Source organism: Callorhinchus milii, unplaced genomic scaffold (genome assembly GCF_018977255.1).
Source record: "Callorhinchus milii isolate IMCB2004 unplaced genomic scaffold, IMCB_Cmil_1.0 Scaffold4, whole genome shotgun sequence".
NCBI classification, from domain to species: Eukaryota; Metazoa; Chordata; class Chondrichthyes; order Chimaeriformes; family Callorhinchidae; genus Callorhinchus; species Callorhinchus milii.
In genome coordinates, this window is record NW_024704745.1 from 897,740 (window position 1) to 1,041,918 (window position 144,179).

Consider the following 144,179-nt stretch of genomic DNA (forward strand, 5'->3'; position numbering starts at 1 on the left):
TTCGGATGTCCTCCCAAAGTGAAAGGGGCTGTAAGGTTTAAATTGTAAGGATTACAATTTTTTCTACACACTAATTGATGACTTTGATCAGTTGAAATGCAAATTGAGTGCCAGCCATGTGAGATTATCTTAAATGTTGATGGCAATAGGTCTGAGGTCCACTGAGATCAGAGCTTTCCTTTCCTCCATAAAACAACAACAACTTGCATTTATACAGGGCCCTTCGCTCGGGTAACATCCTGGAGCTCTTGACAGTGGCGGAGTCTGACCCCGAGCTGGTGGGGAGAGGGAGAGGAGTGGGGAGGTGACTGTAAACATGATCATAAAGGAAGGTCTTTTGGTGGGATCTGAAGGTGAGGAGGGAGGGGGCAAGGCAGAGGGATTGAGGGAGAGAGTTCCAGAGTTTTGGGGCGTAATGGCTGAAAGCACGGCCTCTGATTGTGGAGCGGAGGAGGGGACGAGGGACAAACAGGAGGCCAGAGCCAGCTGAGCGGAGCTAGTGGGTGGTTGTGGGTGTGTGAGTAAGTCGGAAAGGTAGGGAGGGAGGGAAGTGTGAAGGCATGAAGGGATTTGAAAACGGTCACAAAGCCTCCTCTCCCCCCACTTTCCACCTCTGCCCCTACCCCTTTAATCCTTGGTCACTTTAACTCAATGAGCATTGGGGATGAGCATTTTGAATTTGAACACCCCAAGTGTAGCATCAGCCACAGACCAAAGTACAGCTGTGCGGTGGTGGGGAACTGAGTGAGTGAGCGAGTCGCTTAACTCGCTGCAGCTTGCTTCCAGTTGCTTGCTCTGCATTGCCTTGCAGTGACTCGTTTCAGCTGCGGTTGTGGGTCAGTGGGAGCCGGAAGTCATCCCCTTGTGTGTTTTGGTAAGAGCGCCATACAATCATAGTCGACAGGAATGTTATCCAAACAGGTCGTGGCCTTTGACAGCAATTGTAACGTTTCTCCAACGGCTCAGACTATAAAGCCGCTGATTAACTGCTACACGCAAGTCTAACACAACCGATGGGTTAATAACAATGGCTCAGGAGGTGAAACAAATATCCCCTTGTCTTAAAGCACTTATTTTTTTCAACACACAAGCCATCATTTGCATGATATTCTCTCCAGTGCAGTAACCATGCGGTTATTATTTTTTCTTCGAACGGGTCATGTGTAAGCGACATTAACCCGTTCCAGGCCCCCCCTTTTTCCATCGCCTCTCCAGCCAGAAATGCTGACCCAGAAATTAAATCTTCAACGCCAACAAAAATCGAACCGAAAGTTGTTTACTCAGCCGTAAAGCACAAAACGAAGGGTTATAAATCTTTGTTCAATTTTTTGTAAAGGGTTGTTATTTGAACAGCCACAAATTAAACTTGTGCAGAGCCCTTCACATCAGAAAGACATCCCAGGGCGCTGAGCGGGTCACGGTTTTTTTGGACCCGAGCTAGGAGTTGGGGTTAGGAGGGGTGGAGGGCAGTGGGGGTGGGAGGGTAGCCGAAGGCATGGTCAAAGGAGAAGGTTTTTAGACTGGACTTGAAGGAGGCAAGAGAGGGGTGAGGCGGAGGGATTGCGGTTGGTGGAGTGATGTAGCTTAGCGGTTAGAGGTCTCACCTCGCAAGCATGAGGACCTGGTTTCGATTCCCGGCAGGGAGAAACGTTGAGCAAGTTTCCTTACTCCACACGCCTCTGTTTACCTAGCAGTAAGTAGGAACCTGGTTGTTAGTCGATTGGCAGATCGCTTTTCCAGGGGTAATAATTCCTTCAAAAAATAATAATAATTTAGTCAAACAATCAATCCATGACTGTTTGTGGGACGCTGCTATGTGCAATTGGTATGTTGCCCACAAAATATAAAGTCAATTCATTTTACAGCATATCCTGTGAAGGCTTTGAGACCTCCCAAGGCACTGGACAGTCAGAGTTTCAGACTGGAGCTGGGGGTCAGGGTGGGGGAGGGTGGAGGGCAGGGGGGAAGCAGGGAGATCGAAAGCACGATCGAAGAGGAGGATCTTGAGATAGGTTTTGAATGAGGCAAGGGAGGGGGCGAGGTGGAGGACTGTGGAATAGAGTTCCAGAGGATGTGGGCAGAGTGGCAGAAGGTGGTGGGGTGGACGAGGCAGGGCACGTGAAGCAGGCTGGAGCCTGCCCAGTGGAGCAAGCGGACAGGAGGGTGGAGATTAGGAGGTCACAGATGTAGGGGGGAGCAAGGCCATGGAGTGCTTTGAAAGCGAGAATTTTGAACTGTATCCTCTGTGTGATGGGAAGCCAGTGGAGTCGGGCAAGGATGGAGTGATAGGGTCATGAAGCCTGGTGTGGGTGGATGTTATGAAGGCGTGTGTGAAGGTTACAATGGCCTGAGGTGTGAGACAGTGACGGAGTCAGGTATTATTGTGGAGATGGAGAAGGCAGAGCGGGTCATGGAATGGATGTGGGGCAGAAAGGATAGTTGAGGGTCAAATAAGATGCCAAAGTTCCCGATTGGCTTAGTAAGGTGGATGGTGATGTTATCAGTGCCTGAGGTGAGGAGGCGCTGACGGGAGCCAATCAGTAGAGTCTTGGTCTTGTTGACGTTAAACTGTAGAAAGTTAGCTCTCATCCAGGACTTGATATCTGACAGACATTCTGTCAGGACAGCAGTGGGTCCTGGAGTCGAGGGTGGAGACAGAGAGGTAGAGTTGGGTGTCATCTGCAGACATGATGTCTGCAGATGATGTCACTACAGGGGGAGCATATTGATATTGAAGAGGAGGGAACCAAGGACAGAGCCCTGAGGAATGTCGCATGAGACAGTGCAGGAGCTAGAGGAGAAGCCACTTGTGGAGATTGAGGTGAGAGTGGCAGTGGATGAGGATAAAATGGTCAACGGTGTCAAAGGAAGCAGAGCGGTCAAGGAGGACGAGGAGGCAGAGGGAGCCCTGGTCACAGATGGACAGAATGTCATTTTTCACTTTGACCAGGGCTGTTTCTGTGCTGTGGGTGGCACGGAAACCAGATTGGAGGGGTTCGAAAAGAGAATTGCGGGAGCTGAAGGAGCGAAGTTGGGAAGCAACGACTCGTTCCAGGACATTGGATAGGAAAGGGAGGTTGGAGATGGGACAGTAGTTTGAGAGCAGGAATGGGTCCAAGGAGGGTTTTACAGTATATTCTGTGAAGCTCTTTGAGACGTCGCGAAGATGTGATAAAGCACTATATCAAATGCCAGGATTATTATTGCGGGATAGAGTTGGGGGGCAGAGATGCTGAATGCCCAACCGCTAATGGTGGGTCAGGAAGTGTGGGGGGACATGAAGGACAGGCTGATACGGGGTTGGGAGGTCAGAAGTACAGTAATAAAAAATAATGACTCGCGTTTGATACAGTATCTTTCAAATTGTTGGGGTGTCCCGGTGAGCTTCACAGGATTCACTGTAAAGTGGAGTAATTGTATACTCCAGGCCAATTTGCACACAGCAATGTCCCACAGACACCTGAAAAGTGAGTGTCCAATTTTATCTGCAGGTTTATTGAATACCAGGACAAACTCCCATCTCTTTTCAAATAGTGTCATGAGATCTTTAACCTGAACAGTCAGACAGGACCTCAGTTTTATGCCTCATCCATTTGTTCGTAATTAACCCTAACTCTAAGCATTTTATGGAAAAATAAACCCCATTAAAGGCTGAATGAGATCACCCAGGAACTTGGATGTTTATAGCACTTCATCACATACAAAAAAACAACTTTGACTGACTTTAATAATAATAAAGCCGTTGGTATTGGAGCTTATCACGTCTTTGAGAAGTTTCAAAGCGCTTCACATGATATACTGCAAAGTGAATTGACTGTATATTTTGTGGGGCAGCCAATTGCACACAGCAGCGTCCCCACAAATAGTTGTGGATTGAGAGACCAAATTATTAGTATTTTGTCAATGTCATCTTAAAAAACACCCGTTAAAGATAATACTAATTCTTGTATTTGACACAGCGCCTTTCAGATCGAGAGGAAATCTCAAAGTGCTTCGCAAGATTTACTGTATCGTGTAGGGACTTTTGCAGGCAAACATTTAATCCAAAATGTGGGAAGCAGCTTCAGACTTGACCACTGTACCAAAGTTTGTGTGTGTGGCGGGGTGGGGGAGAAAGAGAGTCAAAGAGAAAGGGAAGAGTGGGTGGCTGGGGAGGAGAGAGAGAGAGAGAGAAAGAATAAGGGGATTGATGCCAGCTACCATGCTTTCAGAATTGTTGGGGAAAATAAAGTGCTAATTGTTAATAACATTTGATAACCGTCAAAGCTTATTTGAATTCTGCAGCCGAAAACTTACGCAGCAAACTTAAGAACGGAGCGCTTAAGGCGCACTTCAACCAGTTACTTTTTTTCCGCGAATGAGAGGTCGATGGGAAATCAGCTTATCTTTGATTTCAGACCTTAAAGAGACAAAGTCCCTCTGTAACATCAATTTGCAAACGAAAGAAAAGGTTAATTATTCATGTTGAGAATGCTGGTACTCCTTAGCACTTAATTGTCGATCCCTGGTGAGTGCACTGCAGAGTAAACAGGAAATCTGTTGTATGATTTATTATTAAGGAGCAGTGGGAAAGCTACTAGTTAAATATTCGTCATGTTATTGCCACACTCTTGTGACCAGGAGGTCACTTGCTCTTATCAAAGTGGAGAATCCATTTGGATCTCAAACACAGTCACACACACAAACACATATACAGACAGACAGCAGCAGCACAGCTGAAAGAAACAAAGATCACATTTTCTTTCGCACGTCTCATTTTTTGGAAAAAAAAGCAAAAAAAAATCCCCCCAAAGAAATAGCTGCTGTGTGGGCGGGCGCTGGATTCCTGAAATAAAAATGAAGGAATTTCTGAAAATCTTCGGAATGTCTCGCAGGCTTAAGATGCACCCAGACATTTTCGAGTGTGTCTTAAGTTAACATATTTGGAACAGCATTGGAGATGTGACGGGGAGGGGGGAGGAGTGGTGGAGTGGTGGCTGGAGTTCATTGTAATGGGTGAGTATAACTTATAGCGAGACAGTCCTCGTTCCTCGACGAAGCAGCTGTTTGTCTGAAAGAGACAGAATGTTGGCCGTACAAGGCTGATCCCCAGTGTTTCGAGAATGGCCTGCTAGGAAGAACTAGATAAGGAAAGACTCTTCAGGCTGTAGAGAGGGATTACATGTTTGGACCTGGGTTCGATTCCCGGGCAGGGCTAAACCTTGGGCAAGCTTCCTTACTCCACAAACACACACACACCTCTGTTTACCTAGCAGTAAGTTGGAACCCGGCTGTTAGTCGATTGCCGGATCACTTTTCGGGGGGTAATAATTCCTTCACAAAAAAATTGGCCGTTTCAATCCATGACTGTTTGTGGGACGCTGCTGTGCGCAATTGGCTGCTGAGTTTCGCCTACAAAATATACAATCGATTCACTTTACAGTGAAGCGTTTTGATACAACTCAAAGATGTGATAAGGCGCTGTATCAACTGCAAGGATTATTATTATTATTGTGAAATGCATGATTGAACGGACAAAGGTTCCGCCTGATTACAGATGCGCAAAGGCAGCAGTACAACAGGAAGAGTTTCAGGATTGTGAAGGATAAGCTCAGGACAAGCACCAGGAAGGTAGAAGGGTTTATCAAGCAGAGTGATTCAGGCCTGGACACTGGAGTCATTTAGAAAATGGCTCAATCCTCAATGGGAATTGTCAGGCTGGTCAGACGGTTGTAGGTTAAAGTTTCATATCAGTACTTTTCAGCTTGCAGTCTAGACCAATACTCTAGTGAAGTGCTTGGAAGGTTTGCTGCATTGTCAGAGATACCGTCCTTCAGATATGATGTTAAAACCGAGGTTAAAGATCCTACGGCTACTAACTCAATAAGAGATGGGAATTTCTCTCAGTGTCCTGGCCAACAATCCCCCCCCCATAAGATAGTTTGTTCATTTCATGGCTGTTTGTGGGTCATTACTGTGCGCAAATTGGCTATCGCTTTCACCTACAAATGACAAAGTCACCTCACTTTACAGTTAATCGCGTGAGGCTCTTTGAGATGACTTGACAAAGTGCGGAGGAGCTATGGCAAATGCAAGGACACGTTGTTTTATTCTCATGTGCGTTTGCTGTGAACAACACGGCTGCTGAGTTTGCCTGCAAAGGAAAAAAAACCTACCATCAACAATAATTGCAATGAAATACTTTTGGTGCGATCAGGCATAAGGAAAATGCAAGTCCTTACTTACTACGAAAGAGTGTTTGGTCGCTTCATGACAGTTTGCGAGAAGGGAGGAGGGGAGGGGGAAAGAAATACTAACTGAACCGTACGCCCTTCAAGCAAAGCTTTTTTTAACGCACATTATTTCTCAACAGGAACGTTTGAATTCATTCTCAATTGATGCCACCGTCCAGATGTCAGCCAGTCAGTTTGAGGAAGGAATAGATGTCCTCTGAACAAAATCAATTTCAGCCGGTGGGGGGGGGGGGAGAGAGAGGGACAGACCCATATCTTTGTCAGACAGATATAAAGATTGCTTGCGCAAAATTTTCAAACAGGAAAGACGGCAGTCATGCCTAAACTGAGATAGGAACAGCATATGTATTGCACATCCCTGGGAACGCTGATTATCAGTCTATCTTTGTGAGAAACCCTGTCATCAGCTCAAGCCCTTATGTTTCCTGAGGTGCAGTGCCGTTTCTCAGAAGATAGAAGTCAGGTGGTTTGCTTAAGTGTGTGTGTGTAACTTCACCCTTTGTTCGTTGGTGTGCGTGAGTGTGTGTGAGGCGTGGAAGCATTGTCAAAACTGTCCATTTGTATTGCTGGCAGTATCTCGGGCGCTGTTACTGGAAAGCAAGTGTGTTTTAACATCAAATATGTTTGTTCTGAGTGACAGACAGTAGCATCCCCCGAGCAGGTCTGGAAGGTGTAGTCAATAATCCACATTAATATTGAGATAGATTAGATTAGAGAGAGAGAGAGAGAGAAGGAATCCTTACATTTAATTTAATAATATAATAATAATCCTTGGATTTTGTACACCGCCTTATCACATCTTCGAGACATCTCAAAGCGCATCAAGGAATGTACTGTAAAGTGAATTGACTGTATATTTTGGGGCGAATTGCAGCAAAATGTTTTTTTTTCAAGGGATTATTAACCACCGGTAAAGCGATCCGCCAATCGACTAACATCCAGGTTGCAGTTTACTGCTGGGTAAACTGAGGCGTATGGAATAAGCAAACAGGAAGTATGATCAGGCTTCCACTCTGCACCACTGTTATGCTGGGAGCAGGGCAGCATTTCAGACACAAAAAAATGATAATTTGGTCACTCAATCCACAACTGTTTGTGGACACGCTGCTGTGTGCAATTGGCCACCGTGTTTCGCCCACAAAACATACAGCCAATTCACTTTACGGTATAACCTGCGAGATGTCTCAAAGACATGATAAGCCACTATATCAAATGTAAGAATTATTATTACTATTATTAGAGTCCATCAAACTTGGTACTCCATCCAACAAGCACAACCTAGACTGCACAGAGAGGAATTTGTCTTTACAAAGTTTTTTTAAAAAAAAGTCATTTGGTGTCTGTCTGACACATTTGCAAACCCATCACCGTCCGGAAGATTATACAACACAGAGCCAACTTCTACATATGTATGGAAATTCCCTTTTGTGTGGATTAGATGGCTTGTTTTCTGGAGGGGTGCTCCCTGACCACTTAATCCTGGTAAAGTATTAGTATTAGCCGCAGTTTGGCAAGAGCCCAGGTTTAAGGCTCTTGGAGCATGAGTTTGGGGATAACTGCTGGAGTTAAACTGCCAATGCTTTCCTGTTGCAAACACTGTGTAGCTTGCTTCATGCTACTTGTTCAGCTAAGACCACTTTTTGGGGGTCAGCCAGGTGTCTAACACGTACGGAAACCCATCACCGTGTTTAAACATCTCCAAACCAAGCTGAGAATTCCACACATCCCAACTGCACATGGAAATCCCAGGGATAGGTTGTTGGAATGGAATGCGCACTCTCTATCTCTCTCTCTCTCCCTGGCGGGTCGCATCCTGCTCATCTAATTCCGGAAAGTATTGGGCGCAGATTGGCAAGAGCCAAGGCTTGGGGGAACCCCAGTGTGTGCGTTGGGGTAACTGCTGGGGTACTAATAATCCCTTCAAAAAATTAAAATAAGATAATAATAAGTTGGTCACTTCAATCCACGACTGTTTGTGGGACGCTGCTGTGAGCAATTGGCTGCCGCGTTTCACCCACAATATATACAGTCAATTCACTTTACAGTATATTCTGTGAAGCGCTTTGAGACTTCTCAACGATGTGATGAGGTGCTAAATCGAATGCAAGGATTATTATTATTATTAATTCCAGCCTTAATTTTTGATGCTGTTTCTCTGTAAATTCTTTTAAGAAGCTACAGAGAACCCAGAGTGGAGAATGAATCCAACAAACTGCCAATTTGTTAGCCACAGAAACAGAGTAAATCAGGTGGAATTTCTGCTCAAACATTCTTAATAATAATAATCCTTGCATTTGATATTTTGATATAGCACCTTATCAAAAGTCTGTTGAACATTGCAACTTTGACCCCCGATGGTATTAGAGCGAATCTTGCCTGAAAATTCTATGAAGTTTCTCGGTTGTTTTAGAAGATTTTCGTTCCAGATTGTATCAGAATCAAAACGCAACCGGTTTTGTGACTGTACAACCTGAATATAGACATGAGGTAACAGAAACAGCTCTGTGCGTTGTGTTAGGTGCTGGTCTGATAAATTGTCTGGTGGAGAAAGAGAAGAGAGAATGAGACAAATGCTTTAACCTAGTTCACGTTTTCAGCAACCCAACCCTTATTAGAAATATTCTTAGGACGTGAGAAATTAGCGTAGAATTCGATCAACCTTCTCCTCTGAAATGAACAAATAATAATCCTTGAGTTTGGGACAGCGTCCGGAATGGCAAATTATCTTAAAGTGCTTCACAGGGAATTGCTTTAAAGTTTAACGACTGTGTGGATTGAGGACTGACATGGCAGCTGATTTACATGTTGCAATGTTTCATAAGGAGTCCTGTGGCTCAGTGGCTAGAGTGCTCGCCTCACAAGCGAGGGGATCCGGGTGCGATTCCCGGGCAGGACGAAACGATGGGCAAGTTTCCTTACTCCACACGCTTCTGTTTACCCAGCAGTAAGTAGGAACCAATTGTTAATCAATTGGCGGATTGATTTTTCAGGGTTAATAATTCCTTCAAACTAACAAAATTGGTCACTGGGACGCTGCTGTGCGTAGTTGGCTGCTGCGTTTTGCCCACAAAATTTACAGTCAATTCACTTTACAGTGAAGCGCTTTGAGACGTCTCGAAGATGTGGTGAGGCGCTGTATCAAATGCAAGAATTATTAATATTGTTATTATCGTTATTATTATGCCTCACGTTTCCGCAACAAGATAAACGGTGGCAACGTTAAGAAATAGAAAAACTCTGACACCATAAGGGGTGACACGAGCAACTTGACCCAGAGTTAGTCGACAGAGAAAAAACAATCTGGACCTGGAGGCAAGGCTCTCAGGTCAACCACATTCCTCCTCGATGACACTGAAGGCGAGTTCAACAAACCCCCTCCTCTTACACTTTTCTAAATTCTCCCCATTCCAATGTATTACTTGATGCCTTTTCCCTCCATTTCCAATCTCTTCCCCATCCAATGTATCAGTAAGTTCCCGCTCCAGGACACCCCGTGACTCTTTTCCGCCTCTTCTGTTGCGACACTCACCCAGTTCACAGACTTTGTGTTGTCAAGGCTGTAGCGCATTAAGATTATATTCCAGCTGCGAGACCATAATTGCGCTTGAAGTGAAAGAGTCTTATTCTACACAAACTCTATGTACACAGACATCATTGGGAAGAGGTAGAGCATTAATTAAAACAAGGCGACGTGGCATTGTCCAGCTAGGACCGCTCTACCCATCAGGGCTTTGGCTTGTTGAGGTTAACAGGAACTGAGTGGGAGGATTCCCTGCCCCCAATGACTGGTCGGCTCTTCCAGGTCCTGCCGATGGGCCGGGCTGTGCTGCCATCAGCAGTGAGTGCCCTGGTATACTGCGGATCCAACTGGCTCAGGAACCAGACTAGAGACCGGCGCAGAGGGCTGGCTCCATTCCGATATCCCATTGCCAAACATGTCACCTTGGAGCCAGTTCAGTTCGAGGGGTGGGGTTTGGTAGGGGTTGTTGGTGGGGGCCCACTTTACCCCTCCCCCTCCTCTCCCCACCCCCAAGGAGGATCTCTCCTCTGAATCAGTAATTAACTCTTCCGTCAATCTCCCAAATGGGCCACAAGTCTGATCCCAAGTGCAGGAAAAAAAATCCATCCAGCCAGTTTGAAAAATTGCCCGAGGTTTCGAATTGTTAAGAGAAGTGTTTTGTTTTAAACTGTTAAATACCGCAAATCGGATTCACATGACAAGTGTGCACAAGGGGCTGTCAGGTGTTGAGCTAATATTTCAGTGGAAGGTTTCCGAGGCTGTATTGGTGGTACAGGAGTAAAAGCACTGTTTGCTTTTACGTTTAAAAGCGAGACTGTGTTGGGGACGCTGCTGTGCGCAATTGGCTGCATCGTTTCCCCCCCACAAAATAGACGGTTAATTCACTTTACAGTGTATCCTGCGAGGCACTTCAAGATGTCTCGAAGGCGTGATAAGGCGCTGCATCAAATGCGAGGATCATTATTATTATAAATAGGTTAAAGGAAAAAAAGACATCGGATATTGGCCTGAAAATCGCATTCAAATATCCAACGCCTACATTTCCAATAACCAGAAAACAACCTTTAACAAAATACGTCAGTAAAGCTTGCATAATAGATGTAGATTTATGAGGCATTGTTGAAAGCCCGGCGGGATAAAGATTGGTGACTTCTGGGTGAAGGTGGGAGTGGGATGGGGAAAATGATCATCAGCAAATAGCATTGATTAATTCAATTTGTCCTTCGATTTGCTTACGGTTCTAGTTCGCGACCTTTACCAGGAAATGCTTTGTGTACAAACTGAAGCCAGAGAGTAACGTGAAACTGATGTGAGAGTTTCTGGTGCTGCTACCACTCCAGCTTTAGCTTTCATTTTGTATGTGTCAGTCTGGCTCAGTTGTTAGCGCTCTCGCCTCTGAGTCCCAAGGTTATCAGTTCGAACCCTACTCCAGAACTTCGAATTCACGGCTCTCGGCTGACGCTCCAGTTTAATCCTGTAGGTGCACCGCACTGTTGGGCATGCTGTCCTTCGGATAAGATGTTCAACCGAGGTCCCGTCTGCCTGTTCAGATGGAGGAGAGACCTGGGTTTGATTCCCGGGCTCCACGCACAGCCCTCTGTTTACCTAACAGCAAGTGGGAACCCCGGTTGTTACTTGATTGGCGGATCACTTTTCTGGGGGTAACAATTCCTTCCAAAAAATAATAATGATAAATTGGTCACTTCAATCCATGACTGTTTGTGGGACGCTGCTGTGCGCAATTGGTGCCGCGTTTCGCCCACAAAATACACAGTCAATTCATTTTACAGTATATGCTGTGAAGCGCTTTGAGACGTCTCGAAGACCTGATAAGGCGCTGTATCAAAAGCAAGGATTATTATTATGTTAAAGATTCCATGGCGCTATTCGGGAAGGAAATTGGGCAACAATCCTCCAGATAATTAAATTGGTCATTCACTTTATGGCCGTTTGCGGGACATTGCTATGGGCAAATTGGCTGCCGTGTTCACCCACAAAACACAATGCTTCACAGTAAAATTTTATGAAGCACTTTGAGATGTGATGGCAAAATAAGATTCTATATCAACTGTTCTAGCTCCCCCCACCCTCTCTCTCTTTCTAAGTGTTTTAATGTCGCACAAGTTAATAACTCTGTCAATCAGTACAGATAATAATGATAATATTACTTGCATTTGATACAGCGCCTTATCATGTCTTCGAAACGTCTCAAAGTGCTTCATAATATACTGTAAAGTGAAGTGACTGTGTATTTTGTGGCCGAAACACGGCAGCCAATTGCGCACAGACTTGTCCCCACAAACAGTTGTGGATTGAGTGACCAAATTATTCTTATTATTTTGGAGGGATTATTACCCCCCAAAAACATGATCCGCCAATCAACTAACAACTGGGTTCCTACTTACTACAAGGTAAACAGAGGCGCGTGGAGTAAGAAAACACACTTAAGGTTTCCCTGCCCGGTAATTGAACCCAGGGCCTTTCGTTTGCATGGCTTGTGCTCTAACCACTACGCAATAGGACTTGTTTATGACTCAATGCATTGTGTATATCCGTACTGTAAGGTCTGTGGTATAAGCCACATTTTGCGATTTGCAGCTTAAGTCTTGATCTCTTCACTGCCAATTCTGAAGTACAGAAGCCAGTGATGTAACACTTACCATTGTATGTTCAATATACCCATTTTTACTAAGACTAAGACCTCATGGATTAATCAAATGACGCTCCTTCTCGAAACGTCATTCTCTTCCCAGACTAACGCAACCACGGCAAGTACTGTAAAGTCTGGAGAGTCATCCGTTTTTCTGCTTAAACCTCCTTCCTCATCATCATTTCGAGAGCTTGCCAGGCTGTGCTCTCAATGTCAACCTATGCAGTTTTAGCTGGTCAAACTCCAGCAGTTACCCCAACGCACACTTTGGGTTTCCTAAGCCTTGGCTTGCTAACGTTTACCTACCACAACTACTTCTACTAACGCTTGCATTCGATACAGCACCTTATCATGTCTTCGAGACGTCTCAAAGTGCTTCACACGATGCACTGTATACTTTGCAGGCGAAACCTGGCAGCCAATTGCGCACAGCGGCGACCCACAAACAGTCGTGGATCGAGAGTCCAAATTATTAATTATTTATTTATTGTGAAGCGATTGTTACTATATTTGCTGCTGTTGAGGCTAAGTGTAGATACCGTGGTCCCCACCTAATGGCAGCGATGAGCGGCCTGAAAGATAGCTCGCTCATCAGATCGGTTTTGTATCCCTGACTTTAATGTAAGCACAAACAGAAGCGCTCACTCACTGGGACATAAAGGTCCCCACGCGGGTCACACTGACTCGTTAGAACTCAACTCTGAGGCACTTTTCAGTCACATTGAGTGTGAGGTGAGACACACAGCACGGTGTACAGCCGGGCTGTTAGCTTAGGAGCACTCTTGCCTCGGATTCAGAAGGTCGTGGGTTCAACCCCACGTCAGGACTTTGAACTGGCTTTCTTGGCCGACAGTCCAACACAGCGAGGGGCTGCATTGTCGCAGGTGTCGGCTGAATGTGGGCAAGATGGAAGCTATACTCTTTGGCTCCCATCGACGTTCTTCTCTCTTGCGGGCCTGAACTCTTCAACCTCCCCGGGCTCTCTCTCTCTGTCTCTCCGAACCCGTGAGCAATTTAGGCATCAGGTTCGATCCCCAGCTTTCCTTTCTACCCCACATCTGTTCCTTGATCAGGACGGCTTTTTTCCTCCCTCACTACATTGCCCACTTTCTTTAGCTCAACCTGCATAAAACTGAGGCCCCTAGGCTCACCCCCTAGGCTCTGGAACTCTATCCCCCAGTGCCTTCGCCTTGCCTCCTCCCTTTCCTGCTTCAATGCCGGTCTCAAGACCTTTCTCTTCAACCGTGCTTTCACCTCCCCTCTTGACTCTCTACACCCTCCTTACTCCCTCCCTTCCCTCCCCTCACCCTGACCATTTCCCCCCTGCTCGGGTCCTGACCCAACAAAAGCAGCCGAAACCCTCATCCACGCCTTCATCACTTCCCGGCTGGACTATTCCAATGCCTTCCTCGCTGATCTCCCCAGCTCCACCATACATAAAATCCTATCAGTTCAAAACTCACTCGCACGAACCTCAGTACCTCCATCACACCAGCCCTCGCCAACCTCCACTGGCTCCCAATTACTGAATGGATCGACTTCAAGATCCTCTAACTCAAACCATTTAATTCCCTCGCACTTCCCTACCTGTCCGACCTGCTCACCCCCACACTCGACCACCCGTTGCCTCCGCTCGGCTGGCTCCAGCTTCCTGTTCATCCCTCACTCCCTCCGCTCCACCATCGGCGGATGTGCTTTCAGCTACTACGCCCCAAAACTCTGAAACTCTCTCCCTCAATCCCTCCGCCTTTCCCCTTCCCTTCCCAGCTTCTAAAGCCCTTCCTTTTTGATCGTGCTTACGGTCACCTCCGCCCTTCCTCTCCCCCCGGCTCGGGGTCAGACTCCGCCAATGTCAAGCGCTCCGGGACGCTACCCCACGTGAGGGGTGCTGTGTAAACGCAAGTTTGTAAACCCAACTCTACCTTTCCTCCTCTACCTTCAACTCCACGACCACCGATGTCCTGACAGCCTGCCTGTCCGACATAGAGTCCTGGATGAGAGACAACTTTCTTTAGCTCAACCTGCGTAACACTGAGGCCCCTAGGCTCACCCCTAGGCTCTATCCCCCAGTGCCTTCACCTTGCCTCCTCCCTTTCTTCCTTCAAGGCCGGTCTCAAGACCTTTCTCTTCAACCGTGCCTTCACCTCCCCTCTCGACTCTCTACACCTTCCTTACTCCCTCCCTTCCCTCCCCCTGACCATTTCCCCCCTGCTCGGGTCCTGACCCAACTGTCCAGTGCCTTGGGACGTCCTCCCGACGTGAAAGGCGCTCTATAAATGAAATCTTGTTGTTGTTGTTTGTTGTTGCGTTGTCATTCAGATGAGATGCGAAAACAAGGCCTAGTCTGCCTGTTCAGGTGGATAGTAACATAATAATAATAATACTTGCGCTTAATATAGTCCCTTATCACGTCTTCGAGACATCTCAAAGCGCTTCACAGAATATACTGTAAAGTGAATTGACTGTATATTTTGTGGGGGAAATACGGCAGCCAATTGCATACATCAGCGTCCCACAAACAGTCGTGGATTGAGAGACCAAATTTTTTTAAGAGATTATTACCTGCGGAAAGCAATCCGCCAATCGACTAACAACAGGATTCCTACTCGCAGCTAGGTAAACAGAGGTGTGTGGAGTAAGGCAACTTGCCTAAGGTTCCTAAGGTTGCCCAAGGTTCCTGCCCGGGAATCGAACCCAGGTCCTCTCACCTGCGAGGCGAGTGCTCTGACCAGTACGTTACAGAATTCCACTCCGGGATTAGATTAGCAGGGTGTGAACCTCAAAGTAGAGAGCGTTCATTCCATTCCAGATGTAAGGAAAGTTCTGTGTGCATGTGGCATTCGTGGAACTGTGTCTGCTTAGGATACTGTTAAACAGAGTGAGGCATTTCCGCATGTGTCAGACACCCGGCTGACCAACCAAAAATCTGGAGAGCAAGCTTTCGTCTTGCATCCCATAACCGGAAAAGGGTTAATTTCAGATTAGAACGTGGGATGAAAGGCAACAGTCTAAAGTTTCCATAAATATAGCGTTTCCATCAGTCAATGGAGTATTCATCATATTTCCATTACGCTATTTTTTTTTCTTCTCTGCAAATCCCTTTTAATTAAAAACAGCTTCAGCTGTAGCTCTGCCAGTGACACTGAATACCTTCCCAGCAGAAGCAAAGAGAAAATCTCCCGTCGAGTTCTGATTATCTTGATTATCTTCCTGGAAGCCTTTTTGTGTGTGTGTGTGTGTTTAATGCAAACGCCAACAAAAAATCACATTGATAGGGTTGATTTTTAATCATCTTCAAAAAAATCCGGCTGTAATGTTTGAGAACCCGTTCCTGTTGTTAATTAACACACCCGCTATGAAAGGTCGCAAACTTAAGCCACTGTTGGAGCTTCGTAGGGGATACACGGATTTAACAAAAAGTCACGTTACCTTCTCACCATGTTCTCTGTGGGATGTCTTAAAAATTCCTGCACAACTCCAGACGAACATGTCAGCTCCGTGGTAAACAATGTATGGGGAGTTATCGGGACAAAGAGGGACTTCCAAGATGGTTTCTAATCGCTGATTGTTTTTGGTAGCTTCCTGAATTCTGTAAAAGATTTCAATGTGCGTCTTGTAAAAATTAAAATGAGAGCGTTCATTACTTCAGGACCACCTAAAGCGTACACTGTGAAATGTCCTGCCAATTGTCGTATGCTTTGATGAGGCCATGGGGGTGCTGGAGATGTGAGGATATGTTGATTTCACTCCCCTCTCCATAGAACATACTGTAACAGCAACTGTCAACAATTACTTCACGTTGACATTGTGGAGTCCTGTAGCTCAGTGGTTGGTTTCCTTACTCGACATACATGCCTCGGTTCACTTAGCTGCAAGTAGGAACCCGGCTGTTAGTCGATTGAAGGATCGCTTTTCTGGGGTAATAATTCCCTCAAAAAAAACAAATAAATAATAAATTGGTCTCTTCAGTCCACGAAGATTGAAGATTTGTGGGGCGCTGCTGTACGCAATTGGCTGCTGCGTTTCGCTCACAAATATACAGTCAATTCACTTTACAGTATATTCTATGAAGCGCTTTGAGATGTCTCGAAGATGTGATAAGGCGCTAGATCAAATGCAAGGATTATTATCATTCTTATTATTTTATTATTATCTTCTCCCAAATTCAAAACCCAGCTCAGGTTCAAAACTTTGATTGTCCAACGGCTTGGGATGTCCTGCCAACGTGAAGGACATCATAAATTCAAAGTGATGTTGATGTTGATGAAGATGGTGCCTTTTTTATATTGGGATGCTGTTCCATGATAGTAACAGTTATTGTAAACATTGAAAGTACAAACTGCGGGTCATCATCACAATAGACCTTACAATGTTCAGGAGCAGGTCCATAGCATTACTGAAGCCAGTTCTAGCATCCTCAATCTCTCCTCCACCCTTACTGCGATCGGTTAATTCAATGCACATCAGCAATTGTACTTGGTTCAACACGTTCACTCCGTACCCACACCTCACCCCTTGCACCCTCCGCCCCACCATCAGAGGTCGTGCTTTCAGCTATTACACCCCAAAACTCTGGAACACTCTCCCTCAATCCCTCTGCCTTGCACCCCCTCTCCCCTCTTTCTAGTCCCACCTGAAAACCTTCCTTTTCGACCGTGCTTAGTTACCTGGGAGCCCCTCCCACCGGCTCGGAGTCAGGCTTCCGCCACTGTTAAGCGCTGCCCTGTGTGGAAGGTGCTCTGCCAGTTGCTGTTAAATCTCATCGTTCTGGTGGTGGAGGAAGGTAATGACTAGCAGTCCCTCAACGCACACTCTGGCTCCCCAAGATTTGGCTCTCGCCAACCCGCACCTAATACTTTGCAGGATGAGGTGATCAGGGTGTGTTGTTCCACAGTGGGGTGGGGGAGAGTGTGCACTCCATTCTAGACACAGGGAAATTTTCATGCGTTCTCAGTGGTTGATCTTGGTGACGGGTTTCCATGCATGTCAGACACCTGACTAAAATTAAAAATCTCCGTCCACAGGTTAAATGAGGCGTAAATGCGTAGTGATGGATAACCGTGTTAGTTCTCTCCTGAGATCTGAAATTCCACCTGGTTTGCTTTAAACGTTAGCTTTAAGATCGTGCAGAACTATGGAAAATTCTTCACATTCAGTCTCAAATTGGAAGCTGTTTTTCCGCAGTTCATAATAAGAAACGGACTATCCGAATTAAGACCTGAATTGAAGAATTTTCCACAAATCTGCAATCATCTTTGATTCGAACACAAAACCTCCTTAACAGGCTAAGACTCGGTGGAATCTCAAGCCTTTCGAGCTCGTGGCTAAATATGTGAGTACATTTGAACTGAAACGTCTTTGACAGGTCTTGTTCCCGTTGCTTGTCATAGGATACACTGGAAAAACTCATGACTTAGGGTAATATGTGCTAAGAATATTGTGGGCAAGAGCCAGCTACAGGGACCAGCCAAGCTTTGATCAGAAATGAGTTTGTACTTTTGGCAAATGGGGTAGACTAGGTTCCTCGCTATAAATGGATCCAAAGTGTTGTAATGATACAAATGGCACGGGATCCTTTGCAACGTTCACTTGTGCCAAAAAAATGGTGCGTCACTGAGAAAATATGGCATCGAGCAAATGTGAAGATATTGGCATGAAACTCAGACCCACAGCTGATCGCAGGAGATTATTATCAGCCATCATGATATTTTAATAATAATAATCCTTGCATTTGATTTAGCTCCTTATCACATCTTCGAGCCGTCTCAAATCGCTTCACAGAATATACAGGAAAATTAATTGCCAGTGTATTTTGTGGGAGAATCTCAGCAGCCAGTTGCGTACAGCAGCATCCCACAAACAGCCGTGGATTGAGTGACCAAGTTATTATTATTTTTTTAGGGGATTATTATCCCCAGGAAAGCGATCCGTCAATTCACTAACAACCGGGTACTTTCTTACTGCTGGGTAAACAGAGTAAGGAAACTTGCCCAATGTTGTGCCCTGTGCAAGTCGTCTCGCTTGCGAGGCAAGTGCTCTAACCAATATGCTACAGGACTCCACTAATTTGGGGTTAATTATATTAAAGTTTTGGGGTAACATTATCAAATGAGAAATTAGTGTGTGTATGTGTGTAGGGATGGTGGGGGGTGTAGGTCTTCAATTGCATATCCAAAACGTACATTAGTGAAATGTGTGGACAAAGGCTTAATAATCTTCGAAGCATAAGGTTATGCAGAAATTCAGGGCTTCACCAAATGTCAGTCTGGCTCAGTTGATAGCATTTAGACCCGAGCTGGGGGTCAGGATCGGGGAGGGCAAGGTAGGTAGAAGGGTAGGCCGAAGGCTCGGTCGAAGAGGAGGTTTTGGAGACTCGCGAGCCTTGAAGGAGGTAAGGAAGCTCCTCTGTGTGACCTTGCCAAACAATCCTCCAGATAAAAATTAGACATGCGCTCCATGGATGTTTATGTGACATTGCTGTGTGCAAGTTGGCTATTATATCCACCTACCAAACACAATCACTAAACGTTACAGTTAATCCTGTCAAGTGCTTTGAGATGTTTTGACCAAGTGATAAAGCGTTGCATTCAAATCCAAGGATTATTAAGATTATAAATCTAGGCTGAAATTTCAGGCAGTGGCTGCTTATAATAGATATAACTTGGAACTAGAGAGCACCTGCCTCTGGGCTGAAGTAATACTAGGATCCCATTTGGACGTGATGAGATTCCCATGGTAACTGCATTCCCTCAGCTTGCAGGTGAAGCTTCAGCAAATGTTAACAGAAAATCTTACCTCAACAACAGAAACTTGCATTTATATAGCACCAATGGCTGTTTGTGGGACAATTCTGGGTGCAAATTGGCTGCCCTGTTTGTCTACATAATCAATAACAGATGTATTATTATTAATATTTATTGGAGTCCTATAGCGTAGTGGTTAGAGCACTCACATCACGAATGAGAGGAGCTGGGTTTGATACCCTGGGCGGGGCAAAACATTAGGCGTACATTTCCTTACTCCACATGCCTTATTACCCAGCAATAAGTAGGAACCTGTTGGTTAGTCACTTTTCTGGGGGTAATAATCCCTTTAAGAAAAATTAATAATAATGATGCGGTTGCTCAATCCACGACTGCTTGTAGAGTGAATTGACTGCTGTGCGCAATTGGCTGCGAAAATTCACAAAATACACCGTCAATTCACTCTACAGTATATTCCGTCAGGCGCTTTGATACGTCTCGAAGACATGATAAGGCGCTGTATCAAATGCAAGGATTATTATTATTACAAGATCGTCACTAGTTTACAGCGAATCTTGTTGAGGTGTTCTCCCGACTTGAAAGGTGCCATTTCAAATGCCACAATTAACAGCTAGCTTCAGTCATCAGCTTCTGGTACAGTTCAGTGTATTAGTATAAAACTACTTGTTTTTTTGAATTCCAACAGATGCCATCCCACCTGTAGTCCTTTCTAATCTACATATCTCAACAAGTTATGTAATAGAGATGAACCAAGGGGCTAATGATAGGGAGCAACTTAGGGAAATTTACATCAGCAAAAGATTGGTGCTGGGGAAATTGTTGGCATTAAAAAGTGACAAGTCCCCTGGACCTGATGCTTTGCATCCTAGGGCCTTAAAAGAGGCAGCTCATGAGATAGTGGAGGCCTTGTGTCTTTGGATTCTGGAACGGTTCCCATTGATTGGAAGATCGCAAACGTCACACCACTATTTAGGAAGGATGAGAAAGAAAAGATGGGGAACTATAGACCAGTTAGTCTGACATCGGTGGTAGGGAAAATTCTAGAATTCTTAATTAAGGATGTCATAGTGGGATACTTAGAAGATCACAATATGATTAGATAGAGTCAACATGGTTTTACAAAAGGGAAGTCATGCTTAACAAATCTTTCAGATCTTTTTGAAGACATATCAAGTAGATTAGATAGGGGGAATCAGTGGATGTAGTGTATTTAAATTTCCAAAAGGCATTTGATAAGGTGTCGCATAAAAGGTTGATCCACAAGATTAGGACCCATGGAATTAAGAGCAATATATTAGCATATATTGAAGAATGGCTAACGGGAAGAAAACAAAGAGTAGGGATAAACGGGTCCTTCTCAGATTGGCGGGATGTGACAAGTGGAGTGCCACAAGGATCAACGACAACAACAACAAGATTCCATTTATTGAGCGCCTTTCACGTTGGGAGGATGTCCCAAGGCGCTGTACAGTTGGGTCAGGACCCGAGCAAGGGGGAAATGGTCAGGGTGAGGGGAGGGAAGGGAGGGAGCGAGGAGGGGGTAGAGAGTCGAGAGGGGAGCTGAAGGCACGGTCAAAGAGAAGTGCTTGGGCCTCAACGATCTAGATGAGGACAACGAACTTAATATATCCAAATTCGCAAATGACACTAAACTAGGAGGGAGAGTAAACACCGAGGATGACATTAAAAAATAATAATATAATAATAATCGTTGCATTTGATATAGCGCTTTTCACGTCGGGAGGACGTCCCAAAGCGCTTCACAGAACACACTGTAAAGTGAATTGACTGTATATTTGTGGGCGAACGCGGCAGCCAATAGTGCACAACAATGTCCCACAAACAGTCATGGATTGAAAATGACCAATTTATTATTGTTTTTGGTTTTGGAGGGATTATTATTAGGCTCTGTGTGGAGTAAGGAAACTTGCCCAAGGTTTCACCCTCTGCCTGGAATTGAACTCAGGTCTCTCACTTGCAAAGCGAGTGCTCTAACCACTGAGCTACAGGACTCCAAGTTAAAATGCAACAAGATATAGATAGGCTAGGGGAGTGGGCAAATAGGTGGCAGATGAAGTACAATGTAGGGAAGTGTGAAGTCATCCACCTAGGTGGCAAAAACAGTAGAGCAGATTATTTTTTAGAAGGGGAGAGACTAGATAGTGTTGCCGTTCAGAGGAACTTGGAACTTGTACACCAGTCACAAAAAGTTAGTTTGCAGGTACAACAAGCAATTAGGAAGCTAACAGTATGTTGGCATTTGTTACAAAATGGTTAGAATATAAGAGTAGGAAAGTCTTGCTGCAACTGTATAGGGCCCTGGTGAGACCACACCTAGAGTATTGCGTGCATTTGGTCTCCTTATTTAAGAAAGGATGTACTCACCTTGGAGGGGGTACAATATAGATTCACTAGGTTGGTACCTGGGATGAGGGGGTGAGTTATGAGGATAGGTTGAGCAATTTAGGCCTATATTCTCTAGAATAAAGAAGAATGAAAGGTGATTTTATAGAAACCTATAAGATTATTAAGGGGCATGACAGAATAGGATAGTGGGAGACTTTTTCCCCTGGTTGGAGAAACTATAACCAGGGGTCACAGTCTTAAAATTATGGGTAAGCTCTTTCGCACTGAGTTGAGGAAAAATTTCTTCATTCAGAGGGTAGTGATTTATGGAATTCTCTACCCCAAAGGGTTGTAGATGCTCAGTCCTTGAACATGGTCAAGACTGAGATTGATAGATTTCTTGTGGATAAAGGGATTAAGCGATATGGGGATACGGCGGGTAGGTGGAGTTAGAATAGATCAGCCATGATTTTATTGAATAGCAGGGCGGGCTCGAGGGGCCGAATGGCCTACTCCTGCTGCTAATTCTTATGTTCTTATAATCATTTGCTGTTTGACATATTGTGATATACAGATATTTTATACAATACAATATCACATTTGTAAAGAGTCTTTCACGTCAGGAGGATGTCTCAAGCTGCTGAACAGTCAGATTAGGACCCTAGTATTGAGGAGGGGGTGGTTTGGATCAGGGAGGGTAGAGGGCGGCAAGGGTGGGGGTGGCCGAAGGCACGTTGAAGAGAAAGGTCTTGAGGCTTGCCTTGAAGGAGACAATGGAGGGAACGAGGCGATGGTAATGTTGGATGGAGTTCCAGAAGGAGGGGGCAGAGAGGTTGAAGGTCTGACCATCATTGGTGGGGCGGGCTGGGCGTGGGGAGGACATGGAGCAGGTTGGAGAGGATAGGAGGGGCAAGACCATGGAGGGCCTTGAAGGTGAGTCCGAATGTTCAGTAACCAAGTCGTATAATTTACCAGAGTTGCATCTGATCTTTTACCGAGTTCAGACCCATTTGTACTTAACGCAGTGCAAATCTAATGGGGTATTGAAGGCATTTCGGATTTCTTCCCCACAGTTATGGAACTTAACAGTCTTTATTAAACGCAGACCAAAAATGTTGTTAAAATCCATGGTACCAGTGACCCAAGCTCTCCTGATGCGAAAGCTGCTGTATAAATGCAATTTGTTGTTGTTGTTGTGAAAAGCACTATATCAAAAATAAGGATTGGTTAGTGGTTGAATTCCCGGGCAGAGTGAAACCTTAAGCATGTTTCCTTACCCCACACACATGCTCACCTCAACAAGAAATAAGTAGGAACCTGGTTGTTAGTCGATTGCAGATCGCTTTCTGGTGGTAATAATCCCTTCAAAAATAATAATAATAATAATTTAGTCATTATCCACGACTGTCTGTGGGACACTGCTGTGCACGATTGGCTGCTGTATTTCACCAACAAAAATACTCACTTTACAGTATATTTTGTGAAGCGCTTTGAGATGTCTCGAAGACGTGAAAAGGCGATATATCAAATGCAAGGCTTATTATTATTATTATTATTATGGTCTTTGCATCCCAGAAGCCATTTTTCTTCTTCTTGATCCACGTTCTGCTGGAACTTTCATTGTTTAGAAGCCATTTCCTGCGATCTCTGGAGAGATGTGATCAGTTGTCAGCACTTAACACATCAATCTGGAGCGTTGGAATCGCTGCCAAAGACTTTAGCCAACATGAAGCCCAGGTTTTGTCTCTGATTTTCCATCTTCTGAGTCTGCTGTTTACATTACAACTGAGGAGCTCTGAATCCCTTTAGAGCCTTTAGTCATATGATTCCACCTCCCTGTCTGGACATCTATGTAGGAGGGAAAGGGGAGACTTGTCAAAGCAATCTGCTGGATGTACCTTCAGTCCTGTTCTGTAGCTGTCTTGCCGTCATGACCGAGCTCATCAGGGAGTTCTCCTCGCTCAACAAAACTCTGCCCTTTGAGACTCCTTAAGAGGCTGGAAAGTGTCTGTTGAACGTATAAAGCGCATTCTGTGGCGTCCCGTAGCATGTTGGTTAGAGCACTCGCATTCGCCTCACGAACGAGAAGACCCGGGTTCAATTCCCGGGTGGGACGAAACCTCAGGCAAGTTTGCTTATTACACGCACACACGTACACACATGCCTCTGTTTAGCTAGCAATAAGTAGGAACGGAACCCGGTTGCTAGTCGATTGGCGGATTGCTTTTCCGGGGGGGAGGTAATAATTCCTTCAAAATAAATTTTTAAAAAAGATAATAATAATTTGGCCGCTCAATCCACAACTGCTTATGGGACGCTGCTGTACGCAATTGACTGCCGCGTTTCACCCTAAAAATACAGAAAATCCACTTTACAGAATATTCTGTGAAGCGTTTTGAGACGTGTCAAAGACGTGATAAGATGCTATATCAAATGCAAGGATTATTATTATCAATGTTATTATTATTATGAACATCCAGGCTGGCACCAGAAGAACGACTCATATTTGCTGCTGTTAAGGTTAAGTGCTTGGTCGATGCTGCGATCAAATGGCAGCGATGAGCGGCTTGAAAGATAGCTCGCTAATCAGATCGGTTTTGTATCCCTGGCTTTAATGTAACCACAAACAGAAGCGCTCACTCACTGGGGCATAAAGGTCCCCACGCGGGTCACACTGACTCGTTAGAACTCAACTCTGAGGCACTTTTCAGTCACAGCTGAGTGTGAGGTGAGACACACAGCACGGTGTACAGACGGGCTGTTAGCTTAGGAGCACTCTTGCCTCGGAGTCAGAAGGTCGTGGGTTCAACCCCACGTCAGGACTTTGAACTGGCTTTCTTGGCCGACAGTCCAACACAGCGAGGGGCTCGTGCTGCATTTGGATGAGAAGCTAAAACAAGCCCTGGTCTGCCTGTTCAGATGGATAATAATAAGAATAATTCTTGCATTTGATATAGCACCCTATCACGTCTTTGAGACAACAACAACAACAAATTGCATTTGTATAGCGCCCTTCACGTTGAAAAGACATCCCAGGGCCCTGGACAATCTGGGGTTTTTGGACTCTTGCTGGGAGTTGGGGTCAGGAGAGGTGGAGGGCGGGGGGAGTGTGGGGGTTGGAGGGTGGCCGAAGGCACTATCCAAGAGGAAGGTCTTCAGATGGGACTTGGAGGAGGCAAGAGAGGGGGTGAGGTGGAGGGATTGCGGGATACAGTTATACAGTTTCAGAGTGTGGGGGCGGAGATGCTGAATCCCCAACCATCAATGTAGGCGGGCAGTTTGGGGGACCTGAAACAGGCTGGTGTCCGCCGAGTGGAGAGAGCGGATGGGCTGATATGGGGTTAGGAGGTCACGAGCGCTCAAAACGCTCAGAGTATACTGTAAAGCGCAATGACTGTGTATTTTGTGGGCGAAATGCTAGTGTGACACTGGAGGCCATGGAGTGAGTGACCAATTTTTTAATAATCAAGAATAATTTGACATTTGGATTACCGTTTAGAAATAATTTCGTAGGGTTTCATTGGACAGGACTCCACAGGACTTTGCACTCACCCAGTCTAGGCTGTTGCTTCAATGCTAGTATCGCTGCATCGTCCTGAGGATGAGATGTTAATTTGAGTGGTTTGATCATCTGTTCAGATGGAAATGAAATGAAAGAACCCAAGATGAGTAAAAAGGGGAAAAAAAGAAAGAAATAACACGCCAAATAATAATAATAATAATCCTTGCATTTGATATAGCGCCTTATCATGTCTCCGAGACGTTCCAAAGCGCTTCACAGAATACACTGTAAAGTGAATTAACTGTAGATTTTGTGGGTGAAACGTGGCAGCCAATTGCACAGCAGCGTCCCACAAACAGTCATGAATGCTGCACTCAGGAAGTGACCTCCATAGTGACCTGACGACCTGGAAGTTGGCCATAAAATTGCTTTAAAAGCCTTAAAAACAAAATCCAAAAAGTTAAAATGTCGATATTAACCATCAAAATGAAAAAGAAATTTCAAAAGCAACAACGCCACAAGGTACAAGACTGGAATGGTTACTAGTGTAACTCAACGCATGGAGTTCAGTGAAAGACAGGTTTCATTTTGTCTCTCTCCACAAGACCTTTCAATTTATCCACAAACAAATTGCTGAAATTGCCAGAGTGGTTGAAGTTACATTTTAAAGGGTTGGCAGGAGATCAAAAGTGGCAAATGTTGTTTCTGGCTATTTATGATCGAATCGCAAACATAACCCACACAAAAATATCGAGATGGATATCGAAAAACATGTGACAAGAGCAAAACGAGGCTTTTAAGAATTGCTTTTCAATGATGGGCAAGGGTGGAAGGATTTCTGCTTTCTGCCCCGGCCCTTTGGAACGCCATCCAACATTCCCTTCACCTTAGTCCCTCTCTTGCCTCCTTCAAAGCTCGTCTCAAAACCCTCCTCTTCGACCTAAGAAAGTGCAGTACTGCCCCAGCGCTGTGTCAGGCTATGGTCTGATCTCAAAACCCTCATGTGGAGTGAGAACTCACAGCCTTCTGACATGGAGGTGAGAGTGCTATCGCCTGAGACAGGCTGACACCTGATAAGGTTAAAGCGAGACCCAGCTATGCACTGGTAAATCTCATAGCAGGAGGAACAATGGAGGGGTTTCCAGTGGGTACATCACGTATATCTTCCTACATCGGTTGCACAGCCTGGTTATATTTAACCCTCCAATTACACAGGGGATCCAAATTGCCGCCATAAAACTGCATCCAGATGGGTCACTGAAACATATCAGCCTGTCCGCTCCCTCCTCTCGGCGGACACCAGCCTGCTTCAGGTCCCCCGCACTTCCCGCCCCCACCATTGGCGGTCGGGCATTCAGCATCTCCGCCCCACACTCTGGCACTGATGTGCCAGAGGCGAAACTCCTGCAATCCCTCCGCCTCACCCCCTCTCTTTCCTCCTTCAAATCCTGTCTAAAGACCTTCCTCTTCGACTAAGCCTTCGGCTGCCCTCCCACCCCGACTCCGCCCTGCCCTCTACCCTTCCTGACCCCAACTCGGGTCAAAAAAATCCTGTCCGTCCAGGGCCCTGGGATGTCTTTCCAATGTGAAGGGCACTATACAAGTGTAATTTGTTGTTGTTGAAAGGAATTGACAGGTTAGATTGAGAATGACCCTTCCCTTTGGTAGAACAACGGAATCCACTACAAGGTGGCAAAGCCTTAAACTCAGAGAATATACTGTAAAGTGAATCGACTGTATATTTTTGTGGACGAAACGCGACAGCCCATTGGTCACAGCAGTGTTCCACAAACAGTTGTGGATTGAATGATTACTTATTATATATTTTTTAAAGGATTATTGCTCCCAGAAAGCAATCCGCCAATCGACTAACCTCCCCCTTACTGCTAGGTAAACAAAGGCGCGGAGAGTAAGAAAACTTGCCTTAGGTTTCGCCCTGCTCGGGAATCAAACCCGGGCCCTCTCGCTCGCCAGGCGAGCGCTCTAACCAATACACTACAGGACTCCACTATCTATGCCTGATCGTGTACAGAGCGCACTGTCTCTAGATACAAAAATCAAGATCAATTTCCCTTGGCAATTGTTGACAAGCCTTTTTCTATTAGACACACAAAAAAAATGAACTGACAAGTTGGTAATTGCCAGATATAATGTAAACGGTCGGGCCTGCGAATGATTCACATCACAGTGTCCTTTGTTAAATTACAGGCAGAACATTTTTTTGGGTGGTGGGGGGGGGGGGGTGGTGGGTTGGGGAAGGAATGCATCTGCTAGGTATTAACAAATGATAAAATCCTGTCTAACATTTCACTGAGTTGACATAATGTTTCCATCTGCCCAGTGGTGTCTTAATACTGTTCTCTAACCTCGGCTCCGCTCCCGTTGGTTGCTTAGGTTAAACGGCGAAAAGTAAGGGGTGGTAAGGGGGTGGGTGGACTTATTCAGTGCAGACATACAGGAGACACTCAAGGTTTTGGACGGGAGACCTAAAGCATTTATGCGGTGCCTCTGCATCTGCTGCATAAAATGAACAGTGACTCTTGCAACGCTGGTTTATTTGGCTGGCCCTACTTTCGAATGCAGAATTGATTCCTCTTCTCCAGTGGCCGGTATGAATGAACGTCCCTGTTAGTGGGATTTACACGTTAAAAGGAATAGATCGCCAGCCATGCACGTACCAGTCCGATTTGCACAGTCAGCTGTTACTTTGCAAAAGACGCCATTTTCCGTGCTGGGTTTTGCTCAAAGCCGGGGTGATTTTTCATTCGTGATCACGGGTGCTTTCCCCCTCCCAACCCCGCCAGTCACCCGGAACCAACTGCAAACAGATTATTAATAATAATAATAATCCTTACACTTTATATATCGCCTTGATAATGAGACATCTCAAAAGTGCTCAGAATATACTGTGAAGTGAATTGACTGTATAAGAGCTCTGGGACATTACCATGCGTAAAGGGCCCTATATAAATGCAAGTTGTTGTTGTTGTAGTACCAAGGTTCATCATATTTTGTAGCCGAAACTCAGCAGCCAATTGCGCACAGCGGCGTCCCAACAACAGTCGCGGATTGAGTGACCAAATTATTATTTTTTTGATGGGATTACTGCCCTCGGAAATGCGATCCTCCAATCAACTAACAACCAGTTTCCCACTTACTGCTAGATATACAGAGGCGTGTGGAGTAAGGAAACTTGCCTAACATTTCCCTCTGCCCGCCCGGGAGTTGAACCCGGGTCCTCTCGCTTGCGAGGCGAGCGCTCTAACCAACAACACGCTACAGATTAACGCAGGAATTGTGGCAATTTGGAAATTGTTCGAATTTCTGAATGAAACCTCACCGCAACTTGTATAAACCCTCATTACTCGGCAGCGAGAGCAAAAAGCCCAGACATTCTGAGACATTTCACTTATAAACACTGTTGGAGGTTTTCCTCTCTTCAGACATCTTGTGAGATTCCCCAAAGTGTTTCAGACCTGCATCGCCCCCACATCTCAGAAAGCTAGACAGTGACTCACCAATGGAGCCATTTCCATTCAGTGTTTGCTTGCGGGTGGGAAATGGAAATGCACTCAGGAGAATCATGGCAAGCAAGAATTTGGACACCATCCCTGGGATATCTTAACTTGAAATCTCTCCTCGGTGTGATAGACATGACAAAGCTTCAACAAATCTCAGATACCATCAGCCCCTTTCACCAGCTCAGGAAGTGCCCCTGACAGAGAAGACGAGATATGGACTTTATTTAGCCTTCCAAAGCACCTTTTAATCAGACCTCGTCAAACAATGGATCTTTAAACTGGTTGATAAAAGAATGGGAACTCTCTGAAGATGCCTACTCGTGATCTTGGCATTTCATTGTGTCAGACTGCAAACCTCGAGATTAATGTAGGATAATCCGTGATAGACTAGAGAACCTAGGATTGTTCTCCTTGGAGCAAAGAAGGTTAAGGGGATATTTAATAGAGATGTTCAAAATTATGAGGGGACTCGATAGGGTGAACAGGGAGAAACTGTTTCCACTGGCGGGTGGATCGGTAACCTGAGAACAACAGATTTAAGATAGTTGTCAAAGGTACCAGAATGGAGGTGAGGAGAAATATTTTTACACAGCGAGTTGTTGGGATCTGGAATGCATTGCTTGAAAGGCTGGTGGAAGCCGATTCAATAACAACTTCCAAGAGAGAAGTGGATCGATATTTGGGGAGGACAAGTTTGCAGGGCTATGGGGAGAGCGTGGGAGAGTGGGATTAATTTGGGAAGCTCTTTCATTGAGCCGCACGGACACGATGGACCAAATGGCCTCTTTCTGTGCTGTATAATTAATTCTATGATTCTGTGTGTGGACCTCTCTTGTGGGTTCTTGTTGAGCGTGTGCGAGGATACGATTTGAGGTTGATCTTAGGATCAAAGTCGCAGCTTCTGTACTTCGGCAAATTTATATCGACTGGGACCATAGGAGAAACTTCCTTATCTTCATGAATAGTGCTGGTGTTTTTATAACACTCATCTCAGACAGGACACAGATGCCACCATCGTTTAACGTCTCATCTCAAGAATGATAGCACTCAACACTGCACTAAGAATGTGCTTAGACTTTGAGCTCAAATGCCAACATGGTGCTTTAACCCATAACCTGTAAACCCCTTCCTGTTAAATACAAAATTATAATAATAATCCTCATCACCACATCTTCGAGACGTCTTAAAGTGCTTCACAGAATATACTGTAAAGTGAATTGACTGCACGTTTTGTGGGTGAAACGTGGCAGCCAATTGCGCACAGCAGCGTCCCACAAACAGTTGCGGATTGAACGACCAATTTATTATTTTTTTTACAAAAAGGGATTTTTTTTTGAGGGGATTGTTACCCCAGAAAAGCGATCTGTCAATCGACTAAGAAATGGGTTCATGCTTACTGCTTGGTAAACACAGGTGTGTGGAGTAAAGAAACTTGCCTGAGGTTTTGCCCTATAAGAGCGAAATTCTCAATCCTTTCCTCTCTCACACAAACACACACACTTCTCCAGTCTTGCCAGTTAGTGAATCATGGCCTGGTCCAGTAACACTGTTTTATAAATAAATGCTTCGGACACGTTAAACAGTTGATTCCAAAACAATGAATTACTCTTTACTCTAACATATGTCTATGTCTGTTGGATAGGCAAATAGCCATAGCACTCAAACCACATTTGCTGGATGGAGATTCACACCGCAATAAGATTTGCATTACCACGTGATAAAATGGTCAAAAGCCAAGTCGGACACATTAAAAAGCTTCGGCATTTGAAATAATTAGTAAACTAAGAACATCATCTAACCTGAGGCTCAGAGAAGCTCATCAATTATTAAGAAATATGTGAACTGTACAGAAATTAAATACTGCATTGCCTCTTTTTTTTGTTTCACTTGCTTCTTACAAAACAGAAACTGTGTATTTTGCTTCTCTTCTTGTTCAGAATGTTTTAACAGGAGCTGTTTATCTAAAAGATCTCTTCGGAACAAATCAGCTTGTGTTGGGTCCCGTCTCTGACAACCAAATTAGTTGCAGACCTGAAAACCTACCCTACTGTGAATGGCTCACTCTATACACATGCACCCACGTCTCTCGGGTGTCATTAAAAACAGAAGTCGCTTGGAACACGTAGCAGGTCAGGCAGCATCTATGGAGAGAGGAAAATTAATTAACATTTCATGTCTATAATCCTTGCATTTGATACAGTGCCTTATCTCATCTTTGTGACGTCTCAAAGCGCTTCACAGGATATATTGTAAAGTGACTTGACTGTATATTTGTGGGCAAAAAACAGCAGCCAATTGCGCACAGGAGCGTCCCACAAACAGTCGTGGATTGAAGTGACCAATTTACTATTTTTTTTCTTGAGGGGTTATTATCAGGCGTGTTGAGTAAGGAAACTTGTCAAAGGTTTTGCCCTACCGGGGGCTTGTGAGGCGAGTGCTCTAATCACTGAGCTACAGGACTCCGTTCTGACCAAAGGTCATCGACCTGAAACGTTAACTCACTTTCCTCTCTGCATAGATGCTGCCTGACCTGCTGCGTCTTCCCAGCCACTTCTGTTTTTATTTCAGATTTTTGTTTTTTCTCTCGAGTATCAGCCTGGCTCAGCTTCAAATAGCTCAGCAGGATATTTAATGTCCCTCCAGAAAGAACTGTAGTTTTGTTCTCCCCCAAAGTGTTTCATTGGAGTGTCGGTCTCGACGTTGTGAAAATCAAAGTCCCATTGGAGAGGGAGATTAAGCCCATGTCCATCTGACTCAGAAAGTGAGAGTGCTTCTACAGCTCATGATCCCTGAACTGGAGACATGATGTAACATACCTGGGGGTTATATATCAAGTCAACGAGATCAACCAGCAAAACCTGTAGAAGAAAAAAAACTAATAAAATAATAATAAATCAGTCACTTCAATCTCCGACTGTTTGTGGGACGTTTCTGTGTGCAATTGGCTGCCGTTTTTTGCCCACAAATATACAGTCAATTCTCTTTGCAGCGCTTTGAGCGTGGAGTCCTGTAGCTCAGTGGTTAGAGCACTCACTTTGCAAGCGAGAGATCTGAGTTCAATTCCAGGCAGAGGGCGAAACCTTGGGCAAGTTTCCTTACTCCATACGCCTAATAATAATCCCTCCAAAACCAAAATCAATAATAAATTGGTCATTTTCAATCTATGATTGTTTGTGGGACATTGCTGTGCGTAATTGGCTGCCGCGTTTGCCCACAAATATAGTCAATTCACTTTACAGTGTGTTCTGTGAAGCGTTTTGGGCCGTCCTCCCGACGTGAAAAGCGCAGAAAAATGCAAGGATTATTATTATTATTATTTGAGACATTGCGGAGATGTGATAAGGCGTTGTATCAGATGCAAGGATTATTATTATTAGATGGCAGACACCTTGGGTAGTTGTGGATAATTGCTTGTTGGAGCTCAGGGGATGGCACAAATGTTTACTGGCGGCAGCCAATTGTCCTACAAACAGTCATGGATTGAGCGACCAAATTATTTTTTTTGAAGGAATTATTACCCTCGGAAAAGCGATCTGCCAATCGACTAACAACCTACTTACTGCTGGGTAAACGGGGGCGGGTGTGTTGGTTTTTAAGGAAACGTTTAAGGCAACGTTTCACCCTGCCCGGGAATTTTGAGTTTAAATTGCACCCGTATCTGCGAGCTTAATTCTTTTCCTCGACCCTTGGTATTCTGTTAGCCTGTTTGCTCCTGAAAAAAAGATGGAACTGAGGAGAGAGAGTCTGTGAAAGCAAACAAGGCCCACTGAAGCAGAAACGTGTAGGCAGAGTGCCACGGAAAATGTGACAAACAGAGGGCCGCTGCATAGCTGCAGCATGCAGTAATATCATCAAATGTCTAGACAACGGGAACAATTAGCATCGAGACATAACTTGCTTAAACATATCTTCAGGAATTATAATATGTCCAGCCATGACTGCCTCATCAGTCACGTCTCCCCTCTCCTCACATCTACACACGATATATTGTTCTGGTATTTTCTTTTGTATGTGTAGTTTTTAGCAATCTGCTGGGTGGGGGCAGTGGTGGGGTGGGGGTAGGAGTTTTTCGTCATTGTTTCAGTGTTGTTAAAGTCTGTATTAGTTGAGGTGTCCGGGGAATACTGTCTGAGGGATGGATTTGAATGCAGAAGATACCAGTCGCTTTCGTCTATCCTCTACCCCCCACACCCCCACACACACACCCCCACACCTCCCCCTCTCTCGCTCTCTCCACCCCACCCCCATCACAACTGAGTCTCGCCCACTCAATGAATCTCTGCAATGGATTGTAGGTGGGTGGAATGATTACCACAGCTGCTGTGTCTAATGTAGGGCCAAACAGCCTTGCCACGCATTCCTGCACAATGATCAACAGCCTATATCCTGATACCTGCCTTGTAAAGCAGCCCCTCTGCCTTTTTTTGTACGAACACAAAAGCCACCTTTCAAGCAACTTTGCTCTTAAATAATTACAAAAGTGACTGGCTTCTTCACTGTCCTTAAGGCAAAGATTATCCACATGCTTAGGGTGTTTGTAAAATAGGTCTGGATAAACTGCCTCATGGGGCCACGGCCTGTGACCACTCATGAGGGATTTTACAAGGAAATCAAACCAACAACTTTATGCTTGTGAAGTCCTGCAGAGCATGGATTAAAGCACTCGCCTCGCAAGTGAGAGGACCTGGGCTCAATACTCCAGACACCTCTGTTTACCTACTAGTAAGTAGGAACCCGGTTGTTAGTCGATTGACGCATCACTTTTTGGGAATAATAATCCCTTTAAAAAAAATGTTGTCACTTGATTCACGACTATTTGTGGGACGCTGCTGTGCACAATTGGCTGCCGCAGTTTCACCCACACAATACACAGTCAATTCACTTTACAGTATATTCTGTGAATCCCTTTGAGATGTCTCAAAGATATGATAAGGCGCTATATCAAAAGCAAAGATTATTATTATTATTATGACAGAATTTGAAAAGAGAGAGAGTTTCTACCTATTTTCCCAATACACAATACTCCGGGTAATATTGTTCATTCATTTCATATGCTGTACGACCGCACATTATTATGTCCCTTACAAATGGGTCACGGACTGCGATCCTTTCAGTCCCACTTTATCCAAAGCTATTTTTACCGCTTCCCGTAACGTTGTAATAGCACAGATAATTGCTGACTGTGTATTTGCAGTAAGAGGCAGCACAAGTTCCCACAAACAGCAATCAAGTAGTTTGGAGTACTATTGACCAGTGCACCCTCTTCAGATAGTACCAGAGGATTATTGACATTCACCTGCAATGCAAGGATTACTGTTAACGTGGACAGGCAGACAGGAGCACGGTTTAATGTCTCATTCTAAAGGATTTTGTCCCTGAAATTCCAGTGCCTCCCCCCAGTAACGCACTGGAACGTTAGCCTACAGCAAAAATATAATAATCCCTACATTTGATGCAGCAACTTTCACATCAGGAGGATGTCTCAAAGCTTTCTGTAGGATCTACTGTAAAGTGGAGTGACTATGCATTTTGTGAGCTCGTCATACCATGAGCTCAAAGTTCCCAACGTGGGCAAGACTGAGGCTCCCCTCAGCTCCGGCCAGCACCTCTTCACATCAAGCTCGAACAAAATCTCACCATCTCTTGTCTTTGTAAAGTATTTTTGAGATGTTCTGTGAACGTGAAATGTGCAAATTCCTAACTCCGTGGTTGTTTGTGGTAAGCTTCTGTGTGCAACTGGCTGCTGGGTTTCACCCACAAAATACTGACAGTCAAGTCAATCCACTTAACAGTATATTCTGTAAAACATTTCAATGACATGAATATAATAATAATAATCCTTGCATTTAATACAGCACCTTATAATGTCTTCGAGACATCTCAACGCGCTTCACAGACTATACTCTAAAGTGAATTGACTGTATATTTGGTGGGCGAAACGCAGCAGACAATAGCGCACAGCAGCGTCCCACAAACAGTCGTGGATTGAGTCACCAAATTATTATTTTTTAAGGAATTATTACCCTCGGCAAAGCGATCTGCCAATTGACTAACAACCGGGTTCCTGGGTGAATAGACGCTACATCAAATGCAAGTATTATTATTATTATTATTGTTATTACTGCAGGAAATATGCAAATCGTTGGAGTCGTGGGACCACCGTGTAACCGACAGACAAGAGTGTTACCAGCTGAGGCGCACTGATCATTGTGTGGGGGTGGAAAAAAGTCAAGTGCAATAGATGAATAAGATACATATGAAGGAAGCAGCTTGCAGATAAGATAAAAGAAGGATATCAGGGCTCAGCATTCATACGATTGACAAGAGAATAGATAACACAAGGACTGCAACGGATAACAGACCAGACTCTGAAAGGCTTCTTCTCGCATGGACTTGGCATCTGATTTGGCTTTGAAGAAACCTTTCATTGGTTTGCATGGATTATGGGGCTGGTAACAATGACACCACAACAGATAATCCACCCACCGCTCAGTGTGAAACTGAACCACACAGAGCCGTAGGCTCCCTGGGTCCTATTATAACTAATAATATTAATAATAACAATAATAATCCTTGCATTTGATATACCACCTGACCACATCTTTGAGAAGTCCCAAAGCACTTCACACAATAAACTAAACTGCCGATGTGCGTTCAGTTAGTTATGTGGAGTACTGCAGCATATTGATTAGAGCGCTCGCCTCACAAGCGAGAGGACCCGGGTTTGATTCCCGAGGCAGGGCAAAATCTCAGGCAGGTTTCCTTACCCCACACGCCTCTGTTTACGTAGCAGTAAATAGGAACCCTGTTGTTTGTTGATTGGCGGATCACTTTCCCATGGGTAATAATCCTTTTTTTAAAAAATAGTAATTATAATAATTTGGTCACTTACTCCACAACTATTTGTGGGCCACTGCTATGGACAATTGGCTACCTTGGCGGGAAGATGTCTCAAAGCACTTCACAGGATTTACTGCAAAGTGTAGTGGCTGTGTATTTGTAGGCAATTTGCGCATAGCAATGCACCACAAAGTGAATGAGCAATTTTATCTGAAGGTGATTGTTGGTCCAGACACCGACAGAAACTTCCTTCTTTTTTCAAACAGTGCCATGGGATTTTTTTAACGTCCACCTGAACCAGCGGATGGGGTTTCTTGGTTTAACGTCTCATCCGAAGGACGGCCACTCTGATTACGCAGGAAACGCCAGCCCTGCATCAGGCTAGATGTTTGACTTTTGACACAGAACCAAGTAGTGTTTTTTTCTCTCTGTCTGTTTCTCTTGATTAGTTTAGACAGTCAAATGCTAATGATATTATGGGACGAATTGAATGGCGATGGGGGATGTTGGTGAACTGATGGGCAGTGAGTGCCCTGTGGATTGAGCTAAATTATAATAATAATAATCCTTGCATTTGATATGTAGTGTTGTTGCTGTATTCCTTTTCCATTCTGGAGGAGCAGAGGGCGTGAAAACAAATTGCATCTGTAAATGTAAGTGACATGTGATACGCTCTGCCCACAGAACACACAGTCATTTCACTCTACAGTATATTCTTTGAGACGTCTCAAAGATGCGATAAGGAGCTGCATCAAATGCAAGGATTATTGTTATTACGATGTAAAAGGTGTGCATATGATCTGAAAAGACACGCGCACACATCCATGAATGCAGATACAGCCACCATTACCACTTGCTTATTCGTTCCTTACTTTTTTATTCCATCTAAGGTTTCTTCACGTTCAGAAAGGAGGATCATCAATACAAGTTGTTGTTCCTCAGACTATTTCTTCACTCCCTCTTGTTCTCTTTCATTCTCTCTTTGCCAGACTTGCTGCTCTTGAGGTTATGTTATCCTGGCCGCGCTTTCAGCCGCTACACCCCGAAACACTTTTCCTCTATCCCTCCACCTCGCCACTTCCTTCCCCATCTTCAGGTCGTGCCTGAAGACCCTCCTATTTGACTGTGCCTACGGTCACCTCCCCTACTTCCCCCCGTCTCGGAGTCATGCTCAGCCACTGTCAAGCAAGTCCTCTGGGACTCTATCCTGTGTGAGGGGCGCTGTGTAAATGCAGGTTGTGCTTATTATCTCTTTCTCTGCATTTGGGATTTTCTGCCTGTGTGTGTGTATGTGTGTGTCTCTCTCTCTCTCTCTCTCTCTCTCTCACTCTCTGATTTTCCAATGACTTCAGGCCATCCCCATGCAATTTGTGCCAACCAGCAACATAATCTCTGTGGCGCAAGGAACATCAGTCCCTAACCTCAGTCTCCAAGACCACTACCGTTAGCTTAGACGAACATTTCTTGGTTTTCTTCCAACAGCAGAATAAACAGTGCAATCAAATTGCTTTGTGTCCTGCTCCCCCAAGTACGGAGCTGGTTATTCCATTGCAAAGCTCTTTCAATGTCAATCCACATCAACTCCCACCATGAGTCAGTTGCACTCTCGGGTGAAATTTTGAATCAAACTCACCAAAGACCCTGGCTTGATTCCTCAGGCCTGAAATTCCACCTCGTCTTCGCCTATAAGACCGTTCAATTTAATAAGATTGTGCAGAATTGTGGAAAATTTTTCAATTCGTTCTTCCTTTGGGAGCAGAACCAATTTCCAAATGAATGGATTTTCCGCAATTACTTTGTTGGGATGTCTAACAGTGTCCCAACAAACAGGACTTTACTGTGATCGCCCTTCTCTTTTCAAGTAGCGCTACCCGAACAGGTAGGACAGGACCTCGGATTAGAGTCTTTTCGGAGGATTAGCACCTCTGACAATGTAATGCTTCCCCCAGCAATGCACTGGAGTGGCAGCCTAGACTATGAGCTCAAAATCCTGACATGGGGCTAGAACCACAATCTTCTGATTCATAGGAACAGAGGAATAGGAGGAGACCATTCAGCCATTTAAGCCTGTTCCACCATTTAAATTGATCACGGCTGATCTGTACCTCAACTAAGCCTTTCAGTTCCAATTTCCCACTTTCTCCCCATATCCCTTTAATCCCTTGACCTGCCAAAAATCTATCAACCTCACTCTTGAAAGTGCGGATGGATCCAGCATCCAAGGCCTTTTGGGGCAGAGAATTCCAGATTTCTACCACCTTTTGTATTCAGATCCAAGAGTATTAACGACTGAGCCATGCTAACAACTTCAGAGCAAGAGCACAAATATTTCAGGACAATACCACATCTCTATGGACGTCCGGACATGTTATGCCTGGTACAATGAACTAGTCCTGTACAATACACATATCTGGTAGAACAATGGGCTGAGAAACATGCTGAAAAGCTGCCAGCTGTATCTTGTAGTAAGACATAAATCTTGTTCCTAGTATCCCAATGATAATATAACAATAATCCTTCATCTCGTTATAACACCTTTCAAAGGATTTACTGTAAAGTTTAATAACTGTATTTGTCGGTGATCATGGCAACACAGCAATGTCCCATAAATAGCTATAATGATAATCCTTGCATTTGATTTGGCGCCTTATCAGGTCTTCTAGACGTCTCAAAGCTCTTCACAGAATATACTGTGTGTTTCGTATGCGAAACGCGGAAGCCGTTTGCACACCAACAGTTGTGGATTGAGTGACCAAATTATTATTACTATTTATTTTTTATTATTTTTTTCGGTGAAGGGACCCTGGAAAAGCGATCCGCCAATCGACTAACTATTAGGTTCCTACTTACTGCTAAGTAAACAGAGGAATGTGGAGTAGGGAAACTTGCCCAGCGTTTCGCCCTGCCCGGGAATCGAACCCAGGTCCTCCCGTTTGCGAGTCGAATGCTCTAACCACTGAGTTACAGGCCTCCACTGGAGTGAATGACCAATTTGATCTGCAGGAATGTTGGCTTGGATACTGTGAGAAACTCCCTTTAATGTCCACCTGAACAGGCAACAGATGGGACCTTGGCTTCAGGTCTCAACCGAATTTAGGCACCTCCGACAATGCAGCTCTCTCCAAAAAGCTCCCCTGGAATAAAAGATCAAAGCCCACAACCTTCTGATCCAGAGGTGAGAGTGCTACCAACTGAGCCAGGCTGACGCCCACATCTTGAAGAATTTGAATAATTTAATACCCATTGCCAGAGCGAATGCAACTCGCAAAACAAACACATGTGCGTTGCTTTGAGGTGCCGGGTTCAGCAGTTTTTATTTTGTTCTAACGATGAAAGATTCGAGTGTTATTTTATTGCAGGAGGCAACTCATTCCAAAATCCCAAAGAATGTGTCTCTTGGCCAAGAATAATGAAAGGCAGATGATAGTTACCATAATAATCCTCTCATTTGATATGAAGCCTATATCATGAAAATGTCTTAAATCGCTTTGCAGTTAATTGCTGTCCAGTGCAAGAGACTGTTGTTTTCCAGGCAAACATGGCAAACATTTACACAACACCAACTTGCATTTGTATTGCGCCCTTTACACAGGATAGTGTCTCGGAGCGCTGAACAATGGCGGGATTGAGCCACTGGTGATGTCCCACAAATTTCCATGATGTGAATGACTGATTTAAACTAGAAGGATTGTTGGCCAGGGTGCTGGTGGGACAAACGCCTCTTAATGAATTGGTGTCATAGGATCTTTAATGTCCATCTGAAAAAGCAGGACCTTGGCTTAATGTTGAATCCAAAGAACAGCATCAAAGTGCTTCCTAATTACTGTACTTGCATCCTGTAGCGTAGTGGTTAGAGCACTCACCTTGCAAATGAGAAGACCTGGGTTCAATTCCTGGGCAGCGTGAAACGTTAGGCAAAAAAAAAGGTTCCTTACTCCATGCGCCTCTGTTTACTCAGCCGTGAGTAGGAACCCGGTTGTTAGTCGATTGGCAGATTGCTTTTGCAGTGGTAATATTCCCTTAAAAAAATAACAATAATTTGGACACACAATCCACGAGTGTTTGTGGGACACTGCTGTCCCTTTTCGCCCACAAAACATACAATCACTACACTTTACAGTGTATCGTGTGAAGCGCTTTGAAATGTCTAGAAGACATGAAAAGCACTATATCAAATGCAAGGATTATTATTATTATATCAAATGCAAGGATTATTATTATTATTACTGTGCTCCATTGGAGTATCAGATTAGATGGGCGTCTTCAAAGACATGATAAGACATGATAAGGCGCTATATATTGTGAAGTCCTGTAGCTCAGTGGTTAGAGCACTCACTTTGCAAGCGAGAGACCTGAGTTCAATTCCAGGCAGAGGGCGAAACCTTGGGCAAGTTTCCTTACTCCACACAGAGCCTAATAATAATCCCTCCAAAACCAAAAACAATAATAAATTGGTCATTTTCAATCTACGACTGCTTGTGGGACATTGCTGTGCTCAATTGGCTGCCGCGTTCGCCCACAAATATACAGTCAATTCACTTTACAGTGTGTTCTGTGAAGCGCTTTGGGACGTCCTCCCGACGTGAAAAGCGCTATATCAAATGCAAGGATTATTATATTAAATGCAAGGATTATTATTATTATTACTGTGCTCCATTGGAGTATCAGATCAGATGGGCGTCTTCAAAGTTGATGTAATCAGAGGCTTTTAAAATTGGCTGATTAAGTGCATTGAGACGTCATCCCGATGAGAGAGCACTGCATAAATGTAAACCGTACTGCAAGTGTTAGCAAATCCAACAGGAAGCAATAACACATTTTATGTAAGAAAATTACAGTACCCTGGAGGAGTGTACAATATCCAACAAGGTATGTTGGTAGGATTTCTTTAAAGCCAAGTGTTATGCATGTAATTGTGATTTATAATTTTGGTGGAGTGGGGTGAAGGGGAAGAAATGTTTTGCCCTCATCAATGGGAGGAATACCACTGGTGGGAAACAGAACACTTTTGCGCTCTTGATACGTACCCAGTGTTAACATCAACACGCTAAAAAGTAAGGTACAGCACACAGCAGGGTCAGGTGTGGCTGAAAGCTCTCTTTGTTCCAACTTTGTTCCTTAATCTCAAATGCAGTAAAATAACCCCCTTACTCCATTTTCTACACAACCCAATTTCTCCAAGTCTGACTCCAGCTGTTCTGGTGACCTCCCTCACTGACGATGCCAATTTAGTATCAAATCCTGGCCAGCTTTGTGCTGATGTCTGGCACACTCCAGATATTGGTTAGGAAAAGTCCCTGACCCATTCAACACAGCGATTAAGACTGGCCACCTTTCAACACGCCAATCTGAGCTTCGATGGAAAACAGATCCCATTAGGTGAACTAACAATGTGTTAATCAAAAATTTAACCTCGCAACCCAATCCAAGGGATTTAAGACCTTTTATTTCCCAGGGTTGGAGGGGAGAGGGAGTTGATATTTGGATAATATTTGCAACACATAACTATAATAATAATAATCTTTGTATTAGAATAGCAAAACGTCTTCGAGACGTCTCAAAGCACTTCACAGAATATACCGTAAAGTGAATTGACACTATATTTTGTGGGTGAAACGCGGCAGCCAATTGTGCACTGCAGTATCCCACAAACAGTCGTGGATTGAAGTGACCAATTTATTATTTTTTTGAAGGAATTATTACCCCCGGAAAAGCAATCCTTTCATATTTAATATATCAAATGAAGATGGGGTTTGAGTTTGGTAGATCATAACACACAAATTCCCCGAGCAGTTGAGTTTAAGAGATGTATCAAAATTCTAAATTGGATTTAAAAGTAAACACAAAACAATACGTTAAGATTAGTAGAACTAGAGGACATCGATTTGAAGATCCTCACACTCATCTTCAAATCCCTGCGTGCCCTGGCACCTCCCTCCCTCGCCAACCCGCTTATTCCCCAACCTGCTATATAAATGTAATTTTGTTGTTGTTTTTGCTACCCGTTACCTCCGCTCGACTAGCTCCAGCTTCATGCTTGTCCCTCGTGCCCTCCGTTCCACCATCGGTGGCCGCACATTCAGCTGCTACGCCCCGAAACTCTGGATCACTCTCCCTCTATCCCTCCGCCTTGCCTCCTCCTTCCCCATTTTCAGGTCGGGCCTGAAGACCTTCCTCTTTGACCGTGCCTACGGTCACACCTCTCTCTCCCCCCTCGGCTCAGAATCATGTTCCGCCACTGTCGAGCCCTCTAGGACACTACACTGTGTAAATGCAAATTATTGTTGTTATTGATGTAGGTATAGAGGTGCAAAGAGAAATTTCAGGACAGATACCAGGAGGGTAATTAACAACTGTAACTGGTTGCCAGGGAGGATGGTTGAGGCCAGGACACTGGACTCATTAAAATAAAATTGTACTTTTTGTCGTGCTTTCAGTCATCGCATCGCAAAGCTTTAATGCTTTCACCCCCAATCCTTCCACTTTGCCCCAGCTTTATAGGTCACAACTGAAGACTTTCCTCTGTGACCGTGCTTACAGTCACCTCCTCCCTCCACCCGGCTTGGTGTCAGGCTCCGTCATTGGCACATTCATAAGTGCAAGTTGTTGTGGTGGTTGTTGTTGTTGTGATAACACAGTGATGTGAAATCATTCTCAACAGAGATTGGCAAAAGTCTCAAATATGGCCTTCATTAAAAGGCTTTGGTAAGAACTGCAGGGAACTGCCTTCAAATTTGAGGCTGAATTGAACAAATTGTCAAATTCTGGACGGTCTGAAATAATACTCCAGACAAGCACAGTTGCTCTCCAGTTAGCAGACACAGCGTGGGATGCATAAAGAGAGCTCCTTTCAATGCTATATCTGCAGGTAAATAGAGCGTTTTTTAAATTTGTTTTTTCTTGACTAAATAAATCCGTCAACCTCTCAAATGCAAGATCGCTTTTCATTAAAAAGGAAAAACAAGTTAAAGTGTTTTCTTTTTGCTTCCTAAATGGGCGTAGAGGGACCGGTCAGGGGACTGTGGGTTGTGGAAATCAGCCACAGCTAATAATAATAATGATAATAATAATCCTTGCATTTGATATAGCGTCTTATCACGTCTTCGAGACGTCTCAAAGCTCTTCACAGAATAGATTGTAAAGTGAATTAACTGTATATTTTATGGGCGAAACCCAGTAGCCAATTGCACACAGCAGCGTCCCACAAACAGTCGTTGATTGAGTCGATTGGTGGATCGCTTTTCCAAGGGGTGATAATCCCAACAAAAAAATAATAATAATTTTGTCGTTCCATGACTGTTTGTGGGACGCCGCTGTGTGCAATTGGCTGCCTCATTTCGTCCACACAATATACAGTCAATTCACTTTACAGTATATTCTGTGAAGCACTTTCAGACGTCTCAAAGACGTGATAAGGCACTACATCAAATGTAAGGATTATTATTATTATTTATCTTGAGCCAGGGGGAGAGGGAGGGAGGGGGGAGGTGACTGTAAGGATGATCAAAAAGGAAGGTGGTATTTGAAGGTGGGGAGGGAGGGGGCGAGGCGGAGGGATTGAGGGAGAGAGTTCCAGAGTTTCAGGGCGCAGTGGCTGAAAGCACGACCTCCGATGGTGGAGTGGAGGAGTGAGCGAGGGATGAACAGGAGGCCAGAGCCAGCCTGAGCGGAGGCAACAGGTGTAAGCAAATCGGAGAGGTAGGGAGGTGCAAGGGCATGATGGAGGGGCTCCTGTTAGTGCCTCTGGACGATATGCTGTCTCAAAGAGGTGGCCTGGCTTTAATCAATTCCACTATTTGACCCCGGCAACCATTCTTAATTCTCATGCGATTTGGAGAAGCCGTTGAAAGAAATATGTTCGAGAGTGTCATGTTTCTGACTGTCCCTTTAAATCATTGATCCACCATAATTCCTGCGACGGGTTGTGTGAGATCCAGATACCGTGGCCTATACTCAAGGAGCCTCTCTTGTCGTTGCGTCATGCCTTTACATGTGAATAATCGTAATATAAATCTAAAGAGTGATTACGATTAAAGTAATCTTTCAAGAGTGATTACGATTTAAGAGGCAGAAGTTTTAATCAGGGATTTTTCCAGCAGGGTGGAGGTGTTGTGGTGACTGCAGTGTCTGCTCCTCAGTCTGTCCAGTCCTCATCGGTTGTATCGAAATGCGCAGTCAATTCACTTTGCTGCGTGTTCTGTGAAGCACTTTGAGACGTCTCGAAGACGCGATCAGGCGCTGTGTCAAACGCAAGGATTATTATTGATCATTAACACAGCATTCGCATTGTTAAGCCTGGACGTGATGAAGGAGTGAATGAGGGTCTCGGCAGACTGGGGGGAGGGGGAGGGTGTGTGGGAGTGCGGGAACACCAGAGGCAGGAGATGTTACGGAGGTGAGAGAAAGCTGAGTGCGTTGAGAGACTGGAAGGGTAGGGCTTAAAAACCCAGCGTTCGTTCCAGTCACTCAAAGTCTCAAAGTGCTTCACAGACCGACTACACGGTATACTGACCATATCTTTGGTAGGTGAACATTGGTACCCAGATGCGGCACAGAGTTCTGCCGAGAAAATACTCAGCGGTGAATTCCAAGTTACGGCCCGTTATGCTGATGTTGTCAAATTGGGACTAACACTGACTAGTTAAGAGGTCGTTATGCAGAGAATCCATCAGAGGTGACCTTAGTTGGGTATGTGACAAGCCAGGTAATCGCTTAATGAAACCATTATTAACGGTTAGCAGATGTTTGGATTAAAATGTAGCTTTCTAATTTAATTGTCTGGCTGTCCACACTTCTGATAGTGACTTCTCCTTCTGAAGAGATCTTAAGCCATCAGAAACCTTAAGTAACCAGGAACGTGCAAAATCTTCTCAAGTTTTCCTCACAGAATCATCGAATCGTACAGTACAAAAAGAGGCCATTCGGCCCATCGAGTCGGTGCTGGCTCCTTGCCAGCTCACTGCAGGTCTGATTCCAGGTGGAGCCCTGTGGCTCAGTGGTTAGAGCACTCGCCTTGCAAGCGAGAGGACCTGGGTTTGATTCTCGGCCAGGGCGAAACCTTAGGCAGGTTTCCTTCCTCCATACCCTCTATTTACCCAGCAGTAAGTGGGTACCCAGTTGTTAGTCAATTGGCAGATAACTTTTCTGGGAGTAATAATCACTTCAAAAATAAAATAATAATTTGGTCACTCAATCCTAATAATTGTGGGACGCCGCTGTGCGCAATTGGCTGCCGTGTTTCATCCACAAAATATACAGTCAATTCACTTTTACAGTATATCCTGTGAAGCTCTTTGAGACGTCTCGAAAACATATCAAATGCAAGGATTATTATTATTATTACTCTCTGTTTTCTCTCTTTAACTCTTTAATATTGAAGCTTGGCCTCAAGACTCCCAAGTCTCTTCCACGCTTCAAACACCTGCGCTCAAAGTATTTTTAACCTGCAGAATTCGGTCACTACACTTCACAGTAAATCCTCACGCTGGGTAGCGTCCCAGAGTGCTTGACAGTGGAGAGCACAATGACAAGCTGGGGAGGCAACTGTAAGCACAGTCGAAGAGGAAGGTATCTTCAGGCGCGACCTGAAGATGGGGATGAAGGTGGTGAGGTGAAGAGGAAGAGCTGAAAGCGCGATGGTGGGACGGAAGGCACGAGGGTCAAGCTGGAGGCAGGATTAGGCTTGAATCCACATCATCTGTCGTTGAATAAGCATTTGGGGCAATGAGCTGTGACCCGAGGGAAACCAGAAACCTCGACTGATCAACAAGTTGATTGAATGCACCCCGACCACACAATAAAAGCCAACCGTTGGCACCTGGTAACTGAGATAATCGCCTTGCAGCCTCCGCACCTACAATAGACGCCTTATTTGGGGTCTGGATGTGGGTGGGGGGGTGGTCTGTCCTGCCTCTTTAACTGCCTTCCAACCGGAGGCTGTGCGATGTATAAAGGTATTGTGCAGGGAGTGCGCTTTGATGTGGTTCTTGGCCTCAGACCGCATAAAGAAGAGGGAGAGAAAGAAAGAGAGAGAGGAAGGAGGGAGGGAGGGAGGGAGGGTGTTAGAATGTAATATGACTTTACCTGCAAGGGTAATTTGCTTACCTCATAAATCCCCATCAAGTGAACCAAAACCAAACCTCATACATCTGTCATTGGATTAAAGCGCAGAATCAAAGTGGTCTTTGAAGTCATTTCGGCAACATGGCTCATGCCAGAGACAGAGACAGCGAGAGAGAGAGAGAAAGAGAAAAACACACACACACAGATCGAATAACTTCAGATCAAAATTATTTCAGGATCAAAAAAAAGTCCTGTGGTATTCATTACTCATCTAATCTGGCCATTCATTTGCCAAACACATGTTAAAGATACCCATCTCGGTGGTAATAGAGGGTATGCAGAGTCAACCGACAGACTAGCAGCTGTTATCAAATCAAACCTGCTGAAACACTTCCCTTTTCAGTAGGCAGGTACAGGACAGATCGTTCAAAGCTAGTTCCCGTTTATCTCATACAAAAAGCCTGTGCTGATGAATTATAATGGCGCAACAAGGCTATATTTTCAGTGAAACATGTAGAATTGAATTATTCACCTGCAAAATACAGGGCGATACCTTGGGCAAGTTTCCTTACTCCACACCCCCTCTGTTTACCCAGCAGTAAGCAGGAACCTGGTTTGTTAGTAGATTGGAGGTTGGCGGATCACTTTTCCGGGATAATAATCTCTCCCCCCAAAAAATAATAATTTGGTCACTTCAATCCACGGCTGTTTGTGGGACGCTGCTGTGCCCAATTGGCTGCCGCGTTTCGCCCACAAAATATGCAGTAAATTCACTTTACAGTATATTCTGTGAAGCGCTTTGAGACGTCTCGACGACGTGATAAGGTGCTGTATCAAATGCAAGGATAGTTATATTATATATAAGACTGGAAATGCTATTTTTGGAGAGCTGAGGTAGTATGGAAATACTGTGGAGTCCTGTAGGGGATTGGTTAGAGCGCTTGCCTCGCAAGCTTGAGGACCTGGGTTCGATTCCCAGGCGGGGAAAACTTTTGGCAAGTTTCCTTGCTCCACACGCCTCTGTTTACCAAGCAATAGGTAGGAAGCCTGTTGTCAGTCGATTGGCGGATCGCTTTTCCGGGGGTTATATTTGCTTCAAAAATAAATAACTAATAATAATTTGGTCACTTGAATCCACGATTGCTTGTGGGACGCTGCTGTGCGCAATTGGCTGCTGGATATCACCAACAAAATATAGTCAATTCACTTTACGACGACAACAACTTGCATTTATATAGTGTCCCTGTGGTGGAGTCTGACAACGAGCCCGTGGGAGAGAGGGAGCGGGAGAGGGAGGTGACCTTGAGCACAATCAAAAAGGAAGGTCTTTAGGTGGGATTTGAAAGCGAGGAGGAAGGGAGGGGGAAAAACGTTGGGATTGAGGGAGGGAGTTCCAGAGATTCGGGGCGTAGCGGTTGGGCAGAGGGGGCCGAGGAACATGAGGCTGGAGCCAACCTTCACAGTATATTCTGTGAAACACATCCCAGCCGGGAACCATATCCTCTGACTTGCGAAGCAAGTGCTCTCTCAACAATACGCTACAGTACTCCACTTGTTGACCTGCAGCTCAGCTATATTTGGCTTGGGCTGTGCAGACGGTTTGGGAGTTATGTTTTAATGACAGTTGTTATCACAAGCCTAAGAGACTGTCCCTGTGTCTCGTGTGAAACTGCTTTTCTGATGATAAGTACTTTGTCTACTTTGTCTACTGCAACGTTCACTGTTGCAGGCAATGATATGACAAATTGCTTGTCATATCACTGGTCTGAACAATGTGGGGGGGGGAGAGATAGCACTAAATAACGAGGCTCTTCATCTTCAGTCAAGTGCATTTTATGAGTGTATAAATAATTATTTCTTTTGATGCAGCGCCTGTTACCTCAGGAGTACGTCTCACAGAGCTTCACAGGATTTGCTGTGAAACGAATTGACTGTATATTCCTTGAGTGAAATGTGTAAACGTGCAGTGATTGTATCTTAGAGACGTTTGTCCCACAAACAGCCATGAAGTAAAATGACTGATTCTCTCTGGGTGGGTGGGTGGGTGAGGGGGAGAAATGTTGGCCAGGACACCGGTAGAAACTTCCTTCTCTTTGAGTTCTGCTATGGGATCTTTAACAGTGACCTGAATAAGCTGGGGAAACTGTTTAACATCTCATCCAAAGGACACAACCTCCAAAAATGCAATGCTTTCTCGCAGCATTAATGGAGTGTCAACCAAGATCTTGACTTCAAAGTCCTGATATGTCCCCACAAACTTCTGACTTGGGTGCAAAGGCCCAAGTGACTGAACCAGGCTGACACACACAAACAGCGACTGAGCTAGGCTGACACACACACACACACAGTGACTGAGCCAGGCTGACACACACACACAGTGACTGAGCCAGGCTGACACACGCACAGTGACTGAGCCAGGCTGACACACGCACAGTGACTGAGCCAGGTTGACACACGCACAGTGACTGAGCCAGGCTGACACACACACACAGCGACTGAGCCAGGCTGACACACACACCCAGCGACTCAGCGAGGCTGACACACACACACACACACAGCGACTGAGCCAGGCTGACACACACACACAGTGACTTAGCCAGGCTGACACACACACACACACAGTGACTGAGCCAGGCTGACACACACACACACAGTGACTGAGCCAGGCTGACACACACACACACAGTGACTGAGCCAGGCTGACACACACACACACACAGTGACTGAGCCAGGCTGACACACACAGTGACTGAGCCAGGCTGACACACACACACACACAGTGACTGAGCCAGGCTGACACACACAGTGACTGAGCCAGGCTGACACACGCACAGTGACTGAGCCAGGCTGTTAAAAAAGCATACAGGTTACTAGGCTTTATAAATGGTGGCATAGAATACAAAAGTCAGGAAGTTATGATGAACCTTCATAAAACACTGATTAGGCCTCAGCTAGAAACTGTGTTCAGTTCTGGGCACCACATTTTAAGAAGAATGTCAAGGCATTGGAGAGGGTGGAAAGGAGATTTACCGAGATGATACCAGGAATGAAGGACTTCAGTTATCGGGAGAGGCTGGAGAAGCTGGGATTATTCTAGGGTGAACAATGAGAAACTATTTCCACTGGTGGGTGGGTAACCTGAGGGCACCTATATACAATAGTTGTTAAAAGAAACAGAGGGGAGGTGAGGAGAAATTTGTTCACACAGCGAGTTGTTGGGATCTGGAATGCGTTGCCTGAAAGGGCAGTGGAAGCAACAACTTTTCAGAGAGAAGTAGATAATTGTTTGGGGAGGACACGTTTGCAGGGCTATGGGGAGAGTGCGGGGGAGTGGGATTGAATTGGACAGCACTTTTCAAAGAGCCGGCACAGACACGATGGGCTGAATGGCCTCCTTCTGCGCTGTGTAACTCTATGATTCTATGATTCTAGGACACCTTCTGCTCAGGGATTTCTTGAGGAAAAGTAACGCTGAATCCTCCACTTGGTAGAAAAATCTCCAAATCTTTGTCAACACCCCACTTTTATAGTAGACAATGAGTAGAGGCTTAGGCAGTGGGTGGAGTGAGTGAGTGAGTGAGATGAAAGGGGCTGTCAGCTGGTGATAAGTACAATGATTATGACTGCTTGAAGTGGCTACTCCGTTTGACTGGGAGTTAGAGGCACCAGTTCACCTGAAGCAATTACGAGATTCGGACACAAAGCATTGTGCGTCTGGTGAGGATTATTACACTATAGGGGTGGACACTGTATGTGTAGGTGTGTGTGTGCCCTAGCATCAGAGGTCGCGCTTTCAGCCACTATGCCCCAAATCTCTGGAACGCACTCCCTCAATCCCTCCGCCTTGCCCCCCTCTCTCTCCCCTTTATCAAGTCCTGCCTGAAAACCTTCCTCTTTGACCGTGGCTTACGATCATCTCCCCCACACTCACCGGCTCGGAGTCAGGCTCTGAGAAGCTACCCTGTGTGGAGAGCACTATATAAGTGCAAGTTGTTGTGGTTGTGTGTGTGTCAGACAGATTCCCGTTTAAAATGTGAAACGAGGAACTGAAAAGACCTTTTTTCGCATTATTACTGTTGGGTGTTTTTGAAACAAACAGAAAGCCGCCTGCAAAAGAGATTATTACAGCTGGCATCATTCTCACTGGAGGACAGAAGTCATGGAGCACTTATAATAATAATAATCTTTGCATTTGATTTAGCGCCTTATCATCTTATTGTGACGTCTCAAAGCGCTTCACGGAATACACTGTAAAGTATGCTGCCAATTGGGCACAACAGGGTCCCATAAACAGTCTTAGATTGACTGACCTAAATTTTTTTGGGGGAAGGAATTATTTTCCTGGGAAAGTGATCTGCCAATTGACTAACAACAGGGTTCCTACTTACTGCTAGGTAATCATCAGAGGCTTTAAAAGTTCCAGATAAGGTGAATCCCAATAATATGGTAACAAAAATTAGAATACTTGCATCTGGTAGGCACTTTTCATGTCAGGACGACACCTCAAAGCCCTTTACAAATTATTATACTGTGAAGTGTAGTGACTGCATATTTATAGGCAAACACAGCAGATAACTTGTGCACAGCAATGTCTCACAAACAATGCTATGAATGATTATTAATGCAGTTGCTGCATTTGACAGAAAGTACCCATGAAATTTTTTAGGATGTTATTAATGTCACCAGTCGCCAGTAAATTAGTAATGAGTATTCAAAAAGTATATATTAAAATATATTCCTCGTAAAATATATGAAATAATGAAATATTATTAGTTACACTCAGACTTTCACTTGCAATTGCTTGAGAGCTTCTCGGGTAGACAACAGGTGAAACAGATGAGTGAAGCCCATGGTCAGAAGCTAAACAAGGCACCAAAAACTTGCTCTTGCTTTAGTCCCTCATCCTGTGGGATTTGAGTTTGGGTTGGGCGAAATGCAGGACGGGGGTGGATGCTGAAGGGCCTCTGTGCCTTGCCAGCTGTTAAAAGTCAAGTACACCGAGTGCTGGCTGTCTTGGCCTGTTCTGTAATGAATATCAAACCGCCAGACAAAATTACTCACCGAGCTCAGCAATCCAGAGCTGGCAAATAACTCAGGCCCTTGAGTCCGCGAGACAGACACGTGGGATTGAAGTGCAATTTGAGGGCAATGGGAGATGGGAGCTCCGTGTTCCTCTGGCCTTGTGCTATACGCATTTGCTTGACCCAAAAACGCAATATGTTCCATAGGCTCCTGACTGAGCAAACACACACACACCGCTCCATCTGCTGACTGTAGGAAAACAGTAACACCTTGATGTGACAGAAATAATAATAATAATAATATTCCTGGCATTTGATGGAGTTTTAGCTGGGTAGGCTCCAGCAATTTTTCCAATGCTCAGGTCCCCGAAGCCTTGGCTCTTGCCAACCTGCCCCGAATACGTTTTTTTCCTTTTCAACGATCTATCTTTGGGGTATCCACGTGTCGGTGTGGTGCATGGAATTCTCAGCTGGGTTTGAATAGTTTTCTGTGTGTCTCAGACAGCCGGCTGACCAAAAGAAGAACGTAACATCTTATCACTCGGCCGTCAACTGTTAAATGCGGTATTTTGTAAACAGACGCGACAGACGATTTGCATACGGTAATACAGCCGTAAGCAAATGTGAAGCAAATGTGGGATTTGTTGACCAGAGACACGGGGAGAGAGAGAGAGAAACACCCCCACCATTCCGAATAACGCCGCGGGATCTTTAACGTCCACCTGAACAGACAGACGAGAGCTTGGTTCACCAGACTCAGTTGGTAACCCTCCCTCTCGCCTTCTGTATTAAACGTTCAGTGTTGTGCAGGCAGTAGAGTTTACACAGGGCTGAGACTCTGCTCCCAATTTAAGGCTTTATTTCCACCCACACACAAAAAAAAATTTGCGCACACTTCAAAATTCGTAGGTCATGGTCTCAAGCCTAAGAACAGGATAAGAATATAAAAATCCTCGCATTCGATGCAGCGCCTTGTAACGTTGGTAAGACGTCTCAAACATCCTGTAAATGTTATGTTTTGTGGGCGAAACACGGCAGCCAATTGCGCACAGCGGTGTCCCACAAACAGTCGTGGATTAAGTGGCCAAATTATTATTTTTTTNCGAAGGGTTTATTACCCCCGGAAACGCGATCCGCCAACCGACTAACAAAGCAAGTTCCTGCTTACTGCTGGGTAAACGGAGGCCTGTGGAGTGAGGAAACTTGCCTAAGGTTTCACCCTGACCGCCCGGGAATCAAACCCAGACTCCAGGATGAATTTTAGTTTCCCCGACTTCCTCTTTAAACTGTCTTTGTAAAGTTTAGGTGGGCAAAGGGGTGGTGGTGGTAGTGCTGTGCGGAGGGGAGGGGAAAGAGTAAAAGTATCTCAGGTAGTATTATTCGCGCGTCTGTTTGATTTTCAGAATGGGGAGAAATGACAGTGGAGGCAGAGTGAGAGAAACTCCCTATTGTGGGAGCTCAACGATGCAGGAGCAATTAAACCAAACAAGCCAGCTCGCTTTTGTGGCCTAACGCTAAGCATTCCCAATTCACAATGAAGCCACGGATAAGAAGCAGCTGTATATGGAGACAGATAGACAGAGAGAGAGAGAGAGAGAGAGAGAGAGGGAGACAGCGAGGGAGACCGCACCTGCCCACTAACAATGTAGTGCACAATGCAGTCCCAAAAGCGAACACCCTTGTTCCTCCCTGGTGACCACCTGTCCAAGAGGAGTGTGGAGTGCATCCACAGGATTGCTGTTGGATTGAAGTTCACCTCATGTAAACTCACCTGCCAGAGGCCACCACCACTGGCCCGTTTCCGCCCTCAAAGGCAATCGCTGGAGGTTGGCTCGTGAGAACGCACTTGCAATTCACCTCAAAAGGAAAAAAAATTCTCCTTCTTTGCTTGCTCTCTGTCTGTCTGTCTGTCTTTTCTTTCTTTCTTTTTTTCTTTATTTTTTTCTTTTTTTCTTTCGTTCTTTCGTTCTTTCTCTTTCTTTCTTTCCTTCCTTCCTTAGCTGCACAACCACACACCCCCCCCCCCACCAATTATACACAAGGTGCAGTGAGCAGCACCTCACACAAACATAGCACCACCACAAGCTGATAAGGTTACACCTGAGGATCAGGGGAAACAGTCGTAACTTCCGTAAAAGCGAGGCCGCTTTTATAATAATAACACTAATCCTTGCATTTGATATAGTGCCTTTATCACATGGTTAAGACGGTCTCAAAGCGCTTCTCAGAACATACATATGGTGTAGTGACTGTGGGTGAACCGCGGCAGCCAATTGCGTACAGCAACGTCCCACAAATAGTCGTGGATTGAGTGACGAAATTATTTTTAAAACAATTTTTTGAAGAGATTACTACCCCCGGAAAACCAATCCGACAATCGACTAACAACTGGGTTCCTACTCACTGCTGCGTAAACAGAGACGTGTACGTGGATTAAGGAAACTTGCCCAACGTGTCGCCCTGCCCGGGAATCGGACCCAGGTCCTCTCGCTTGCGAGGCGAGCGCTCTAACCACTGAGCTACAGGATTCTTTTGCTGTAATGTGTAGTGACTGTATGACAGTTCTTCACAAAGTGCTGTGTGACAGGTTTTCACAAAGTGCTGTTAATCCCATGTTTTTTATCCCACCATGTACTGACCAACAATGGAAACGTGTAGAGGAATGATGATAATTGAATGTAGAAGTACTTAATTGTGTGCAATGCTCAAAAGCTTAACTGTATTTAGACATCCAGAGGATCAGCGCGTGTGAGTGAGAGCCGTCATTTCGGGGCAGATAAAGATCCGTGGCCGTGTTCAGTGCCCAATCCTCCATTACACAATGAGTAGGCCGAATGCATCTCTGACACCTTGCCTCAGCTTCTCGGTAGTCGCACGCCACTGTTTCTGTAACAAGCGGTTAAGGGGAGGAGTTTGTGGATGTATGTGGCAGACATGTTTAAGAAATAAAGATTGGAATTTGAATTAGCGCCCGTGATGATTATCACATCACGCGCTGCATTTTTGTGCCTGTTGTCTCGGTTCAGATATCGAGGGTTTGGATAGGACGTAAGAGGAACCTAGCAAGAAACTCACCAGGTACGATCAAGGCATTACAAGATCGTTTCGGATGAAGCCCTTCAGATCTAAACTCATCCCTCCACAATATTCCTCCTACTGTCCCCACATCACAGCATCAAGTTGCTTAGCAAGTGATTCCAATTTGCTGTGAGCTGCTTCAGGACATGTGTCAATCGGTCTCAGTTGGTTTTATCCCTGCCTAGGAGTCAGAAGGTTGTGGGTTCAAGCCCCGCATTGGATCTTGAAATCACGTTGTCTAAACTGACGCTCCAATGCAGCGGTGAGGGGTGGGGATGGGGGCAGGATGCGGGGGTGGGGTGTTTACATTGTCGGAGTGGCCGTCCTTCGGGTGAGACGTTAAACCGAGATCCTCTCTGCCTGTTCAGGTGGATGTTAAAGATCCCACGGTGCTATTCGAAAAGAGAAGGGAGTTTCTCTCTCTCTCCCGGTGTCCTGGTCGACAATTCCCCCCGAATAAAATTGGTCACTCGCTCCACGGCTGTTTGACGCTGCTGTGCGCAATTAGCTGCCATGTTTTGCCCACAAAAATACAGTCAATCCACTTTACAGTATAATCTGTGAAGCGCTTTGAGACGCTTCGACCACGTGATCAGGCGCTGTGTCGAATCCAAGGATTATTACTATTGTAATAGTAGGTTTGGATGCTTACGTGGAGTATAAACACCGGCAGGGATGGCTGCTTTCCAAGCTGTAACATTCTGTGTAATTCTGCACTGTTTTTAAGGCCTCTGATATTTGTAACACTTACCTGAGATTGCCTCTCAGTGTGAAATCCTTGCAGGTCAGTGTGGCATTATGTGTGTCAGCCTGGCTCTGAGTCAGAAGGTACTGAGTTCAAGCCTCATGTCGGGACTTGGACATGGTGTCGTCTGGCACTCTGTTGCAGCACTGGGGGAAAAGAGCTGTGAGCAATTGGTTACTGAGTTTCTCCCACAAAATATACAGTCAATTCACTTTAGAGTATATTTTGCGATAAGGTGCTATATCAAATCCAAGGATTATTATTATTATTATTATTGTCAGTGGGGAGAGGCCTCAGAATAGATCAACACCTCTCCTTTTATGTTTCACTTCACTGTGAAGTGCTTTGAGAAGTCTCGAAGACATGATAAGGCGCTGTATCAAATGTGAAAATTAAATTATCATCAATTTTTTTTGCCTTAAAGGCTATGACCTCTTTCACGCCGGCTCCAAGAATTATTTCTGGGTTGTTGCCTCGCTCTCTGTCTCTCTCTCTGTACCTCTCTCTCCATAAGTTGGAGTCTGACTTCTCCTGAACCAGCTAACTTCGCAAAACATTCGAGCTGCTCCTGTGAGATTGCAACCGATCTGGCAATAACAGTTACCTCTGCCCAGTCGCCCTGTGGTCATTATCCAACAATGATGCATTCCAGTATTACTCCTCCAGCAGTTTTCAAGCAGCGGCAAAAACATTGCTAGCTTTTCTGCTACTATTAATCTTGAATTCTGCCGGAGCTGAGCTGTAAATAGTCTATTTATAGGACTTGTCTGTGATGCCGCGGGAGGTTTGAGCGCAAGGCTATCGGCTGCCAAATCCGCTCCTTTTAAAATAAAATATATCGCTTTCAAATTCCGCGCGGCTCGCAGTCATTTGTAAAGTGACAGGAACTTCCTGCGTGTTGCTTCCTATTTGCGAACCGAGTGGCTTCCTAGTTGCGAACGGCGCCTTGAGAAAATAATCATAATAATCCTTGCGTTCGATGCAGCGCCTCATCGCATCTTCGAGACGCCTCAAAGAGCTTCACGGAGAAGTGAACTTGACTGTGTACTTTGTTTGCGAAAGGAGGCGGCCAATTGCGCACGGCAGCATCCCCCGCCAACAGCTGTGGATTGAGTGACCGAATTTTTTAAAAAAAAACAATTTTTGAAGGGATAAGTTACCCCCACGATATAATATAATAATAATAGTAATTTGCGCTTTGAGACGACCCGAAGACGTGGTAAGGCGCTGTATCAAATGCAAGGATTATTATTACTATCATTATTATCTCCCTCTGTCTTCGTCTCTTTCTTCGTCTCCTCTTCACCCCCCCCCCCAAAAAAAAATCCAGCACCACGAGATAGCGGTGAGGTCGCTGCAGTTCGCCGGACTTCACGCATTTTTTCTTTCCCGACTCGGAAATTATCTTAACTGTCAGCTGAAAAGACTACGTACTCCCACCCCCCCACTCCCACACGAGACCAATTACTCCGCTCGCTCCAACACAAACTGCCGCAGATGCCCCGAGAGGAAACCTCCTGAGGATATTGCTGAGAGTTACTCGTCTTCCCCTCCCGCCCCCCAACACGCAATTTGTTCTAATATCACTGCCACGATAATTGCGGGGAATTAACTCACGATTTCCTGCCCAACAGAATCCTAATTAAGTGAGCAACTTGCAACTGAGGAGAAGCCCTTGTTTTTTGTCGGCAAATTAAACGTTACGTTAATTTCTTTTGAAGAAGAAGAAGAAGACGGGGCCGTGTCGTGGCGGCGGCAACGACTGGAAATGACGGGAAGTTCATAAAAAATTAAATAAGTAAATATTTTTAAAAATTCCTGCCGAAAATTTTTATCCGTCTGCTTAATTAATTGAAAGAAGTGACTCAGTCTCTCAGGGCACATCACCTGACATCAGGAAGCTATCAGTGAGCGTTTTGCTCATAATAATCCCTCAGAGGCAACCTGTGCTTATAAAGCCACTTCAACTTGTCTAAACATACAGACAACGATTTTTTTTCCCATACACACACACCTCCCTTTCCCTCCCCCTCCCACAATTGTTTTGCAACAATTATAATAATAATAATAATAATCACTGCATTTGATTCAGCGCCTTATCACGTCTTCGCAACGTCTCAAAGCGCCTTCATCATAGAATATACTGTAAAGTGTAGTGACTGTGTATTTTGTGGCCAAACGCGGCAGCCAATTCGAAACATAGAAACAGGAGGTGGCCATTTAGCCCATCGAGCTATTCTGCCATTCTATTAGATCATGGCTGATCTGTACCTCAAGTCCAGTTACCAGCCCTAAACCCCACATTCCCTCGATCCCTGACCTAACAAACATCTACCCACCTCAGACGTGAAAATGTGGGTGGATCCAGCCATAACCCACAGCCTTTTTGGGGGAAAGGGCTGTACGCAGCAGTGTCTCCCACAAACAGTGATGGATTGAGTGACCACTTTTTTTTAAAACCTTTTTTTTTAAAAAAGGGTTATTACTCCCAGAAAAGTGATCCGCCAATCGACTAACAACTGGGTTCCTACTGACCGCTAGGTAAACAGAGGCGTGTGGAGTAGGGAAACTTGCTCAACGTTTCGCCCTGCCTGAGAATCTTACCCAGGTCCTCTCGCTTGCGAGGTGAGTGCTCCAACCAATAATCTACAGGACTCCTAATAGGACACTTTCTCTCAGGCAAGTATCTAACTGGGTTTTAAAAAGAGCCTACGGCCTTTTTCTTCCACAATGTCTTTTCAAAAGATTTCCATTTTCTGGGCTGACCGGCCCACAATGAAGCTGTGGTTCTGAATCCAAGACCGCAACGAGAAGGTTTATATTTAGGCCTGTGAGGTGTGACTGTTTAGGGGCAGGATGTGGGATTGTCATGGTTCCACTTGACTGTTCAGGCAGCAAACAGTTCCCGTAGATCATGATGGACATCCGTTCAAGTGACTGTTTCTGTATTTATATAAAAAAAAGTTAATATTTTTTTTTCAAAAAAAATTGACGGTGTTCTTAAACTTTTGACTGTCGTTTAAGAACTGCATTTGTCGACCATAGAACTTTAACAGCACGGCGCAATTAGAATCCCTCTTAAACTAATGTTCTTAAATTACTCAGAGATTCTCATTGCAACTATGGTGTTAAAGTCGTATGATTCATCTCAGTCTGGCTCAGAGAGTGGAGAAACACATCTGTCCCCATCTATTTGAGGCATTGAGATGGTGGCAGAAATCATGACGCTGTCACTATAATATGTTGTTATGTAGTTACAGTACTCGCCTCGCAAGTGAGAGGACCTGGGTTCGATTCCCGGCAGGGCCAAATGTTAGGCAAGTTTCCCTACTCCACACACCTCTGTTTTCCTAGCAGTAAGTTGTTGGTGGAACCCAGTGAGCAGGAACTGGTTCTGGGACGCTACCCTGCATGAGGAGCACTATATAAATGCACATTGTTGTTGTTGTTAGTCAATTGGTGGATCGCTTTTCAGGGCATAACAATCCCTTCAAATTTTTTTTCAAATAATAATAATAGTTTGGTCACTCAATGTTTGTGAGACACTGTGCAGTATATTCTGTGAAGCGCTTCGAGACTGCAAACATGTGATAAGGCAATGTATCAAATGCAAAGATTATTAAGGATTATTACAACAATAATTGTAATTGCTATCTAGAAATACAGTGTCGCAAAGACAGTGGTTTCCTGGCTCTCCTGGCCAACAATTCCCCCAGATAAAACCGGTCCTTCACTCCACGGCTGTTTGTGAGACATCACTGTGCGCAAACTGGGTGCTGGGTTTCGGGCACAATCACTCTACTGTACAGTATATCCTGTGAAGCGCTTTGAGACGTCTCAACAACGTGATAAGGCGCTGTATCAAATGCAAGGGCTATTATTATTATTATTACTTTCAATTCTATATGGGACCAAATTGAAGGCACGGATTATTAAGACGCGTATTATTTTGATTAATGATGAACTTTGTGTTTGAGACGGCACCAAACTTCTCAGACATCGCTTTCATCCCATTCAATGAAAAAAGACTATCAGATTGTTTTCACGTTCTTGAACCAGCCTCGCCAGTCCCGCTTATTTGCCCAGGCTATTTTGGATTCGTAGAATTCAGGCACTTAAACTCAGGGGCAGACAGAACGAATCACAAGATCTTGCCTCAATGAACGGGCTTGTTGTTCGCGGAGTGAGCTGGGTCTGTTCAACCTCTCTGCGCTCAAGTCAGCTGCCTCACCCGCCACAGTGAGTGACAGCAACACACCCACCCCCCTCCCAGTCTGCTCTGGGCAACTACCGGTCTTCACTGCAGCCCTTGTACTGCGCCAACCTACTATCTGCTTACTTTCCCTGCAGGATGCGTTTATCTGCAATCTCGCCTCGTCCTCGTTCGATCAACTTCTTTTTGGTATATTTTTAAAAAAACTATATGAGTTAACTCGTTAGGTACTGATTATTTACCCGCCTCCCTCCCTCCCTCCCTCCCTCACTCCCTCACTCGAATTACAACAACTACAAATTGCATTTATATAGCGAACCCCCCCCACCTCCCCCCGCCCCATGCAGGGTAGCGTCCCAGAGGGCTTTGCAGTGGCGGAGCATGACTCCAGAAGTTATTCGATTGGTGGATCGGTTTTCCGGGGGTAATAATGAATGAATGAATGAATGAATGAAAATTATATTAGCCTGTGAAACACATGGTCACTACACTCTACAGTCTATCCCTTCAAGAATAAATAAGTCAATAAAATAATAATGGTTTTGGCACTTCAAATCCCCGACTGTTTGTGGGACGCTGCTGTGCGCAATTGGCTGCTGTGTTTCGCCCACAAAACACAGTCAAAATACACTTTACAGCATATTCTGTGAAGCGCTTTGAGACGTCTCGAAGATGTGTAAGGCACTGTATCAAATACAAGGATTATTTTTAGTAGTATTACTATTCCCAGATCATCGCTGTTATGGTTGCATCATTGGTTTAGGTTCCTCCTGCCTTAGAATCAAGTGGATGTTACACAATGTGCCCTGATCTTCTCTCTTCCCCACCCTCAACCACCTTCCACCCATCACAACAAGGCACAAGGTCACTACTCTTTACGGTAAATTCCATGAAGCCCTTTGAGATTTTTTGGTGTCAGCCGGGTGTCTGACACTTATGGAAACCCATCACCTTTGCTTAAGAGTTTCCAAACCAAGCTGAGAATTCTATGACATCCCACCTACACACGGAAATCTCTCTCTCTCTCTCCCTGGAGTGAGACATCCTGCTTACCTAATTCCGGAAAGTATTAGGCGCAGGTTGGCAAGAGCCAAGGCTTGGTGTGCATTGGGATACTGCTGGAGTCTAAGTAGCTAAAACTGCATCAAATTCAGGAGATATTATTTTAAAGCAACGTTGAGTTTTCTTTTCCTCCCTGTTTTGACCCGGTCAAAACTTATCCTTAAAAGCACAGAGACCACTTTGCACTGCTTCGACATCCACAACCAGATGGTTCCAGTGAGGGTCAATACCCCAACAGGTATTATTCTGGGGGTAATCATTCCTTCAAAAAAGGAAGGAATTTGGTCACTCAATCCACGACTGTTTGTGGGACGCTGCTGTGCGCAATTGGCTGCTGCGTTTTGCCCTCAAAATATACAGTCAATTCACTTTACGGTGTGAAGCCCCTTGAGACATCTCGAAGATAAGGCCTATATCAAATGCAAGGATTATTTGTTAGTATTATTACTTCATGTGCTAATTATCGCAATCATGCACCACAATATTTCTCTCTCTCCTGGCCCTGCCAGCCTCACGCTACGTGTTACTTACTACCTGTCTGTCTCTTTTTGTTTCGTTTCTCAGACACGTTGCACATCCTTCCTAGAAGCAGTGATCAATGTAACGCATTTCAAAAATAGTAACATTACGTAAGTCCTGTACAGGTTTCAGTCAGTATTTCAGGGTGACACCTGCTGTGTGCATCTCAGTTCCCCTTTTGCTGTACGCTAACCTTTATATTTGTTACTTGCTTAACTTGCGTGCCGACCCCTTTGTCTTTTTATCTTCAAGCCGCATTTGAAAATCTACCTCTTCGCGCCTGTGATCCTTTTCCCCGTTCCACCCACCCCTCACCCCACCCCCCTCAACCCTCTGCTCTGTGTCTGTCCCGACTTGACGTTGTCTATGCGACGGAAGCAAAGTTCTTGTTGTTATCCGAAGGTGCGCTAAAAGAGTACAAGGAGACTTCACAGAGAAAGCGCGACATTTGTCATTTAATTCGCCACTTGTTGTTGTCTTTAAATTCCTTCATTCCCTGGCACTTCCCTCCCTCCCCAACCCACAACCCTCTGCCGCCCCTCGCCCCGCGCTTTGTGCTCCACCACTGTCAGGCGCTCTGGGATGCTACCCTGTGTGAGTGAGAGGGGCGCTGTGTAAATGCAAGTTGTTGTTGTTTATTGTGAAAGGTTATTGGTGCAAAATAGCTGTGGGGTTTGTTGCCTTATCACTGTTAATTTCTGACTCATCTCATTCTGTAAAACACGTTGAGATGGTTGGTTGACGCGTTCTGTAAACACAAGGTGTATCAACAACTGAAAGATAATGGGGGCGGGGCAAGGGGCACTAAAGTATTTCCTGGACTAGACCACCTTGAGTTTCTTGCACAGTAATCAAACCTAATATATACAGTAAACACAACCACAACAACAAACTACACTGTATAGCACCCATCACATCGGAAAGACATCCAGGGTGCTGAACAATCAGGGGTTTCTGAGACCACTACAGCCCAGTAAGGAGAAGAAGCCATCATTTTCATAGGATTTGCATGTTCTACTTGCTTGGAAATTCCCACCTTATCTTCCTCCCCACCATGCCTTTTGTGAAACAGTAGAGCCACTGTATGATTCTTTGCAGTTCCCTTGATTAACTGCAGGAGTTCTGTAGCTCAGTGGTTGGACCACTCGCCTTGCAAGCGAGAGGGCCTGGGTTCGATTTTGGGCAGGGCGAAATATTGGGCAAGTGCCTTTACTCCACACGCCTCTGTTTATCTAGCTGTAATTGGGAACGTGGTTGTTAGTCAATTGGCTTTGCTGGGGGTAATAATTCCTTCAAAAAAAAGCAAATAAATTGGTCACTTGGATCCTCGGATGTTTGTGGGGACGCTGCTGTGTGCAATTGGCTGCTGCGCTTCTCCCACAAAATACACAGTCAATTCACTTTACAGTAATTCACTTTACACTTTACTATGAAGAGCTTTGAGACGTCACGAAGACGTGATAAGTCGCTGTATCAAATGCAAGGATTATTATTATTAAACCATCTGTCCCTCTCATTTGAAGTGGTGTTTTTCACACCGTTATATCGACTGCTTTATGGGTGGGTGTGTTTTGTACTACAATAATAATCCTTACACTTGATATAGCGCCTTTCTCACAGCGCTTTACAGGAGGTATCCCTGTGTATTTGTGGCCAATGAGGCAGACAATTTGCATCCAGCAATGTCCCACAACCATGAAGTGAATGACCAATTTATTCTGGGGGAAATGATCGGCCCGGACACTGGAAGAAACAACAACAACTTGCACTTATACAGCGCCCCCTCATCCCGGGTAGGGTCCCAGAGCGCTTGACAGTGGCAGAGCACGACTCCGAGCCGGGGGGAGTGGGGGAGGTGACCTTAGGCACAGTTGAATAGGAAGGTCTTCAGGTGGGACCTGAAGAGGGAGAAGGAAGTGACGAGGTGGAGGAATAGAGGGAGAGTGTTCCAGAGTTTTGGGGCATAGTGGCTGAAAGCGTGGCCACCAATGGTGGAACGAAGGGCACGTGGGACATGCAAGAGGCCAGAGCCAATCAAGTGGAGGCAGCGGGTTGTGGGTTGGGGGTTAAGCAGATCGTAGAAGTAGGGAGGTGCCAGGGCATGAAGGGGATTAGAAACTTCCTTCTCTTTTTGAATAGTCTTAAAATTGTTTTTCAACATTGACTTAACGTTTGAAGTACGTGTGGAAATTTTAGAAAAACAGCCTCAACTTCTGACTTATCTTGAAAACCAATTTTCCAGACTGGGAGGCAGAGAGGCATGGAGAATCCACTTCTAAATTAAGACCAAATTTGTGATCATTTTATCAACATTTCAGACAGTTACACCATTCAAGACAATGGTGAGAAATTCCAGTAAGTCGGAATCCGATTGTTAGTTGATTGGCGGATCGCTTTTCCGGGGGTAATGATTCCTTTTTTTAAAAAAAATGTGGTCACTCAATTCACGACTGTTTGTGGGGACGCTGCTGTGCGCAACTGGCTGCTGCGTTTCGCCCACAAAATATACAGTCACTGCACTTTGCAGCACATTCTGTGAAACACTTTTTGTGATATCTCGAGTGCAAGACAGCCCTGAGTGGGGGCCGGGGTGGGGCGAGGGGTGGGGTCTGGGGGGGGGGAATGGGGTGGTGGGTGGGAAAGTTTGGTGGAGCCATCTTTTGAATCCAATAAATTCAATTTCAGCATTTATAATCTCATTTCGAGGCTATTTTTGTTCTGTTTGATCCAGGCCCTATACTCAGCTAATTAGAAACATCACAAATCTGATGAGCGGCATAAGCCACTGAGAAATGTGTACCTCCCTAGGAGTGAGAGGGTGAATGGGAGGATGCTCAGTTGATATTTTTGCCTCTCTGGCTCTCATCAGTAGTCACATGCATTGCGTTTATTGCTGCATGGTGTGCCTCACGCAAACACAAGAGGAATCTTGATCTGTACAGCAGTTTTAGTGCTTCAGTCACGTGTTGTTGTGTCTTTTAATATAAGATCACAAGAGAAATTTCGATGAAGAAGACCTTTTGGGCCTATTTGATCTCGTCTTTCCCTGAATACCCAAACTACTGTCCTATTATTCCACCAAGCTGTTCCATGAATGAGTCCAGCTTCCTAGCCTCAATGACCTTTCCTGGTAATTCTGTACCAGTTGTTAATTAATAATAATATAATAATCCTTGCATTTGATATAACGAGTTACCATGACTTTGAGACGTTTCCAAACTCTTCACAGAATATTCACTTAGTGAACTGACTTTTTTTGTGGGCGAAACATGGCAGCCAATTGTGCACAGCAGCGTCCCACAAACAGCCATGGAGTGAAGTGACCGATTACTTATTATCATATTTATTTAATTTTTTTTTAAGAAACTATTATCCCGGAAAAGCGATCCACCTATTGACTAACAACCGGATTCCTACTAACTGCTGGGTAAACAGAAGTGTATGGAGTAAGGAAACTTGCTCAACGTTTCGCCCTGCCCGGGAATCAAGCCCAGGTCCTCTCGCTTGCAAGGCGAGTGCTCTAACCACTGAGCTACAGGACTCCCTCTGGGTAAAGGAATATTTCCTGGTGACTGTCCTGAAATTACGCTTGCAACACTGAACCTTTCGTCCTGGTGTCTTGGCATATCTGAAAGTATTTTCTGAGTTTACTTTAAGTGATCCGAGATGCTGCATGAAGGGCACTATATAAATACAACTTGTTATTATTTTCTCAATTCTATTTTGCATGGTCCGTAGTGTACCTGTTTAACATCCCTTCTGAGTTGTCTCCTTTTTAAGGCTGAAGAGCTCTAGCTCATCAATTCGTTCTTTGCAGTTCATTCCTGTAACACATCCTCTTTAACAGAATAAATCCTGCGAAGAGCTTTGAGATGCTCTCCCACCGTGAAAAGGCACTATATCAAATACCAGGTTCAGTATCATTTGTTACAAAAACAACCAGCCAATGGCTCCTGATCCTCATCACACTGCAGTGCCCCCCGCTATAGGTGTATGTGGGCATCAGGTAAGACCGTGTTTGGGGTTGACTGTGATTGCTCATGTCCCCAACCCATTGCTTGCCAACACTCACCTAGTTAGAAAGCCATCGATGGCAAGCTCCCTTCACGCAAGATCGCGTGTCGGAGGACATAGAGTGATGATAATAATAATAATCCTTGCATTTGATATAGTGCACCACCACGTCTTCGAGACGTCTCAAAGCGCTTCACAGAATATATTGTAAAGTGAATTGACTGTATATTTTGTGGGTGAAACGCATGGAAACAGGCCTTTCGTCTTTTGGCCAACTAGTCAGTGTCTGGATTTATTCACCACACCTCTTGTTTACCACCCCTATGCCCCTCTGTCACGTATACAATTTATTGTGACGTGTAGTGACTATATGTTGTAGGTGAATTGTCAGCCAATTGCACACGGCAATATCCTACAAACAGCCATAAAGATACTAAGTTAGGTAGAGGAGAAAATGGTGAGGAGGATAGTAGCAGACTGCAAGAGGACACAGACAAACTGGTAAAATGGGCAGACACGTGGCAGATGAAGTTTAATGTGGAGAAATGTGCAGTGATACATTCTGGGAGGAAGAACTGAGGAGAGGCAATATAAGCTGATGGTATAATCTTAAAGGGGGTGAAGGAACAGAGAGACCTGGGGGTCATATAAGTTAATCTTTGAAGATGCAGGACAGGGAGATAAAGCTGTTAAAAAAGCATCCGGGATACAAGGCTTTATAAATAGGGGCAGAGAATATAAAAGTCAGGAAGTTATGATGAACCTTTATAAAATGCTTTAGGCCTCAGCTAGAGACTGTGTTTAGTTCTGGGCAATACACTTTAAGAAGGATGTCAAGGCATTGGAGAGGGTGCAAAGGAGATTTACCAGGATGGTAACAGGAATGAGAGACTTCAGTTATGAGGAGAAACTAGAGAAGTTAGGATTATTCTCCTTGGAGCTGAGAATGTTAAGAGGAGACTTAATGGAAGTTTTCAAAATGATGAGGGGCTTCGATAGGGTGAACAAGGAGAAACTACTCCCACTGGCGGGTGAATCGGTAACCTGAGGACACCGATTTAAAATAGTTGTTGAAAGAAACAGAGGGGAGGTGAGGAGAAATGTTTTCACACAGAAAGTTGTTGGGATCTGGAATGCATTGCCTGAAAGGGCGGTAGAAGCCGATTCGATAACAACTTTTCAGAGAGAAGTAGATAATTATTTGGGGAGGAACAAGTTTGCAGGGCTATGGGGAGATAGCGGGGAGTGGGATTGAATTGGAAGCTCTTTTCAAAAAGCTGACCCAGACACAATGGGCTGAATGGCTTCCGTCTGTGCTGTATAATTCTATAATTCTATGAAAGGCGGTGATCTATTTTAGCTGGGGGCATATTGGCCAGAATACAGGAACAACTTGCCTTCTCTTTTTGAATAATTCCATAGGATTGTTGAGCATCTGTCCATCTGAACAGGCAAAATGGATGTTGGTTTAATGTTTCATCAGAAATACACCACCTCTGATCATGGAACAATCGCCCAATGCTGTATTGGAATAACAGCTCCAAGTGTGGATATGGGTTTTGAACCCACAACCTTCTGACTTGGAGGCAAGGGTGCTGCTGACTGAGCTAGACTGACACTACCACCGCCTTAAGCAGTCCTTTGTAACGTCAACTTGGATTTCTGGCCTAGATTTTCCAACATCTCATTGCTTGAGTAAAATCACCCGCATGTCAGCCTGGCTCAGTGGCAGCACTCTCACCTCTGAGTCAGAAGGTTGTGGGTTCAAGCCCCAGGTGGGACTTGGAATCACATAGAACTGATGTTCTAATACAGCGCTGGGGGTATGCATGTCGGAGGTGCCATCCTTTGGATGAGACATTAAACCAAGGTCCCATCTGCCAGTTTAGGTGGACGTTAAAGATCCCAACGCTGAGTTTCGAAAAGAGAAGGGAGTTTCTCCTGGAGTCCTGACCAGCAATCCTGCAAAATGAAAAAGAAATCGTCATTTACTCCACGGCTGTTTGTGGGACTGCTGTGCGCAATTGGTTGCCGCGTTTCGCCCACAAAATACAAAGTCAATCACTTTACAATACACTTTATATTCTCTGAAGCACTTTGAGACATCTCAATGATGTGATAAATAAAAATTCTTGCATTTTTGATATAGCCCTTTTCAATCTCCCAGAGCTGTATTAGAACATCAGTTCTGTGTGATTTTCATGTCTTTGAGACGTTTCAAAGCGCTTCATGTATGTAAAGTGAATTGACTATGTATTTGTGGGTGTAACGTGGCAGCCAGCAGTGCCCCACAAACAGGGATTTTGAGAGATTATTATCAGGCATGTGGAGTAAGGAAACTTGCCCAAGATTTCGCCCTGTCAGGTCTCTTGCTTGCGAGGTGAGTGCTCTAACCACTGAGCTACAGAACTCCACAAAGTGATAAGGCACTATATCGAATGCAAGGATTATTATTAGTAGTAATGCTTCAGAACCCAAGATCATATGCCGTAGCTCTTGTGCAATTTCCAGAATCCGAAAAGGGGAACTTATTTTGGAAAATATAAACCATTTCCGTTGGAGGCTACATATTGTACAACGGATTACTTGGGTGTTTATAAAATACAGGATTCTGCCCCGCACTTTACTGGATCTGAAACAAAACTTCCTCCAGGCACTGAAACCATTTCTTTTTTTAGATAGTTTGCAAGATTTTTATTGTAAGAGGAAGAAATATCTCGTAAACACTGTTTGGATTGTATTTTTTTTCGACCTCTTCCTCTTTACTTCTTCATTCTTAGACCGATTGTCTAAGTAATTATAATCAATTGATAGTACTTGCTGTTTATTAGTTATTTTTGACAATTATTGTGAATTATATTATTTTATACAGGGTGGCTAAAAAGTCGTGATACCTGACAGTCATGTCCCACAAACGGCAATGAAGCGAATGACCAATCTAATCCTAGTGAGGTTTGTTTGCCCAGATCTGGCCCAAGGGGTTCACAGAAACATAGGAACAGGAGTAGGCCTTACAGCCTCTCGAGCCTGTTCCGCCATTCTATGAGATCACAGCTGATCTATACCTCCACTCCAATTACCCGCCCTTGCCCTGTATCCCCTGATACCCTGACCTAACAGAAATCCATCCGCCTCAGTCTTGAATAGGAATCGTAAGAGCTCTCTCAGTAGGACTGCTTTTACTCTCTGCTTCCAGCAGGTGTTCACAAGGGTCGCTGCAAGCAATCGTCAAGCCACTCTCGGTTTAACTGCGAGCCCCTAAATAAGTTAGAAAAATAATCCTTTATTGCTTAATCGAATCACTTTATGAGTCGTATGGTTTTTGAACCGAAAGGCAAGTATGTGAATGGCAGAGAAGGCAAAAGGAATCAAAAACTTCCGTCCTACCCAACCCACCCACCCACTCCTCAAAATAAGTTTCCTCTTTACCCGTCGCTTTGTTTGAAGTGCTTGGTCGAAAATGCTTCTAATATAAGGCATGTGGTCATTGCATAATGCGTGCCTATCTGTCTGTATGCAGCTGCAGGCTCCCATAACATCACAGCCATGGCTCGCTGCCCAGAGAAGAAAGGAGCACTCGAACAATAACATTGCCAGCATGCTGTCTTACAGCGGAAGGAAGTCAGAGCTACAGCTCACAGCTACAGAACTGCAAGCAGATGATCTATCTGCAAGATGACTGCCCCACCTCCCACCCCACCACCCTCCCCCTGCAACTCAAATGGAATCTGGCAGGTGACTGATCTACTTGTATCCTGCATGGTTGCATGCATTACTGTCTGTCTGGCCCGCATGTCGTATTCGTTTCCTCCTCCTGCTCCTACCGTTGCCGCTCAGCCAGCTTTGTGCTCAGGGCTTGCCCCTTGTTAACAGCCTGTCAAACAACTCGATCCAGACGCAATCTGCAAACTCGGGCTATCGTGATACATGCTCGGCACATGGACTGAATTAGTGAAAGCAGCGAAGAAAAGCCTCGTTCAGGGCTCTTTTGGATATAAATATTGGTGGCTGGCTGACTGGCTAAGGTAGCACTGGCTTGGGTTTGCAAGGAAGCAATAATAATCCTTGCATTGTTGAGAGGTCTCAAAGCCGCTTCACAGAATATATTGTAAAGTGGATTGACTTTGCATTTTGGAGGTGAAACACAGCAGCCAATTGCGCCGGCAGTGTCCCACAAACAGTCATTGAGTGGATTTGAGTGACGGAATATTTTTGTGAAGGGATTCTTACCCCCGGAATAGCGATTCACCAATCGACTGGCAACCGGGTTCCTACTTACTGACTGCTAGGTAAACAGAGGTGTGTGGAGTAAGCAAACCTGCCCAACGTTTTGCCCTGCCCGGGAAATGAACCCGGGTCCTCTAACTTGCACTTAGTCCACTAACCACCAATGCACCGATGGCACAGACAGGCTGCAGTTTTCACCATGGGATAATTAAGACCTGTCAGAATACAGATTGCAATGTGTATTTGGGTTTGGATGGACAACATGTCATCGAAAACCAAATTAGATTCAGCCAGCCGAATCCATGTAAATGTGTTAGATTCTGATCACTGTCACTGACATCCAAAGTAGCATTTGATATTCACCGCTACTCTCATTTCCATTTTACAGTGGAAAGACTTTCCAGCCAGCTGACAAGGGCTGCATTCTCTCTGGGTTTTTTTCATCGGAACCCATTTTGGTTCGCAAATCCAATTTCACCTTTGTCCATTTTTCTCGGTAAGTTTCGTAGTCGGATCGTAAATCTGGAGTTGGTTCATTTCAATTCATGCGCAATTAAGTCATGCCAGTTGCAGATAATTCATTTGGAAACCAATGAACCGCAGGGAGGGGAGGGATGCATAATAATCCTTATAATAATCATGGAGTCCTGTAGCTCAGTGGTTAGAGCACTCGCTTTGCAAGTGAGAGACCTGAGTTCAATTCCAGGCAGAGGGCGAAACCTTGGGCAAGTTTCCTTACTCCACACAGAGCCTAATAATAATCCCTCCAAAACTAAAAATAATAATAAATTGGTCATTTTCAATCTACGACTGTTTGTGGGACATTGCTGTGCGCAATTGGCTGCCGCGTTCGCCCACAAATATACAGTCAATTCACTTTACAGTGTGTTCTGTGAAGCGCTTTGGGACGTCCTCCCGACGTGAAAAGCGCTATATCAAATGCAAGGATTATTATTATTATTATTATTATAGAGCACACGCCTCGCAAGCGAGATGACCTGGGTTTGATTCCTGGGAACAGCGAAAAGTAGGGCAAGTTTCCTTCCACCACATTCCTCTGTTTACCAAACAGTAAGAAGGAACCGCGTTGATAAATTTCGTACAGTTACACGTTTCAAGACAATAATTTTAAGACTAAAACCATGAGAAATTCCAGGAAGTAGAAACCCGGTTGCTAGTCAAGTGGCGGATCGCTTTTCCAGGGTAATAATCCAATAAAAAATAATAATGATAATAATTTGCTCACTCAATCCACGACTGTTTGTGCACAATTGGCTGCTGCGTTTTGGCCACAAAACATACTGTCAATTCACTTTACAGTATATTCTGTGACGTGAGAAGGCATTATATGCAAGAATTATTAATATTATTAATGCAAGGATTATTATTATTGTTAGAGTGGGGCAAAGCTGGAGTCCAGGTGTTTGTAGTGCCCTCAATTGTCTTTGAGTCTCACACCTATACATTTTTATTCCCTCTAACCTTCCCGGTCCGAATTACGTCTAGAGCACATCCATTAAAATCGATACAGAGCATTCATTTTCTCTCTCTCTCTCTAGATCAAAAACGCTGGAGTGCTCTGGCTGTTCTCACATTACATTAAAGACGCTAAAGCTTAGATCTTTTAGTTATTTCCAGTAAAGTGCCTCTGGGAAATTGGATGCACTACTGAGAGTCCCAAATAGTTTAACATCTGCATTGTGGAGACGTCAGCACAGCCACAGGGCTGGCTGCTGTAGGTAAAGAGAAAGTGAGCACCTGTTGTCTTTTACCGGTGGTCTACAGACTGCTGGAGGTACAGAGATCGCTTTGTGCGCCGACACTAAAAAGCTGTCAGGAGCAATAAAGAAAGTGTTCGTCGGCTTTAATACAACACAGATTCCAAAGGAAGGTCAAACGCAAAATACTGCAGATGCTGGAAATCTGAAACAACGACAGAAGTAGCTGGGAACACATCTTAGGTCAGGCAGAATCTAGGGAGAAAGGAAAGCGAGTCAAAGTTTCGGGTCCACAAGAGAGGCTTTTAAGGACTAACAGAGATTGGGGGGAGGTGGGAGGCAAGGAAACCAAAGGACAAAATGAGGTAGACGACAAAGGGTTTAAGGGGGGTGTTAATGATGCAAAATGATGCAAAACAAGGGAGAAGGTGAGCTGTTATAGTCTGAAATCAATATTGAAGCCAGAGGGCTGTGAGAAAGGTGGTTGAGTCAAAGATTCCTGTTCATGCAAAACATTCATCGCCAGGCCATTTTGAACAAAAGTGTCACTGGATTCCAATGACATGTTTTTTTAAGGCAAAAAGCTTATTAGATCGTGCTTTGTCGCAACTGTCTATTCGAGCAGAGTGTGGCAACTCTTTGGAGGACTCTTTTTAAGAATCTTTATAGGCATTCTTTCCATCCTCCCTCCCTCTCCCCACCTTTCTCCCTCTTTCTCTCCTTTCCTCTTTGAAGTAAAGTTTCACCCACAAAATATACAGTCGATTCACTCTACAGTGTGAAAAGTCCTTTGAGACGTCTCGAAGACGTGATGAGGTGCTGTATTAAATGCAAAGATTATTTTTTTTATTCACCAACTGTTGGAGATATTTGCAGGAGCTGACATCGCTTCCTGCACATCCGCGCAGCTTACAGGAAGTGATAATATCAGCAGCGATCTGATAAGCCAGAGAGTTGACTGGTGGCCATTTCATAACCGGAGCCTAACACGGAATGTGATTTTCATGGAACCAAATCTCCCTGGGGGAGTCTGATTATATTAAAACATTGTTTAATTTACCATTTATTTGCAAAAGGGCTCGATTCGCGAAGTACCACTGAAACCTTACTGATAAAGTTCATCTCAACTTAAGAGTCCTGTAGATCAGTGGTTAGAGCGCTCGCCACGCAAGCGAGAGGACCTGGGTTCATTTCCCAGGCGGGCAAAACCTTAGGCAAGTTTTCTTCCTCCAGGCGCCTGTTTACCCAGCAGTAAGTAGGAAGCCGGTTGTTAGTCAATTGGTGGATCACTTTTCCGGGGGTAATAATCCCTTCAAAAAAATAAAAAAAAATTTTTTAAAAAAACAATAATAATTCAGTCACTCGATCCACGACTGTTTGTGGGGATGCTGCTGTGCGCAATTGGCTGCCGCGTTTCGCCCACAAAATATACAGTCAGTTCACTTTACAGTATATTGTGTGAAGTGCTTTGAGACGTCTTGACAATGTGATAAGATGTGGTATCAAATGCAAGGATCGTTATTATTATTATTATTGTTATTTTATTAATTCCTAGATAGTCAGCCCTCTACCCTCCTCTGTAACCGGTATCCAGATCAATGGGCAGAAATCTTGGGACATGGAGCTTCAAAGCTCTATTATCCCAGCTTCCTCTCCCTTCCTTTGCTCCCATCCCCACTCCTACCTAAATCTCACAGATTTATAGGAAGACAGTGACAGGCACAGTGTTTGTTGGCCTGAGATGCAGCCAGGAATGGGCTGGCTATGGCTATGAGTCATGCCAGGGAGCCAGTCCCAACACTGACTCGGCCTCAGACACTTGTCTGCCCAGCTCAGACATACCAGACTGGATGGCACCTAGGATTGCTCCCGTCCAGCCTACGTTGCCTCCTGCACCTGTTGCACTCACGTCTGAAGGGTGATTGGGTTATGTTGGGTTTGCGTGGGGGGGGGGCGGGGGGTGGGGGGATGGGTTCGGGTGGAGGGAGGTCAATGTATGGTCATGAGTCATTACGGGCACCCACATCAGAAGGGCTCACTAGAGGGCAGTGGAGGAGAGATACGCTGATGTTATCTCACTTAAGGGAATGCAATGAACACTTAAAGAAGGAAGGATTACTAGAGAGTAATGCAACAATTATACTTGCATTTGATGTAACCCCTCATCGTGTCATCGAGGTGTCTCAAAGTGCCTCACAGAACTTATTGCAAAGTGCAGAGGTTGTGTATCTTGTAGGTGAAAGCAGCCAACATCTCACAAACAGCCATGATGTGAATGTTCAATTTTATCTAGGGGAATTGTTGTCCTGTCAATGTCTTCTATCCCGTGGTTCTGACCTCCTCAACCCTCCACTCCCTCAACTATCCCTCAGACTTACCTAGGCGTCAGGTTCGACTAACTGCTGCCCTTCCTTCCCCACATTTGGTCCCTGACCAGGACCGCCTTCCTCCATCTCCGCCACATTGCCTGGCTCTGACCGTACCTTACCCCGGACGCAGTTGAAAGACTCGTCAATGTGTTCCTCACCTCCCGACTCGACTTCTCAAATGCTGCCTCCGCCCGACCGGCTCCAGTCCCTCTTGCCCTCCGTTTCACTATCGGTGGCAGTATTTCAGCTAATATGCCCCGAAGCTCTGGAACACTCTCCCTCTATCCCTCCGCCTCACCCCTTCCTTCCCCATCTTCAGGTCGCATGAAGACCGTCCTCTTCCACCGTGCCTGCGGTCAACCCCCACCCACTCTGTATCATGCTTTGCCACTGTCAAGCACTCTGGCACACTACTCCGCTTGAGAGGCGCTGTATAAATACAAGCTGTTGTTACTGTTGTTCTTTCTCTTGGTGACATGGGATCTTATGTAGGATATTATCCTCCTGAATTGACAGTAGGGAGCTCAGTTTAACCTCTTGTTCAATGGTTAAACGACATTCCTCGGCACTGCTTTAGGGAGTCAGCATGGTACATGAGTTTACAACCCCTGACACAGGAGTTGAACCCACAGCCTTCTGACCCAAATTAACACGTTGACATTGTGGGGGGGGGGGGTTCCATATCGTAGGTTGGCTAACAGTCTGTGGATTATATAATGTGACGCACCATACTCATAATTTTGTTATGAAATTCATTTTGTTAACCTCTAAAGAAAAAAATCATCTAGAAGTTTTACCGACATCCCTTAAATGGGTAATTAACTTAACCTGCGACAGTGTATTTGTAGACGAACGGTGATTATTTGAAGGGAAACAATCTGAACAGGGTAAAGGAAAAGGGAGAGTTGGTGGCTCAAGTTGGGATGTTGGCATCAGGTAAATTCAGATGGACTAAAAAATAAAAATAATAATAATAATAATAATCGTTGCATTTGATATAGTGCCTTATTACATCTTCGAGAAGTCTCAAAGCGCTTCACAGAATATACTGTAAAATTAATCGACTGAATATTTTGTGGGTGAAATGCGGCAGCCAATTGAGCACAGCAGCGTCCCACAAACAGTAATGGATTGCGTGACCAATTTATAAATTTTTTTAAGGGATTATTATAACCAGAAAAGTGATCCGCCAATCGACCAACAACCAGGTTCCTACTTAATGCTAGGTAAATAGAGGCATGTGGAGTAAGGAAACTTGCACAACATTTCGCTCTGTCCGGGAATGGTTTACTTCTGTTACATACAGGATGTCAATTACCTGCTTCTGATCCAATTTGAATGGATCGGATGTTTGGAACCACTGTGAGAGACATTTGCTGTGTAAAGTAATGTTACGGACTCCACTTCAACAACTATTTGCGATCAAGGCGCTCCACATTCCAACAATCCTCTGTGTATAAAAACAGAAGCGTAACCTGATGTTCCCCGTCTTTATGGATATACATATAGAAGAAGGCCATTCAGCCTTCTGCCAGTTCACTAGATCGCACAATCCATGACTGTTTGTGGGATACTGCTGCGTGCAATTCGCTGCCACGTTTCGCTCACAAAATAGACAGTCACTACATTCTGTGAAGGATTATTATCATTATTATTATTTCGAATAATCGGTCACAGAGATTATTGCTGTTGCTTTCATATTATTACTTAACATGCCAATCAGATTTCCTCTCTGTGGTCTGAAGACCAGGGGCAATTTATTACAGGAATGTAAGCTAAGTGAAGGGAAACATCATCATCATCATAATAATAATCCTTGCATTTGATATAGCGCCTTATCACGTCTTCAAGACGTCTGAAAGTGCTTCACAGGATTAATTGACTGTATATTTTGTGGGCGAAACGCGGAGGCCAATTGCGCACAGTAGGATCCCACAAACAGTCGTGAATTGATGTGACCTATTTATTATTTTTTTTAAGAAAAAATTGCATGCAGTCCTGGGATCATGTAACATCCAAGGACTGTGTCCTTGACTCCAGCTAACAAAATTCAGCCAAGCATTAAATTTTGAGAGTGCTCGCAAAGTGTACCAACAGCCTCGTACACGCTAACAAAGCACTCGCTTTGCAAGTGAGAGACCTGAGTTCAATTCCAGGCAGAGGGCGAAACCTTGGGCAAGTTTCCTTACTCCACACAGAGCCTAATAATAATCCCTCCAAAACCAAAAACAATAATAAATTGGTCATTTTCAATCTGCGACTGTCTGTGGGACATTGTTGTGCACAATTGGCTGCCGCGTTCGCCCACAAATATACAGTCAATTCACTTTACAGTGTGTTCTGTGAAGCGCTTTGGGACGTCCTCCCGACGTGAAAAGCGCTATATCAAATACAAGGATTATTATTATTATTATTATTATTTGAGACATCTCGAAGACGTGATAAGGCGCTGTATCAAATGCAAGGATTATTATTATTATTATTATTATAATAAAACAGTGTGGACTATGTGTGTGCAGTCACAGTGCTGGCAACATATAATTCCGGGTAACCGTCAGCTATCAAATCTATCACGCATTTGCAGGACAGAACTTTAAAGGGGTACACGAGGGTTGGAGGGTCTTTAAAGAGCCAACGTTCTGAGACAGTCTGCTCACAAAGGGAGAAATAGGTCATGTCAACGTGACAGATTGTTTTTGATTAACATTAATCCTTACATTTGACATAGCGCCTTTTCATGTCTTCGAGGCAAAAAGCGCTTCACAGGATTCGCTGTCGAGTGGATTAACTGTGTATTTTGTGGGGCGAAATGCAGCAACGAATTATGCGCAGTGTAAACAGTCGTGGATTGAGTGACCAATAAAGTGTTACTGTTGAACAGACAGATAGAACCTGAGGTTGTTAAGGATGTAGCCTCTGCCCTCCAGCACTGTGTCAGACTGAACTCGTAGAACCATAGAATTATACAGCACAGAAGGAGGCCATTCAGCCTATTGTGTCTGTGCCAGCTCTTTTAAAGCTGTCCAAATCAATCCCACTCCCCCGCTCTCTCCCCATAGCCCTGCAAAATTGTTCTCCCCCAAGTCCTAGGCTCTCATTTGAGATCTCCTCAGAGCCAAATGCAATCTGCTTCCTGAGAAGAGTTTGTGTGGGTTGGTGTGATGGGACTGACATCATTTGCCCGACATTGCTGCAAGAGATGCAACAAACGGGTAGTCTCGAACTAATTGAGTTGAAAGGCTGGAACCCACAACCTTTGACTCAGAAGAGAGAATGCTTCCTACTGAACCAGCCAGACTGACACTTTATAATCCTTGCATTTGCATTTGTTATAGCACTTTGAGAGATAACGTAGGATTTAACACCACCTTCACTTTACTTTTCGATAAGCGAGATGGTAAAAGTGTGACTGTTTTGTTTCTCCAATATGTTTTTTTTGGTACTTTTTATCTTATTTATTTATTGTCAGGCCTTCAGATGGAAGACGCCATTTCTTGGTTGGGAGGACATGTGGCAGTGTCATTCCTAGACCTCGGTCTACGCTGCTCTGACGATGCAAGGAGTCAGTGTTCACCTCAGCAATTGAGAGGTAGGATGCTTTTTTTGATGGGGTGGGTGGTCAACTGGGTCTTTGACACACGCAGAAACCCATCACCATTGCTTAAGAGTCTCCAAACCAAGCTGAGAATTCCACGTACCCCACCTACACATGGAAATCCCAGAGATAAATTGTTGGAATGGAACACGCGCTCTCTCTCTCTCTCTCTCTCTCTCTCTCTCTCCTTCTCTCTCTCTCCCTGGAGGGAGGCATCCTGGTTACCTGGCTCAGCGCTAGAAGGTCGTGGGTTCAAGCCTCACTTCGGGATTTGAACTCGCACAGACATGGCTGACCCTCCAATGCTGTGCCGGATGAGACGTTAAACTGAGGTCCTGTCTCCTTGTTCAGATGGGTGTTAAAAATCCCCATGGCACTACTCGAAAAGAGAAGGGGGCTTTCTCTCTCCTGTTATTGTGGCTAACAATCCCCCAATATAATTACTCATTCACTTCACGGTGGTTTGTGAGACCATTTTGTGCGCCAATGGGCTTCACAGTACAATGCTGGGCTTCGAGATCTCCTCAAGATGTGAAAGGCGTTCTTCCAAATGAGAGGATGACTTATTAATATCCAATACAATGAGGAACTCTATTGCAAGACCATGGTCTGAAACTCTGCAGCGTGAGGAAGAATAGTCTGGTCAGTGTTCAATGTTTTGTGGAGTCCTGTAGCTCAGCTCGCCTTGCAAGTGAGAGGACCCGGGTTTGATTCCCGGGCAGGGCGAAACGTCAGGAAAGTTTCCTTTTTCCGCATGCCTCTGTTTACCTAGAAGTAAGTAGGATCACGGTTGTTAGTCGATTGGTGGATCGTTTCTGTGTGTAAAAATCCCTCCAGTAAAATAAAAATAATCATTTGGTCACTCAATCCATGACTGCTTATGGGACTCTGCCTTACGCAATTGGCTGCCGTGTTTTGTGCACAAAATACACCTTCTGTATTGAGACGTCTCAAACACAAGAACCTAAGAATTAGGAGCAAGAGTAGGCCATTCGGCCCCTCTAGCCTGCCCCGCCATTCAATAAGATCATGGCTGATCTATTCTACCTCCACGCACCTGCCTTTTCCCCATATCCCTTAATCCCTATATCCACAAGAAATCTCACGAAGACGTGATAAAGTGCTGTATCAAACACAAGGATTATTATTGTTGTTGCTGAGCCTCATCGAGGGTTTGGGGAAAGGTATCCATGTGAGTGAAACTCAATTTCCCCCCTCCCTGCCTGCTTGTTAATTTAATGTTTGGGGTTGAAATTAATCCAATAAAAAAAACGGAAGCATAACTGCAGCTGCTGGGATCAATCTTTTTTGCTTTAGAAAAAAAAGCTGTGTTGTGCAACACCGGATAAAGGAAGGGAAACAACTAAGCAGAAATGTTCTGCTCATCCGTTCTCCTTTCCTCTTCCTTCTCTCAGTTACATCATCGATCTTTGACCCTCGATCTTAAGGAGCAGTCAGACTGAACACCAGTCCAAGAAGCATACGTTGGATTTTTTTGGTCAGCCGGGTCTCTGACACATGTGGAAACCCATCGCCATTCTTAAGAGTAAGAGTATCCAAACTAAAACATGTATCCCACCTACACTTGATACGAAACTACACACAGTCCATATTGCTCCTTACAGTCATTTTTTTTCTGTCGTAGGAATATACGTTAAAAAAATAATAATTTGGTCACTCAATCCATGACTGTTTGCGGGACGCTGCTGTGTGCAATTGGGTGCCGCGATTCGCCCACAGAAAACAATCAATTCACTTTACAGCATATTCTGTGAAGCGCTTTGAGATGTCTGAACGACGTGATGAGGCACTATATCAAATGCAAGGATTATTATTATTATTACACACGGAAATCCCAGAGATAGATTGTTGTAGTGGATTGCGTTCTCTCTCTCTCTCTCTCTCTCTCTCTCTCTCTCCCTGGAGGGACACATCCTGCTTTACCTAATTCCAGGAAGTATAACGTGCAGTTGGCAAGAGCCAAGGTTTGGTTCTCGATTCTAACATTCCGTTGCCCAGCATGAAACCATGAAGCAGGTTCAGCTCCAAGGAGAACCCCCGCTTACCTCTCCTCCACACTCCCCGTAGGATAGAAGAAGCATATGCCCAGGGGCTCAAGTAACAGATCCTTGAATTTGTACCATTTGGTAAAACATCTGCACTTTCCTGTCTCCTCATGTTCCTCTGCAATGACCAGGGAATCCCGTTTGTGGGACGCTGCTGTGCGCAATTGGCTGCTCTGTTTCACCTGCAAAATATACAGTCAATTCACTTTACAGTACATCTTGTGAAGCGCTTTGAGATGTCTCGAAGATGTGATAAGGCGCTGTATAATTCGCAGGCGGGTGTTGGGGGGGGGGGGGGGCGGTGCAGGGGATCGGGAGGACGACAATAGAGGGAGCAGCCAGGTTTGAGAAGGTTACAGAGGCAGGGAGGTGTCGAAACCATAGAGGGATTTAAAGGTTAGAATGAGGATCTTGAACTCGATCTTCTGGGAAGCCAATGGAGGATGGGCGAGAGTGGGGCTGATAGGCTCAGGAGCCCTAGTGCAGGGACTGTATTCCGAACGGCCTGCAGTCCATAAAGGGAAGAGCTTGCATTTGGTGTTGGAGTTGGAGAGTTGGCGGAGTGACGTAAAGATAATCAACATTAGGAGCAGATCAGGGCTGCTACCATAATACTGGACAAAAAAGGTGTGCGCGTGTACATTAATGACAGCCTTGTTAGCACTGTTTTCCAAAAGGGCATTTCCTTGTTATATAGAAAAGCCTAGATATTGTAGCTTTGAACAGTCAGCCTGTGGGGACTGTTAATCCTTAATTATCACTTGGTCAACACTGCTAACAGCCATAATTAAGAAGTAAACATCGACCTGCTTACAACCGCAATTAAGTCAAAGATTTTACATGCATTTTACTGAGCTGCGTACGCAATATCCCACGTGGGTAGAGATTATTTTCGAAACAATAACCATGTGCTTTTTATTTCGGTTCGGGAATAGTCATAAGCACCAATTGTCTACCTGTGTGTAATAATAGTAGTAATTATAATAATCCTTGCATTTGATATAGCGCCTCATCACGTCTTTGAGACGTCGCAAAGCGCTTCACGAAATATACTGTAACGTGAATTGACTGTACATTTTGTGGGTAGCCTGTTGCGCACAGCAACGTCTCACAAACAGTGGTGGATTGAGTGACCAAATTATTAGTATTTTTTTTTGAAGGGATTATTACCCCCAGAAAATCGATCTGCCAATTAATTAACAACCAGGTTCCAACTTATTGCTGGGTAAACAGAGGCGTGTGGAGTAAGGGAACTGTAATATGGATCTAGAATCCCCCGCTTTGCTGGCTCCCTGTTTCCCAGCAGATCGAAATCCTCGCCCTCACCGTCAAATCCCTCCCCAGTCTTGCCCCATCCTATCTCTGTGATCTTCTCAAACAGGCAGCCTGGCCACTGTCTTCCCTCACTGCACTGGCCTGCTTCGCCTCACCTGTCCTAACCATCCCACCATTGTTGTTCAGGCTTCCAGGCTGTCTGCCCCTACCTTCTGGAACTCCATCCCATAGTCCCTCTGACTTACTCTCCCTCTCTCATTTCTTTCAAGGTCCGTCTCAAGACCTTCCTTTTTGGAACCGTGTCTGTGACTGGTGCTCACTCCCCCACTGGAGCTCTCTACTCTAACCGCATTCCCTGCTCTCTCTCTCTCTCTCTCTCTCTCCCCATCGTGTCTGTGCTGGTGCTCACTCTCCCACTGGAGCTCTCTACTCTAATCCCATTCCCTGCTCTCTCTCTCTCTCTCTCCCCATCGTGTCTGTGCTGGTGCTCACTCTCCCACTGGAGTTCTCTACTCTAACCCCATTCCCTGCTCTCTCCCCCCATGCTGTCTGTGCTGGGGCTCGCTCCCCCACTGGAGCTCTCTACTCTAACCCCATTCCCTGCTCTCTCCCCCCAGCGTGTCTGCGCTGGTGCTTGCTCCCCATGGGAACTATTTATTCAAATCGCAATCCCCTGTGTTTTCTGCATGCCCTTTAATATTATTTTTTCAGTTCCAACAATCCTCCAGATAGAATTAGTCATTCGCTTCAGGCTATTTGAGTCAGAAGGTTGTAGGTTCAAAACCAACATCGGGACTTTTTGCTCACAGTCTCTGCTGACACTCCAGTGCAGGGCTCAGTCCTTTTCCATCCTACCTCTTCAGACTCAATTTATAGCACTATTCAGAAAGTGAGGAAGTTTCCCCCAGTGTCCTGGCTAATAATTCACCCATATAAAAAATGGGGTCATTCAATTCAAGGCTGTTTGTGGGATACAGCTGTATGCCAATTGGCTTCCGAGTTCTCCTACAAAGTGCACAGTCACTACACTTGACAGAAAACCTGTGAAATACTTTGATCTACATGAAAGTCGTAGATCAAATGCAAGGGTTAGTTGTACGTCACAGAGTATGTAGCAAACCCCTTCTGTTGGGGCATAAGATCTCAAAATAATAATCATAATTCTGGCATTCAGAATAGCGCCTTATCACATTGTCAAGATGTCTCAAGCCACAGGATTTTGCTTCAAAGTGTGAACAAAGTCTTTCTGTACACAAACTCAGCAGCCAATTTGCCCACAGCAACGTGCCACCAACAGCCATGAAATAATAATAATAATCCTACACATTTGATACAGCGCCTTATAATGTCGTTGAGAGGCCTCAATGCGCTCAACAGAATATACTGTAAAGTGAGGCGACTGTGCATTTTTTGGGCGAAACGCTGCAGCCGGTTAAACGACTGCTCAGGCGAGGTAGAGGAGGGGTAGGGGAACGGGTGGCGATCAAATCGGTCAAACTCCTTAAGAAAGGAGAGGAAGAAAGGGAAGAGAGAGAGAAAGAAAGACAGAGAGACAGAGAGAGAGAGAGAGAGAGAGAGAGACTTTGGCAAAAGTCTCGAGTAACGCACATTTCTTGCTGGTCAGCATTGGTCCTCCCCGTTATGTCATTCCATGGAATTCTGCTGTACCTCACTGTCTCTCCACCCACACAGGAAACTCATTCTAACAGGTGGTAAAAGAGCTTCACAGAAACACGTCTGGCACCAGTGGTTACTGCTTGTGGGCTGCTGACTCACGGCTTAATTATGAGGCCAAGACAATGGTTTCAAAGTCGGTCTGTAAACCTAGAAGCGTCTTAGCGTCAAACTAGTGGTACGGTAAATTGAGGACAACCATCAAAGAATTTTTTTTTGTGTACGGTTTGAAAAAAAAGAAGATGCCTTGTTTTTGCTCCCTGATTGTTCCAGCAACCTTGAAAGGCCTGTGAGAAGAAAGGGGAACTCTTAGTCACAAGGAGATAGAAGCGTGTGTCATTCCCCTTCACAGAGTGTTGGCATCGTCGATGAAAGAAACGGTGCCGCGTAGCACGATTTCAAAGATGCTTCTTTGTTTTTTTTAACCCCTTTTGACACAGTCTGAAACGAAACCCACGCAAGATGCGATAGACTTGGCAAGTAACACTGTCGAAGCTGCAAGCACATGTTGATAACAAGGTGTCTGTCTGGCTCGGTTAATAGCACTCTCGCCTCTGAGTCAGAAGGTCATGGGTTCAAGCCTCACGATAAGGCATTGTTGATCTTCGTTTACAAGTTTAAATGAGGTGCTGAGGATTGTACTGCATTGTCGGAGGTGCTGCTTGTCCTTTGGATGAGTTGTTAAACCCAGGTCCTCTCTACCTGTTCAGGTGGAGGTTAAGCATCCCACTACACTACTCAAAGAGAAAGTAGTTTCTTCTGGTGTCTTGGCCAGCGATCTCCTTAAGCCCAGACAAAATTGATCATTCACTTCGGAATGTTTGTGGGACATTGCTGTGCGCAAGTTGGTCACCGCACATGACAGTAAATCCTGTGAAGCACTTTGAGTTGGGTCTCGATGTAAAGCGCGCACGTTTCTCTGTCGACTGGAGAATTTGATGCCCCGATTGATTTCCTGTTTGCTGAGTGTGGCGCGGATGGGAAATTATGGCCCCCCCCCCTATTATGTGATAATTAATCCACCCTCCAGAATTCCACTATTTTCATTTATAATCCATAATCTATCATCTGCAGTCGGATGTTTGATTTCATCCGTTATGTCCCTGTAACCGATCACTGAACTCTTACTGTTCTGTGCTGTGTTTCAGGAGAATGTAAGGTAAGGAGGTATTTGGGTGAATGCCCCATATAATGTAGTGCAGCCATTAGCCTTACAAGACAAGCAAAGACCCAGGGTTTTAGCACCGAGATCTGTGTAGAGCCAACTAGGCCTAACTTGCGGCATTTCTTTAGTGTGATTTATTGATAACAACAGCAACAAATGACATTTAGACGGCGCCTTTCATGTCAGGAGGATGTCCCAAGGCATGGACAGTCAGGGATCCGAGGGTGACGGGTAGGAGGGTGACCGAAGGCACGTCGAAGAGGAGGGTCTTGAGACAGATTCCTATTTACTGCTAAGTAAATAGAGGCATGCATGTGGAGCACATTATTATTATTATCATTATAGAAACTTGCCCAATATTTTGCCCTGCCTGGGAATCGAACCCAGGTCCTCTCGCTTGCGAGACGAGTGCTCTAACCACTGAGCTACAGGACTCCAAGTCCTGAATTGATATGTGACCAATTCAATTGAGTAATCCCCTTGAAAAGAGAAGGTTTGGAGGGGGAGCCTTATAGAGGGGTCCCTGATGGAGAGATATAAGATCTTAAAAGTAACTGAGAAAGTAAACCCACATGGAATACTTTCAACTCCGTGACATCTGCAGTTACCTTTCTGCAGTTGAATGACGACAAGGCTTTGCTGCTTGGCTCCCGTCAATACCTTCTCACCTCATGCTCTGACAGCCTTAATCTACGGGGATGGATGCTCTACCACACAGAGCAAGTGGCTTATCCCACGCCCAACTGTCCTTTATAGCTCAGGTTCGTGCTCTCAGCTTGTCTCCACCACCATAACACTGCTCACAAACTCTCCCCTCAGACTACTGAGATCTTAACATAATAATCATCATCATAATAATAATCTTTGCTTTTGATATTGATATAGCGCCTTATCACGTAGTTGAGGTGTCCCAAAGTGCTTCACAGAATATACTGTGAAGTGCAGTGGCTGTGTAACATGGAAGCCAATTGCGCACAACAGTGTTCCACAAATAATCGTAGATTGAGTGACCCCATATCTTTTTGAGGGATTATTGGCCCTGCGAAGCGATCCACCAATTGACCGACAAGCAGGTTCCTATTAGGTAAGCTGGCATGCGGAGTAAGTAAATTTGCTAAGGTTCGATTCTTCTTCTTATTATAAGTTGAAAAGATAACAACACTGTGAAATGGTCTCCGTTTCTGCCTGCTTTGCCCTGCCGTTGGACCGGTCCTGGTGATGGAACTCATTTCACTTTGAATATCGTCATCTTAATCAGCATTATTAAAACAACGTCTTGAACAAAAACTTGTATTTGGATAGTTCCCTTCACACCTGAATCCGTTCTCTCCCCATAGCCCTGCAAATTTGTTCTCCCCAAATATCTATCTACTTCTCTCCTGAAAGTGTCTTTGTTGGAAAACACGACTAGCCCCTTCGAGGTCAAAGTTTGATCTCTGGTCTATGTTGAGTGATGGGATTTAGAGGGAGAGAGGGAGGGAGAGAGCAAGTTTTGAGAGGGTTTGAAAAGCCCACATAAAAGTTAGCGGCAGATGGATGGATCAGGTAAATGCTGATGTGCTTGTGTTTTTTTATTCGCAGCAAAGGAAATTCAAAACTTTGTTCAACGAATAAATCCAGTGAACCAGCTGTTGTGAATTTAAGACGTCCTCCCAACCTAACAATTACCAGTTACAAACATTAGCATTGTATGGTTTGGGGGGAAAGGCAGAGATATGAGCAACAAACAGGTCACTAAAAGAGTTGTCAATTGAGATCAGATTCAACCGAAGGCAATTAGAATATAAAGGCTCTAATGTATTATTTTTATTGAACAACTGAGTAAGATAAGATATTGCAAAACACCCTGCGATATGTACAAGTGATACTGTATTTACAAAGGTGAGTCTGTTCATTCTCTTTAACTCTTTGAATGTCTTTTTTTCACATCGAGGCTTTCCATAACACGCAGATTGCAAAAGAAAAAACATTTCATTTTACGAGATGGAATATGATTTTGCCTTAACTTGAATCGCCTTTTTTTAAAAAAATGTTTAACTTAAATTGTATTAGTGTAATGTTTTGGAGATCTGTAATGGTGGCGGTTTTGCATATCATTTGCTGGAGAGGGATGGATCTCGGGCTTTTGAAGCGGACCCCGACCGAAATGATTGTCGGAAAATGACTTCGACAGCAGCAGAGTTTAGAACAAGTTCCCGCTGACAAGCTTCCTTACTCCACACACCTCTGTTTATCCAGCAGTAAATAAGAAGCCGGTTGTTAGTCGAATGGCGGATCGCTCTCCGAGGGTAATAATAATAATACATTGGCCTCTCAACTGTTTGTTGGACGCTGCTGTGCGCAATTGGCTGCCGCGTTTCGCCCACAGAAATACACAGTCAATTTACTTTGCGGTATGTTCCTTTGAGACGTCTAGGAGACACGAAAAGGCGCTCTATCAAAGGATAGAGAATTATTGTTACAATGGTGACTATAATACGGCGTTGAGACAACGTTGAGAATCCAGCCTTTAGTTTTATACATTTAATATATACATTGTATATATCTTTTAAAAATAAAAAAACGAACCGTGGCGAGAAACCAATGGTTGAAATAGCTCCACGCAGACTCTTAAAGGAACAGAGGCGCTGTTGTACCGAACCATATAGTTCTATTTGCATAATAAGCAAAAAGGGACTGTGAGTCAGGTTTGCAAACTTCCCGCCTCTGCTATTTGCTAGCTTCTGCCAAGGGGAGGGCAGGTGGGGTGGGAAGGGCAGACTCCAATATGCGTGTGTATATTGTGTGTGTGTAAAAAAAAGATCGAGCTCACACAAGCCACGTGATTACTGGAGCCCCAATTGGATCGAGCTGCCAAAGGGGAACAGTTAATTTTGTAATTTGGGTTGTGTGAAACTCTTTGGGCCCTCATAAACAACCACAGAACCACAAGTTGGGTGCAGAACAGTCACACAACAGTGGGTCCGGGATATTGGTCAGCAAATAGCAACTCATTCTGATTTTAAACCACAGAGTGCCAAGCGGCTTCGTAGAGTGGTAAGCGTCGCCTGACCACAAACGCGCTCCACTATTTTTACATTTCAGACCTCAAGAAAGTACCTTATCTTCTCGTTCGCAGCGCTGAGCGAGGGAGGGAGTGAGGGAGAGAGGGAGGGAGGGAGTGAGGGGCGGGCGATACGGTAAAGGATTTTGACAAACATGAACGGTGGAGCGAGGAGTCCAACTTTTAAACTGTGTCGATTTTCCTTTGACCAAGGTGAGGTGAGGTGAGGTGAGAGAGCCACGGCAGCCAACAGAGACAGCTCCGGTTAAGGCAATAACCATGGCTTCGAACAGCATATTTGAGTCATTTCCTTCGTATCAACAGTGCTTCATGAGAGGTAAGGAGAAACGGTTTTAAAAGACGTTTTGCGCACCCCGGTGCCCGTCCACAAAAGTTGGTCTTAGCAAATAAGCAGAGGAAACGGAATTCGAGACGGTTTACTTACTGGCTTTGCGGCTGATGCAGGAAGAGGGGCAAATTGCTCTCTACGAGTTGTTTGTCTGCTCTAGTTTGCTGTTGTATAAGCACGGCTCGATTGGCAATTTTTGCTCCGTTTTTTTAAGCCCCAAAGATATCGATAGACGGAAAAGAAACGATACGTTCTCGGTGGCTGTGCGGGAGTTTCGTTCAGCAACTCGCCACTCCCCACCCCACCCCAGAGCAAACCTCGCTCGCTGTGCTGTTTTTTTGTCATAGTTTTTCCCTGAGACAAGTTCCCAGCGTTTTAGGAGAATCACTGACGGGGATGTGTGTGGTTGTGTTTGTATCACAAAGGCAGCGAGTCAGTCAGTCCGTCAGTTAGTCAGTAGTCAGTCAGTCATCCAAGGCATTAAGAAACCAGAAGGTTGCATGTTCATGTTTAGTAGCTTATGTCACCTTTGAGTCACCAGCAGTCAGTCATCAAACTCTCTGCATAGTAAACCTCTTTCATATAACTAAACACCGCAAAATTATAAACATCATGTTTGTACCAGCAGATGGGGAGAGGATGGGGGAAGTGTGGGTGGGTGGGGGGGGAAGGGTAGGGTGGGAGGGTGAGGATGTGTGTTGGGGTGGTGGTGGGGGGTAGAAAAGAGTCTTTTCCCAGCCGTTGCTGAACCCTATTGCGAGTCAGAGCCAGAGCTATGCGGGGACAGAGAATGAGATGCTCGCATTGTCCCAACAGTGGTGGCGAGATGACTCGCACATTCCTGCAGCATCATTCAACTCTTGCAGCCGTGGCCGCAATCCTAGTGCAAACTTGCTAACAGCTCCCTTGGCTCTGCAAACGGCTGCTTCCTCCGTCTTGTTAACAGCCAGAGGAAACAATATTCATCAAATAACAAGGAGGTCCTTCCTGGAACTAGTCTGCTATTTTTGTGTGTGAGTGTGTGTGTGTGTCTGTGTGTGTGTTTTCTAAGAATATCTTTCCCGGGAAACTTATTGAGGAAATTTTGTAATTTTGATAAGGTAATAAAGAGGGATACGTAAGTAATGTCGGTTTACACCTTTAGGATCAGCCGCTAAAACTGATGGAACTGATCTGTGGGGAGAGTGGAGGTGGGGTGGGGAGGAGAGTGGGGTGGGGTGGGCGGGGGGTGGGGGGGCAGTGGGGAGGAGTAGCAACAAAACAAATAAATACAATGGTTAAAACAGCTTTCGGTTCAACAGAAAGTGAAAAAAAGGGGATGGGGCGTTGGGGAGCAATGATAGATAGAAACGGTTACGTTAGCAATGAAATACAGAATCGTGCCTTGCTCCACGAGGCAACCAATATCCTGAAGCCAAACACTTTTATTGATAAGGCTCTTCTCTCCCACCCCCCCACCCACCAACACTCCCCCCTCCCTCCCCACTCACCCCTCAACCCCACCCCACCTTCCTGAAAGATGTCCAGTTTGCTCTACTTCCCCTTTGTAATTTCCACCCCTTGTAGAGAACGCTCTGTGAGTGTTAAGATACGGAGCGAGAACATAATATATCCGAGACCTCGTGGGGTTAGAATAATAATCAGTTGGAGTGGACGAATTGTTTTAGCTGCCGCGTTCTCACAGTCATTCAGACGGATTGATCATTACAAGTGTCCGGGAGAGAACATGTCTCTGTGTTTCTTTTCTGTGAAAACACTGACAAAATTTATTGCACCGTGAACAGCCTGATATTGTCAGTGGACGGTGGTCGGTTGTGGGTTGTGGGGCGAGAGGGGCAGAGGGAAAGGTGGTGGTGGGGGAGGGAGGGTGAGCCGGGGAGAAGGGAAATAACAAGTTGTTTTCTTCCATATATTCCGCTTTATCAGGTCTCACAGAAGGAAATCCATAATTCTCGCAGGCCGATACAGCGTTGAAGTGAGAAAAAGAGAGCGCGAGAGAGAGCGCGAGAGAGAGAGCGAGAGAGAGAGAGCGAGAGAGAGAGAGGCAATTGTTCTATTCTGAGAAAAGAGTGGAAGAAACTTGACGTATAGAGTGTGGTACACCACAGAGGATATTGGCTATTCTATCCTCCCACACCAGGCTCTCTCTCCTGCTCTCACAATAGGAAACCGCTGAATTTCTACCATCGGATGAAACATTCCCACAGCGTGGGGAGATGGGGGAGCGAGCGCCTTCGGGTTCTGAACGACAATGCCCCCCTCCCCCATATTGCATTTGAACGTGCCGATGTTCATGTTGGGGGTGGCGGGGGGCCTGGGGGTCGCCTCAAAACCCTCGGCGAGGAATTCGCCGACAAGCATGGGTGGGTGGGGGGGGATACAGTGTGTCTGGATCGCACTTAAACACTCGGCCCGCTGTTTAATTCTGCAGGGATTCCTCCAGTCAAAAAAAGTGAACCCGCAATTCACTGGCAGGCGCACCATGTGCAGACAGTGCGCCACACGGCAAAGGCTTTGATAGTTTCTCCTTCAGTCTTCAGGCTTCAGTCAAATACTTCAAGAACCTCACATTCGTGTTCAAGTCCCTTCACTCTCTGGCACCTCCTGGCCTCTACGACCTCCTCACTCCCCAATCCACCTCCCGGCACCTCCGCTCGACCGGCTCCGGCCTCCTGCTCGTCCCTCGCACCCTCCGCCCCACCATTGGAGGTCGTGCTTTCAGCCACTGCGCCCCGAAACTCTGGAACTCTCTCCCTCTATCCCTCCACCTTGCCCCCTCTCTCCCCTCTTTCAAGTCCCGCCTGAAAACCTTCCTCTTTGCCTATGCTCGGAGTCAGTCTCCGCCATTGTTAAGTGCTCTGAGACTCTATCCTGCGTGGAGGGTGCTATATAAGTGCAAGTTGTTGGTGGCGTTGTGTCCGCCGCTTTGGCAGAGGGGCGTTAGGCATTTTGCTGCTGACCAGATAACCATGAGAGAGAGAACTGGCATGTACACAGGCCGACAGACTGGGGCGCTGCTTAATCTGAATCATTGCAATCTGTCAGTAACAGAAGGGAGCAAATCAACCAATGCAGGTTGCACCTAGAATTGCACACAGGTTCCACCACAAGATTGTGGTAACTTGTAGGAGATAGGGGAGAAGAGGCGCTTTGCAGTATGTGTTGTAATAATTAGCGCACCACACGCTGTAAATTCCCCTTCCCAGTGTAGCAGATGAATTTGCCCTGATAATAATAATAATAACAATCCTTGAGTTGACACAGCTCCTTATCACGTCTTTGAGACGTCTCAAAGCACTTCGCAGGATAGACTGTAAAGTGGATTGACTATATTTTGTGGGCAAAACGCAGCAGCCAATTGCGCACAGCAGCGTCCCCACAAACAGTCGTGGTTTGAGTGATCAAATTATTACTTTTTTCTTATGGAGGGATTATAACCCTCACTGGAAAAGCGATCCGCCAATCGACTTACAACCCGGTTCCTACTTACTGCTGGGTAAACAGAGGCGCGTACATGGAGTAAGACAACTTGCCTAAGGTTTCGCCCTACCCACGAATCAAACCCAGCATCTGTCACTTGCGAGGTGAGTGCTCTAGCCAATACTCTACAGGACTCCATGAATACCCCAGAGATTGAGTACGCAAGGGAAATGAGATAGAGTTTACGCTTCTGATTGCCGGCCAGGTGTGAACAGGATTCCGCTTTGGACTTGGTACCTCTTTCATGCTCAAGGTGAAGCTCTCAAGTGATCTGGCAACGCTCATTTTCTGATCTCACACACAAGCGGAGTTCATTTTCCAAGCTCAGGCAAGTCCACACCACACCAGCACCACCAACAAAAACAACAAGAAAATTACATTTGTAAAGCGCCTTTCATGTTGGGAAGATGTCCCAAGGCCCTGGGCAGACAGAGTTACGGACTCAAGCTGGGTGTCGGGATGGGGGATGGTGGAGGGCAGGGGGGAAAGCAGGGAGATCAAAAGCACAGTCGAAGAGGAGGGTCTTGAGATGGGTCTTGAAGGTGGCGAGTGAGGGGGTAAGGCGGAGGGACCGGGGGATGGAGTTCCAGAAGGTGGGGGCAGAATGGCGGAAGGCCCGCCCACCAATGGTGGGGGAAGTGATGCGGAGGACTGAGCGTATGGAGCGAACAGGATGGTAGGGGGTTAGGAGGTGGCAGGGGTAGGGGATGGGAGCAAGGCCGTGTGGAGGGCTTTGAAGATGTGGACCAGGATCTTGAAGTGTATCCTCTGTGTGGTGGGAAGCCAGTGGAGTCGGGCGAGGATGGGGGTGATAGGATCGCATGACATACACACACAGTGGGATTGTTGAGGGCACAGAGAAGATTTGGTGGTAAAACTGAAACAGATACAGCGATCGCTTCTAAAACGCTCAGTGTGAAGCTGAGCGGTGTCACTAGGCATTTGAGGAATAGACTGATGGTCACTTTCAGCTGTTGTGTGTGGGAGAGGGTGAGTCAGTTACAAAATGCCTTGTGTTATGAAGCAAGACTTAACCAACGCATTTCATGTGGATTATAAAATCTGTGATCGACTGCCTTTTTAAACCTCATGTTGTGTTCAACTCTAAGCTTGCAATGTCACCGACTTAAATTGGACTATTTCGAATTCCTTAACAAAGTTCTGGTCAGTCACTTTGTCGTCTGTTTGTGGGGAACGCAGAATTTTGTGCCCACCAACTACACAGTCGTTATCCTTTTCAATGGATCCTGTGAGGTCTTTTGAGATATCCTCCTTATGGGAGAAGGAAGGGACGTACATTAATGAGGTGGAGGGTGTAAAGAGAAAAAAACTCAGCAGTGCATTGGAGTGTCATCTGAAACGATATAATTCTAAGTCTCGACGTGGGGCATGAAGCCACAACCTTAATAAGAATAAGAATCCTAACATTGGATATAGCGCTGTGTCACGTCTTCAAGACGTTTCAAAGCGCTTCACAGAATATACTGTAAAGTGAAGTGACTCTATATTTTGTGGGCGAAACACGGCAGCCAATTGTGCACAGCAGCGTCCAACCAATTCAGACTCAGAGCCGAGAGTGCGTAGTGTATCCTGTGAAGCACTTTGAGACGTATTGACGACATGATAAGCTGCCATATCAAATGCAACGATTATGATTACAAGAAGAAAGGAGCCCTTTACTTACCAACAGATATGCAACCAAAAATAACTGCTGTGTTAAATCAACACACAGGATAAAGAGGAGAGTGGATGGGCTTATTTGCCAGCAGCATAACGCCCACAAAACACACAGTCACCCCACTTTACAGTATATCCTGTTGAAGTGCTTTGAGACGTCTCGACGATGTGATAAGGCGCAATATCAAATGCAATGTCCATAAATTATTTTTTAGTTGTTGTTCCCCTTAATCCAAAGGTAGTTGGTGGTAATCAAGATGTGGAGAAAGCAGAAATTATCATTATTATTATTATCTTTGAACCTCCAAATTTCATTTGGCCTTAGCCTCAATTGGACTTCTGACCCGTTATTTTCTTGTGCATTTGGCAGATTTGCAGACCATGGGAACATAGGAACAGGAGGAGGCCATTCAGCCCCTCAAGCCTGTTCTGCCATCCTGGCTGATCTGCACCTCAAATACAATTACCCGCCTTTGCCCCATATCCCCTTGATATCCTGACCTCACAGAAATCTTTCCACCTCTGTCTTGAAAATGTGAATGGATCCAGCCATAAACCATAACCTTTTGGGGGAGAGAGTTCCAGATTCTCACTGCCCTTTGAGTGAAAAACTGCCTCTTGATTTCACTCCTAAATGGCCCGGCTCTAATTTTAAGAATATACTTCATTGTTCTGTATTTCCCCTGCAGAGGAAATAGTTTTTCTGTAGCTATATCATATTGAATCCCCTTATTATTTTAATCATGTCAATCAGATCGCCCCTCAACCTTCTAAAGGTAATTTCTGAGTCCCATGGCTTTTAGGAAGCCGGTCGAAATACTAATAGTGATAACAATCGTTGCGTTTGATATAGCGCCTTACCACGTTGTTCAGACGTCTCAAAGTGCTTCACAGAATATATTGAAAGTGAATTGACTGTATATTTTATGGGTGAAATGTGGCAGCCAATTATTCACAGCAGTGTCCCACAAACAATCGTGGCTTGAGTGACCGAATTATTATTCATTTATTTATCGTGAAGCGATTATTACCCGCGGAAAATCCCTGCCCGGGAATCGAACCCAGGTCCTCTCGCTTGCGAGGCGAGTGCTCTAACCACTGAGCTACAGGGCTCCACAAAGCTACAGGACTCCACTTTACCTCTGGCAAGGTAAACCGAGGCATGTGGAGTGAGGAAACCAGGAGAAAATCCTCTCTAAAGTAGGCAGCGGGTGGGTGGATGGTGCACAGAAGGCCTGATCCAACTGGGGTGCCTGTTTGCGACATCGCAGGAAGCTGTCAAGCTCACTAAGAGTTTGGCAGTTAGACTGGATTACAGGGCAAAACCACAAACCTGTTCCAGGCTGATAAGAGACAAAGACAGAGGCAGAGACAGAGACACGGCTGGTGGACAAGTTCCGTCTCTGCAAGCTCACCATAATAATAGACTCAGCGAGTTGTTCTTTTCCTGTACACACCTTCCGGCGTTCGTTGCAGTCTTTCTACATGTGACATAGAATTGCATCGAATTTACAGCAGGGACGAAACAGTATCAGCCGGCCCCTCTTGTTTCTGTTGGGGTGTATAGTCGAAGTGAGCCTCCTCCACCCATTTTCCTCCCCTAACACTCCCCAATATTGTTAACAATTATAATAATAATAATAATTCATTACCTTTGATACAGTGTCTTTCACACCAGAAGAACGTCTCAAAGTGGTTCACAGCGTACACTGCATCGCGTAGTGACTGTGTATTTTGAAGGCGAATGCACTGGCCAATATCTCACAGATAGCCGCAAAATTTGTCATAAAGAAATGCTGTCACACTGCGAAATGTTGGGCAAATTTCCTCACGCCACACACACGCCTCTGTTTACCCAGCAGTAGGCAGGAACCCAGTTGTTAGTCGGTTGGCGGATCGCTTTTCCGGGGGTAATAATGCCTTCTGGAAACCTTTAAAAACACAATAATGTGGTCACTCAATCCACGACTGTTTGTGGGACGCTGCTGTGCGTAATTGGCTGCCGCATTTCACCCACAGAAATTTGCTTTACAGTATATTCTGCGAAGCGCTTTGAGGTGTCTCGAACACGTGATAAGGTGATATATCAAATGCGAGGATGATTATACAGGAGCAAGCACGTATTAACAAGGTTCGATTGTATTGCCAGATTACTGCCAGAACTTTGACTTGAAGCACAAATTTGCCACATGTTAGCTCCAGGAAAGGACTCATACAGTGGAGTCATTTAACTCGTCATGTCATCAAATATTTACTTGAACCTTTTATTTGTGTGTCGATCGCTTTCGGGACTCTGAGTACTTTGATTGTTCAGTGTATAGTTTTGCGGCACTCACATATTTCTCTCTCGGACCACAGATTAACGGGCCAATTCACACCTTTCCAAATGCTAATCTCTTAATTGTTCGCCTAACAGGTCAGTTTAACACCCCATTACTTATTAACTACCCGAGTCAAGCCACTGTAAGAATATCAAACTTCTAAGATACTTAAGTTGTTGTAAGTGGTGAGTAGACTTTTATTGTCCTCCTGTGCACAATACAGCACCATCTGGTGTGTGTGTGTAAATGGAGGAAAATTTCAAGTCAGAAATATATTTTCTGCAGGGAAAGCTTGGCGAAGAAAAATGTCATATTGGATGATTTCTGTAGCTTTGGATGATTTCTGTAGCGGGAATCCGGTAGCTCAGTGGTTAGAGCGCTCGCCTCACAAGCGAGAGGACCTGGGTTTGATTCCCGGGTAGGGCAAAATGTTGGGCAAGCTTCCTTACTCCACACTAACCTAGTAGTGAGCAGGAACCCGGTTGTTAGTTGATTGGCGGATCACTTTTCCGGGATAATAACTCCTTCAAAAAAAATAGTATTTTGGTCACTTAATCCACGACTGCTTGTGGGACGCTGCTGTGCGCAATTGGCTACCGTGTTTCACCCACAAAACATAGAGTGTTGTGAGCACTTTACAGTGTATTTTGTGAAGCGCTTTGAGATGTCTCTAAGACGTGATGAGGCGCTATATCAAATGCGAGGCTTATTATCATTCTTAAAATATCTCAAAGTGCATCAAGAATGAGACGTTAAATCAAGGTTCCCTCTGCCTGTTCACATTAAAGATCCAATGGCACGATCAAAATGAGAGTTTGTCCCTCAGATATAAATGGTCACTAATATCATGATTGTTTGTGGGACATTGCAGTGTGCAAATTAGCTGCTGCATTCGCCTACGGAATGCACAGTCACTACCCTTTACAATAACTCCTACAATGGGCTTTGAGACTTTTTGACGAGGTGATAAGGCACAAAGTCAAATGAAACGATTTTTCTCAAGTGCGGATCGCAGACGAGAACAGAATATTTCCTAACTTTAGGAATCGGAAGCCGAATAGCAATAAATTCACATACGTTGAACAAACAGAGCAGAATAATCCTTGCAGTTGATATAGTGCCTCATCAAGTAGTTGAGTTACCTCAAAGTGCTTCACAGCACCTATTGTTAAGCAGATTGACTGAGTATTTTGTGGACGAAACGCGGCAGCTAATTTTGCACAGCAGGTTCCCACAACAGAAGTGAATTAATTGACCAAATGTTTTGTCTTGGAGGGATTATTACCACCGGAAAGCAATCTGCCAATCGACTAACAACTGGGTTCCCAATTAATGCTAGGTAAACAGAGGAGTGTGGAGTAAGTTCTGCAGGGTATTGATTAAAGCACTCGCCTCACAAGTGAGAGCCCTGGGTTCGATTCCCAGAAGGATGGAACGTTGGGCAAGTTTCCTTACTCCACACTCCTGTTTGCCCAGCAGTAAGTAGGAACCCGGTTGTTAGTCGATTGGCGGATTGCTTTTCCTGTGGTAATAATTGCTTCAAAATAAATAAAAGTAATTTGGTCACTCAATCCACGACTGTTTGTGGGGACGCTGCAGTGCGCAATTGGCTGCTGCGTTTCGCCCACAAAATATACACAGTCAATTAACTCTACAATATATTCTGTGAAGCGCTTTGAGACGTCTTGAAGACGTGATAAGGCGCTGTGTCAACTGCAAGGATTATTATATCCGATGGCCTTTGTGGGTTGGATGTCCAAAACAAAATGATCTCAGCAGCAGCACTAAAGAGGCCAGTATCCTTGAGGTGTTTATTTTTTGGATAAATAAATGGTTGGCAATTAATTATAAACAAGAGATGCAACAAACACGGTCTGATTCTGAAAATTCTCTGAACATCAGAAGAATACGTCCTCTCTGTGCGTTGCTCTCTCCTACTCGTAGCTTGCTATTACCCCATGGGAGTTCTGCAGTCGCTGATGTTTATAATTAACATGGTAAAAGAAATGGAAAGTAAATTATAGAGCGTTTCACAAATAAATATCCTACCATCCTGTATATTTCTTTATTTTTTTCAAATTTATGCTTGTGTTAGCCTAGTTTAGTTCAGTAGCTTAGCGTTTTACTGCCCGCACCTCATAAGCGAGAGGACCCGGGGTCTATTCCTGGATGGGGGGGTGAAACTTTAGGCAAGTTTCCTTACTCCATGCGCCCCTTGTTTTCCCAGCAGTAAGTGGGAACCCGGTCGTTAGTCGGTTGGCGGATCGCTTTTCCCTCCCTACCAAAAAAAATTATAATCATTTGGTCACTCAATCCACGGCTGTTTATGGGGACGCTGCTGTGCTGCCGTGTTTAACCCACAAACTATACAGTCAATTCACTTTATGGTGTATTCCATGAAGCCTTTGGCGGTGTCTCGACCCCACATCAAAAGCAAAGATTATTCATTTTGTACTTTAGGGATCAAAATAAGGTAGCAAATGTTATAAGAAAAGATTGACTGGTAGAAGGAGTGATAGTTGTCATGGGATGGTGGGTGGGTGGGTGGAAGTGCAGTGGAGTGGGGGAGAGAGAAATGTATGAAAAAATCGACAGGTGGATTTTTTCCCTTATTTTCAAGGTAAACCAAAAGCTTTGTATCCTCACACCTGTAGTTAAACCATTGATTCAATAGCCCTGTTCTTTCCTCTCCCCCCTCCCTCCATCCCCCGGCACCCACCACCACACACACACAGCGTTCCTGCTGGAGTTGCAAGGCAGCTGTATGTCCAAGCTTTTCTGTCGTGTTTTAACTATATGTGTGTGTGTGTGGTGTGGGGAGTGATCTCAGTTACTCTGTCTGCTGCTAACAAAGTAGAGAGGCAGATGGACACCTCCTTTGATGCAGTTGAATCAATCCACAGTGAACAAAACCGCAGAAGTGGAAAAGGCCGATTGAGTGACAAACGGTCGGTAGATTTATGCCCCCACCTGCTGAATGGGGGTTTTCAGTCACAGAAAGAACACCAGGGGTGTGGATTCCATTCCATTTATGCCATCGCACTGCGAAAAAATTCGAGCCATCGGGTGAGCACAAAGGATTCCATTACAGTCGGGTTACATTTGCAAGGGCGGACGGACGTTAAAAGGGAAACATTCCCGACATTTTTTATATATTTACTCAAAAAAAATTCTCACCACTGTATCTCTCTTTACCATTTTCAATACCGTTCTGCCCTGTACATTTTTTCCGATATATGTAAATCGGAAAATATATATATGTGTGCATATATATATAGGGACTGGACTATGAGGAGCGACTAAGTTAATTGTGTATGTTCACGCTGGGAAAGAGAAGATTGAGAGGCGACATGATTTGCTTTCTTTAAGATTCTAAAGGGGCAAAACAATATAGATCATGTCGGGCTGCTTCAACTTGCCCAGAATAGGAAAACCAGAGGCCACGGCCTGCGATTGAAGGCGGATAAATTCAGAACAAATCTACGCAAACACTATTTCAGTGAGCGAATAGTGAACCTGTGGAACAGGCTCCCGAGGGAGACGGTTGAAGCAGGAAATTTTGATTCCTTCAAACACAGATTAGATAGTTTTCTTTTAGGAAATAACCTTATGGGATATAGCACATAGGGAGTTTGGGACATATGGGCAAGCGACCGTCAGGAAGGTGGAAGGAGAACTAGATGGACATTGGGTCTTTTTTCGTCTAACATTTTTTATGTTCTTATGGCCTGGATTTTCCAAAGGCAACTTCCATTTCTCCGTAACTTTTTTTTACACACATATCTGGAAAGGCTATCTGCTGACAGTATTTGTACAGCCAACACACACTTTGGGCTCCCCCCCCCCCCCCCCAGCCTCGGCTCTTGCCAACCTGCGCCTAATACTTTCCAGAATTGGGTGAGGATGCATCCCTCCAGGAAGAGGGGGGGAGAGAGAGAGTGCACGTTGCATTACAACAATCTATCTCTGGGAATTTCCATGTGTAGGTGGGATGCATGGAATTCTCAGCTTGGTTTGGAGACTCTTAATGGTGATGGGTTTCTGCAAATGTCAGACACCCGGCTGACACCCCCACCAAAAAATACAGCCACCCCACCTCTCTTTATCTCTCTTTAAATCCCACCTTAAATCCCACTGTGCCGGCACAGACACGATGGGCCGAAAGGCCTCCTTCTGTTTCTGAATAACTCTATAATTCTTAAGATCTACCTCTTTGACCATGCTCATGGCCACCGATCCCCCCTCCCTTGCTCAGTACCTAACCTCACCACTGCACAGCGCTACGAGATGCTATCCGTGGAGTCCTGTAGCTCAGTGGTTAGAGCACTCGATTTGCAAGTGAGAGACCCGAGTTCAATTCCAGGCAGAGGGCGAAACCTTGAGCAAGTTTCCTTACTCCACACAGAGCCTAATAATAATCCCTCCAAAACCAAAAACAATAATAAATTGGTCATTTTCAATCTACGACTGTTTGTGGGACGCTGCTGTGCGTAATTGGCTGCCGCGTTCGCCCACAAATATACAGTCAATTCACTTTACAGTATATTCTGTGAAGAGCTTTGAGACGTTTCAAAGATGTGATAAGGCACTGTATCAAATGCAAGGATATTGTTTTATTATTAATTAACAGGTCAACAGAAAATGGATTGAGAAAGCTAAAGGCCCACTCGCTTAAGCATAGCCGTAGCACAGAGCTAGCTGCAACTCCCCTTTGAGACACAAATATTGAACTCAATACTTTTAACTTCAGAAACACCGTCGAAATCTGAGTGCAGCTGTTGAACCCTCTCCAAACAAGCGAAAAAAAAAGCACATGAAATTGCACTGTGTAATTTTAACAGAATTGCGTTAATAATATATCAGATTACAACTACTTGGTTAATCAGCCGTATTAACAGGTGATCGCAGCGCCCTGTTTTCTCGCTGCACAAACTACCGTCTATTGTTCGAAGGTGTTTCACACTTTGACTTTTACTCAGCAGCCAGCCCATTTCACCCGTCGCCCTTTTGATGTATTGAAGCAGGTGTAATTTTAACTCGCTCCAATGCATTCTACTCTGTTCAAAATCTATTCACTATCACATCCCCTAATGGATGTGAGGAGTGGTGGGGGCCACTGATTAACTGGGCGTGTACATGCTATTTGCTCAGGAGAAATATATCCAGTCCTCTTAAGTGGCAGTCAAATGAACAAAGGAGCATTTTCACGCCTAATCTCACTTTACCTCTCGACTGCGGCTGAAATCTGCCGACCTACAATCCCAATTAACATCGAAAATTAAAGTTTTCGCTGGACGAGGGTGCAGTCGATCACTTTAAAGGCCACTTATTTCAAAATGTCCCATTAATCGGGCCACATGTTTTGGCAGAAATTGGATAAGACCTTCAAGCTGAGGTCCTATCTGCCCGTTCAAGTGAACATTAAAGATCCCATGGCACTATTCAGAAAGAGAATAATACACAGTAATAATATTAATAAGAATCCATTTGATACAGCGCCTTATCATGCCTTCGAGACGTCTCAAAGAGCTTCACAGGATACACTATAAAATGAATTGACTGTATATTTTGTGGGTGAAACGCGGCAGCAATATCCCACAAACAGTCATAGATTGACGTGACTAATTTATTATTATGATTATTTTTTTAAGGGGTTATTAACCCCGGAAAAGTGATTCGCTAATCGACTAACAACTGGATTCCTACTAACTGCTAGGTAAACAGAGGTGTGTGGAGTAAGGAAAATTGCCCAACATTTCACCCTGCCCTTTTTTTTTGTTTTTTCTTATGCCTCGTGTAATCTCATGAGAGGCAGCGCAGAGAGCGATGGGAAGGGAGCCAGAGAGGGAGGTATGAAGCAGTTTGGCCATACTATGCAATAGTGAAACATATTATGCATGAAAGAACAGCAACAACCACAACAACAACAACAAATTACACTTGTATGGAGCCCTTCACATCAGAAAGACGTCCCAGGGCACTGGACAATCAGCGGTTTTTGGACCCAAGTTGGGAGTTGGGGTCAGGATGGATGGAGGGCAGTGGAGGGTGGAGGTGTGACAGTAGCTGAAGGTACGGTTGAAAAGGTAGGTCTTTAGACGGGACCTGAAGGAGGCCAGGGAGGGGGTGAGGTGGAGGAATTGCGGGATAGAGTTCCAGAGTGTGGGGTCAGAGAGGCTGAATGCCCGACTGCCAATGGTGGGGCAGGAGTGCGGGGGACCTGAAGCAGGCCGGTGTCCGCTGAGCAGAGGGAGCGGATAGGCTGATATTGGATTAGGAGGTCGGAGAGGTGGGTGGTGGGGAGCAAGACCGTGGAGGGTTTTTGAAGGTGAGAACGAGGGTTTTGTACTCAATTTTCTGAGGAATGGGGAGTCAGTGAAGCTGGTCAAGATCAGGGGTTAGGCAAGTTTCCTTACTCCTCTGTTTACCTCGCAGTTACTAGGAACCCAGTTGGTAGTTGATTGTCGGATCACTTTTCCAGGGGGTAATAATCCCTTAAAAAAAAGTAATACAAATTTGGTCCCTCAATCCACGACTGTTCGTGGGACGCAGCTGTAGGCAATTAATTGGCTACCGCATTTCGCCCACAATATATACAGTCACTCCAATTAGCAGTATATCCTGTGAAGCGCTTTGAGACGTCTCACAGACGTGATAAGACGCCATGACAAATGCAAGAATTCTTATTATGATTATTATTATTATTACACAGTAACATGAAAACGAAAGAAAACATTGGGTGTCTGCCTGAGCCCTCTCTCTTTCACGAACACACATACTATAAGCGCAACCCTGAATTCGATTCAATTCATGCCACTGGGAATAGTTCTCCAAAGGTTCTCCCCTCCAAAGTGCCCGCTCTTAAGCAAAAGTAAACCGGGGTAGATACCCCTGAGACATGATTCACTCTTGACTGGCTGTACTCCCATGTGTGCCACGACGTAATCCCTCCCTCCTTTCCCCCTCCCTCCCCACTTTCAAAAACCACTTAAAGACCTTCCTTTTTTAATCGTGCTTACGGTCACCTCCCCCCCTCCCTCCCTCTCCCACTGGCTCGGGGTCAGACTCCTCCACTGTCAAACGCTCCAGGACACTATCCCCATGTGAAGGACGCTATAAAACTGCAAGTCGTTGCTGTTGTTGTTGTCCTTATCTCAGAGATTTAAGGGGTTTCGCCACAGTCCTGAAACTCACCCGGCTTTCAAATTGAGATGGAAATCGAAGACGATTTTGCACCACGGCTTTAAATTTTAAGATAACGTGCTCTCGCTGTCTTAGACTAGGCGGAATTTCGAGGTCTCTGGAGCTTTGTTCTTTACCAGGGCCGTCGATTGGTTTACTGCCCGTTCCACAGATGCTTAAGACACGCAAATCTGTTGTGTCCTTGATGTGAGACTCGGTGCCTGGAGTCTGACGCTTTGGGCTGAGTACAGTCAAAGGCCATTGATGGGTTTGAATGAAAAACATGTGGCGCACAGATGTGCGGGGTAGAATTCAGACCAGGAACTTTTTCCCATGTCCTGTCTTTTCCACTGGCTCTTGTGGAACCTGAAAGAACTTTACAATGCAGTGGAAGGCCAGTCAGGGACTGATAAACTGGAACCAAATTCGAACAGATCCATCTGTGTGTCGGTTGGTAGCACTCTGAGTCCGAAGGTCGCGGGTTTAAGCCTCATGTCGGGATTTCACACTCATATAATGATAATAATAATGATAATCCTTGCATTTGATATACACCTTATCACATCTTCAAGACGTCTCAAAGCGCTTCACAGGATACACTGTAAAGTGAATTGACTGTATATTTTGTGGAAGAAACACGACAGCCAATTGCGCACATCAGCATCCCACAAACAGTCGAGGATTGAAGTGACCAATTTATTATTGTTTTTTTTGAAGGAATTATTACCCCCGGAAAAGCGATCCACCAATTGACTAACAACCGGGTTCCTACTTACTGCTGGGTAAACAGAGCCGTGTGGAGTAAGGAAACTTGCCTAACATTTTGCACTGCTGGGAATCAAACCCAGGTCCTCTCGCTTGCGAGGTGAATGCTCTAACCACTGAGCTACAAGACTCCATATAGTCTAGGCTGACACTCCAATGCAGCTGGGGTTCTGCTGCAATGTTGGAGATGGTGAACCTAGAAGCTGTTCAATGTACATTAAAGATCCCATGGCACTATTATAAAACAAAGAGAATTTCTCCTGGTGTCCTGGTCAACAATCCCCCCGCCCCCAAATAAAATCGTTCATTCACTACACGGCTGTTTGTGGGGACATCCCCTTTGCCTCATTCCCTCCCTCGTCTCCTTCAAGGCACGTCTCAAAACCCTCCTCTTCGACCGTTCCTTCGGCCACCCTCCTACCTTCCCTTCCCTCCGCCCTCGGTTATCTCAATCCGTGCCTTCCCCCAGCACCCCACCCCCAGCTCATGTCCAAATCCCTGACTGTCCAGCTCCTTGGGACATCCTCCCCTGACGTAAGTGTAATGTTGTATTGTATTGCTGTGTGGAAACTAGCTGCTTCATTGACCTACAAAGTACATAGTTACTCCCCTTCACGATATTCGCTGTGAAGCACTCGAGACGTCCTCCTGACGTAAAAAGAGCCTCTTATCACGTCGGTGAGACGTCTCAATGAGCTCGGCAGGATATGCTGTAAAGTGAATTGACTGTATATTTTGTGGGCAGCCAATTGCGCACAGCAGCGTCCAAATGGCTGTGTGTTTCGTAGGCGAAAGCATGAGGCAATGTCCCACGAGCAGCCATACAGCGGGTGGCCTGGTCGATCTCTTTAACGCCTGGTTATTTCTTTGACCCCTTTTGAAAGGGCTGATTGTAATGTCAAGCTGGTTATGTAAATGATGGGTTCTATGTACAGGTTTATTCTATTCTTGTAACGTGCAGCAAAGCGGAGCCTAAATGCAGTGCAACTGAAGACATCCGGTGTACCGGTGGCACTTTAGAATCACGTGACTCCTTATCGGAAGTCTGTTGTTTGTTCTCTTCACTCTGATACTCAGAAATGGATCTCGGTGCGAAGGGTAAAGCCGTAGGCACTGACATCCAGGTGGAGTAGCTCAGTGGTTAGAGCGCTCGCCTCGCTAGGGAGGGGACGCAAGTTCGATTCCTGGGAAGGACGAAACATTATACAAGTTTCCTTACTCCACATACACGCACAAGCCTCTGCTGTTTACCCAGCAGTAAGTAGGAAACCGGTTATCAGTCGATTGACTGATCACTTTTCTGGGAGCATTAATCGCTTAAAAAATATTTGGTCACTCAATCCATGGCTGTTTGTGGGATGCAATTGTGCGCAGCTGTGCGCTGCTGTGCGTTTCGCCTACAAAATATACAGTCAATTCACTTTACAGTATATTCTATGAAGCGCTTTGAGACACATCGAAGATGTGATAGGCACTATATCAAATGCAAGGATTATTATTATTATTATACAATATTTAAGCAGGAACTGGATAAAAGACACACTTAACACACTTTGTTGCCTTGCCTGCACCGACAGTTTGGTAAGGTGTTAATTAACACTGATGTACTAATTAACCCACGGAAGTCTATTCAGCTACGTTATAATATTTAACACATCAACCAGCTCACGAGCGTGATAAGCAAAGGGCTGACACTGTCTTTACCAAACAAAATAATTTACAGGAAAGCCAGTAACTAATAGTTGAGTGCTATGCGTGAGTTAGAAATCCGATTGTCTGAGAAGGGGAGAGTCTGTCTCCAGCAGTCCCACAGACCAGTCGATGTGTTAAATATCGTAAGGTTGCAAAATTGACCATGCAGCAGTCAGTCCATAGGTATTCATGTAATGCTGGAGGAGTGTTGCATTGCACAGAGTCCTGTAGCTCAGTGGTTAGAGCACTCGGCTCGCAAGTGAGAGAACTAGGTTTGATTTGCAGGGTGAAATGTTGGGCAAGTTTCCCTACACTCCATACGCCTCCGTTTGCCTAGCAAATAGGAGCCTGGTTATTAGCGATTGTCGGATCGTTTTTAAAGGGATAATAATCCCTTCAAAACATGAAATTATATTAATGAATATATTTGGTCACTTCAATCCATGACTGTTTGTGGAACGCTGCTGTGCACAATTGGCTGCCGCGTTTCACCCACAAAATATACGTCAATTCACTTTACAGCATAATCCGTGAAGCGCTTGAAGACGTGATAAGGTGCTGTTTCAATTGCAAGGATTATTATTATTATCATTGCCAGAAGTGCCATCCTTTGGCTGAATCATTAAACTGAGTCTGGCTTTTCAGGTGAACGTTTAAAGATCCCGTGGCACGACTCGAAAAGAGAAGTTGTCACAGTCAACAATCCCACAAATAAAATTGGTCATTCACCTCATGGCTGTTTGTGGGGCATTGGTGTGCCCTAATTGACTGCTATGTTCTCCCACAAATACACGATCTCTGCGCTTGTGAAGTGCTTTGAGCAGTCCTCCCACCGTGAAAGGCGCTATATGAAAAGTAAGGATGATTATTATTATAAGGCGTGACGACAGGACCAACATTTACGTCTGAAAACAAAAGTGGGATTTGATTATTTGAACCAATTATTCACACAGAGCATTTACAGAGTGTGAATAATTGGTTCAAATAATCAAATCCACTGCCTGCTCTGTGCAGTCTCAGTGAGTGAAATAGTTAATAGATTGTATTTAACAGGAAATCTCTTGACCCCTCCTCACCCACGCTCTATTAATCTAATGTAGAAACACTGAGGGTACAATCGAAATCTGCTATTTCATCAAAGAAGCAGTTTAAAATGTCTAGAAATCTTTCTTGTTCCCATGACTAGACTAGACAGCATTCTGGAACCATTTCCAATTTATTGACCCTTAACTTCCTAAAGTAGCTTTTTGGCTCAATTCAAGACGTATTAATGTTTCCCGGTTGATACAGATATACTCTTATTGTACCTTTGAGCTTAGCTTTTCTTTTACTGCTTGTAACCAGGCCAAATATGTGCCGTACACTAAAGTCCTAAAGAATCTGTTGTATTGGGTGGATGAAACGCTCATTGAAGCCAACAGTCTTTCAGTATTTAGAAAATCTTAATTTTGCGCTCAATTCTTTTGTGTTGGTGAATTCTGTGCTCTTCGAAGTGAAGGATATGAGTGCTGGAAACACCAGGCCTTGCGTGTTCAGGTTAGGCACCCGGCTATCAATATCATCCCACTAATAATAATCCTTGCATTTGAAATAGTGCCTTATCACGTCTTCGAGACATCTCAAAGCTCTCACAGAATAGACTGTAAAGTGAATTCACTGTATATTTTGTGGGTGAAACGTGGCAGCCAATTGTGCACAGCAGCGTCCCACAAACAGTCGTGGATTGAAGTGACCAATTTACTATTATAATTTTTTTTTAAGGAACTATTACCCCTGGAAAAGCGATCCTCCAATTGACTAACAACCGGGTTCCTACTTATTGCTAGGTAAACAGAGGCGAGCAGAGTAAGGAAACTTGTCCAACGTTTCGCCCTGCCAGGAACCGAACCCAGGTCTCTCATTTGCGGGGCGAGTGCTCTAACCATTGAGCTACAGGACTCCACTCTAAACAAATGCGAGTATTATTATTATTATTATTGTGTGTTGTTATTTGAATGCTTCAATGGCTAAGCTGAGTTCAGCGAGAGACTGGAGAACTTGCCAGTTTGTACTTGTTGTTGACCACTGCCTTGTAACCTGGGGCCAACTTGGAGCCTCTTTGCATGGATCATCTAAGCCACAGCAACCCTTATTCCTCAGGAAATCAGTGGGAATAAGCGTTGAATAAACACTGAGTCAGTGACTGGAACTTTAGACTTTCAGATTTCACCCAGTTAGAGCTTCTTGCAGAATAAACACTGTCTAAAGCCAGGCATAGGCAGAACTTCTTTCTAAATATGATTAGATAGATTTCTGTTAGGAAATAATATCTCGAGATAGAGTGTATAGTGTGGGGTATGATATGTACAAGCAACTGCCAAGATGGTGGATGTCGAACTGGATGGACCTTGGGCTTATTTTGCCTAGCAAGTTCTTATATTGCTACGAGCATTATGATAGATACTTGGGGAGGACAGATTTGCAGGCCTATGGGGAGAGAGAGTGGGGGAGTGGGATTAATTTGGACAGCTCTTTCACGATGAGGCGAATGGCCTCCTTCTGTGCTGTAAAATTCTATGATTCTATGGTCAGAAACGTCCCACCAACCCTTCTACATCTGTCTATTGGGCTTTCAGCAAGATAACCAGTGAACCAAATGCTGTTCCGTACAGTTCCTGGCAGCAGACACTACTACATATGTTGATTTTTCCTGAGACCAGCCCATTGATTCTGGCCTGATTCTAAAACGGATCTTATTTCGACACCTATTTATTCTAGAATATGGGCCCTCTTGGTTTGTCCACTACTCTCTTTGCCACAAGTCAACACACTCCTACACCTACATCTATATCTGCCAGGCCCCATGTCTAGTAATGCTTGTGGACATTGGTTGGCGTCCCAGCCAGTGATCGGCCTGATTAATTTGGCCATTCATCCCTTGGCTGTTTGCAGGTTTACTTCCGAGTGCAAAATTGCCTACAAATCCATAGTCCCTGCACTTCTCAACAACAACAACAACAACAAGATTCCATTTATAAAGCGCCTTTCACGTCAGGAGGACGTCCCAAGGCGCTGCACAGTTGGGTCATGACCCGAGCAGGGGGGAAATGGTCAGGGTGAGGGGAGGGGAGGGAGCGAGGAGGGGGGAAATGGTCAGGATGAGGGGAGGGAGGGAGCCAGGAGGGGGGAAATGGTCAGGGTGAGGGGAGGGGAGGGAGCGAGAAGGGGGGAAATGGTCAGGGTGAGGGGAGGGATGGGAGGGAGCGAGAAGGGGGAAGAGAGTCGAGAGGGGAGCTGAAGGCTCGGTCAAAGAGAAAGGTTTTGAGACCGGGCTTGAAGGAGGAGAAGGAGGAAGCGGCGAAGGCACTGGGGGATAGAGTTCCAGAGCCTCGGGGCTGAGAGGCTGAAAGCCCGACCACCAATGGTAGGGCAATTGGATTCTCGGTAAAATCCTGTGAAGCGCTTTCAGACTTCTCAACGACATGATAAGGGGCTATACGAAACAAAATGATATGATTGTCATATACGAAACAAAATGATATGATTGTCATATTATAAAGCGGCTGCCACATTTGCTCATGGTAAATACTCTCGCAATACTGTACTTATTTACGAAGCACTTTGAGATGTTATGGTATGTTAAGAATCATAGAATCCTACAGCACAAAAGGAGGCCATTCCGCCCATCGTGCCCTTTGAAAGGGCTACTCAATCAGTCTCACTTTCCCGCTCTTTCTTCATATCCATGAAACTTTTTTATTTTGAAATAAACATTCAGTTCCCTTTTAAAAGTTACCATTGAAGCCATTTCCACGACTCTTTCAGGAAGTGATTGCCAGATCGTAACAACTCGCTGCGTAAATTTTTTNATCTTCTACTCCCCTCTGATTCTTTGGCCCATTATCTTGAATCTATGGCCCCTGGTTACTGACCCACCCACCAGTGGAAACAGTTGATCCCTGTCTACTATATTAAAACCCCTCATTATTTTGAACGCCTCTCTTAAATCCCCCCACACTCACCCTTAATCTTCTCTGCTCTAAGTAGAACAATCCCAGCTTCTCTAGTCTCTCCACATAACTAAAGTCCCTCATCCCTGGTACCATTCTGGTAAATCTCCTCTGCGTCTCCTCCAAGGCCTTGATATCCTGACTAAAGTGCGGTTCCCAGAATTGGACACAGTTCCTCCAACCTGACTCGAGCTGAAGCTAAACCAGTGATTTATAAAGGTTTAGTTTAAGGCTTTCTGAAGTTCTTTCTTTGATACACTGTTTATTCCTTCTTCCCCCTCCCACGAGGAGGGAGGAAGGAGCCTTTAAAATAGCTGGTGATTTTTTTTCCCCTCCTTTACCAATTTACCCCAGCGCCCTCTGAAACCATTTGGTTTTTTTCTTTCCCACTAGAGAAGTATAGTGTAAAATCCATGACTGTTTGTGGGCCACTGCTGTACGCAAATGGTGATTCCTCCTCTCTCGGAGTCGCGTCTAAGTGGCCACTGGCATGAGTTGGCCAAGATGTATGCAGCATTTTCCCCAGGAGATTGGCTCTATGGCCTGTAGATCAGTGGTTAGAGCGCTTGCCTCTCTAGCGAGAGGACCTGGGTTCGATTCTCAGGAATACCAGGCCTTAAAGGGTTAAATTACGAGACCAGGTCACATAAACTTGGTCTCTATTCCTTGTGTTGAAGGTTGAAGGATTATCTGATTGAGATTTTAAAATAGTGAAGGGATTTGATAGGGAAGATACAGGGAAAATATTTCTTCTGGTGGGTTGTGGGGGGAATCCAAAACAAGGGGGCATCATCTTAAAATTAGAGCTAGGCCATAAGGGAGTGAAATCAGGAGGCAGTTTATCACCCAAAGGGTAGTGGGGATCTGGAACTCTCTCCCCCCAAAAGGCTGTGGATTATGACTGGATCCTTTCACATTTTCAAGACTGAGGTGGATAGATGATTGTTTGGTCAGGGTATCAAGGGATACGGGGTAAAGGCTGGTACTGGAGTTGAGGTACAGATCAGCTTATAGAATGGCTGAACAGGCTTGAGGGGCTGAATGGCCTCCTCCTGTTTCTAATGAGCATTTTGTCAGTAATGAGAGAGGTCAGAGTTTCAGCCCAAAGGGCAGACTGACTGTATGACTAGGGTAAACATAACATGTTTGAAATACTTGCAAAATTCAAGATTAATTCTCTTAAGATTTGTGACCACATTCAGAAACATGACATCAGCTGGAGATAACATAAGTGAAAACTGTGCCTGGAATATAAAGGGTCTAATTTGCGAAACTAATTTGTTATTAAAAAATGTGTAATTAACCACAAGGTAGAATAAGTCGGAGAATTTTGTTTCTTGGTCAGCTGGGTGTCTGATATGAGCAGAATGATATTAGGGATGAGGGACTTCAAATATGTGGAGAGACTAGAGAGATTGGGATTGTTCTCCTTAACAGATTTAATAGAGGTGTTCAAAATTATGAGGGGGTTTGATAGAGTTAATAGGGAGAAACTGTTTCCTATGGCAGGTAACCAGAGGATGTAGATTTAAGATAATCAGCAAAAGAACCAGAGACGAGACGAGGAGACTGTTTTTTTACCCAGAAAGTTGTTACGGTCTGGAATGCCCTGCCTGGAAGGGTGGTAGAAGCAGATTCGATAATGGCTTTCAAAAGGGAATTGGATAAATACTTGAAAAGGAACAATGTGCAAAGGCTTTGGGGGAGGAGCGGAGGAAGTGGGACTAGTTGGATCGCTCTTTCAAAGAGCCGGTGTAGCTATGATGGGCTGAATGGCTTCCTTCTGTGCTGTAAGATTGTATTATTCTATGGTTCTATGATTCTATGAAACCCATCATCGTGCTTAAGAGTAGCCAAACTAGACTGAGAGTTCCACGTACGTGTGCTGCCTACACATAGAAATCTCCCTCTGTCTGTAATGGAATGCACACTCTCTCTCCCGGCTTACCTCATTTCTAAAACATCAAATGGGCTGAAGGATGTGTTTTCGGAGTTTGGCAATTGCGTATTTCTTTATTAAGAAATCGTATAAGAAATACCACAACCCAGTTATGTGGCGTTTCCTAGCAGAGCATTTAGTTTGCTTGCATTACAAGCGAGAGGACCCAGATTCGATTCCCAGGTAGGGCGAAACCTTAGGCAACTTACTCCACACACACACACCTCTGTTTACCTAACAGTAAGTAGGAACCCACTTGTTAGTCGATTCGCAGATTGCTTTCCGGGGGTAATCATCCCTCAAAAAAAATGTGATCACTCAATCCAAGACTATTTGTGGGACGCTGCTGTGCGCAATTGACTGCCGCGTTTCGTCCACAAAATACGCAGTCAATCCACTTTACAGTATTCTGTATTCTGTGAAGCACTTTGAGACGTCTCAATGTCGTGATAAGGAGCTATTTCAAATGCAAGGATTATTATTATTTTTCTAGTTATTCACAGCTCAACTCACAAATTCCAATTGCAATTTGTTTTTGGATTGTGAACTCTGAGGGAGGGGGAGAGTTGGAACACGCACGTAATATTTTTTGTACCTCGCACATCGTGTTGTCTCTCTTACGCGCTCAATACTTAATTCGAAAAAGAATTCGAAAAACCAAAGCTGAGGAGTCGGGTATTTTTTCAGCTGTGGAGCCCGTACCGTTTTATCTCTCTGGACAAAATAAAGAGGCTTTTATCCCCTTGCAGAAGCGAATAACATTTTTGCAGCAAAATATAAATAAATAAGTTCAACTCCACATAAACAAATACCTGATCCGAGCTCAGAATTCCAATATGCCAAATCACTTCCCTGTCACTCCCATTATATCAACACATCGGGGATGTGGTGGGCGAGTGAGAACATTCACCCACACAGTGTTGCTCTTTCGCAAAGCGTCATGGATAAGTCGGTCAGCAATTAGGACAACTCCAAGTTGCTTCCCCCCACACCTTGAAAATCTAACCACATCTCCCAGTCTAACCGATAAACGGCCCACTCCTCGTCAACAACAACAGCAGCAGCGCCTTTCACATCAGGAGGACGTCCCAATGCGCTAGACAGTCAGGGATCCGCACCCGAGCTGGTGGTTGGGATCAGGAGGAGGTGGAGGGCGGGGAGGGTAGGGGTAGGAGGGTGACCAAAGGCATGGTTGAAGAGGAGGGACTTGAGATGGGCCTTAAGGAGATAATGGAGGGGGTGAGGTGGAGGGACTATGGGATGGAGTTTTAGAGGGTTGGGGTACAGAGGCTGATGGCCTGCCTGCCAATGGTGGTGTGGGATAACGGGGGACGTGAAGCAGGCCGGAGCTTGCTGAGTGGAGGGAGCAGACAGGTTGGTAGGGGGTTAGGAGGTCCCAGAGGTAGGGAGGAGGGAGGACGTGGAGAGCTTTGCTCTGCACAAGAACCTATAAGGGTGTGTGTCAGAATAGCTCAGTTGGTAGCACTCTCAACTCTGAGTCAGAAGGTTGTGGGTTCAAGCCCCCACATCGGTTCTTTGTACTTGTATGTCTTGGCCGACATTCCGATACAATTTGGTGTTGGTGATGTTGAGATGCACTGCATTCTTGGAGGTGCTTGTCCTTCAGATGAGAGGCTAAACCAAGGTGTATGTTAAAGATTTTACGGTGCTGTTCAAAAAAAGACAGGAACAACAACAACAACAAGATTCTATTTATTGAGCGCCTTTCACGTCGGGAGGACGTCCCAAGGCGCTGTTCAAGGAAGTTTCTCCCAGTGTCCTAGACAACAATTCCCCAGATAAAATTGGTCATTCTCTTCCTGTACGCAAATAATAATAACAATAATAATAATCCTTGATTTTAGACATCTCAAAGCGCTTCATGGAATTTACTGTAAAGTGAATTGACTGTGTGTTTAGTGGGCAAAATGTGGTAGCTAATGGCACGCAGCAGCTTCCCACAAACAGTCGTGGATTGAGTGACCAAATTGTTATTTTTTAGAATTTAATTTGGAAAAAAAACTTCAATCTAATCTTTATTTAGCTTTTTTTCTGCTGTTCTCAAAAGAAAGAGGCTTTTGAAGGGATTATTTCCTCTGGAAAAGGTAACAACAACCAGGTTCCTGCTTACTGTAAGGTGAACAGAGGAATGTGGAGTAAGAAAACTTGCATAACGTTTCGCTCATGATAAGCTTCTTTATTTTCTTCCTTCTCTATGACCTTTTTGGGGAGGGACATTTACAAAAGTACGTAAAAACCCTGGGATGATTTCCATGAGCCAAATTGCATCACAAATCACGCCACTCTTCCAATTCAGCGTGTAACAGAGCAAATTAAGTTAAAGGCACAATTTTTTTGGCAGGGGTGTGATTGACTGAGAAGTCTCATATGGCTTTCTGGCCAAAGTACAAAGTGTCTCTTGTCTTTTGATCTACTGTCTTAAGCTGCAACGTAAAATCTGATAATTGGGTCAAGCAGGAGAAAAAAATCTCTAATAAAGCTCCATTCATTTCCTCTTCTTATTCCTTTCCTTTTAATGTGCCTTCGCTCAGTCAGGTCCAGTTAACAGGAAAGAGTCAGCTGCAAGCAATGAGGATGAGTCTTCTGTAAAGTTCCATCTCTTTTTAAAATACCTTCCAGTCTCCTTATGCTAAATAGCCCCTTTATTTCACTGCCAACAGATCAAATCTCGACATATCGTATCAGTGCTACGGTTCCTTGCTGCCAGAGCTGTTTTTGAAAGAAGAGGCATTTTCCTACCATAATCAGAATTATTCCCACATTTGATCCAGCGCTATATCTCAAACGCTTCCCAGGATTTGCGACAAAGTGTAGTGAACTGTACGATTGTTGGACAATTTTTACAAGTGGGATGGTGCTGTTTAAAGCAGCCCCAGTCTTTAATGCTGAACCAAATAATTCTGGTTGAGATTGAACCCTGCAGCTAAGCGGTTAGAGCGCTCATCTCGCAAGTGAGAGAGCCTGTGTTCGATTCCCGGGCAAAACCTTAGGCAAGTGTCCTTACTCCATCCACCTCTGTTTACCTAGCAGTAAGTAGGAAGTAGTCGATTGGTGGACCGTCCTTCTGGGGGTAATAATAATCCCTTCAAAAAATAATAATTCAGTCACTCAATCCATGACTGTTTGTGGGACGCTGCTGTGCGCAATTGACTGCTGCACTTTGCCCACAAATACAGTCGATCCACTTTACAGTATATCCTGTGAAGCTCTTTTGAGACATCTCAATGATGTGATAAGGTGCTATATCAAGTGCAAGGATTATTATTATTATTATAATTATCCTGACCTCCTGTCAACATATAACTGATCCTAAGGCACTGTTTGGCCAGTGATGTGTTGGTGAAGGTGTAGACCTGATTGGCCTCGAGCCTAGGAAAGTGAACAGTATCAGAAGATTCTCAATGGTGTAAACCTGTTCTGTGGAGGAGAGTGGTGAGAGGGTGGTTGGGGGTGGGGAGAGAGATGGGGGGAAGCCAGCGAGGGGAATTAATGAAGCCAAGCTGTGCTTATACTTTCAACAAAAGTAAACGAAAAGGAGAGAACGGTAAATTCAAATCAAGCAAATTGCGCTGGAGGAAGTGAAAGGAACGAAAAAAGAAAAAGTGTGATTATAGGGGGTCTGTGTTTGATTGCTCAGATCTTAAATCAGCTTCCTAAACAAGAACGAGTCCAAGCACGGGCTCTCTACATAAGAGCTTTAACGAATATGGAAGTAAGGTTAAACGGATCTAAAGTTACACCGTTTGCACTGAGATGCTTATTGAGTCTTTTTGAACTATTTCTATGAATAGTTTAAAACTGGGGCTTTGCTGTGCTCTTTACTCCAGCTGCACAGGAACTGACTGGCCAGCCACGCACTCAAACACAAACAAGCAGCTCGGAGTCCTGTAGCTCGGTGGTTAGAGCACTCACCTCGCAAGCGAGAGGACCTGGGTTCGATTCCCGGGCAGGAAGAAACGTTAGGCCAGTTTCCTTACTCCACAGGCCTCTGTTTACCCAGCAGCGAGTAGGAAACCGATTGTTACTCGATTGTCGGATCGTTTTTCCAGGGGTAATAATCCCTTCAAAAAAAAAAAAAAATTGGTCACTCGATCCACGACTGTTTGTGGGGACGCTGCTGTGCGCAATTGGTTGCCGCGTTTCACCCACAAAATACACAGTCAATTCACTTTACAGTAGATTCTGTGAAGCGCTTTGAGACGTCTCGAAGACGTGATCAGGCGCTGTATCAAATACAAGGATTATCATTATTATTTACAGTCTGTGTGATATTTATTACATTGAATGGGGGCTGGAGGGGTGGAGGAAGTGTTGTCTCTCCATTTCCTTCCCCTTCCTAATCCCCCCCCCCCCCAACGTCCACTCCCATCCCCTCTCCATCCCCCTCCCACTGGCAGTCTCAATTGGTGAAATCAGGCTTCATGCCCGCCATTAAATTTCCGTTTCGTGGATCACGATGCTTCAGCTGCTGGTCGGAAGGTTACCAGCTTTACAGGAAGCAAAAACCACAAGAAGCCAGAATCCCGTTAGCCGTCAGTCAAAGACAATCCACCAGCCAGAGGACCAGTGCCACCGGATATAATAATAATACTAATAATATTACTACTACTAATAATAATCCTGGCATTTGATACAGCGCCTTCTCATGTCTTCGAGACATCTCAAAGTGCTTCACAGAATATACTGTAAAGTGAATTGACTGTATATATTTTGTGGGCGACACATGGCATCCGATTGTGCACAGCAGCGTCCCACAAACACTCGTGGATTGAGTGACCAAATTATTATTTTTTGAAGGGATTATTACCCCCAGAAAAGTGATCCATCCGCCAATCAACAAAAAAATGGGTTCCGACCTACTGCTAGGAAAACAGAGGCGTGTGCGCGTGCGGAGTAAGGAAACTCGCCTGTGGTTTCGCCCTGACCGGGAATCGAACCCAGGTCCTCTTGCTTGCGAGGCGAGCGCTCTAACCAATACGCTACAGGACTCCATTTTACCACTGGGAATGCGGGGGCGTGGGTGGTGGGGGAGGAGGGGATTCTGCATCCACTCGATGTGATAAATAATGTGCGGCCCGCAAAGCTACTCTCTCGTCCTTCCTTTGTTTCTCATCAGAACTCAATGACAGCCCGGCCCAGTCAGGTGCACGTGAGTCACAAGGTTATGGGTTCAAAGCCCCAGGTTGTGACTTTGAACTCACATAGTCCAGGCTCATGCTCCAGTGCAGGCCTGGGGGCGAGGGGAGGGGAGTGGGGTAGGGGGTGAGTTGCATTGGTCGGAGGTGCCGTCCTTCAGACATTGAACCGCGTTCCGGCTGTGGACGTTAAACAACCCCGATGACAAAGAGAAGGGAGTCTCTCGGCCAACAATCCCACAGATAAAATCGGTCGCTCACTTCATGGCCCGTTTACTTTTTACACTCCATTTATACCCTTTAACATTCCCACGCAGGCTCATGTTCTTGCGAAATGTTCCCTATTTGCAACTGTGAGTCAGAGGAACCCCTGGTGTCTATCTGCAGCGATTGCTGTAGTTGGAGGCACAAACTCCGGAACCAGTAACAAGTCGACATCTCTAGTCTGCCGTCACCCACTTCCATTCCTGTAAAGCTCCATCTTAACGTTTTGTCCACAAAATGTACAGTCAGTTCACTTTATAGCATATTCTGTGAGGCGCTTTGAGGCGTCTGGAAGACCTGATAAGATGCTATATCCAATGCCAGGATTCTTAGCATTATTGCTATCTGCAAAATCTGGTTGAGTTGGTAGCAGCCTCGCTTCGGTGAACCAGAAAATTGTGGGTTCGAACCCCACGTTGGGACTTTGAGCTGACCCAACCAGGCTGACAGGCCAGTACACTGCTGGTGGGATGCTGCATTGTTGAAGCTGCTTTCACAGTGGATGAGACCTTCAAGGTTCCATCTCTGCTGGATAATTATTACTATTTATTGTGTTAAAGGTCCCAAAGGCACTATTTGAAAACAGTAAAAATACACTTTACAGTGTATAGTGTGAAGCGTTTTGAGACGTCTCGATTACGTGAAAAGGATGAGATGCTATATCGAATGCAAGGATTATTATTATTATATTAATATTATTATTAATATTATTATTGCTGTTGTTATTATGATGATTATTATCACTGTTAGTATTGTTATTATTATTATTATAAAGGAGAAGAGTTTCTCTTGCTGTCCTGGCCTTTAATCCCGCAGATCAAATGGGTCATTCATTTCAAGCTCTTTTTGGCTGCCACATTTCGCCCACAAGTGCACATCTACTGCGATTCACAGTGAAGCGCTTTGAGATGTCTCGATGATGTGAGACCACTAAATTATTATTGTACAACCACTGCTTTAGGTGGGAGCACCATACATGGCAGCAACCACTTCATTTACCACCAATGTCAAGGCTGGGACAGGAACGGGGTTATTGTGGTGTGAGGTCGGGATCTCAGGAAACGTGGAGGTGGTGTGGGTTGGGATGGGGATGGAAATAGCTGTTATTAACATGGAGACTGAAAAACAAATGTGGGATTGCCAGATAAATTCTGGTCAGCATTTTTAGGGGTTGTGGTATCAGAGTCCCATACTGCAGTGGTTAGAGTGCTCGCCTCGTAAGCGAGAGGACCCAGTTTTGATTCCCGGGCAGGGCGAAACCTTAGGCAAGATCCCTTACTCCACCCTCCTCTGTTTACCCAGCAGTGAGTAGGAGCCCAGTTGTTAGTCGACTGGTGGATTGTTTTTCCGGGGGTAATAATCCCTTGAAAAACATTTTTTTTTAAATAATAATTTGGTCATTCAATCCACGACTGTTTGTGGAATGCTGCTGTGCACAATTGGCTGCCGCGTTTCGCCCACAAGATATAGTCAATTCAGTTTACAGTATATCCTGTGAAGCGCTTTGACACATCTCAATGAGGTGATAAGGCGCTATGTCAAATGCAAGGATTATTATTGTTATTACTGTTATTATTAGTGTTATTATTAGTAATATTATTATTAGTAGTAGTATTAGTAGTATTATTATTAGTGTTATTATTATTATATGGGTTGTGTACAAGCAGTTCCCAGAGAGATTTATGGTTTAATATCAGGCTGAGAAAGAAAGTTCGCTCTGGGTTTTTGGAGATTGACAAATTCTTCCAGCGCAGCAACTACCGTAGATGAAAAGAAGGATAGGAGGATGAATGAAAAACAAAATCATGGAAGTTCAAGAGGAAGATCCCAGCAATGAAACCAGGGTTTCATTTTAGATTCCCATAAATTATAACGAAATAATAATAATCCTTGCATTCGATACAGCGCCATATCATGTCTTCGAGACGTCTCAAAGCGCTTCCCAGGATACACTATAAAGTGAATTGACTATATCTTGTGGGCGAAATGCGGCAGCCAATTGCGCACAGCAGTGTCCGACAAACAGTCGTGGATTGAGTGACTAAATTATTATTTTTATTTTTTGAAGGGTTTATTACCTCCAGAAAGCGATCCGCCAATCGACTAACAACTGGGTTCCTACTCACTGCTAGGTAAATAGAAGCGTATGGAGTAAGGAAACTTGCCCAACATTTCGCCCTGCCCGGGAATCGAGCCCAAGTCCTCTCACTTGCAAGGCGAGTGCTCTAACCAATTGCTGTAAGACCAAATTCTGGAGCGCTCACTGTGCGCAGCATAAGTCTTGATGTTTGACTGAGTGTTACACCAATTATAAATGGTTGCAATGTTCCTGTACAATGGAAGTAAAAACCTAGACACCAAGTACTTCTCAAGTCCTTCGCTGGCTCCCCTGAGCTGAACTCTCAAACCCAGGTACTGTTCCGCGAACAATGTCTCCAGGAACATTCATAGTAGAAAGGAAACGACCCTATGTACGCCATTTTGAATGAGACAAAAACAATTACAACACAACAAATTACATCCCAAGGCGCTGGACAGTCAGGGATTTGCGTTTGAAGAGGAGGGTCTTGAGACGGACCTTGAAAGAGGCAAGGGAGGGAGTGAGGCCAAGGGACCGTGGGATGGAGTTCCAAAGGGTGGGGGGTGTGGGGGGCGAGGCGGAGGGACTGTGGGATGGAGTTCCAGAGGTTGGGGGCTGAGTGGCTGAAGGCCCGCTCGCCAACTGTGCGGCGGGCGTGTGAGGGGATGTGAAGCAGGCCGGAGCCCGCTGAGTGGAGGGCTGGTAGGGTTTATTTATTGACTTTTTTTTTTTTGCTTTATTCGACCTTCGCTAGGCTTGTTTCTTGGCATCGGCCTTTGTTGACGCTAACGAGGTTATTTACGGGTTGTGACTCCCCAGGAAGACTGAAGTCAGCGTTGAGTTGTATGGATCACAGATCGGAACATGGGTTGCATGAGCCAGGAAAAGCTTTATTTTTGCACAAAATAGAGGAAATGCACAAAAGCTAATGAAGACCATAAAGCAAAGGAAGCTAAGGTTGTGTTATATCTGTCCCGCTGCTTCCTGAGGAGTAGCACTTGATATATATATACAATCATAAATATAGCTAACATAATATATAAGTCTGAAAATTCTGCATGGATTCTACAAAATTAATGAGATAAAGTCAATAAGCACAGCAATGAATAACCCAACGCTGGCGAAGCTGAACAGGATAGGGGCTCATGAATTATTGGGAATTATAGATCGTCAAGTTTTTTNCCAAAGCAGTTTATTGATTTTGGTTCCCAGTGATTTGTAATTCATTGCTCTTGGTATTGTCAAAAAGCAATTATATGACTTTTACAATAGGGTGAAACAGAAAGAACTGTCTTCCAAGGCCCAGTTGGGGTGGGCGGGGGTGAGGGAGGGGTGGGGGTGGTTGGTCATTGGGTGGGAGAGTTGGAGGGTATGTCCCAATATTGTGGACAGAATGGCATGCACCCTGTGATGAATCTTGTCTCCGTGTTCAAATTCCTTCCATGCCCCCACCCTGTCCCGCCACACCATCTCTCCGACTCCCTGCAACTCTGCCCTTCCGGAAGCTTGCCCCCACTCAGTGGACAGCAGGCTGCTTCATGTCCTCAAACCCGTCTGCTCCACCCTCTGTGGGTGAGCTTTCATCCATGGATGCTACCCAGCTCGTGGAGTCCTGCAGCTCAGTGGTTAGAGCACTCGCCTCACAAACGAGAGGACCTGAGTTTGATTCCCGGGCAGGGCGAAGCGTTGAGCAAGTTTCCTTACTCCACACGCCTCTGTTTACCCAGCAGTACGTAGGAACCCGGTTGCTGGTCGATTGGCGGATATTTTTTTCAGGGGTAATAATTCCTTAAAAATAAAAAAATATACAATTTCGTCACTCAACTGCTGTGCGCTGCGTTTTACCCACAAAATATAGTCAATTCAATTTATGGTATATTCTGTGAAGTGTTTTGAGACGTCTCAAAAGCGTGGTAAGGCTATGTAAAATGAAAGGATTATTATTATTATTATTCTCCCACGCTTTCTGGAACTCCATCCTGGAGTCCCTCCAACTCACCCTCTCCATCCCAGAGGAAACTCCCAATCCCAAATCTAAAGCCCACTTTAAAGACTTTTATTTTGGACCGCACTTTTGGTCACCTTTCTCCCCCATACCCAGCTCAGGCTTACAGTGAGCTCTGTGAAGTGCTTTGGGACGTCCTTCCAATGAGAAAAGACGCTGTTTAAATGTAAAATTGTTGTTGTGGAATCTGGTTGGATGAATTTGCTTTGTTTTGAAAAGTAAGAATAAGAATAATAATCCTTGAATTTGATACAGCGCCTTATCACGTCTTCGAGACGTCTCAAAGCACTTCACAGGACAGACTGTAAAGTGAATTGACTGGGCATTTTGTGAGCGAAACTTGGCAAAGAATTGCGCACAGCAATGTCCCAAAAACTGTCATGGATTGAGTGACCAAATTATTATTTTTTGGAGGGGATTATTATGCCCGGAAAAGCGATTCACCAATCAACCAGGATCCTACTTACTGCTGGGTATGGAGGCGGGTGTGGCGTAAGGAAACTTGCCTAAGGTTTCGCCCTACCCGGGAATTGAACCCGGGTCCTCTTGCTTGCCAGGGGAGCGCTCTCACCATTGAGCTACAGGACTTCATGATGAACTCAAGGCCAGAGCAGTCACGAGGGAAGCTTTGGAACGACCATCACAGACCATCTCAAGTGGAGAGATGAGATAGCGAGCAACATGATGGGCGTCCAGGTGAAGGGTCCTATAGCTCAGTGGTTAGAGCACTTGCCTTGCAAGTGAGAGACCTGGGTTTGATTTCCGGGCACGGCGAAATATTAGGCATGTTTCCTTACTCCACACACCTCTGTTTACCCAGCAGTAAGTAGGAACTCGATGTTAGTCGATCGATGGATCATATTTCCGGAGTTAATAATTCCTTAAAAAAATAATTTGGGCACTCAATTCACGACTGTTTGTGGGACGCTGTTGTGCGCAGTTGCCTGCTGCGTTTGGCCCACAAAATATACAGTCAATTCACTTTACAGTATATTCTGTGAAGCTTTGAGACATCTCGAAGACGTGATAAGGTCTGCATCAAATGCAAGGATTATTATTATTATTCCCGACACGTTAACTTCCATGGGTAGATGGTATATGGTATATGATATACATATGAGGATCTCTCAATCTGGTTTAGATCCTCTTAACCACAGCGAAGGGTTTCCGCCAGTATCAGCCAGCAAGGCCATTCACAAAGAGAGTAAGATGAGGTGGTGCAAAAGCATCAACTGTGAAATGAGGCAGAAAATTTCAAGGCTGAGATAGATATATTTCTTATTGCAAAAGAGATTAAGGGATATGAGGATAAGACAGGGTTATGGTATTAGCTGGAGTTAGATTAGAAGATCAGCCATGATTGAATGGCGGGGCAGGCTCGACGGGCCGAATGGCCTACTCCTGCTCCTACATGTTATGTTATGTTATGTTATGTTATGTTATGTTATGTTATGTTATGTTATGTTATGTTATGTTATGTTATGTTATGTTAAAATCACTCACAAAATACACAGACAATTCACTTTACAGAATATCCTGTGAAGCGCTTTGGATAAGGCGCTATATCAAATGCAAGGGTTATTATTACGATGATGATTAAATCACACTTCAGTTCATTTGAGAGTGAGTCACAATGAAGGCTGCTAATCGTGATGTTACAGCAACTTTGGATGGTTTGTTTTTGGATTGTATATGATGGAACGATACAGGGTGCAGCTGTGCTCACTTGTGAACAGGAGCTAAGTGCAACATACTGGCTCCTTCCCCCACCCACCTACCGATGCCTGCCCCCCCCCACCCCCGTCCCCCCACTATGTGTAATAGGCTGCATAGCACACTGTTAGAATCTGATGTCTGATCTTCAGAAGCCCAGCCATTTTTCATCTCAAACTTGCGTGACACTTGGTTGAAGGGCACGTTATAATCCTAGTCTTTACATCTGATGTAGCGCCTTTCACATCAAGGGGTCATTTTTGTTCGACCCTGAGCTGTCCTTTCTCCCTCACATCCGCACCACAACTGGCACCGCCTTCCATCACCTCCGGAATATCGCCAGATTACGGCACTACCTCACCCCTCACGCTGCTGAAACCCTGGTTTCACGCCTTTGTCACCTCAAGGCTGGACTATGGGAACTCTCTCCTCGCCGGCCTTCCCGGCACCTCCCTCCACAAGCTGCAGGTCATTCAGAACTCTGCAGCTCGTGTACTGTCCCGCACCAGGCTTCGCGACCACATCACTCCCACCCTCGCTCGCCTCCACTGGCTCCCCATCCCCAGAGGATCGATTTCAAGATCCTCATCCTCACCTACAAGGCCATTCACGGCCTTGCTCCCTCCTACCTCTCCAACCTACTATCCCCCTACCTACCTGCCCGTACCCTCCGTTCCTCTGGCTCTGGTCTGCTCCACGTCCCCCGCCCAACCGCCCTACCATCGGTGGTCGGGCCTTCAGCCTCTCAGCCCCCAGGCTCTGGAACTCTATCCCCCAGTGCCTTCGCCTTGCTTCCTCCCTTTCCTCCTTCAAGGCCGGTCTCAAAACCTTTCTCTTTGACCGTGCCTTCAGCTCCACTCTCGACTCTCTTCCTCCTCCTCGCTCCCTCCCTTCCCTCCCCTCACCCTGACCATTTCCCCCCTCCTCTCTCCCTCCCTTCCCTCCCCTCACCCTGACCATTTCCCCCCTGCTCGGGTCATGACCCAACTGTGCAGCGCCTTGGGACGTCCTCCTGACGTGAAAGGCGCTCTATAAATGGAATCTTGTTGTTGTTGTTGTTGTTGTTGTCATCTCCAAGAGTTTCTTCACAGAATTTACTATAAAGTGTAGTATTTTAGGGGATGAATGCAGCTGCCAATTTGTGCACAGCAACAACTCTCAAACAGCCAAGAAGTGAGTGACCAATTTTATCTGGGGGTTTACCTGCCAGGAAAATGGGGGAGAGAGAAACTCTCTTCTCTTTTATGTCCACCTGAACATGCAGACAGACTGGACCTTTGGTTTAATGTCTCATCTGAAGGACGGCTCCTCCGACATTGCAATATCACCTCCAAGACCACATTTCACAAGGCGAAATGTTGGGCAAGTTTCCTTACTCCACACTCCTCGGTTTACCCAGCAGTAAGTAGGAACCTGGTTGTTAATCGATTGGTGGATCACTTTTCCGGGGGTAATAATCCCTCCAAAAAAACATAATAATAATAATAATTTGGTCACTTCAATCCATGACTTTACAGTGACTGTGTATTTTGTGGGTGAAACTCGGGAGGACAAGTTTGGGGAGGGCAGATTTGCAGGGCTACGGGGAGAGCACGGGAGAGTGGGATTGATTTGGAAGCTCTTTTCGAAGAACAAGCACAGACACGATGGGCCGAATGACCTCTTTCTGTGCTGTTTAATTCCATGATTCTATGATGATATATTCTATGAAGCGCTTTGAGACGTCTCAAAGATGTGATAACGCGCCTTATCAAATGTAAGGATTATTATCATTAGAATGTCAACTTAACTGTGATGACAAAGTTGTGACGTGCAGTTTAAGCCACCAAGCTTCTGACTCGGAGGCGAGACTCCTGCCACCATTTAGGCAGCCTTGACAGCTGCATTGACTCGTAGCATTGAACTGGATCAACCAACACCAAGAGACCCCAAATTTCTTACATCTTATGCTTTAGGAATGATCGCTTTCTGGGGGTAATAATCCCTCAAAAAAAAATTGGTCACGGAATCCATGACTATTTGAGGGACATCACTCCGCGCAATTGGCTGCCATGTTTCACCCACAGAATAAGCAGCTAATTCACTTTACAATATAATCTGTACTGTAAAGTACAGAATATACTGTAAAGTGAATTTACTGTGTATTTTGTGGGCGAAATTGCGTCCCACAAACAGTCGTGGATTCAGTGACCCAATTATTATTATTTATTATTTTTTTTTGGAGGGATTGTTACTCCTGGAAAACAATCCGCCAATTGACTAACAATCAGGTTCCTACTTGCTGCTAGGTAAACAGAGGCATGTGTGTGGAGTAAGGAAACTTGCCTGAGGTTTAGCTCTGCCCGGGAATCAAACCCAGGTCCTTCTGCTTGATCTTGCGGTAGGACACTGGATGTGAGAAGAAATGATTTGAGTTTTCTCCAGTCTGCAATCTGTTTGCTACATGTTCATTTGTGGCAAACCTTTCTTTCAATACCTCCTACCTTCTCGTGGAGCTGCTGCACAGGGTAAAAGATGCATTTGAATTCTTTTCAAGTTATTTTTGATGTTTTAAATACGTGTTGGGATTAAAAGAAATGCTAAGCGCAATTAGTTCGCCGACAAAATATACAGTCGCTCTGCTTCATACTACAATAATAATAAAATAATAATAATTCTTGCATTTGGCATAGCGCCTTATCATGTTGTTGAGATGTCTCAAAGCACTTCATGAATATACTGTAAAGTGAATTGACTGCCTAATTTGTGATATGTATATTTTTGCGAAACCCCCCAAAAATCTTGTGAAGCATTTTGGGATGTCCTCCCAGTGTGAAAGGCAAGGGTGATTATTATTATTATTACTTTAAATAAACTAGATCATAAAAGTGTGAAAGGTGAGGAGAATGCAGAAACACTGCAATCTGAAGATATTAATTTGGCCTAATATTGCGTATATGTTTAAGAATATCTTACAAGCGGCAATTGATGTGTCAATTGCAAATGTGTATTTTTGTGGCATCTGTTTTTAATACTCTGAGACCCCAATTCCTCCTAGTTTTAGCCTGTAAGACACGGCTGTTTGTGGGATGTTGCACAAATTAAGATCAAAATGGTCTCCTGTGCAGGGCATAAGTAGGTAGAAAACTGGTGCCACAAGAAAGCCTTAAAGTCGATTGGAGGATCGCTTTTCCGGGGTTAATAATAATAATATTATATCCTTATAATAATGATAAAAAAATAATAAATTGGTCACTTCAATTCACAACTGTTTGTTGGACGCTGCTGTGCCCAATCCACTGCCGCGTTTTGCCTACAGACGTATACAGTCAATTAACTTTATGGTATATCCCGTGAAGCTCTTTATGATGTCTCGAAGACCCAATAAAGCACGCTATATCAAAGGATTATTATTATTAAAGCATACTCTGATAGCGTCCAAACTAATATATAATGCTGTTATGTTGAAACCCTTCTACTTTCACCAGCCATTTTAAATGCAACCACACTTGACAGCCTATAAAAGGACTAATGTATTGCCTTCACAGCTATTAGACGGCTGACAGGACCTGATCCCAATAGTTTTAATGCGATTACGTGATTACAAAAAAAGTCAAGTCTCTCCAGTCAGTTCCTACTGGCTACAGGGGTGAGCAATATAGCTGTCAATAATCTTCTCACTAGGCCTCAGGTCTAGTGGTCAGCCCCTCAACCACACGTCCACTTTGCAGTTAATGCTTTCCATCAATGCTTGGAAAAGTCTCCAATTGCTGGGAGCTGGGAACCTTTTGGGATTTGCTCCCCACGCGGTGACCTTTTTCCTCGTCAATTTGCGGCCGAGCTTCGAAGAAGCCTCTCGCTGTTCAGTGCGCATTCAATCGCGGGCGTTTTACATCAAAGCTCCATCAGAGTCATGTCGTGTTACTCCAAACTTCTCTTCCTCCGTATTCCTCGCTCGGAAACGTGCCCGGGACATCAGTCAGGTCGATGTTTGTCGGGGCGCTCTCCAGTTCTCTCTCTCTTTCTCTGCCAATTTGATGCTACGTCAATCACTGTTGCTTTCGGCTGCCGCGTTAAAACCGAACTAGTTTTTGCACAAAACTATATCAACCTCGCTTCGGAGAAGGCCCGATCAAACAAACAACGAGCAAAGTGTAGAGTCATTAATTGATTTTCTGACTGGCTAATGACATTTTATTGAGCTGATAAAGTGCCCCACAAACAGAGGGGGAAAAGTGGTTACCTCCTTGTGGGAAAACTTTTGTGGATTTTTTGCTCAATGTGCGACCATTGGGCAAATTCTTGTTTTCCGGCGCTGGGAATTTAATTGATTATTTTTTATAAGTGATTTTTTTTTCTCAAGCGGTCGAGTCACCACAATTAAAACCTGCGGGGCTCCAGAATTAGCAGAACGAAAAGATACATATCCACATGTCGATACGATCATTCGTAGGATGCTGCTGCGTAAAATTAGCTGCTGAGTTTCGCCCACACGATACACAGTCAATCCACTTTGCCGTATATTCTGCGAAGCGCTCTGAGACGTCTCGAAGGTGTGATAAGGTCCTATATCAAATGCAAGGATTATTATTATTATTATTATTATACATCGGCAGAGTTTCGTCTGCAGTCTATAAAAACTTCCAATCTACTGTGTATTGTGCAGGGTTTTAGTCTGATATGAGTTTCGGAACAATGCTCAAACAACGCCCTCCTTGTCGGCCTCCCCAACTCTTCCCTCCACAGGCCTCAGATCATCCAGAACTCTGCAGCTCGTGTTCCTCTCCCGTGACCCCATCACCCCCACCCTCGCTCGGCTCCACTGGCTCCCCATCCCCAGGGGAAAGAATTAAAAAATCTCATCCTCGCTTTCAAAGCCCTCCATGGCCTCGCTCCTCCCTACTTCTAAGACCTAACTCCATATCGGCCTGTCCGCTCAGCAGGCTCCGCCATCAATGGTCGGGACTTCAGCCTCTCTGCCCAGACCCTTTGGAACTCCATCCCATAGTCCCTCCACCTCGCCCTCTCCCTTGCCTAATTCAAGGCACATCTCAAGACCCTCCTCGTCGACTGCGCCTTCGGTCACTCTCCTACCCCTACCCTCCCTGTCCTCCACACCTCCTGATCCCAACCCCCAGCTCGGGTCTAAACCCCTGGCTGTCTAGCGTCTTGGGACATCCTCGCGAAGTGTAAATGTAATTTGCATTGTATTGTAATGTTGTTGTTGTTTGAGGAAAACATCCCAGCTTGGTACAAACATGGTTCAATTTGTGCCATTGCTTTTAAGCAATAAAAGCTTAAAAGATTCTTTCGTCTGAAAAGTCGAGTGCAACCAAGAAACCATTTGACAGTGTTCCAGAAGTGCAATAATGCATTCATTCTACAGCACGTTGAACGTGCTGTAGATACAATACAGTACAATACAATACAATACAATACAGAAATTCGTATTAACTGCACTTTTCTTTTTAGGAAATACCGCAAACTAGATCCCAATAATATCGCTCGCAGTTAGGTGGAAACAATTAGGCCAAGTGTCTTTAGACTAGTATATTTAGCAGTGTACAGCATGCCAGAGCATTCCTGGACCATACGCAGAATGTCATCACATTGCATTCATTACATTGCTTCTCGATTTCCTCACTGAAGTATGTATTGACAAATGCACTGCAACTCGCAATAGGAGGCAGTCTGCCACTCAGAACCATCTTAAGACTGCAATGTTGATTATGTCAGTGTGGGTATCACTCGTAAGATGCTGTAAAACGGAATTCCTTAAGTTTGACTAATAAATTGGAGCTTTGAGGTCCAAGCTCAAGTGGTTCGTGACTTTAATCCCCAAACTATATTTCCATTCCACAGTCCCTCAGCCTCGCCTCCTCCCTTGCCTCCTTCAAGACCTGTCTCAAGACCCTCTTGTTCGACCGTGTCTTCGGACACCTTCCTTGGGACGTCCTCCAGAAGTGAAAGACGCTATACAAATGAATTTTGTTGTTATTGTTGTACAGCTCTTAATTTACTTCAACCTTACTGTTGTTTGTTTTTTCCCCATGGCAAAGCGATCAGCCATTCGATTAGCAACCGGGTTCCTACTTACTGCTGGGTAAACAGAGGCGCGTGGAGTAAGTAAGCTTGTCCAACATTTCGGCCTGCTCGCGAATCAAACCCAGGTCTTTCATTTGCAAGGCGAGTGCTCTAACCACTGAGCTGTTAAGAGCTTTGGGACATCCTCCCAATATGAAAGGCGCTGTATAAATGTCAATTTGTATTGGGTTGTGAGAAATTTTATTTCCAAACAATATGATTACATGCTACAGCTGCCCAACAAAAATATTTGATGCTGATCCTATCAGTTCCCTCTTCATTTTCGATCACTTCCCTGTGGAGTCCTGTAGCTCGCAAGCGAGAGACCTGGGTTCGATTCCCGGCAGGGCGAGTTGGTCAAGTTTCCTTACTCCACACGCCTCTGTTTACCCAGCAGTAAGTAGGAACCCACTTGTTAGTCAATTGGCGGACCGCTTTGCCAGGGGCAAAAATTCCTTCCAAAAAACAATATATATATTTGCGCACTCAATCCACACAATTGGCTGTCGCGTTTCACTCAATCAATACAATCAATTCACTTTATAGTATATTCTGTGAAGCGCTTTAAGATGTCTAGAAGATGTGAAAAGCACTGTATCAAATGCAAGGATTATTATTATTATTATTATTATTATTATTATCGTCTACCTGGGCACCTGGAGTGAGAAACTCCCTTCTCTTTTTGAATAGTGCCGGGGGAATCTGCAGACTGCTCAGGTGGATGTTAACGCTTTGCAAGTTTTTTGTCTTCTTATGATCATGGATACATCATCCATTGATGCAAAAGATTTTCCTAAGCGCTGCCAGAAGGCCCTCCACGACCTTGCTTCTCCCTATCTCCGCAACCTGCTGACCTCATATCAACCTGTCCACTCCCTCCCCTCAGCAGGCTCTGGCTTCCTCCACCTACCCCCCCGCCAGGCCCATTCCACCATCGGCAGCCAGGCCTTCAGCCATTCTGCCCCCACCCCATGGAACACCATCCCACGTTCCCTTCCCCTCGCTCTCCCCCTTGCCTCCCTTCAAGGCACGTCTCAAAAGCCTCCTATTTGACCGAGCTTTCAGCCTACCCTCCTACCCTCCCTGCCCTCCACCCTCCCCGATCCTGACCACCAGCTCAGGTCCAAATCCCTGACTATCCAGCACTTTGGGACGTCCTCCCGACGTGTACAAATGTTATTTTGTATCATAATGTACTGTAAAACCAACACTCATGTGAACGAATGAATCCCGTAACATCTTTCAGGCTTCAGGTTTTTTTTTGCACAAGACCTAGTTTCTGACGACTTTGTTAAGAGTTCTCAAGAGGGTACTGCTGTTTGAAGTTGCACTCGAGTCTGAAGTCTGAAGAGCAGTTACCGCAAGTGCAGCATATTGAGATGTCCTCTCAGTCATGCCTGTCTAATGGACTGTGACACCACCTACTTGCCAACTGAGAGTCCTGGAGATGTGCCGTGCTGGATAAGAGGGAATGTTTGTGTGTCAGTGCATGAACGCCACTGATGTCTCAATCTTTCAAGGCTGGTGAGGCACAAGAACATCTAATAATAAATAAATACGTAAATAATCTTTGCATTTGATATAGCACCTTATCACGTCGTCGAGACGTCTCAAAGCACTTCGCAAAGTGTTCACAGCTGTGTTGGTTGGCCAGGACACCGGGATATTTCATTATAGCAGATTATTTTCCAGTTTCCAACCGAGAAAGAGATGAACAGACATTATGTTCAGGATGGGGGGTGGGGAGGATTGGGGTAAGGGCAGGAGGGTGGCCAAAGGCACAGTTGAAGAGGAGGGTCTTGAGATGTGCCTTGAAGGAGGCAAGGAAGAAAGTGAGGCGAAGGGAATGTATGATAGAGTTCCATCTGAGGTAGGAAGGGGCAAGGTCATGGAGGGCCTTGAAGTTGAGGATGAGGATTTTGAACTCTAACATAGGAACATAGCAGTACGGAGGATTGGAAAAGTCCTTCTCATTGCTCTAAATATTTCTCCCCTATTTTATACAACCTCCAAATCTCCTTCCCTGTCAAAAATCTATTCCAATTCCCTTTTGAATCTGTCTACAATATCTACCTCACCCCAGCCCCACTACCCCACCAACCACCCTTTGCAACCTGTTCCACATAGTTTATGTACGATACAATTTGAAGGCCATTTGCCCACAAAATATACAGTAAATTCACGTTACAGTACATTTTGTGAAGCGCTTTGAGATGTCTCCAAGACATGATAAGGAGCTATATTAAATCAAGGATTACTATTATTAAGTTTGCTAACACAACAGCAACAGTACTCATAGGTAACTTTTTGTGTGAAACATTTTAAGATGTCTCAACATTAGGCACCACATTAAATGCAAGCCTTATTATCATCGTCGTGAGTTTACTAGTAAGATGACATTCACGCCAATAGATGAAAGTCTATGTCTTCTACATGAAGATATGAAAACCTATAAATCTTAAGTGTGAAACAGCTATCATATGTACCTAGTTGTGATTATTACTGCATCACAAAACAGTATAATTGCATTGGATGTGATGCAGAACAGAGCAAGAAGATTGATCCTCAGTGCAAGCTTTGAATAATCCACTAATTTAGGAATTTAAAGCAGAAACATTGCAATTCGTCAAGATAGAATAGAATGCCTGGATGGAAATGTGAATCCAGTGAAAGAATAGGGTTCAGTGAGTCAAACGGCCTTTACTGATCAATGGCTTTTCTTGTACTCTGCTGTAAGTTGACATTTCCAATTGTGCTATACTCTTGCCCTCTTTGCCACGTCTTACACTGTTAATTGGTTTCCAACTTCTGCAGGAAGTTATTTGATGCGAAGTGACAAGTGTCTAAAGGAGTGAGTGCACGTTCCATACCAACAATCTATCTCTGGGGTTTCCATGTGTAGGTGGAAATATCAGCTTAGTTTGGATACTCTCAAGCAGCGGTGATGGGGTTCCACATGTGTCAGACACCCGGCTGACCAAAAAAAAGGAAGGGATGAGTGTCTTAAGGAGCACAACAAGGTGAATAGGGAAGACACCTCCTCTGTTTGTGTAACAGTGACAGGGAGCATAGTCTCATAAGTTTCAGGGGAAAGGAGGAATCTCTTCGTTCAGAAGATTGATGGGATACGGAAATCATCACCGCAAGTGGCAACTAAACGGAGAATCGTTCGAAAGGGGAACTGAAAATTAATCAATAAATTAGGGGATACAGGGAAAGAGCAGGGAAGTGTGATTAATAAGAAAAAATGGCATATTCAAAAACAGAGGTAGTAATGGTAAAGACACAACATTTCTGTGTGTCTACCATTCCTTCATTTCTGTGTAAAACGGGTGCTAAACAGAAAACACAGTGGCAAGCACCACCCACAACAACAACAACAAATTACATTTGCACAGCACCTTTCATGTCAGGAGGTCGTCCCAAGACACTTGACAGTCAGGGCTCCACAACCGAGCTAGGGGTTGAGATCGGGAGGGGGTGGGGGGTGGGGAGGGTCGGAGTAGGAGGGTGACCGAAGGCACAGTAGAGAAGGAGGGTCTTGAGACGGGTCTCGAAGGAGGAAAGGGAGGGGGCAAGGTGGAGGAACTGTGGAATGGAGTTCCAGAGGGTGGGGGCAGAGAGGCTAAAGGCCTGCCCACCAATGGTGGGTCAGGCAAGGAGGAGACGTAAAGGAGGCCGGAGCCTGCTGAGCGGAGGGAGACACAGACACACACGTAGACACACACATAAACCTCCTTTCCAGTGGCTACCTCCACAGAGCTGGTTTGGGTGTCCTGGTTTGGGTGTCCAACCCTAGTTCTTCGAGTGTGCCTACAGATGGCCCAGAGCCATCAGAAGCAAACAGTGCGAAAGCCTCTGCGTGGAAATGCCGGCTCCAATAAACCTTTGGGGCAAACACGTGGTTCTGGCTCTGCGTCAAAAGGTAATGGGAAGAGGAAAGGGCCAAAACTGCCGTAGCTGAGTATTAGCCCCTCTGTGAGGAGCGGTTCAAACCACAGCTTATACTCCATTAAATACGATACAGCACACCAGTCACCACAGGCATTCAGAAGGATTTTGCAGACAGCTTTGGTCTCAATGCTAAACTCCTGTAGGTCCCAGCGTTACAGTCCCATTGTCGTTTTTCCCAACTCTTCCCTTCTCAAGCCTCAGATCATCCAGAACTCTGCAGCTCGTGTCCTCTCCTGCACCGAGCTCTGTGACCCCATTACCCCCACCCTCGCCCGACTCCACTGGCTCCCCATCCCCCAGAGGATAGAGTTCAAAGTCCTCATCCTCGCCTTCAAGGCCAACCACGGCCTTACGCCCTCCTACATCTCTGACCTGCTGACCCCTCACCAACCTATCCACTCACCCCGCTCAACAGGCTCTGGCCTGTTCCATGTCCCCCACCATTGGCGATCGGGCCTTCAGCCTCTCCCCACCCTCTGGAACTCCATCCCACATTCCCTTCGCCTCGCTCCCTCCCTTGGCCCTTCTCTTCGACTGTGCCTTTGGCCACCTCTGGCCCTCCACCCTCACTGAGTAATGATCATTAGTAAGCCAGGATTTCTACTTTCGGAAGGTCAAGAGGTTCAAATCCACATTGTCTAAGTCGGCACCAATGCAGTGCTGGGAGTGGGTTGTGTTGTTGGAGTTACCATCCTTCGGGTGAGATGTTAATAATAATAATAATAATCCTTGTATTTGATACAGTGCCTTATCACGTCTTTGAGACATCTCAAAGCACTTCACGGGATACACTGTAAAGAGAATTGACTGTGTATTTTGGGCGAAACGCGGCAGCCAATCGCTCAGTTGTTAAACCAAGGTCCTGTCTCCCTGTTCAAGTGAACGTGAAAGATCCCTTGGTGCTATTCGAAAAGAGGAGGGAGCTTCTCCTGGTGTCGTGACCAACAAATTCCCTCAGATAAAATTGCTCGTTCTTCCCGGCTATTTGTGGGACACTGCTGTGCGCAAATTATCTGTTGCATTCACCTCTAAAGTACAGAGTCACTGCACTTTACAGTAAAGTCCTGTGAAGCGCTTCCAGTGCATGGAGCAGCAGTTAAAAAAAATGTCTCCACAATTTTTGAGTCCCTATTCGACTATTCCAATCAAATCTCTTTATACCCATTGAAGTAATAATAATAATCTTTGCATTTGATGTAGCGCCCTATCACGTCGTTGAGACGTCTCAAAGCGCTTCACAGGATATGCTGTAAAGTGAATTGCCTGCGTATTTTGTGTGGCCACCAGGTACTATTTGCCAACTCTATCACTGAATTTGCATCAGGTTCGAGAAACATAGAGGAACATTGCTTTCGAAGCCCAGAGCTTTCCGTCAGCCCTTTTACCATTAATCACCGTTCAGCTGTTTTAACAAGCAATAATGCCACATATCTTTTCATCTTCCACATAAGCCAGGGTACTGAACTGGACAGGATTCTACTCTGTAGCGATTAACCCTTTGGTTGCTCCAATGCGTTCACCACCTTAAGTTTCCTTACTCCACACGCCTAATAATAATCCCTCCAAAACCAAAAACACTAATAAATTGGTCATTTTCAATCTACGACTGTTTGTGGGACATTGCTGTGCGCAATTGGCTGATGCGTTCACCCACAAATATACAGTCAATTCACTTTGCAGTATGTTCTGTGAAGCGCTTTGGGACGTCCTCCACGACGTGAAAAGCGCTATATCAAATGCAAGGATTATTATTATTATTATTAACCATTAAATTACACTCACTGCCTCCGTTATCAATCTCATTTGCCCCTTCGCCAATCTATTAATTCATACCTGTAAGAATAACAATAATAATAATCATTGCACTTGCTCATAGAATCATGGAATCATAGAATTATACAGAATAACTCAGGCTATCGTGTCCATGCCTTCTCTTTGAAAGAGCTGTCCAAATCAATCCCAGTCCCCTGCTCTCTCCCCATTGCCCTGCAAATTTGCCTTCCCCAAATATCTATCTGCAGATATTTTATACACCGCCTTATCACGTTGTTCAGACGTCTCAATGCGCTTCACGAGATACACTGTAAAGTATAAAGTATCTGGAACATCGATGCGTCAGTCGACTAACAACTCGGTTCCTACTTACTGCTGGGTGAACAGAGGTGTGTGGAGTAAAGAAATTTGCCCAACGTTTCGCCCTGCCCGGGAATCAAACCCGGGTCCTCTCGCTAGCGAGGTGAGTGCTCTAACCAATACACTACAGGAATCCACAAAAGGTCTGCCCGTGATAATGTCATAAAACCTGCAAACCCCAAGTCATTATTTTCTTTAAACATGTAAGTAAAGGTGCATGAGGCAGCTGGAGTTTCGACTCAGAGATTGCCTGTATAATACAGAGGTTTTCCTGCCACTGCTGGCAATAATTAGCCATTCAAAGCACTAAAAAGTGCCTGAAGGCTGAACACCACTCACTCCAGATTTCCTCGATTTATCAATACAGTATCTGCTTTTCTTTTCAGTGCACCCATCCTATTCTTAATAATGTCATTTCCAGTTCATAACGAAATGATTGCAAGTGTCTGATGATTCGCAAACCTCTTCACTTAAACCCTCCGATGTTGTTTTATCCTCTGTACCAACGCAGCAGGCGGCATATTTTGGGAAGCATCTTCATGCTGTGACTTGAGCTGGAAATAAATTTACTTCTTTGTGTTAATCCTTTTTCTGGACCATTGTTCAATCACTTGAGCGATTACATTTACAGTACACTTGATCTTTTGTTAGTAGCTAGTTTTAAGAGAAGACGATATAAGACTACAAAATACACAGTCACTACACTTCACAATAAATTCTGTGAAGCGCTGTGCCCAACACCACCCAGAGAGCAATGCGCCAATTGACTTAACAACCGGGTTCCTACTTACTGCAAGGTTAACAGAGGCGTGTGGGTGTGAAGTAAGGAAACGAGCCTAAGGTTTTGTCCTGATCTGTCCAGGAATCAAACCCAGGTCCTCTCGCTTGCGAGGCGAGGGCGCTAACCACTTTGCTACGGGACTAAATATGTCTCAGCAAAGCCTATAATGGTGTTCGCAAATGTGAGAGATTTCAAACTCTACCTGAGAGAGGGATGGCTCGTATTTCTGACACTGATCGCCAGTGACTTCTTTGCAACTTCAGCTGTTGTGTCAGAAAATCAATTATTTCATCAAAATCATGATACTTTCCTCATCCACAGCAGTTGGTAAATTATTCACAGCATTTTTTTNACAGGAATGTGCTATTCTTAACCCAGATACTTCACCTTACTCAGGCTGCCCCGAACACAACAACTGATGTCTCATTTTCTAGCCTTTCCAAAGCAATTAAGTGGTTTTAATTAAAGTAAGAACCATTTTGTATCCCGATTAGCCTAAGGACAGCGTCTCAGAACGCTTTGCGAAAAGATGGGGGAGTGTCGGACGCGGGTGCGGGCGGGCGGGGGGGGAGGATGAGGGGGAAGGATGAGGGGACCGTAGGTGCGGTTAAAGAGGTAGGTGTTTAAGCACTGCAATAATAGAATACAATAACAAAGAATGATTCAAGCAATGCATCAGAAGTGCAAACTGTTTTAGGGTAGAGCTGTTCCCATTCCTAAGTGTTTGCAAAATAGTTGGCTTAGCGCAGGCTTCCATTACTCCAGTCTACGTCTTTATGAAGACATATGATTCGTGTTTCCCTTTCAACCATGAAAGGTCTCACAATGAGTCATAGAACGTTACCAGCACAGGAGATCACTCAAGTGGTTAGAGCATTCGCCTCACAAGCGAGAGGACCTGGGTTCGATTCCCAAAGGGCGAGAATACTACTTGCAATTGGCTGTCGCGGTTCGCCCACAAAATATCCAGTCAGTTCACTCGACAATATATCCTGTTAAGTGCTTTGAGACGTCTCGAATACGTGATGAGATGCTGTATCAAATGCAAGAACATAGCACCTTATCACGTTGTTGGGATGTCGCAAAGCGCTTCAAAGAATACATTGTAAAATTGAAGGGCACCTAACCCGGTGAGCGTTTCCCAGCGACTTCTGTTTTCATGTGGTAAAAAGTGGAGTGACTGTGTATTTTGTTGGGGTAAACGTGGCCGTAAGTTGCGCACAGCAGTGTCCTGCAAACGTTGATTGAGTGACCAAATCAAACCCGTATCCTCTTGCTTGTGAGGCGAGCGCACTAACCACCACACTATGGGAATCCATATGATTATTATCATTATAGTTAGTAATCTGCTCCCCCACTGGAGCTATCTACTCCAATCCCAATCCTCTGCCCTTTCCCTACACCCTTCAAATATTATTCAGCCATAATTTATTTTTGTCAGTGGTGCTCATAAAATAAGGGAGTCATTGTCAATGAAGGAAATACAATACATTTTAAGCTGTGTGGTTATTACCTCATGACTATGTCATTTCTGTGCTTATATCCATAGCCTCAGCTCTAAACCCTGTAAAAAAGTGAACAAAGTGGTTAGAACACTCGCCTCACAAGCGAGAGGACCCAGATTTGATTCCTGGTCCGGGCAAAACCTTAGGCGAGTTTTCTTACTCCTCACACACGCACCTCTGTTTGCCTAGCAGTAAATACGAACCCGGTTGTTGGTCGATTGGCGGGTCGCTTTTCCAGGGGGTAATAACCCTTTCAAAATAAATAAATAAATAAATAATGGTCATTGAATGCACGACTGTTTGTGGGACGCTGCTGTGCGCAATTGGTGTTTCATCCACATGACGTAGAGTCAATTCACTTTACAGTATATCCTGTGAAGCGCTTTGAGACATCTCAAAGACGCGATAAACTGCTATATGAAATGCAAGGATTATTATGATGATTATTATTGAAGTGAATCTCTCTGAAAGGTGAACCTTTCAGGCAGCCGCAATTAACGAAGGATTTTCTAGACTTTCTGGGCTGAACAACTGCCCGGGTAACCATCAAGTCATCCGTTGCAATCAACAGATGATCCCAACTTCATGTCAGTGCAATATATCGCTAACTGATATGTCAGAAAATCAATTAATTACTTTTAAGTAGCAGTTAAGAGTATCCACACAATACTTCCACTTGAATTATTAAACAGAACAATGGCTGAGTTTTTCCAATTGAAATTCTGTCTCGGAGAATAAGTGCAAAGTTCTCCCTGTGCCCTCCAGCTTCATCAAAATTATTGGACAGGCAGTAGCGCTGGTAATAGCTGTGAGTATGTTTGTGTGTGTGTGTGTGTGTGCGTGTGCATGCGTGTTCGTGCCTGCGCACGTGTGTGTTTGTGTGTGTGCTGGGGACTGAAAGGAGGAGGGAGAGTGTTGAAACACCGCAATGATAATCTTATGGTTAGACTCCAGCAGTTACCCCCAACGCACACCACTCTGGGCTTCCCCCAAGCCTTGGGTCTCGGCAACATGCACCTAATACTCTCTTGAATTAGGTTAGCAGGATGCACCCCTCCAGGGAGAGAGAGAGAGAGAGAGAGAGAGGGAGCATTCCAACAATCTATCTCTGGGATTTCTATGTGTAGGTGGGAGGCTTGGAGTTGCTCTTAAGTATGTGATGGATAGTTTTCGCATGTGTCAGACACCCGGCTGACCAGAAAAAATAATAGTAATAATCTTATCCTACTTCTGACTGGTAGCTTTGTTCACAGATAGAGCCTGGTTCCTTATTCGTTTAATCTCGTTGAAACACGAGACAGCACCCAAGACAGTTCAGGATGACCTAACAGGGTAACAGGCCGTCAGGAAACACCTTGTTTGTAGTCTGACGAAACAAGGTCCTGGAGCACAGTGTCCTTATTCTATGTGTCGCAATAATGGCAAACGTTACAATACACTGTTGCCTCACACGGAAAATTACAAAGCGTGAAACTCTTCGATCAATATTAATAATATGATAATAATCCTTGCGTTTGATATCGCGCCTCATCACGCCTTCAAGACATCTCAAAGCGCTTCACAGGATACATGGTAAAGTGAATCGACTGTTTATGTTTGTGGAGTCCTGTAGCTCAGTGGTTAGAGCACTCGCCTTGCAAGCGAGACACCTGGATTCGATTCCCGGCATGGTGAAACCTTGGGCAAGTTTCCTTATTCCACACGCCTAATAATAATCCCTCAAGACAAAAAGAATAATAAATTGGTCATTTCAATCCACGACGGTTTGCGGGACGCTGCTGTGCGCAATTGGCTGCCGTGTTTCGCCCACAAATATACAGTCAATTCACTTTGCAGTCTATTCTGCGAAGGGCTTTGAGACGTCTCGAAGACGTGAAAAGCGCTATATCAAATGCAAGGATTATTATTGTTATTATTATATTTTGTAGGAGAAAAGCGGCAGCCAATTGCACACAGCGGTGTCCCACAAACAGTCATGGATTGAATCACCAATTTATTATTATTAATTTTTTTTGAAAGAATTGCTACTCCCGGAAAATCGATCCGCCAATCGACTAACAACCGAGTTCCTACTTAATACTGGATAAACATAGGTGTGTGGAGTAAGGAAACTTGCCCCACGTTTCCTCCTGCCGGGGAATCAAACCCAGGTCCTTTCGCTTGCAAGGCGATTGCTCTAACCACTGAGCTTCAGGAAACCAATTAATGAATGAGAAGCTATGTGTTTTATGATGTCGGTTTTAGAAAGCAACTGTCCTGGGAAGGGGGGAGAAAGTATTTTCCTTTCAAAATAAAGTGTGGGAAGGGGGAGGGAGGTAGTTCCCTAGTTCTATGGACCACTTTCAAGCCAAAGGACCATTAGGGATGTGCTCCAAGGTCTATGTATGGGAACAGAGAGAGAGAGAAGTTGTGATGGAGCAAAAGAAGTAATAGAAAAGATTCCTGAGATGTGCGAACAATATTCAACTCTTGAACAAGATTGGGATTTTTGATATACGGAGTCAGTCATTATAAATGTCAGGAAAATAAATAAATATTTAGCAGGAACAAGGAACGCAGGTGGATGTAGATGTGACATTTCAATTTGAGATAAAAAGGACTCAAACAAGGCGCGATAATAATAATAATAATAAGGCCCAGAATTTTGATAGAAAAAGAACAATTAACTGACAAGCGTAGCTCAGTCGTTGAGTCCGAATCTGTTTGGAGTTAGCCAATTTCATCTGGGTAATAATTGGGACCCTGCAGATTTTCCTGGGCGCCACCCCCTCCCCCAGAGCCCCCCCCACCCCACCTGAGTGGACTCTACCCCACATGAAAGGCGCTAAATAAATGCAAGTTGATGTTGAATAAGGACGGAAATAAACTAGCCAGTTCTTATTAGAACTGTGGAAAGTTGGGTTCCAAATTGAGACTGAAATTGAAGAATTTTCCACAAATCTGAACAATCTCACATTTTGAAGGCAAAATTGTCTACCGGCTGAGACTGGGTGGAATTTCAGGGTTCAGATAGGTTACTGTTTTGAACGTGGAACTTTAACATGATCCTGAACAATAATAATAATTTGGTCACTCAATCCTCTATTGTTTTTGGCTGCTGCGTTTCGCCCACAAACTATACAGTCAATTCAACAGTATATTCTGTGAAGTGCTTTGAAATGACTCAAACAAGGCGCTATATCAAATGCAAAGATAATTATTATTATTATGATTATTATCATTACCCTAACTCCACAGTCCTTCCTGCAATAGTTCTGAGGAAGCAATAGGACCAAAATCTTAACTTATCTTTGACATTCAGCTAAAAATTGACTCCATAGGTCAATGATTGCAAATGAGAATTGCAAGCTACATAGTCTAACCAGAGTAAACCCTGCCTTTGCCTTAGTCCATCATTTAATAATTACAATCACCACAATAATGAAGGAGATTTTAATAGGTAGAGAAATCTGCTAACTCTGAGCCAGCAATAACCACACTAATTATTTGAAGTGAGCATTTTTGAACCATTGCACTGATTAAACCTCAGATAATGATGCTATGGATTTTATGTAAATCACCCAACACTCCAATTCTACAGCAAAGAGGATTGCAACTCATAAGAACATAAGAAGATAAGAAACGCTAGACGAAGAAAGACCCCAGGTCCATCTAGTTTGCCTTCCACTTTCCTGACGGTCGCTTGCCCATATGTCCTGAACTCCCTGTGTGCTGTATCCCATAATGTTATTTCCTAAAAGAAAACTATCCAATCTGTGTTTGAAATGACAGATTAAGGCGCCATGATATCTAAAAGGCTTTTCATTTTAGCACGCTGTTCTAATCTTGTTACTGTCTGTGCAAGGTTTAGTGCAAAAAAAACATGGAGTCCTGTAGCGTATTGGTTAGAGCGCTCGCCTCGCAAGAGAGAGGACCTGGGTTCGATTCCCGGGCAGACGAAACTCAAGGCAAGTTTCCTTACTCCACTCACCTCTGTTTACCTAGCAGTAATTAGGAATCCAGTTGTTAGTCGATTCGCTGATTGCTTTTCAGGGGATAATAATCCCTTTTTAAAAAAAACAATAATTTGGTCATTCAATCCACAACTGTTTCGCCCACAAAACATAGTCATTCACTTTACAGTATATTCCGTGAAGCGCTTTGAGACATTTGAACGACATGATAAGGCGTTATATCAAAGGCAAGGATTATTATCATTATTATTAAAACATAGTGTTTTCTCAAATATGGTTTGTCAAATGCACAGAAATAAATGAAAATCATTTGAGATGTGCATATGTCTATATTTCCTTTCTTTTTCGTATGATTCACTCAGTATTTTTTGGAAAAACTAGCACAGAAGCCACCAGTGAATGTTGGTGGCTGCATAGTGAAACCATGATTAAAAATTAGTTTAAAAACCAATGACCTGGACTGTGAGTGCAAAGTCTGAGCCTGGGCTTGAACCCACAACCTTTTGACTTGGATAATAATCCCTCAAAAAAAACCCAATAATGATTTGGTCACTCAATCAATGACCGTTTGTGGGGACGCTGCTGTGCGCAATTGGCTGCCGCGTTTCGCCCACAATATACACAGTCAATTAGCTTTACTGTATATTCTGTGAAGCGCTTTGAGACGTCTCGAATGTAAGGATTATTATTATTTGATATAACACCGCATTACATCAATGCAATACTGTAAAGTGGATTCACTATGTATTTTGTGAGCAAAACACGGCAGCCAATTGCACACAGCAGTATCCAACAAACGGTCGCGATAAGGCGCTACATCAAATGCAAGTATTATTATTATTAAGTCCTGGTTCAGATAATGTCTTCATTGAAGTTTAGCTTTGATTGGTTGGAAGTCACATCTTTGTCTACAGCCACTGTATAGGGATAATTTCACTATAACTCTGAAGTAGTAATTCAGCAGATTTACTGCTGGGGTTGTGCCAGATTTTTTTCTGTGACCCCCATAAAGAAAAATTTGGCTGAAGATATTTAGCTTCAGCAAAGATGAAATGGCTGAGTACTGTAAATTGCCATTTGAGTTTTACTACATATTACGGAATCATAGAATTTTACAACACAGAAGGAGGCCATTCGGCCCATCGTGTCTGTGCCGGCTCTTTGAAAAGAGCTTCCAAATCAATCCCACTCTCCCACTCTCTCCCCATAGTCCTTCAAACTTGTCCTCCCCAAATAATTGTCTACGTCTCTCTTAAAAGTTGTTAAAATATGAGGAACAGCAGCTCTGAACTCTTATGTAACATATTCCAAAAAATGTTAGAGTCTTCCTGATGTTACTGAAAAGAAGAGACAGTTCATACATTTGAAACCAAATGGCTCTTCACACTTCCTTATCATGCTATCAATATAATGATGCAATCGTTATTCATTCAACCAATTCTGTGCTAAAATGTATTTTATGCAGGCAAATTGTTCCCTATTCTGGTCCCACATGCCAGGAAAGGCATGTTACAAATTATATGATTAGGACTAAGGAAGTTGAAGGCAAAATTTTTACACATGGGTGATAGACTTATTACCAGTGAAGGCACCCGAAGCAGATAATATAAATTAGATGAAGTGCCAGCTTTGATGTCCTTCTGGAGAGATGTGACAGTAGACGAAATGGTGAGCAGGAACCTTGGTGTGGTTGAGACCTATCGAAATGAAAATAATAGTTTGGTCACTCAAACCACGGCTGTTTGTGGGGACGCTGCTGTGCGCAATGGGCTTCTGCGTTTCGCCCACAAAACACACAGTCATTTCACTTTACAGTATATTCAGTGAGTGCTTCAAGACGTGTCAGTGACATGATAAGACGCTGTATCAAATGTAAGGATTATTATTATATCAAAAAGGAACAGGCCTACTCAGCATAATGATGTTTCCCTTTTCTAAAAATCTTTATGTATATTTGTGATGTATCCATCTGCAGCATGGCTGAACCATTGCAGAAATAGTAAAATGCAATCCAATTTACATTTACGATAGCTACGATAATTAAAATAGCTTTGATAATTCCGCAGGTGCTCACTTGATATTGAGATAGCAAGCACCAGGTACTGTTACGTTCTGCTTTTTCCTTACTATCTGATGCAGCGCCCGATCACGTCTTCGAGACATCTCAAAGCGCTTCACAGGACATACGGCAAAGTGAATTGACTGTATATTTTGTGGGGGAAACACGGCAGCCACTTGTGCACGGCAGCGTCCCACACAACAGTCATGGGTTGAGTGACCAAATTATTTTTTTTTGTTGAAAGGAATTATTATCCACAGAAAAGCGATCCACCAATTGACTAACAACTGCTAGGTAAACAGAGGCGAGTGAGGAATCTTGCCTTAACATTTCGCCCGGTCGGGAATCAAACCCAGGTCCTCTCGCTTGCAAGGTGAGTGCTATAACCACTGAGCTATAGGACTCCACAGTAAACCAAAGCCCAGCTGGGTTGGGTGGTCTGAGTTGGGTCTTCGTTGGACCAGCAGGAAGCTCCGAAAAATACATTAAATTTTTACAAAATTGTGCCAATTCACCATTTAATTCATGTGTGATCTTGGGAGCAAATGTGAGACATCAATAAGATCTCTTGTGGTCAAATCACTAATTCTGTGTTTTTAATCTACAGTAATCCAAAGCATTGCAAAAATCGAAAAGTTTAAACGGGGGGTTTATATATCTGAATAATCTCTGAGGAAGCTTTCTTTCTCTTTCTGTTGTTTGTCAAGAATACAAAACTGTACCAATTATTTTTTCCAAAAAGTTTGTTCTTAAAAGAAAGTGCAACGTAAACTGAGAGCCTACTTCCAAATCGTGGAGTGGGCTATTTCTATATTCCGTGAACAGATATGATGGAAAAAGTGAACATCATTTTGGTATCTAAATGAAATTACTAGGTTTTGAATGCCTCAGGCAAAAATGAATCAAACTCTCTGGTGAGTTTGGTAAGTGAAAAACATATTAAGCATGACTGCATGTCGTTTTCCAATTTGCCAGTATTTAATGATTTCTAGGGTAGTTAAAACATAAGTAAAACCAGCACCTTGCCCCAGCGCTGAGCACTCTTGAGCTGAGCTTCTCTCCGTGAGCGACCACCTCTTCACTTCTTCCGACTCTGGCACCTCTTCACCATGAACCAAGGTCAATTTGACTTGTCCTCACACCTGTCCTGGGCCATGTATGTGATGAGGAAAAGCAACGCTGCTCCCAGCATTTTCGGTAGAGTTCGAGTGAATCCTTTTTTTACTCGTGGTTTTCTGACAGCATGCCTATGCACTTGGACTTTTATTTATCATTATTTCATTCATTTTTTCTGTGTGTGTCTGTGTGTGCATTATTTGACTTTGTCCAAAAGTATAATAATGTCTTTCTTGTAAATGCTAAGGTGAAGGTCTGTTTTAAAAAAAAAGCAATTGCATGGTAATATTAAGTTACAACATACAATACGTTAGTGATTAAATGTATCTTTTTTTTATTTAAAAAAAATAATTTATTTGCATGTTACCTACGGCACGACTTGATACTGAACCTCACCTAACTGGAAAATATATTTATAGTTTTTAAGCAAGTGTTTCAGTCACACAAATGCAAAAACCAAAAAATTGCTCTCACTCATCACGATTTAAAACTAAAATCGTTTGGAGCAATCTCCCATAAGATGAAGTGCAACTGGCAAGGCGTCTCAACGTTAGGACTTGAAATGGGTTTGTTAAGTGGAAAGCTCAGTTTATGAGATTAACTTGTGGCTTTAACTGTGGCTGTGATGATGCATTAGCGGTGTTGATAGTGGTTAATCGGCTTTTCCACTTCAGCCAGACTTCCAACAATCACATGTAGTTGTGGTAGATCTCAGCTGTAGCGCTTGAGAAAACTGAGCGCAGTTGATGACGGTATTTGTTTGCCGTAGAATTCGAGTATTGCAAACATGTCGGAGCCTCTTACACGGATCCCAGTGGTGAAGATGACCAGCAAAATGTATTTTCGCCAACCAACTACATAGTCAATTCATTTTACAGTGTATCCTGTGAAGCGCTTTGAGACGTCTCGAAGACGTGATAAGGCGTTATATCAAATGCAAGAATTATTATTATTATTAACAGCGTTAAATTAATTTGGTCGCTCAATCCTCGACTGTTTGTGGGACGCTGCTGTGCGCAATCTGCTGCCGATTTTCGCCCACAAAATATACAGTCAGTTCATTTCACATTAAATCCTGTGAAGCGCTTTGAGACGTTTCGACGACCCAATAAGGCACGGTATCAAACGGAAGGACTATTATTATTATTATTAAGTTCTGTTTACTAATTCTTGTTTATTTCCGTGTCAGTTTACAGTGTAAAATGGCAATGCAGCAAAAGGCAACTTTAAACAAAGTTCACTCAATGATGTAAACCAGAGTTTAAGCACGCCTTCAGTGTTAGCTGACAATACATCGCCCTGTATCAGGGGCAACATGAGACTCGCAACTTGCGTTTGTACCGGAAGAACCTGCGAAAGCAACTTCCTTGAATTAGCGTCAAATATTTGCCTTTCAGGTTGAGGGAGTGTTTCGGTGTATCCACAGCCTACAGCTCCCGGCAGAGCAAACCTCTTATTTATTCCTGTGAGATTTAGGGGGAAACTCTTTGAAAGGCAGAGCCCTCAGTAATACTATGCTGCACAGAAGGCAAAGAAGTGGATGAGGAACTGTATCGTAGCGTAGAGGTTAGAGCAGTCGCCTCGCAAGCGAGAGGACCCGGGTTCGATTCCCGGGCAGGGCGAAATGCGAGGCAAACATCCCTACACGCCTCTGTTTACCCTGCAGTGAGTCGGAGAAGGAACCCGGTTGTCAGTCGATTGGCGGATCGCTTTTCCGGGGGTAATAATCCCTTCAAAATATATATACACTAATAATTTGGTTATTCAATCTACAATTGTTTGTGGGACACTGCTGTGCGCAATTGGCTGCCGCGTTTCACCCACAAAATATACAGTCAATTCACTTTACAGTATATTCTGTGAAGTGCTTTGGGATGTCTCGAAGACGCGATAAGGCGCTGTATCAAGTGCAAGGATTATTATTATTATTATTAGCGAGGAAACTTCTGTGCATTTAAAGAATTTAAAAATGCCATGAGTTCGGATGAGTTCAGCTGTTCGCATCAGGCTGAATTATCTTCTGCTGTTACCTTCGCCCCTTACGCAAGGTAGAAAAATGTGTTCAAATTGAACTGAATTAGCATTCAACCCCACGAATGGCAGAGGCCGCCAAAGATTTTTCGGGAGACAGCTCACTTCCAAAAAAAAAAGCACACGCAGTTCAGAGTGGGTGGCCATGGGAAATGGGAAGAAATATTGATACCAAGGATGATAAATAAACCGAATAGTCCAAATACGCAACTGATGGACACAGTTTTAGTTATTAGGACATGGTGTAGCATTGGACAGTGCCTTGCTTTGACTGTGAGTGCATGTCATAAGCAAGTGTATATAATATGCAGACACCTTTCGAAGCTGGCTTTTTTTTCTCTTAACCCCCCCCCCCACACACAATATTTCCACTTAAATAATAATATATATGTATATATTATACATATACACTATTATTGTATATGTATGTGTATGTCATTGTAATGTAATTAGGACAGCAGGAAATGTATTTGCATTAACAATGATCAAAACAGTAACCATAAACTCGTGCCCGATGTTTGTAACACTAGTTGACATTTTTTAGTGGACGTTATAAGAGTCAGGATCTGGAAGGTAGTGTCTGTGTGTGTGTGTGTGTGTGTGTGTGTCTGTGAGGGTGGGGGTGGGAGAGGGAGATGGAGTCAAGGCTCCATCCATCATTTGCTGGAGTGTTAGGGTGCATTTTGCAAGTGTAAAATGTTAGTTATTTTCTCTCTAAACCTTATATTCTCGTTGTGGTCGCACACACAC

The 144,179-nt window shown here is 44.6% G+C and overlaps 1 long non-coding RNA gene across 2 annotated transcripts; it reads right to left on the bottom strand.

Moving 5' to 3' along the window:
• Positions 1-31,293: 31,293 nt before the first annotated feature.
• LOC103186756 lies at positions 31,294-55,002 on the bottom strand. 2 transcript variants are annotated; one of them, XR_488812.2, is made up of 3 exons: positions 54,887-55,002; positions 54,289-54,442; positions 31,294-31,394 (listed from the first exon to the last, which is right to left on the bottom strand). It is a non-coding gene; the product is annotated as an uncharacterized LOC103186756 (long non-coding RNA). The 2 variants fall into 2 exon arrangements; XR_006085070.1 differs by lacking the exon at positions 31,294-31,394 and adding an exon at positions 53,004-53,345.
• Positions 55,003-144,179: the final 89,177 nt, after the last annotated feature.